The 144179-nt window shown below is 46.8% G+C and overlaps 2 long non-coding RNA genes across 2 annotated transcripts; both read left to right on the top strand.

The window, feature by feature from the left end:
• Positions 1-56070: 56070 nt before the first annotated feature.
• On the top strand, positions 56071-84558 carry LOC127491638 (uncharacterized). Its single transcript, XR_011387634.1, has 3 exons — positions 56071-57323; positions 60965-61049; positions 83394-84558. It is a non-coding gene; the product is annotated as an uncharacterized lncRNA (long non-coding RNA).
• Positions 84559-85629: 1071 nt separating this feature from the next.
• LOC127491537 (uncharacterized) lies at positions 85630-102115 on the top strand. The gene is made up of 3 exons (XR_011387633.1): positions 85630-86223; positions 96170-96543; positions 97449-102115. It is a non-coding gene; the product is annotated as an uncharacterized lncRNA (long non-coding RNA).
• The last annotated feature ends 42064 nt before the right edge of the window (positions 102116-144179 follow it).

Genomic DNA, 144179 nt, shown 5'->3' with positions numbered 1-144179 from the left:
CACTGCTGGCTCTCCAGTGCTCAGAAGACAGCCAGTCTTGGCACTAATGCACAGCAAATACTTGTTGATGGGCCCATTTCCCCATACAGTCATCTGGTACAAGCTGCATACTTATGTCCTCCAAAAATTCATATGTTGAAGCCTCAATGTGATGGTATTAGGAGGTGATCAAGTTTAGACCAGGTCATAAGAAGGAGACCCTCATGAGGAAGTTGGTGTCCTTATGAAAAGGACACAGTAATTTTTTTCTCTGTCTCACCTCTCCTTTCCTCTCTTCTTCCCTTCTGCTCCCCAAGGAAGCCCTGGGGAAAGGCCTGGAGGGGACATAGTGAGGAGGTAGCCATCTGCAGCCCAGGGATTTTGATTCTCACCAGGATCTGGATCTACTGAGGCCTTGATCTTGAGAAATCCATTGCTGTGTTTAAGCCGCCCATCTGGTCTGTGGTATTTTGTTACAGCATTCTGAGCAAACTAAGACACATTTGAGTACCAGGATGTGTGAGTGCCTTGTCCGAGGCACGTTCTGGCAGAGGCTGGTAGAACAGAGCTGCTGGAAGAAGCCCTGTTCTGGTAGGGGTGGGTGACCTTGCTCCACGGAAACAGTAGTTCTCCTTCCCTTTCTCCATTCTCTCTGCCATCCTTTCATTTATAGCCTGGGCAATGAGGAGAGAGGGAGGAGAAAGCATAACCAGTGAGGAATGTGCTCCTCGCGGTGTTAGGGTTGTGGTGGGAGAGGCTTCGTCTGCAGCAAATGGCCCACACCAACACACTGGAAGCAGCCTGTGGTTTCCTGCAGTGGCCTTTCTGGCTGGAAGAAAGAAAGAGAGGAGGAGGGTGTGCTTCACACTTGTTTTCAATATTATATACTCAATGCCGTTGTTCCCATTTCATGGTCAAGGCTCAGCCAGATCTAGAGGCTTGCAGTGATCACACTGAAGAGGATACATAGAGTTGATATATTTTTTAAAGATTTATTTATTTATTTGAAAATCTGAGTTACACACACACACACACATAGAGAGAGAGAGTGAGAGAGGGGTCTTCCATCCACTGGGTCACTCCTCAATTGGCTGCAACGGCCAGAGCTGCGCTGATCTGAAGCCAGGAGCCAGGAGCTTCCTCCAAGTCTCCCACATGGGCACAGGGGCTCAAAGACTTGGGGCCATCTCTACTGCTTTCCCAGGCCATAGCAGAGAGCTGGATTGGAAGCAGCTGGAACTCGAACCGGCACCCACATGGGATGCCGGCACTGCAGGAGGTGGCTTTACCTGCTAAGCCACAGCACCAGAGTTGATATTTGAATGTGAGTTTATGTTGGGCTTCAGCTTATTCTTATTGTACTATTTGAGTGATTCTCAAAATGTGAATGGGAACCATGGCTTAGTCTGTTTTCTGCTGCTGTGATAGCCTGTGTGATTTATAGAGAATAGATGGTTATTTGGTTCCAGGTTCTGGAACTTGGAGAGCCCAAGGGCATGGGGCTTGGTCCTTGATGAGGGCATCACATGGGCAGTGTGGGGGCAAGCTGCTAGATGTGGTCTCTCTTCCTCTTCTTGTAAAGCCACGAATGCCATTGGGGGGTACCCTCATGACCTCATCTGTAAATACCATTGACATAGGACTTTAGGGATTAGGTTTCCAGCAGCTGAGTTATGGGAGGACGCATCTGCCTCATCTGAGAAGTTGTTGGAAATGCAGCAAGTCCCAGCCCAGACTCCAGATCCCAGACCCCAGGAATCTCTGGGCTGGGCCAGAAACCTATGCCTTCTTGAGCCCACTAGGTGACTCTGATATGCCCTAGAGTCTGAGCATCATTGCCTTTGACCGAGAGCCTTGGTTTGTTGCCCGTCAAGGAAGGGAGCAGTAATCCCACCTTACCAGAGATGCCATGTGGAAGACACCTAGTGTGGTGCCTGGCTCCTAGGAGGAAGCATGGAAAGTGGCCATTTCCTTTTAGCCACACTGCACGAGAGTCTGGAACACCAGCCTTTCGAGTGTGTGGAAGGCTGGGGTTATGAGTAGAACCATTTGTGTGGGGTGAGCATGGAACATTCCAGGAGACCAGGCAACTCTGCTGCCAGCTGCTGAGTACTGGGCCCTGAGTTGTCCTCTCACTGTGGTTAACTTTCTTCTTTCTTGTCTGTAGAGATAATGATCAGTATTATTGGTGAGACACCTGTTCCATAATGAGCCTGGTGCTGGCTGCAATCAGCAGCGAGTGGTTCTTCGTAATTGGCTTGTAAGAATGACAAGGTGCAGAGACCCGCAGTTAGGGCTCTTTCACCGCACACGTGCCATTAGGGATAGCGCATTAGGTGCGAGGATAAAGTGTAAATAAGGACTCCTGCTCTCTGTGATTAGAACTATTCCTCTAACTGCCTACTTCTGCGCTGAGCTGCAAAACCTCCCTACACCCTTAGCTACGCTGGTTTCCAACCATTCTGTCTCCATCAGCGGCAGACAGGTTGGGGAGTTGGCTGTGGCAGGCGACCCTGCTGCCTGCTGTGGACCGCAGAGCCAGGCGGAGCGGGGGGTCTCCTTCATGTTCAGCACAGACTGGGGTGGGGATGTGGAAGTGAACTCTCACCTCTGATGCCTTTGGAAGCACAGCGGGACCCCAAGTGTCCCCCAGAGAAGACTGAGTCAGGTTTTCCCCTTGTAAAATTAAAGGTAAGTGCCTCAGACAGATGAATTACTTACTTACTTACTTAATTTATTGTTAAATATGCTAGCCTGCCATCAGCAAACAGCTATCCAGTGAGTATGCAATGCCAGGTTCTGTTTGAGGGCCATTAATTTTCTACTGGGGCAGTTTTTTAAACAAGTGGTGGCTCTGAGGCCAGCCCTGTGCACAGGCAGCTGTCACTGAGCAGCATGGCATGATTTAAGTGTGCCCAGAAAGGCATCTTTCTCATTAAAAAATCCCTCAAGCTACAGAACCACAGAATAGCCAGGACCACCAAAGCCCCTTGGGGACCTGGAGCGATGCCTGAGGTCCCCCCATACCACCCCCCCCCCATGCTGACATTCTCCCTAAGGGTGCAGGTGTTAGCATCTGCTCAGATTTGGAATCCATCCTCTGCGTGTGGACTTCAGTCATCCTAGCCGATGGGTGACCTCAATGTGGTGGACCCTGGGCTGTTCTCGGGGGAGCTGCTGTAGACTGGAGGGCAGATGCCCAGCTTGCAACCTCCCATTTGCCCTGCAAGTATTTTCCTAAAACTGGCACAACTGGGCCTTCAGGTGCTGTGGATCAGGAGACCAGAGGTCTCTGCAGCTCTCAGCCACCAGCTGCCCTTCACTTTTTCCTTCCTGAGGTTACAATTCAGACAGAAATTCCTCAGCGCAAACCGAGGGGAATGGGGAGATTTTGGGGAACTCACCTGAGACTGAAGTGAATTTGTTTATGTACTTTCTGCAGGCACAGGCTGCAGCCAGGCATGCCAAGAGTAGGCAGGTCAGCTCCCAGGTATCCCAGCCAGAGCTGTGCTTCATGCCTTTTCTTCATTATTGCTCCTGACAGGGACTTCTTAACTTTGTTGAAATTCATTTATTTATTTGAAAGTCAGAGTTACAGAGAGAGAGAGAGGGAGAGAGAGAGACCTTTATCTGCTGATTCATTTCCCAGATGGCCACAATGGCCAGTGCTGGGCCACACTGCAGCTAAGAGCTTCATCAGAGTATCCCTCATAGGTAGTAGGGGCTCAAATACTTGGGCCATCTTCTGTTGATTTTCCCAGGCCATTAGTGGGGAGCTGGATCAGAAGTGGAGCAGCCGGGAATCAAACCGGCTCTCGCATGGACAGAGACTTCTTAGACTTCTCCCCTCCTCTATTGCTCCTCTCCCCATGAGGTTATAATACCACAGCTACACCGTGTATCTCTTTATCTATTTACCTACCTGTATATCTATTTACCTACCTATTTACTGTATATCTATTTACCTACCTATTATCTATATATCTATCACCCATCCATATATCTATCAAGCCATCTATCTATCATCCATCTATATTCATCACCTACTACTATCCATCCATCATCCCTCATCATTTATGTATCTATCACCTATCATCCATCCATCATCTATATCTATCTATCATCTATAATCTGTCTAATCTGTGTTTTTTACCTAAATTAAGTAGACTCCCCACTCCACCCTATTGTTCCTGATGAAGTGCATGGATGGTCTGGATGAAGAGGCAGATGTGTAGATGGGAAAATGATACAGAATCAGGAAGTGTGGTGAAATGACAATAGCTGTCCCTGTGTAGTGCCCATTCTGTGCTGGGCACCCCTCTGACACATCCTATGCATTAACCAACTCTCACAGCAACCCCTGGGAGGTTCTGAGCATATAGGGACACTGAGGCACGGGGAGTTACATGACTTGTCCACAGAGGCATGCCTTATGTGGTCTGTGATTGCACACATCCAGGACTTTGGTTAATTTTCTATGTTTGGTGGCCTCATGCAAGCAATCCAGGCCACTGCATCTCTATTCTCTTCTTGAAAAATTTATTCATTTGTTTGAAAGTCAGAGTTAGAGAGAGAGAGAGAGAGAGAGAGAGAGAGAGCACGCATCCATCCACTAGTTCATACCCCAGATGGCTGCAATGGATGAGACTGAAGCCAAGAACCTGGAACTCCATTTGTTTCTCCCATGTGTGTGGCAGGGGCCCAAGCCCTTGGGCCATCTTCCACTCTTTTCTCCCTTGCCTGCACCAATATCAGCAAGTCAGTTTCTCCCATCCTGGGGAGGCAGGGAGGTGAATGTCACTTCTCCAAAGTTATTAAAAGAGCAGCGATACAGAACCTGCCATTGTGGTGCAGTGGGCATCCCATATGGGCATTGGTTCAAGTCCCAGCTGCTCCACTTCCCATCCAGTTCTCTGCTATGGCCTGGGAAAGCAGAAGATGGCCCAAGTCCTTGGGTCCCTGCACCTGTGTGGGAGACCCTGAGGAGGCTTCTGGCTCTTGGCTTTGGATTGGCGCAGCTCTGACTGTTGCAGCCGTCTGAGAAGTGAACCAGCAGATGAGAGATCTCTCTTTCTCTCTGCCTCTGCCTCTCTGTAACTCTGCCTTTCAAATGAATAAATAAATATTTAAAAAAAGTAGGCTTCACATGAAGGCAGGGACATCTGGGGCTGGCACTGTGCCACAGCCAGTTAAGCTGCCACCTGTGATGCCAGCATCTCCCGTGAGCACCTGTTCCAGTCCTGGCTGTTCCACGTCAGATCCAGGTCCATGTTAATGCACATAGGGAAGCAGCAGGAGATGGCCCAAGGGCTCGGGGCCCAGCTACCCATGTGGGAAACCTGGATGAAGCTCCTGGTTTCTGCCTGGCCCAGCTCTAGCTGTTGCAATGATTTGGAGAGTGAACCAGTGGATGGAAGATCTCTCTCTCCCTCTCTCTCTGTAATCTGCCTTTCAAATATATAAGTAAATCTTTAAAGAATAATAAGGAAATCTACTTTATTGACAAAGACATGGTAATTTGCATTTTATAAGCCCCAATCAGGAGGACTGGGTGAGTGCCTTCTTCCTGAGGACTGGAACAGGTTTCCCCTTGTTAACCCACACGGGGCAAACTCACTAAGCAAGTCTGGCCAGAAGCACACTTCCCTGGGACCAGACAAAAACAGCTTTGCTTCTTTTTTGGAAACGCTCCTTTCCAGATGATGAGACTAAGAGCCAACCTGATTCACCCCTTTCTTGTGCAGCTTGCTTCAAGACTGCCAGTCTAAAGCTATGGTGTCAAAACCCTGTCCAGTCTCTGATCAGTTCACCTTGTGATCCTTGCCGGGAATCATCCATCCTGGGCTCTATTATGAAAAACTCCTAAATACTCTTCCCTAAGTTGGCACTGCCATTGCGGCCTCAAAACTGTGTTTTCCATTCTTTTCAGGGAGTGAGGGAGGTGTCTGGTAGACATGAGTCTGCCCGATGGACAGGACTTCTGTGGTCCCTTGGGGAACGGACAGCTGCTGTCTTCTGTCTGAGTCTGCTGGCTGCCTCAGGGTGAGCTGGGCAGTGTTGCATTCAGAGGGTGTGGGAGTTCAGGGAAGGGCTGGGTAATCCATGATCACAGGATGAACCCCACTTCTCCACTCCCCCACCTCCCACCAGGACCCAGTGCTGCCTCCCAAAGCCAGAGGCCCCTGGAGTTCTAAACTCCAGATGGCATCATGGTCACGCAAATGACTTAAAACTATGGGTGCCTGGGACGCACTCCCAGAGATTCTGACTTAGGTGGGCTTGGGAATATATCTATATGTGAAAACCATGCCGGTGACTATCATGCACAGCCCAAGGATCTAGCTAAAGTCAGCTGATAGTGCCCATGGAGCCAAGTGTTGACAAAACACACAGCACATTACTCACTTCCCTCCCAGAAGTTCACTCAAAGGACACAGCTCTACCTCCACCCCTGGGATGATGAATGTCTTTTTTTAAAAATTAAACTTATTTATTTATTTGTGAGGTAGAGTTACTGACAGAGAGAGGGAGTGACAGAGAGAAAGGTTTTCTATCCTCTGGTTCACTCCCAAGATGTTCACAACAGCTGGAGCTGGGCTGATTTGAAGCCAGGGGCTAGTAGCTTCTTCCAGATCTCCGCCCACTTGGGCTATCTTCTACTACTTTCCCAGGCAATAGCAGAGACCTGGATTGGAAGAGCTGGGACTAGAACCAGTGCCCATATGGGATGCCGGCACTGCAGATGGAGGTTTAACCCACTATGCCATGGTGCTGGCCCTATAATGAATGTTCTTTAAAATTATTTTTGTTGTGGCTTTTAAAAAATAATTTTTAACAAACATGTTAATTTTGAACAAAAGCATTATACAATCAGCAGTGGAGTTGGCACAATTTCTTGGCAGCCCAGTCCCTCCAACCAACTTAGAGAAATTCTCAAGAGAAAGAGCTGGGTTGGGAGCATCCCCAGGGATGTTTTCAAATCTCCCTTAAAATGTGATGGTTGCATCTGTCCATCTGGAATGAGATCACTGTCATATTGCTCCTTATGTTATGGGGGTCAATTTTCCATGGGCCTGGGTCTGGAACAGACCTGAGCCCATTGATCCACCACCCATCAACACAGGGCTTTTAAAAGGATCTTCTTACTCTAGTCTGTTAATGTGAAAATTGAGAAGTTGGCTATGTCAGGGTTATTCCCACATGACCTGTGTCTAGCAGAGTGTTTGGTGAAGCAAATGTGTTGCCCTTACGAGTGATTCTTATTAACAGTTAAAGTGGCAGTGAGTGATGATTCATGGACTGTTCCATTGCAGCCTCACATTTGCTCATGTAACCAGCTCAACAACCCTGTGGGTCAAAGATAAGAACCTTATTGGTTCTGCTTTATCAACTGAGACAGCTGCTAAGGCTTGGACGGGGTTTGTCCCTCCGAGAGAGCTTGGTCCTCAGTGTGATGGGATCTTTATGAATCAGGCTCTAGGGAGAAATCCTGAGGTCACCAGGGCTGTTGCCCTAAGAAGGCATTCATGTAGTTTCTGTGAACTCTGCTTTGTTGTTGAGAGAGGGTTATTATAAAAGAGGGGACCTGTTTCCTCTCTGTTACCCTCCCTTCCCATCTCCTAGGTGAGCTCTCCCTCTCACACATGCTCCTGCCATGATGCCACCTGCCATTTGTCCCTCACCAGAGGCCACAAGACTGCCCAATCTTGGACTTAGAACCTTTAGGAGTTTTCTTTGTAAAGTACCTATCCCCAGGTATTTTGTTATAGTCACAGAAAATGGACTAACAGAGCAGCTAAAGTTCATATAGGTGGTAATTTAGGGCCTCCAGTCAGCTTTGTGTGATCAAAATCTGATTTCCAGTCCCCTCCCAGGAGTCCATGCTGTCAGTTGAAGGTTGCCTTGCACTCCAGGTCTATAGGTTGCTTCTATAGGCAGCATGGTGTAGAGTCCCCTTTGGGGCAACTTCTTGGAAGGTTTCCACCAAGACTTTCGAATGAGCTTGAAAACAAGTCAAGAAAAGTGAGCAGTAATCTGTAACCCTAACCCTGTAGTAGAGTTTGGGTAAAGCCAGACTGGTATCGCTGTGGGTGGGTCAACAGCTTGTTCGTCTGTCCATCAGAGGTAGTTAGTGTTCAGTGATGGGAGAAATGGCCTACAATGCCTTCAGGTCATTTGTACAAAACCCATTCCCGTGGCCAAAGTCCTGTGTTGGGATGTGGGTTGGGCTGCTTTGACAGCTGGTAACATTCCCATAAAGTATCCAAATTTTGTTCTGTAAGTTGCTTCCTCTAGGCTTGATCCTTCATCACTAGGGGATAATAATGAATGTCAGTTCTCAGCACATTGTCCTGCAATAAGACTCAGTAAATGTTAGCTGACATTAATAATAAATTCCTATTAGGTGGCCAACATAATTAGCATATCAAACATTAGCCTGAGCATCATGTCCCGGCTTCTTTAGTTGAAGTTACATTTTTTAATAGGCAAATGGTACTTCTGAGATGTTAAATAGTTTGTTTGATAGTTTTCTTATGTAGGTAACAGTTCCTTTTCTGGTGTGGTTTGTTCTAGAGATGAGATAAACACAATAAATTGTTTTTCCCTAGATGTAGGCATTGGCTTTGTATACATGGATTCACATGGATTCAAATGTAGTGAAGAAAACCCAAATTGGCAAAAGCTACTGTATGTTGCAGATTGCAAATGTACTCATTTAGATGTGTAGATTAAGTATACTTTCTTCAGGTTGTCAACACACAATCTAGTTTTCCTCTAATTTAACTTTTATGTCCTTCCCAGTTTAAAGCAGTCTGACTTGATTAATTCATTGGGCAATAAATTCAAATCATTAAAGAAATACCACCCAGTCCTTTCAGTCCCACTCTGTTCCCCACCCATCCACTCTCCAAGGTGACAGCTGGTATCTTGGAGTGAAGGAAGAAGAGGGACTCTTGGAAGGGCATTTGTGGTAGCTTCCCGTGAATCCCTTGGGGTGACTAGGTGGGGACCCTCTTGCCTTGGGAGTCCCTCTGTCCTTCATCCCACACACATTCCCATAATCCTTTGCTTTTCCAGTTGGATCTCTCCCTTGTGGAATAGTTCTTACACCTCAGTCTTCCAATCCTGGCCCTCGATGTATCACAGACTCCAAAGGAACTTACCAAATCCTCTCCCCTTTTTGCTACATTTAACTTTCTAGCCTGTTGTCTTGTTAGAGAAGTTGTGGTTTGGTGTCTTCTGTCCTAGAGCAATGAGAGCTGCAAATGGAAAAAGGTGGAGGTGGGGTTCCTGGGTCTTAATTAAATATTGACAAAATATTGTTCCGGTGACTGCTTTGGAAAAGAGCGAGGCCCTGGCAGTCTAAACGGCCACATTAACTTGCGTAATGGCCATATGTAAATATGAGGCAGAAGGAGAAGGATGAACCAGATGGCTGATGGCTGATGTGGCGGTGGAGTGCTGGAGCCATTAGCGGTGAATAATGACTGAGATGCTGACTCTGGGTGCCACTGACACCAGGAGTCGCCAGAACAAAGTGGGAAACCATCAGAGAAGAAAGAACAATGAGAGGGTATGTCAGCGTTTGTGTTAACTGGGGCGCCCATATGGATCCAAGGCTGCTGCCGGGATTACTTCTGCTACCCAGGACCATCTGCTTCCTCAAAGCAGTATTTAGCATGGGGCAGACAGGGCCTCAACCTTCAATTGTGGGAACAAGTCGCAGGAACCGACGGATCGCGAGGGAGCCGTGCCCTCTCTCCCTGTTGTCGACACAGCATGTACTCTTACTTCCCTTCCTCATCTGGTCCTTCTGGTTCTGGGAGTGTCTTCCCTACCTCCTTTCCCTCTGTCCTTCTCTTCCTTCCATTTCCCCCTCTTTCTGTCATTCCTCCTTTCTCTGCTTTTTTCTGTCATTCAGCAACAACCCTTTTGTCTGCTCCAGCCTCTGTGACCACATTTCTCTTGCCATTCTTAGTCCTGGGCATGGGTGTAGTGCAATCCACATTTGATGATCTCAAAACATTATTTATTGTACTTTAGTTCCATCTTCTCAGTGGGTTATATGGGCTCCCATGGGAGAGAATCTGGGCCTCTGCTTCTCTTCACCTGCTCTCCTTCCTTAGCGGATGTCAAATGCATTGACTTACAAGCATGAGAATAATGATGCATGTTTATCAACACTGAGTGTCAAGGGTCAACGGCAGAGATTTGCTTCTTTCTTTCTTTAGTGTCTTTCTCCAGTACTTCATGCTAAAAGGGGAAGCACTTGACATTTTGCTTGCTGTCGTCGTCGTCATCATCATCATCATCATCATCATCTAAAAATCAGCACTGGGACCAGTTATGTGCCAGATATGTCATTTAATTCTCAAAGTAATCCTAATGGGGGCCAGTGCTGTGGCATAGCAGGTAAAGCCGCTGCCTGTGGCACCAGCATTCCATACGGACGCCATTCTAGTCCCAGCTGCTCCTCTTCCAATCCAGCTCTCTGCTATGGCCTGGGAAAGCAGAAGATGGTCCAAGTGCTTGGGCCCCTGCACCCATGTGGGGGACCCAGAAGAAGTTCCTGGTTCCTGGCTTCCGATTGGCCCAGCTCGGGCTATTGTGGCCATTTGGGGAGTGAACCAGAAGATGGAAGACCTTTTTCTCTGTCTCTCCCTCTCTCTGTAACTCTACCTCTCAAATAATAAATAAATAATCTTAAAAAATAATCCTAATGATGTAGACTGAAGGAAAAACCAAAATTTGTTTTCCTTATGCTCATACCCCACCCCAAGTCTGGTCACCAAAATGTGTGTGGAAATTTCTCCCCACCAACAAATTCTCAAGTAGACCCCCATGGCATGTCCTACAATTCAGTTCAGTTCTTATACCATCTGCCTGGAGGTACTCTCAAATCCCACAGGTTAAGGGCTCAGTCATACAAACTACGCCCCTCCCTGCCACCTCCCCTTTTCTGTGTCAGTTTAAGCTTCAGGTTTTCTGATGGGCGGGGCATAAATAGAAGGTTCCCACTACCCACTCCTTGGGTTCATTAATTTGCTAGGACAGCTCACTGAACTCACATTTATTACAGAAGATATCACAAAGGATACCTAAGAACAGCCCGGTAGGAGGATGTGTGAGTAAGGCATGTTGTCAGGGGCTTGGCACCTGCATGCCAACCTCCTGGGAGCACCACCCTCTGTGTCCCTCTGCTTGCTCAGCAACCAGGAGCCTTGGGTTTTGGTGGAGGCTTCAAGACCTGGGTGTGATCAATTGCATTCTTGGCCGTGGGTGGTTAACTCAACCTTCAGCTCCTTGTCCCTTGGTGCAGGTTGGGGTCCCCAGCTCCAAGGGTGCTGAAAAGACTGAAGTCTTTTAGTGACTGCCCTGTTCCTGAAACTCCCTAGGGGCTGCCTGCCATCAGTCATCTCATGAGACTACCTGTGACAAGATGCTCTTGTCACTCTGGAGAGCTCAAGGCTTCTGGAAGCAGAGATCAAATCCATATTTCTTACTATATCACAATATCACACATAGGTTCTTTTTTTTATTTTTGCAAACCAGTAACCAGACCTCTAGAGAGGGTACTAATGCCATTTTTTTGAAATATTTATTTTATTTATTTGAAATACAGAGTTACAGAGAGAGGCAGAGACAGACAGGACTTCCATCCACTGGTTCACTCCCCAGATGGCCGCAACAGCTGGAGCTGTGCTGATCCGAGGCCAGGAGCCAGGAGCTTCTTCTGGGTTTCCCACGCTGGTGCAGGGGCCCAAGGACTTGGGACATCTTCCACTGCTTTCCCAGGCCATAGCAGAGAGCTGGATTGGAAGAGGAGCAGCTGGGACTAGAACCGGCACCCATATGGAATGCCGGTGTTTCAGACTAGGGTGTTAACCCATTGTGCCACAGTGCTGGCCCTGACTAATGCCATTTTTACATAATTATAATATATGCTTTAAATTATTTTTATTTTTTAAGATTTCATTTATTAGTTTGAGAAGTAGAGTTACAGACAGAGAAAGGGAGAGACAAGTCTTTTCTTATTTTAAAGCTTTTATTTTTTTCTTTCTTTTTTTTTTTTTTTTTGACAGGCAGAGTGGACAGTGAGAGAGAGAGACAGAGAGAAAGGTCTTCCTTTGCCATTGGTTCACCCTCCAATGGCCGCCGCAGCCAGCGCGCTGCGGCCCGCGCACGGCGCTGATCCGAAGCCAGGAGCCAGGTACTTATCCTGGTCTCCCATGGGGTGCAGGGCCCAAGCACTTGGGCCATCCTCCACTGCACTCCTGGGCCACAGCAGAGAGCTGGCCTGGAAGAGGGGCAACCGGGACAGAATCCGGCACCCCGACTGGGACTAGAACACGGTGTGCTGGCGCCGCAAGGTGAAGGATTAGCCTAGTGAGCCGTGGCTTTTATTTAATGAATGCAAATCTCATAGGGACAGCTTTAGGAATATATTGATTCCTCTCCCTATACCCGCCCTCCCACCTCCACTTCTGTCCTACCTCCTACTCCCTCTCCCATCCCATTATTCATTAAGATTCATTTTTAATTAACTTTATATACAGAAGACCAACTCTATACTAAGTAAATATTTCAACAGTTTGCACTCACATACACATACAACATATAAAGTACTGTTTGAGAACAAGTTTTGCTGTTAATTCTCATAGTACAACTCAGTAAGGACAGAGGTCCTACATGGAAAGTAAGTGCACAGTGACTTCTGTTAATTTAACAATTGACACTCTTATTTATGATGTCAGTGATCACCTGAGGCTCTTGCTGTGAGTTGCCAAGGCTATGGAAGCCTTTTGGCATGCAGGTGCCAAGCCCCTTCCCACATGCCTTACTCACACATCCAAACTCTGTCAGTATTTAGACAAGGCCATAAGGAAAGTAGTTTAACCAAGCAGAGTTTAACCAAGCAAAGTGGAAGTTCTTTCCCCCCTTCAAAGAAAAGTACATCCTTCTTTGATGGCCCCTTCTTTCCACTGGGATAAGAGACAGGTCTTCCATCCACTGATTCACTCCCCATGTGGCTGCAAAGGCTGGAGCTGAGCTGATCTGAAATTAGGAGCCAGGAGCTTCTTCTGGGTCTCCCACGTGGGTGCAGGGGCCCCAGCACTTGAGCCATCTTCTTCTGTTTTCCTAGGCCATAGCAGAGAGCGGGATCAGAAGTGGAGCAGCTGGGACATGAACCGGTGCCTTTATGGGATTTAGGTGCTGCAGGTGGAGGCTTAGTCTGGCCTCTGCCATTTATTTTTAATTCATCCAATAACATTTGAGCAACTACTAAGTGTTAAGGATTGTGTCTACAAATATTATCTTTCTTTTTGACAGGCAGAGTGGACAGTGAGCAGATATTCTCTCTCTTTTTTTTTTTTTTTGCCAGGCAAAGTTAGACAGTGAGAGATAGAGTTATAGACAGTGAGAGAGAGACAGAGAGAAAGGTCTTCCTTCCATTGGTTCACTCCCCTAATGGCCGCCATGGCCAGTGCTACGCCAATCCGAAGCCAGGAGCTGGGTGCTTCCTCCTGGTCTCCCATGTGGATGCAGGGACCCAAGCACTTGGGCTATCCTCCACTGCCCTCCCGGGCCAGAGCAGAGAGCTGGACTGGAAGAGGAGCAATCGGTACTAGTACCGGCGCCCCAACAAGGACTAGAATCTGGGGTGGCGGCACCATAGGCGGAGGATTAGCCAAGTGAGCCACGGCACCAACCATCTCATTTAATTCTCAAAACAATCTTAATGAGGTAAGGTTTCATTGTCCTATTTCATAGACGTGAAAGCGAAGCTCTTAGAGAACTTAGTACCTTCATTACTGTTCCATTCTAGTGTAAACACTAAACACATAGCAGAGTTTAACCAATCGATTCCATTCTGATTGGCTTGGTTTTCCTTAAGTTTATTTTATTTATTTGAAAGAGTTACACAGAGAGATGGAGAAACACACACACACACACACACACACACACACACACCCCTTCCATCTTCCACTAGTTGACTCCCCAAATGGCCACAATGGCCAGGGTTGGACCAGGCTGAATTCAGGAGCATGGAGCTCCATCGAGGTCTCCCATGTGGGTGGCAGGGCCCCAAGCACTTGGACTGTCTTCTGCTGCTTTTCCAGATGCATTGGCAGGGAGCTGGATAAGAAATAGAGCAGCTGGGACTCAAACCGGTGACCATATAGGAGGCCAGCATTGCAGGTGGATTAACCACTGCATCACAATGCCGGCCCCAGTTTTCACTCGCTCTACCTTAATGCCGCTCTGAAACACTGACAAGAGCAACCCTGCCCTGGACCCTGGGCTTTGAAGGGCCTTGCACATCACAAACACATGGGTGCCTTGGCCTCTCGGTGCTGAGCCCTGGCCCAGAGACATTTGTCTCCTTAATCGGCCCCCTCTCCTGACCACACTGTCCTGGGAAGCATTTCTGTGTGTCTCTTGCCTTGTCAGGGTAAAAGGCAGCTGTGTGTTGGGTTTCCAAGGTCTGGGGCCGTGCCACTGATGGCTGGGTGGGGAGCTCTGCTTTGTAGACAGGGAGGATGTGAGTTGCAGAAGCACCCAGGTATAGGGAAAGATCAGCTAATTACGTTGTCAAACTTCCCTGAGAAAAAGACTAATTCGGTTGTCAGAGTCTCTCCCTTAGAACACGTGGATACAGCGGAGTCTTGTAAAGTATCATTTTCCACCAGTGCCAACACCTGTTTTGTCTTCACATTCCAATTAGGAGGAGGACAGGTGGAGCTTCCTAAATCAGGAGTCAGAAATCCAAGATCTGAAACTATTTTTTTCTGAAAACTTTTGAGTGCCCACATGATGCCACAGATAGAAAATCCCACTTCTGACTGACCCAATGTGACATGCCACATTCAATACCTAGACACAAAATTTTTCACCACATATGACAGAATTACCTTCAGGTGTGTGTAAAGTGTATATGAAAGACAAATGAATTTTGTGTTCAGATTTGACCCCACACACATATACAGCAAGCTATCTCATTGTATATATACAAATATTCCAAAATCTAAAAACAATCCACAATCTGAAGCACTTCTGTCCCCCGGCATTTCAGAAAAGGATGGTTTTACCTGACTCAGCGTTCACAAACATTGCATGTGATGGCTGAGGGACATGTTGTGCATTTATGTGTGTGGAGGTTTAGGTAAAGCAATGTCAGCTGCTGCACTGACTCTCCACACTGGCAAACACATGGACAGTGAATGCCAAAAATCTTAGAGGGTTTTGTTTTAAATAACCAATTTAAAAGATTTAAGTAAATTCTCAAAAATTACAAAGGAGCTGTTGAAATATGCTTGGTTTTATTTTATTTTATTTTTTTTTTGACAGGCAGAGTAGACAGAGAGAGAGAGACAGAGAGAAAGGTCTTCCTTTGCCGTTGGTTCACCCTCCAATGGCCGCCGCGGCTGGCGCACTGCGGCCAGTGCATCATGCTGATCCGAAGGCAGGAGCCAGGTGCTTCTCCTGGTCTCCCACGCAGGTGCAAGGCCCAAGCACTTGGGCCATCCTCCACTGCCCTCCCGGGCCATAGCAGAGAGCTGGCCTGCAAGAGGGGCAACCGGGACAGAATCTGGTGCCCCGACTGGGACTAGAACCTGGTGTGCCAGTGCTGCAGGCAGAGGATTAGCCTATTGAGCCATGGCGCCAGCCAAAAATATGCTTGGTTTTAAAAGTTGACATGAAAGGAAAATTGTCAGAATCAAAATGGAGTCACCTGTGTCAACCCCAACAGAAATAAAAAGTAAAACTGAGAGGTTATGAAGATGGCCTTACTCATAAGTGTCCCTTGTAACTATCACAGAAGATTGCTAGAATGATGACGCTACACAAGAGGCTACCACAGCTTTGTACAGAAAATACTCTACCAGGACATCTGCCCAGCAAATGTCGGCTCAACCATAGACTAACGTCACCCTGGTTATTTATTTATTTATTTTTGACAGGCAGAGTTAGTGAGAGAAAGAGACAGAAAGATCTTCCTTCCTATTGGTTCACCCCCCCCCAAATGGCTGCTGTGGCCAGCGCGCTGCGTCCATCTGAAGCCAGGAGCTAGGTGCTTCCTCCTGGTCTCCCGTGTAGGTGCAGAGCCCAAGCACTTGAGCCATCCTTCACTGCCCTCCCGGGCCACAGCAGAGAGCTGGCTTGGAAGAGGAGCAACTGGGACAGAATCTGGCGCCCCAACCAGGACTAGAACCCAGGGTGCCGGCACTGCAGCCGGAGGATTAGCCTAGTGAGCCATGGGCCGGCCCGCCCTGGTTATTAATAGCTGTGACCAGAGACTGTTGTTTCCAAATGTCTGATGTTGGGATCAGTGTTACAGCGTAGCAGGTTAAGCTGCCACCTGTAGCTGGCATCCTATATGGGTTCTAGCCTGAGTCTCAGCTGTACCATTCTGATCCAGCTCCTTGCTAATGCTCCTGGGAAGGCAGTGGAGGATGGCCCGAGTTCTTGGGCCACTGCACCCATGTGAGAGACCTGGAGGATCTCTCTCTCTCTCTCTCTCCCTCTCTCTCTCCAGCTGTAACTCTGACTTTCAAATAAATCAAATCTTCAAAAAAATCTGATGTAATCCTTCTCATGTTTGTCTTTAAAATATTTCCAGGGGTAGGCGTTGTGGCATAGGATGTTAAGCACCTACTTGTGGTGCTGGCATCCTGTATTAGAATGACCTTTCCTATCCCAGATCCTCCACTTTGATCCAGCTCTCTGCTAATGAACTTGGGAAAGCAGCAGAAGATGGCCCAAGTGCTTGGGTCCCTGCACCCATGTGGGAGACACAGATGGAGCCTTAGGCTCCTGACTTTGACCTGGACCAGCCCTGGCTGTTGCAGCCATCTGGGGAAATGAACTAGTGGATGGAAGGTCTCTCTAGGTCTCTCCCTCTCTCTCTGTCCCTCTGTCTTTCAAATAAATAAATAAACCTTTAAAACAAAAGCTTTCCTTTGCCTCAACCTCCTTGAATATGCCCATAGTTTACTGTGGCACACGTATTCCCATTGTGGTGGCAGTCCTCTGCTATTTCTAAGACTCTCTCTCTCTGCTTGCTATTTGTTTTTATTTATATTGAAAATATTGTGCTTATATTTAGTAGATACTTTTTGGCTATTTTTGTTGCTGTTGTTTTACAATTTATTTTCATTTGAAAGGCAGAGTTATATATAGAGAGAAGGAGAAAAGGAGAGAGAGAGAGATATCTTCCATCTGTTGGTTCACTCTCCAAAAGGCTGCAATTGTCATTGCTGGGTGAAACTGAAGCCAGGAGCCAGGAGCTTCCTCCAGATCTCCCACATGTGCACAGGGCCAAGCACTTTTCTAGGTGCATAGCAGGGAGCTGGATGGGAAGCAGAGCATCTAGGACTTGCACTGGCACCCATATGAGATGTTAATAACAGCTTAACTATTTTACCACAGCACCAGATCTAAGTTCTGACTATTTTTAAAGAGGAATAACTGGCTTTCATACAATAATTTAAATTTTGTATTACAGTTCTGAAGAAAATAAACTTTGTCCACATGAATGCAATTTCATTTTGTTTCTTAATTTGTAATATCATTACTGACAACAAAACACAAATTATGGATAAACCCTTAACATAATTAATGATTTTAATGAGATGAAATAAGGAGTAGGACATTTTATGGAAAAACAGAATAATATGTGATTTCAATATTTTTTATTATTATCCACTCAAACATGACCTATTTATCATAGAATATCCAGGAAGGCACAACAATTGTATTAGATTGTGTTTTTAAGAACATGGTGATTCTTTTTTAAAATTTTTTTATTTTATTTTTTAATTTTATTTTTGACAGGCAGAGTGGACAGTGAGAGAGAGAGAGACAGAGAGAAAGGTCTTCCTTTTGCTGTTGGTTCACCCTCCAATGGCCACCATGGCCGGTACGCTGCAGCCGGCACATCCCGCTGATCCGAAGGCAGGAGCCAGGTGCTTCTCCTGGTCTCCCACGCGGGTGCAGGGCCCAAGCACTTGGGCCATCCTCCACTGCACTCCTGGGCCATAGCAGAGGGCTGGCCTGGAAGAGGGGCAACCGGGACAGAATCCGGTGCCCCGACTGGGACTAGAACCCGGTGTGCCGGCGCCGCAAGGCGGAGGATTAGCCTATTGAGCCACGGCGCCTGCAGAACATGGTGAGTCTTACCACTGTGCCCGCCCTCCCATCCACACTCCCATCCTTCTTGCTCCCCCTCTCTTAAAGTTGTAATTATGAAGTGTACGAAGTTTCTAACTGTAAAGTTGTATAGTTCTGCATATGTTCCTATGAACTTACTTCTAAGGGTACAGTTTGAAAACTTGCCATGGGACCCAAATCTCCTTAAACTGGGTGGTAAAAATAGCATTTTAAGTGTTAAAGTGATCATATGGATAGGATGAAGCATTAAAATGATCATATATATAGGATTAAGTGTTGAAGTGATCATATAAATAGGATTAAGTATATGGTAATAATAATAGAATTACAAAGGAGTGAATGCTGCAACATGGAAAGCAGTGCACACAGCAAACTCACTGAATGACAATCACTTTAAGTAGCACTTGATCTTAGAATCAGCTCTTAAGGCATTCTGGTCTGGATGAAAAGCCCACTAGAGCATTTCAGGCGTGGAAAGCCAAGACACTGTGGCAAAAAATGTCCTACATGAAGGACCTCTGTGGATGAGATCTCAATGAAAAGAAGTGGTCATCAAAGAAGGAGGTACTTCTCTCTGAAGGGAGGAGAGAACTTCCACTTTGCTTATGGCTTTGTCTAAATACTGACGGAGTTTGTGGGTTCAAAAGGCTTCCACAGTGTTAATTGTTAAATTAACAACAGGAGTCATGGTGCACTAATATCCCATGCAGGGACTCTGTGCTCAAAGAGTTGTATTATGAGAGTTGACAGTAAAACTTGCTCTCAAAAATTTATTTCACTTTAGTGTATTAAGTGGAGGATATTCTTATGTCTCATAAGTTTTAGTTATGCCTAAGTGTTCAAGTCAATTGCTTGTTTTCTTAGGTGCTTCCTTAATGATAAAACTCATTCTCAAGGACTTACTTTCTTTTAATGTATTAAATGGAGGATATTCTTATGTCTCATAAGTTATAGCTAAGTCTAAATTCTCACAAAAGATGTTTCATTCTTGGGTGCTTCTTTAAAGTTAATTAAGTTACTGAAAAAAAAGTGAAATTAACTTTGAGATGCAATGACTATGAATAGCCCTTGTCTCAGTGGTTGAGGAACAGTTTTTTTTTTTGTGTGTGTGTGTGTGCAAATTGTTGAACTCTTTACTTAGTATAGAGTTGGTCTTCTGTGTATAAAGTTAATTGAAAATGGGTCTTAGTGGAGAATGGGACTGGGAATGGGAGAGGGAGGAGGAGGAGTGGTGGGAGTGTGGGTGGGAGGATGGGTATGGTGAGCAGGATCATGATATTCCTAAAGCTGTACTTATGAAATGCATCAAGTTTGTATTCCTTGAATAAAGGTTCTCTTTGGGAAAAAAGATTGTCTTTTTATAATATTTATCCATTTTATGTCTTAGAAAGCAAAATGAGAGCGAGAGTGAGAGAGAGAGCGCTTTCAATCTGATAGTTCACTCCCCCAATGACCTCAACAAAGTCAGGAGCCAGGAACTCCATCTGGGCCTCCCAGATGAGTGGCAGTAGCTCAAGGATTTGGGTCATCATCTGCTGCTTCCAGGAGTGTTAGCAGGAAGCTGGATTGAAGCTGAGGAGCTGGGACTTGAGCTGGTGTTGTCATATAAGATGTGGGTGTCCCAAGCTGCAGTTTAACCCTCTGTGCCACAATGCCGGCCTCCAGCTGGCTTTTCTATTTCACTGAATTTTAGTCATATAACCATAGGACCATCCATTTACAAATTTTGTTGCAGAGAAAGGCATATTTGTCAAGGAAGGAACACAGAATAAATTTTATCAAGTGGTTTGCTAACTCGACTTACATCTTTTGAATATCTGGGCTCATGCTGTTGTTGCCTGCGCTGGGACCCCCCTCAGGTTGATATGCTGAATTCCAGAGTGGTGTTGCAAAGGAGCTTGTGACGGGCAGGCGTGCGGAAAACCAAGCTCTTATCCACTGCAACTGAGTGAATATTGTTTGCTTTGCTTTTCCAAGCAGGAATTCTAGATATACCAAGATAAGCTCCACATTCATGCATATTATAGGTTGGAAATCCAGGCTTCAAAGAGGAATCTGACTCCAAAATCTGTGCTAACTTTTTGCTGGGCTGCTGGCTTGGCTAAAGCTAAAGGTGCATGGCAGGGCAGGCTCCCATGTTCAGAGTCGCGTGTTAGGAAAGATGAGGGTTAGAAAGCAAATGGCAAGATAGGGGGCTTTGCATACCCAAACAGTGGTGCTAATGGGGAGAAGAGCTAGGAATTGCACTGACTGCTGAGCCCTGGGTGAGTCCCGGGATACCCTTAGTGGTCTGGCTGCTCAGAGCAGGACATCCGGAACAGAATGTGATCCACAGTGTAATTTAAGATTTCCTAGCAGCTACATTGAGAAGGGAAAAAGTGAAATGAGTTCTAATACTATATTTGACTTAACCTAACAAGTAATGACTAAAGTTAATTTTTTAACTATTTAATTTATGTATTGGAAAGAGAGAGAGAGAGAGAGAGAGAGAGAGAAATCTTGTAATCTTATATCTTCTGGTCCACTTTCCAAATGCCTGCAATAGCCATGGCTGGGCCAGGCTGAAGCCAGGAACCAAAAACTCCATCCTGGCCTCCCACATGTGCCCCAAGTACTTGGACCATCATCTGTTGCCTCTCAGGTGCATTAGCAGGAAGCTGGGATGCTGGTGGTGCAGGTGGAGGCTTAACCTAGTATGCCTGATGCCAGCCCCAAGGCATTTCATGTTCATGCATAGTCTTGGAAGTCAGTGTATGTTTTACAATTAAAGAGTATCTCACTGGGGGCCTGTCCCCCTGTGATGGACAAACGTGGTGAGTGGCGGCTGGGCCAGACAGCTCCGGTTTAGATCTTCACATGGAATTCTGTGTCTAAGGGGCCTTCGAGATTTATGATCCCCAGGGACCAGGATTCAGCGTTGCAGTTTTCCTGGCTCCACACCAAGGCTGTGTGGTCAGTTATCTCTCTTGTACCACTGGCATGAAGTCAAGTTCACAAGATAGGGCTGCCCACCCCGATTTCTTGGAGCATGAGCGGACCCTTGCAGGTCAAGTCCTTGGTGGGCAGTGCTGGGGCTCCTGCCAGAGATGAGGCCCAGGCCTATCAGGAAATCTGTGCCCTGTAGATTTTTGCTGACAAATGTTTGGCTCCTACATCCCAGTGATGGTGATGTAATAGCAAAAACCTGAAAACACTTTAATTTTCCTGCTAGCTTGTTAATCTCAAAAGGAAGCTATCTGTGGTGCTGTCTTAATGGACGAACACAGGCTTTTGAAGTGACATTCCAGAATGATGCTGGTTCTGGAGAGAGGGAGCACTTTCACAGCCAAAGAAGGTACAAAGAATTGGAATTTGAATTTGACTGCTTAGGACAGTTCAGAATTTCAAGTAGAAATGTCAAATCCACCTGCATCTCTCGGTGTTGGCTGGCAGCCATGCCACACTTTTAAATCCTCCGTCCTGGCCCTCAGGCATTCCCAGCTGAAGGATGATGGTCCTTGAATCCTGCTTTAAAAGTGAGTGGAGTGGTCTACAGCTGGCCCCTCGGGGTCAGACAGCCTCTGACCCTGTCACTCAATGGCTGATGACTGGGGCAAGCTATTTCCTCAAGGTAAGGACTAGATGCAAAGACACTGTCTCATATGGAAAGTGAAGATTAGTTCTCCTAGTTTTTTGAGAAGCTTAACAGAAACCGCACTTAGTCCATGCCGAGTTAGGAAGTGCTGGTTGTGTGAGGTTCTCCTATGTGCTGGCATCCGGCAGGCAGGTCAAAGGTAGGCTGATGCCGAATTCTCCTGCTCTGCCTGCAGAACTGGGTGATTCCTACATAAAGAGGACCTTGACATGTGGAGACCATGGAGACAGGTTCTCGCTCGGTGAATAGCTCTAGGTCTGCCTCCTCTTCCCAGGCATTTATTTTCTTACTCCTTCACTTCTGCTTTTTTCACACTCTCCCTGTCTCTTTACTTCTCTTTTATTTTTTTTTTTCCTGGCTTCTGACTAGCAGGGATGCTGGTGCCCACCATGGGCATGTTTTGCCTCTAGCCAAGGCACTGGAGGCGACTCTCCTGAGTGGTCTACCCTTGCATGTTTATTTCCTTTTTGTTCACAGGTGATCATTCTGCAGTACTCCTGGGATGAGAGCTAGGAACCTCCAATCAATCCAGCTGGCTCCATGTGGCTTTTCCATAAATAGACTCCCATGATGCGTAGATGGAAATAATTGAAGGCAGAGATGTTCTGTTTATAACTTTAGGGGCAGAGCTTGCCTCCCACGCCATCCTGGAAACCGGCCTGGCCACCATCCTCTTAGTGAAGCTGTGTCTTCGTTTGTTTTCCTTTGCTGTAATAAAATGCTGCAGGCTGGATGCCTGATAAAGAAAGGAGGCTTCTTTGGGGCTGGCGCGTGGCATAGCAGGTAAAGCTTCCACTTGTGACTCCAACATCCCTTATGGGTGCTGGTTCCTGTCTTGGTTGCTCTACTTCCAGTCCAGCTCCCTACTAATGGCCCAGGTGTTTGGGCTGCTGCTACCCTCATGGGAGACCTGGAAGAAGCGCCTGGCTCCTGGATTTGGCCTAGCCTGGTGCTAGAAGTTGTGACCATCTGGGGAGTGAACTAGAAGATGGAAGATCTCTCTCTCTCTCCCCATTCTCTCTGTAAGTCTTTCAAATAAATAAATAAATCTTTAAAAAAGAGAAAGGAGGTTTCTTTCTTTCTTTCTTTTTTGACAGGCAGAGTTAGACAGCGAGAGAGACAGAGACAGAGAAAAAGGTCTTCCTTTTTCCGTTGGTTCACCCCCCAAGTGGCCGCTATGGCCGCAACACGCCAGATCACTGTGCCGATTTGAAGCCAAGAGCCAGGTGCTTCCTCCTGGTCTCCCATGTGGGTGCAGGGCCCAAGGACCTGGGCCATCCTCCACTGCACTCCCGGGACACAGAAGAGAGCTGGACTGGAAGAGGAACAACTGGGACAGAATCCGGCGCCCTGACCTGGACTAGAACCTGGGGTGCTGGTGCCACAGGCAGAGGATTAGCCAAGTGAGCCACGGTGCCGGCCAAAAGGAGGTTTCCTTATCTCATGTTTTTGGAGGTTGACAAGTCCAAGGTTGGGTGTCTCCACCTGTTTGACCTCTGGTCAGGTCCCTTGGCTGTGTCTCAACATAGTGGGGAAGTGGAGAGGGATAGCCCTGTGCTGAAGCGGCCAAGTATGGGGGCTGGCTTTGTGGCATAACAACCCATTCTGCAAGAACCAGCTCAGTCTTCAAGACCAGCATAGATCCTTTCCACATCAGTGGCCTCCAATGACCCGACCACCTTCTGTTGCCCCCACTTCTTCTTCTTTTCTTTTTAAGATTTGTCCATTTATTTTGAAAGTCAGAGTTACACACAGAGAGAAGAGGCAGAGAGAGAGAGAGAGAGAGAGAGAGAGAGAGAGAGGTCTCCATCCACTGGTTTACTCCCCAGATGGCTGCAATGGCTGGAGCTGCGCCGATCCGAAGCCGGGAGCCAGGAACTTCCTCCAGGTCTTCCCATGTGGGTGCAGGGGCCCAAGGATTTGGGCCATCCTCTACTGCTATCCCAGGCAATAGCAGAGAGCTGGCTTGGAAGTGGAGCAGCTGGAACTCTAACTGGCACCCATATGGGATGCCAGCACTGTAGGCGTGGCTTCACCCTTAGGCCCCTACTTCTTAAACGTCTACCACCTCTCCACATTGCCACTCTGGGGACCAAGTTTCCTGCACATGAACCCTTGGAGGTCACACTCAGACCATATTCAAACCATGGCAGCCACGTTGGTGCTTCCCCATACGTAGCAGGTGTTTAAGCAAGGGAGTGGGGAGAAGCAATGGGAAGGGTCACCCATACCAGTCATCTCAGTGACCACAGCATGTTGGGCAGCTGGGCAGATGGCTCAGGCAACAGCATGTTTATTTCCATGTTGGAAATACTGTTGGAAAACTGAAGAGGGAGCTGGGCATGGTGGTGGTGCTCACAGGCCAATATTCAGGCTGCAGCAAGGGGTCAGGGAGACCTTAGGAGCTAGAGATCAAGGAGACGTGGGCATCAACAGTTCTTTCTCAGTTGGATGGCCTTCTACAGGCCTCCTGCTATGGAAGTTGCCAATTGTAGGCGGTGTGTGGCAGATGAGGGTGGGTGGGCGTACTGCTAAGGGCGGACTTTGGCATTTTGGCAGAAGAATGGGCACTAGGTGTTGCTGTGCATCAAATGCTTGTGTTGCCCCAAATTTAACCTCCGAGGCAACTGTATTTGGCAACAGGGTCTACACCAAAGTAACTGAGATTAAATGAGGCTGTGAATGTGGAGCTTGATCACTCAGGAGTCTGTCTTTATACAAAGAGGCAGAGAGAGAGAGAAAGGGAGAGAGGGAGAGAGGGAGAGAGGGAGAGAGGGAGAGGGAGGGAGAGAGAGAGAGAGAGAGAGAGAGAGAGAGATAGAGAGATATTTTTCTGCCATGTGAGTTCACAGGAAGGAGACAGAGCAGGACAACACCTGGTCTTCGACTTCCAGCCTCCAGAACTGGGAGGCAATAACAAGCTGTTGGTATTTTGCTACAGCAGGCTGAGAGAGGTTAAGGTGTGATCTGGGCAGGGCGGGGAGTTTGAACAAGGAAGAGACCATGCTCTCTGAGAGTCTGGCTTCCATGGGACCCCTGAGTGTCTGTGTCTGTGAGTTGAAAAGGATGCATGGGGGCCAGCACTGTGACACAGTAGGTTAATCATCCGCCTGTGGCGCCAGCATCCCACATGGGCACTGGTTCTAGTCTCGGCTGCTCCTCTTCCAGTCCAGCTCTCTGCTATGGCCTGGGAAAGCAGTAGAAGATTGCCCAAGTGCTTGGGCCCCTGCACCCGCATGGGAGACCCGGAAGAGGGTCCTGGCTTTGGATTGGCCCAGTTCTGGCTGTTGTGGCCATCTGGGGAGTGAACTGTGGAAGAAAAACCTTTATCTCTGTCTCTTCTTCTCACTGTCTGTAACTCTACCTCTCAAATAAAATCTTTAAAAAAAGGATGCAGGGTGCTCACCTCTCGGGAATATTGAGAGGATTCAAGATAATGAGAAAGTCTGGGATGGCAAGATAATTTCAGATATGTGACCACTGCTTAAAAACGCTGCTTTCCTCTCTCTCAGATGTTCTGAAAAGGTGATGTAGGCCAATGGGTCATCTACAAAGGCAGTGGCATCCTTCAGATCTGAACTTCAGGATGGTGCCACTTGCCTCATGTGGTTCTTTTTCTTTTTAAATTTATTGATTTGAAAGGCAGAGTGACAGAGGGAGAGACAGAGAGGAGAGAGAGAGTGAGAGAGAGAGATCTTCCATCTGCTGGCTTATTTCCCCAAAGGCCGTAACAGCTAGGGCTGGGTCAGGGCAAAGCTAGGAGCCAGGAATTCCATCTGTGTCTTCCTCATGAGTGGCAGGGACTCGACCACTTGGACCATTGCTTGCTACTCTCCAGACACTTCAGTGGGGAGCTGGATGGGAAGTGAAGCAGATGAGACTCAAACTGACACTCTGATTCAGGATGCAGACACCGCAAGCGGTGGCTTAACCCACTGTGCCGCAACACCTGCACGGTCTGAGTGGAGATGTGCCGTGAGTGCACACTGTACACTGGATTCTGAAGACTTTATATTTAAAAAATATGAAACCCCCACAAATAATTGCTTACGCTGATTACATTTGAAGTGATCCTATTTTAAATGTAATGAGTTCAATAAGCCATATTATTACCATTACTTTCACCTATTTTTTTTCAAGTGGCTGCTAGGCTGGGAGACCCTTTAGGCTAAGAGGGTGCCAAGGGCAGGGCAGGAAGCCCCTGGTCTCTCCAACCTTGCCAAGAGGCAGTGCTGCAAGGCATCCATAGCCACAGGAGCACGAAGAGCCACTGGTCAGCCCCTTGGAGCAGCCCAGCACAATGGGCTCTGAAGGTCTCCCACGTGTCCATGGAAGAGCACCCCAGGGGGAACAAGCTCGACCACCGTGCTGTCATCCAGCGCCCTGAGCACGGAGTCAGTGGGAAGAAGACAGAAGGGGGGAAACACCTGTGCTCACTGTGGTGTCAAGGGAGCCAGCCCCAGCCCCAGCTCGGTGATGTTGCTGGGCCCTGTGGAGGGGACATGGGTTTGTTGGACTGGCTCCTGATCCGGATGCTTTGGGAGTTGCCAGCACCGCTGGGCTTATCTAAACTGATTATAGCTGGCAAATGCTATGCTTTTCATCATAACAAATAAGGTGATGGCTAGAAAGTTTGAAAGTACAGATGTGGTTCGCCTGGTTCTCCCACTGGTTAGCATTGCTTTACTCGAGTGAGAGATGAGTTATTAACACTGAGGCCTGGACGCCACCTGAACTCCTAACCTGTGTCCAACTTAACAAAATTCGGGCTGTGAGTATATCTGTGATACTTTAAACTCTCCCAAGTGTCAACTTCTCAAATGTTAGCCAGGTCTCTTCAGAAGGATGGGAGGAGGTGTTGCCCTATCTCACGTCACAGCCATAACAGGTCATAACAGGGGTCTCCTTGGCCTTGGGCAGGACTGCTATAGGTGTCCTAGAATGGACCTATTGTACTGCAGTAATGGAACAGAAACCACAAAGCACAGACAGGTCATGGGGAGGTGGCGCAGCACAGAGCTGTCCGTAAGTTATGAGATTTGGGACTAGAGGTTGGCAGAAGTTCATGGCCTATCTTCCCTCCTCCTCTCCTGGATCTGCTGTGTCACTGGGGACCTTACATTCAAGCGTGGGGACACCAGGCATCAGTGGATGCTCATTCATCCTCGTCCACGCAGCTGCTTCAGCTTCCTGTTGGGCCCATTGGCAGTGTGGCCCTCCCTGGAGGATGGCCTTGGAGCATGTTCTCACAGGTCCCAGACAAAGCCTTGGGTTCTTTGGTCTGCTGTGGGCATTGGAGGCATTAACAAGCAGATGGAAGGTTCTCTCTCTCTCTCTCTCTCTCTCTGTCTTTCAAGTAGAAGAAAATTAAGCAAGAATATAAGAAAAAATCGGCTCAGATCGGCGCATGTCCAGGTCCTTTCTTTCATTCAGGTCTTGTTCAAATATTTCTGCCTTGGAAAGGCCTGTTTTAAAGGCTCCCTCTTTCTGAACCTATCCCCTACCTGTTCTTGTAATACCTAGTATTTGCATGGTTGTCTAACGTCTCTCCCTATTTATGTCTGGGTATATACATTGCATATCTCACTTATTTTCTGTCTTCCCCTCTAGATTGAGATTTTTCTCTGCCTCCAAGTTCTAGGATAATGAATAGTGCATAGTATGTGCTCAACAAATATTAAATAAGTGAACAACAGCCAAGTACCACTCACCCTTTATGAGCATTACTGTGTGTTGGGCAATGGCTTCCTGGCACCAGGTGGTGTTTCTGACCAGGCCATTTGTAGTTTTCCACAGATTTAAGTGCTAATCACATCTCAAAAATGCCTTTCCCACAGCATGCAAGCTCATGCTTGAGCCAGCAGCTGGGCACTGTAGCCTTGTATGTTGACAACCCTGTCTTTTTTTTTTTTTTAAAGATTTATTTTTAGTTATGTGAAAGGTAGAATTAAAGAGAGAGAAGGACAGACACACACACACACAGAGTGGGAAAGAGAGAGAGAGGAGAGAGAGATCTTCCATCCAGTAGTTCACTCTCCAAATGGTCACAACACCCAGGTATGGGTCAGGCTGAAATCAGGAGTCAGGAGCTTCATCTGGGTCTCCTATATGGGTTGGCAGGAGCCCAAGCACCTGCGCCATTTTTTGCTGCTTTTCCAGGCACATTCGCAGAGAGTTGGATTGGAAGTGGAGCACCTAGGACTTGAACTGGAGGCTATATGGGATGCTGGCATTGCAGGCAGTAACTTAACCTGCTATGCCACTACACTGGCCACAACAGTCCAATCTTAAGCCTGTCCTTGACTTCTGGGTAGTTCTGGTCAACCATGTCCCTCTCTGGTCCATTTTATCATCTGTAAGAGAGGTGGTTAAACCAGAGAGATTTCTAGCACCTTCCAGATAAATCGTTTTGCCTCCTTCTGGGGACCTGGTCACCCTAGGTACAGGCACTGGTATCGATTCCAATGGCTCCTCTTGAGACCTCATCTCTTGGCTGGATGCCCCTGGTCTTTGCTCCTCCCCCACACTCAGGCTCCTCTTTGCACACTGCCATGCACACAGGCCAAGTGGCCACCAGCCCAGCCTTGAAGGGATGTCAGGACAAGTCCATTGCCTATCACTGATCAGCATTCAGATTGTAGGAGACAGCATGTTTGGTTGCTGGCCGGTCAGCATCTTGGCTGGAGTTGTGTCAGGTGCTGGCTCCAGGACTAATGGGCTCTGGCTGGGGATTGGAAGCCTTCGGCGTGCTGCCTGCTCAGCAGGTGTTGTGAGGGCAGATTCCCAGAGAAAGGCGCTGGGGAGCTAAGGAGGCCAGCAGGGTGGGGAGACCGACTGATGCATCCATTACAGTGCTAGGCTTTTACTCTGGGGCAATCTGCACCTCGTGGCCATTGCTGTGCATTTGTTCAGTCTGCAGAGACCGTGCAAATCAAACGGCCTTGTGTACCATACCAGGGGCACTCACGCTGATGGTGACAGCAGTGACAGGACCGAATAGGAAAATATTCAGAGGACAAAGATTGAGAAGCTGCTTTTCCCCTCACTAGTGACCCTAAAGTTTACTCAGTGATCCAGAAATTTCCAAAAGAGAGCCATTTGTCAACCATGTTGTCTGGGTAAAAAGAAAGCAAGAGCAACCTTGTGTGGTCACTTGGCAGCCAGCTCCACGCAGTGCCCCTTTTGAATGCCAGTGTGCTTGCTCCAAGCTGGATGGCTCTGTTACTGCTTGCCCTGCAAGCTATTCGGTTGGGCCATGGCCAGCATGCCCACGTGGCGGGGAGGGGCTGTGCCAGGCCCAGGGGGCTGGCCCTTGTTTCCTCTGTGAGCCAGGGAGGGGGTCTATGATGATAGGGTGGCCGAGTCCAGCCTCCAACAGTGATGCAGACAGGACCCCAGCATAGCTGCTGAGACATCTCTTGGTCCAGAGCGAGACAGAGAAGAAAATACTAGAACAGGATGGTGGACCCAAGAACAATCCCCTGCCCCCCTTCCTGGGTGGATGACAGCTGTCTTAATTTCCAGACAGAGAGCCACCATGCTATACAAGGGGGCATTCAAAAAGTTCATGGAAAATGCATACTATTAAAAAAACTTGGCTGGCACCGCAGCTCAATAGGCTAATCCTCCACCTAGCGGCGCTGGCACACCAGGCTCTAGTCCCGGTCGGGGCACCGGATTCTGTCCCGGTTGTCCTCTTCCAGGCCAGCTCTCTGCTGTGGCCAGGGAGTGCAGTGCAGGATGGCTCAAGTCCTTGGGCCCCGCACCCCATGGGAGACCAGGAGAAGCACCTGGCTTCTGCCTTCGGATCAGCGTGGTGTGCCGGCCGCAGCGCGCCAGCCGTGATGGCCATTGGAGGGTGAACCAATGGCAAAAGGAAGACCTTTCTCTCTCTCTCTCTCTCTCTCTCTCTCTCTCTCTCACTGTCCACTCTGCCTGTCAAAACAAACAAACAAACAAACAAAAAACTATGCCTGGGTTTCAAAATTTTTTGCTCCAGAATAAATTTATCTTTTAATCTTATTTTCCATGAACTTTTTGAAGCACCTCTCTATATGATCTGGTTAGATCAGTAATTTATTTGCTTTTCTACCCTGCCAGCCTACAGATTCACAGAGAGCAAAAGTCTTGCTTTGTTCTTCAGTGACAAGAGGTTCTTTTTTTTTTTTTAAAGATTTATTTATTTATTTGAAAGTCAGAGTTCCAGAGAGAGGGAGACTTAGCGAGATCTTCATCCTCTGATTTACTCCCTAGATAGCCACAGAGGCCAGGGCCGGGCCATGCTGAAGCCAGGAGCTAGGTGCTTCCTCCAGGTCTCCCATGTGGGTGGCAGAGGCACAAGCACTTGGGACATTTTCTGCTACTTTCCCAGGCCTTTAACAGGGAGCTGGACAGGAGGAGGAGCAGCTGGTTTGCGAACTGGTGCCCATATGGGATGCCCACATCGCAGGCAGTAGCTTTACCCACCATCCTACAAGGCTGGCCCCAACAATAGATTCTATTGGTTGGTTGCCTACCACCAGCCATGCCAGTGCTGAGTCCTTCGCATTTATGATGGTGCCCTGAACAGTCGAGCACCTGCTTTGACAGACAGAGAAGTAGAGGGCTCTGGAGCTGAAGTCCTGCTGTGGTTTGAATACGTTTTGTCTCTCAAACTCCCACAGGAGTTCAGTCCCTGGAGTCCTATATTAATGGCACTAAGAGAGTGGGGACCTACTCCAGCTATGGTGCTTGGGGGTGAGGCCTTAGGGAAGTGGCAGGGTGGAGCCCCAGTGACTGAATTCTGGTGGCTTTATTAGGAGAGGGGCAGACATGTGCACTCCCTGTCTCGTGCGATCTGATGCTCTGTCTGTGTCACCTCAGCACTCTGCAGGCAAGGATGCCCTCATGAGAGGTTGAATCACTGGGGTTGCCTGGCCTGGGACTGTGCCCCTCCCTCCCCCAAAAATCTCCTTGCTTATTTTAGTTTTTTAAAAAGACTGAAAGGCAGAGTTACACAGAGCGAGAGAGAGAGACAGAGAGAGATCTTCCATCTGCTAGTTCACAAGTGGCTACAATAGCCAGGGCTGGGCCAGGCTGAAGCCAGGAGCCTGAAACCCCATCCCTGGTGGCAGGGCCCCAAGCATTTGGGCCATCTTCCTCTGGGAAGCTGGATCAGAGGAGGAGTAGCCAGGGCTGGAACCGCACTCTGATACGCAATGCCATAGTGACTGCTTAACTGCCATAACACTGGCCCCAGACCCTCCCATCCTTGATCTCTGCCTTTCTCTTGGGATTTAGCCACATTTCTTAAAAGTCAAAAATGTGACAAAACTAAATGATAGGAAACTATAAAACTCAATTTAAATTTTTTTTTTACTTTTTTTAAAAAAGATTTATTTATTTATTCGAAAGTCAGAGTTACACAGAGAGAAGGAGAGGCAGGTTTCTGGGATGTTCAGATGTGTGTGTGTGTGTGTGTGTGTGTGTGTTTGTGCGTGCGCGTGTGTGTGCGTATTGGATCTGTGAAACTGAAACCCATGAGAATTCTTGGGGGTCAGCTCTGTGGTGTAGTGGGCTAAACCTCCTCCTGCGGCACTGATTTTGGCCCCTGCACCTGTGTGGGAGACCTGGAAGAGACTCTTGGCTCCTGTTTTTGGATTGGCCCAGCTTTGGCCATTGTGGCCATTTGGGGAGGTGAACCAGATGGAAAGCCTTTCTCTCTGTCTCTCCTTCTCTCTATCTGTAAATCCACCTTTCAAATAAATAGATAAGTCTATTTAAAAAAGAATTCTTTTTGATCCAGTGGGACAGTTGATGGGTCTGCAGATGATATTCTCAAGCCTGAGCTGAATTTTTCAAGGTCTTTGGTGGGAAAAGTCTTTCATAAACTGAAGTCATATGCTAGTTGTTTTATCTATTCACAAAACCAGGTTTTAGAAAAAGGAGGTAAGGAGGTTTCCATGGGTGAGTGAGAGATAATATTTATTAGGCACCTGCAGCAGGGCCGAGGATCTCACTCAAAAGGTCTGTGAGATAGGTATTTTCATTACCAGTTTCCAGAGGAGGAGCAGGGGGGTTAAGTGATTTGTCCAGGGTCACAGACAGAGTCAGCCAAGATTTCAATATAAGTTGTACTGACTTGAAGACTCAACTGTTTCAGTTTGATTATTTATTTGATAGGCAGAGATACACACACACACACAAACACACACACAGATCTCTTCCATTAGTTGGTTCACTTCTTCAGATGTCCACAACAGCTGGGACTGAGCAGGCCAAAAGAGTGACAAACTCAATTCAGGTCTATTATGTGGTTGACAGGGACCCAAATACTTGGCCCATCACATACTGCCTCCAGGGTATGTATCAGCAAGAAGCTTGAATCTAAAGTGAACTTGGAATTTGAACCCAGGTACTATGATATGGGATGTGGGTGTCCCTAGCACCATCTTTACTGTTGTATCAAATATGTGCTCAAAAGCCCAACCTTGAAAGGATTAATAACCAGAATATATGAAGAGATCAAGAAACCCAGTTAAAAAAACACAAACATCCCAGTGAAGAAATGGGCAAAGAACTTAAACAGTTATTTTTTAAAAGAAGAAATCCAAATGTCCAATAGACACATGAAAAAATGCTCAGGATCACTAGCTGTCAGGGATTCAAATAAAGCCACAATGGACTTTCATCTCACTCCCACTTTTATACAGAAATCAACAAACAACAAATGCTGACTAGAATGTGGGGAAAAAGATATCCTAATCCACTTTTGGTGGGAATGTAAACTGGTAAACCACTATGAAAGACAGTATGGAGATACCTCAGAAATTTGAATATAGACCATATGACTCAGCCAGCCTACTCATGGGAATTTATTCAAGGGAAATGAAATCAGAATATGAAAGAGTTATCTTTCTTTTTTTTTAACTTTTATTTAATGAATATAAATTTCCAAAGTACGATTTATGGATTACAATGGCTTCCCCCACATACCGTCCCTCCCACCCACTACCCTCCCCTTTCCCACTCCCTTTCCCCTTCCATTCACATCAAGATTCATTTTCGATTATCTTAATATACAGAAGATCAGCTTAGTATACATTAAGTAAGGATTTCAACAGTTTGCTCCCACACAGAAACATAAAGTGAAAAATAATAGATGATTTTTTTTAAATGATGATGAAATCAGATCAGACCTATTGTCATGTTTAATCCCAGTGAGAGTCAAGTTGGGAGTTGATAATTTCTTTTTTTTTCTTTTTTTTTTCTTTTTTTTTTTTTTTTTTTTTACAGAAGATCAGTTTAGTATACATTAAGTAAAGATTTCAACAGTTTGCACCCCCATAGAAACACAAAGTGAAATATATTGTTTGATACTCGTTATAGAATTAAATCTCAATACACAGCACATTAAGGACAGAGATCCTACACGAGGAGTAAGTGCACAGTGACTCCTGTTGTTGACTTTACCAATTGACACTCCTGTCTATGGCATCAGTAGTCTCCCTATGCTCCAGTCATGAGTTTCCAAGGCTATGGAAGCCCTCTGAGTTCTCCGATTCTTATCTTGTTTAGACAAGGTCATAGTCAAAGTGGAGGTTCTCTCCTCCCTTCAGAGAAAGGTACCTCCTTCTTTGAAGACCTGTTCTTTCCACTGGGATCTCACTCGCAGAGATCTTTTGCCAGAGTGTCTTGGCTTTCCATGCCTGAAATACTCTCATGGGCTTTTCAGCCAGATCCGAATGCCTTTAGGGCTGATTCTGAGGCCAGAGTGCTATTTAGGACATCTGCCATTCTATGAGTCTGCTGAGTATCTCACTTCCCATGTTGGGTCACTCTCCCCTTTATTTATTCCATCGGTTAGTGTTAGCAGGTACTAGACTTGTTTATGTGCTCCCTTTGACTCTTAGTCCTTTCATCATGATCAATTGTGAACTGAAATTGATCACTTGGAATAGTGAGATGGCATTGGTACATGCCACCCTCATGGGATTGAATTGGAATCCCCTGGTATGTTTTTAACTCTACCATTTGGGGCAAGTCAGCTTGAGCATGTCCCAAATTATACATCTCTTCCCTCTCTTATTCCCACTCTTATGTTTAACAGGGATCACATTTCAGTTAATTTTCAACACTTAAGAATAACTGTGTATTAATTACAGAATTAAACCAGTCATATTAAGTAGAACAGACAAAAAAAACTACTAAGAGGGATAATGTATTAAGTTGTTCATTAACAGTCAGGGCTATGCTGATCAAGTCACCGTTTCCCATAGTGTCCATTTCACTTCAGGAGGTTTCCTTTTTGGTGTTCAGTCAGTTGTCACCGATCAGGGAGAACATATGGTATTTGTCCCTTTGGGACTGGCTTATTTCACTCAGCATGATGTGTTCCAGATTCCTCCATTTTGTTGCAAATGACTGGATTTCGTTGTTTCTTACTGCGGTATAGTATTCTAAAGAGTACATATCCCATAATTTCTTTATCTAGTCTACCGTTGATGGGCATTTAGGTCGGTTCCAGGTCTTAGCTATTGTGAATTGAGCTGCAATAAACATTAGGCTGCAGACGGCTTTTTTGTTTGCCAATTTAAATTCCTTTGGGTAAATTCCAAGGAGTGGGATGGCTGGGTCGAACGGTAGGGTTATCTTCAGGTTTCTGAGGAATCTCCAGACTGACTTCCACAGTGGCTTGACCAGTTTGCATTCCCACCAACAGTGGGTTAGTGTCCCTTTTTCCCCACATCCTCGCCAGCATCTGTTGTTGGTAGATTTCTGAATGTGAGTCATTCTAACCGGGGTGAGGTGAAACCTCATTGTGGTTTTGATTTGCATTTCCCTGATTGCTAATGACCTTGAACATTTTTTCATGTGCCTGTTGGCCATTTGGATTTCCTCTTTTGAAAAATGTCTATTGAGGTCCTTGGCCCATCTCTTAATTGGGTTGTTGGTTTTGTTTTTGTGGAGTTTCTTGATCTCTTTGTAGATTCTGGTTATTAACCCTTTATCTGTTGCATAGTTTGCAAATATTTTTTCCCATTCTGTCGGTTGTCTCTTCACTCTCCTGACTGTTTCTTTTGCAGTACAGAAACTTCTCAATTTGATGCAATCCCAATAGTTAATTTTGGCTTTGACTGCCTGTGCCTCTTGGGTCTTTTCCAGAAACTCTTTGCCTGTGCCAATATCTTGAAGGGTTTCTCTAATGTTCTCTAGTAACTTGATGGTGTCAGGTCATAGATTTAGGTCTTTAATCCATGTTGAGTGGATTTTTGTGTAAGGTGTAAGGTAGGGGTCTTGCTTCATGCTTCTGCACGTGGAAATCCAGTTTTCCCAGCACCATTTATTGAATAGACTGTCCTTGCTCCAGGAATTAGTTTTAGATCCTTGATCAAATATAAGTTGGCTGTAGATGTTTGGGTTGATTTCTGGTGTTTCAATTCTGTTCCATTGGTCTATCCATCTGTTTCTGTACCAGTACCATGCTGTTTTGATTACAACTGCCCTGTAGTATGTCCTGAAATCTGGTATTGTGATGCCTCCGGCTTTGTTTTTGTTGTACAAGATTGCTTTAGCTATTCGAGGTCTCTTGTGCCTCCATATAAATTTCAGCACCAATTTTTCCAGATCTGAGAAGAAGGTCTTTGGTATCTTGATTGGTATTGCATTGAATCTATAAATTGCTTTTGGGAGAATGGACATTTTGATGATATTGATTCTTCCAATCCATGAGCATGGAAGATTTTTCCATTTCTTGGTATCCTCTTCTATTTCTTTCTTTAAGGTTTTGTAATTTTCATCGTAGAGATCTTTAACGTCCTTGGTTAAGTTTATTCCAAGGTATTTGATTGTTTTTGTAGCTATTGTGAATGGGATTGATCTTAGAAGTTCTTCCTCAGCCATGGCATTGTCTGTGTATACAAAGACTGTTTATTTTTGTGCATTGATTTTATACCCTGCTACTTTGCCAAACTCTTCTATGAGTTCCAATAGTCTCTTAGTAGAGTTCTTTGGGTCCCCTAAATACAGAATCATGTCATCTGCAAAGAGGGATAGTTTGAGTTCTTCCTTCCCAATTTGTATCCCTTTAATTTCTTTTTCTTGCCTAATAGCTCTGGCTAGAACCTCCAGAACTATATTGAATAGCAGTGGTGAGAGTGGACATCCCTGTCTGGTCCCAGATCTCAGTGGAAATGCTTCCAACTTTTCCCCATTCAATAGGATGTTGGCTGTGGGTTTTTCATAGATTGCTTTGATTGTATTGAGGAATGTCCCTTCCAAACCCAGTTTGCTTAGAGTTTTCATCATGAACGGGTGTTGTATTTTATCAAATGCTTTCTCGGCATCTATTGAGATAATCATATGGTTTTTCTTCTGCAGTCTGTTAATGTGGTGTATCACATTGATTGTCTTGCGCACATTAAACCATCCTTGCATACCAGGGATAAATCCCACTTGGTCTGGGTGGATGATCTTTCTGATGTGTTGTTGCATTCTATTGGCGAGAATTTTATTGAGGATTTTTGCATCTATGTTCATCAGGGATATTGGTCTGTAATTCTCTTTCAGTGCTGCATCTTTTTCCGGCTTAGGAATTAAGGTGATGCTGGCTTCATAGAAAGAATTTGGGAGGATTCCCTCTTCTTCGATTGTTCTGAATAGTTTGAGAAGAATTGGAGTTAGTTCTTCTTTAAATGTCTGGTAGAATTCAGCAGTGAATCCATCTGGTCCTGGGCTTTTCTTTGTTGGGAGGGCCTTTATTACTGTTTCAATTTCTGTCTCAGTTATGGGTCTGTTTAGGTTTTCGATGTCTTCCTGGTTCAATTTAGGTAGGTTGCATGTGTCCAGGAATCTATCCATTTCTGATAGGTTTCCCTGTTTGCTGGCATACAGGTCCTTGTAGTAATTTCTGATGATTCTTTTTATTTCTGTGGTGTCTGTTGTTACGTTTCCTTTTTCATCTCTGATTTTATTGATTTGGGTCTTTTCTCTTCTTTTTTTAGTTAGTTGGGCCAATGGGGTGTCAATTTTGTTTATTTTTTCAAAAAACCAGCTCCTCGTTTGGCTGATTTTTTGGAATGTTTTTCTTGATTCAATCCTGTTGATTTCTTCTCTGATTTTAATTATTTCTCTTCTCCTACTAGATTTGGGTCTGGTTTGCTGTAGGTTTTCTAGATCCTTGAGGTGAATTGAAAGCTCATCTATTTGGTGCCTTTCCAATTTCTTGATGTAGGCACCTATTGATATAAACTTCCCTCTGAACACTGCTTTTGCTGCATCCCATAAGTTTTGGTATGTTGTGCTGTTATCCTCATTTACTTCCAGAAAGTTTTTGATTTCTCTTTTGATTTCTTCTATGACCCATTGTTCATTCAGGAGCATGTTGTTCAATCTCCATGTGTTTGCGTATGCTCTAGGGATTCCTGAGTTGCTGATTTCCAACTTCATTCCTTTATGGTCTGAGAAGCTGCATGGTATGATTCTAATTCTTTTGAATTTGCTGAGACTTGCTTTATGGCCTAGTATGTGGTCAATCCTAGAGAAGGTTCCAAGTACTGCTGAGAAGAATGTAAAATCTTTAGCTGTAGGATTGAAAGTTCTGTATATATCTGTTAGATCCATTTGGGCTATAGTGTCGTTTAAATCTACTGTATCCTTGTTGATCTTCTGTCCTATTGATCTGTCTATTTCTGAGAGTGGAGTATTGAAGTCCCCCAGTACTATTGTATTGGGGTCTAAGTCTCCCTTTAAGTCCGTTAACAAATCTGTTAGATAAACTGGTGCCCTGTAGTTAGGTGCATATTCATTGATAATTGTTATATCTTCCTGTTGAATTGATCTCTTAATCATTATGTTTTGTCCGTCTTTGTAAGAGTTATCTTTCATATATGAAATCAGAATATGAAAGAGTTATCATCCATGTTTATTGCAGCTCAATTCACAATAGCCAAGACATAGAATCAACCCAAATGCCCATCAACTGAAGACTGGATAAAGAAATTATGGATATGTACACCATGAAATACTACACAGCGGTAAAAAAATGAAATCTGGTCATTTGCAACAAAATGGATTAATTGTAACACATCATATTTAGTGAAATAAGCCAGTCCCAAAGGGGCAAATACCATGTTCTCCCTGACCTGTGATAACCAATAGAGCACCGAAAGGCAATCTGTAGAAATGAAATTGACGCTTTGAGAAGCAATGAGTTGAACAACACTTGTCTTGACTGTTGTGGAACAGTTTATTTTCCTACTATTATTTGAACTCCTTACTTAACATAGAGTTAATATATGTGTATAAAGTCAATTGAAAATAGATCTTAGTTAAAAATAAGAGTGAGAATAAGATAGAGAGAGAGGAGGAAGAGGGGTGGCAGTATTCACAGTGGGAAGAATCACCATGTTCCTAAAGTTGTAATTATGAAGTGTACAAAGTTTATAACTGTAACACTGTACAGTTGTCCAAACATTCTTATGGACTTACTTCCAAGGGTACAGTTTAAAAACTTGCCATGGGACTCAAATCCCCTTAAACTGGGTGATAAAAATACCCTCTTAATAGTTAAAGTGATCATATGGACAGGATTAAATGTTAAAGTGATTATATATAGGATTAAGTGTTAAAGCAATCATGTAAATAGGATTAAGTGTCTGGTAATAATAGATGAAATTAAAAAGGAGTGAATGCTCCAACATGGGAAGCAGTTCACACAGCAGACTCATAGAATGATATTCGCTTTAAGTAGCACTCTGACCTCAGAATCAGCCCTTAAGGTATTCTGATATGGCTGAAAATCCCACAAGAGCATGTCAGGCATGGAAAGCCTAGACACTGTGGCAAAAAATGTCCTATATAAAGGACCCTGATGGGTGATACTGCAGTAGAAAGAAGTGGTCATCAAAGAAGAAGGTACTTTTCTCTGAAGGGAGGAGAGAACTTCAATTTTGCTTATTGCCCTGTCTAAATACTGAAGGAGTTTGTGAATTCAAAGGCTTCCACAGCTTAGGCAGCTCATGTCAAGAGCCACAGGTGATCACTGACATCGTACATAAGAGTGTTAATTGTTAAATTAACAACAGGAGCCACGGTGCACTAACTTCCCATGCAAGACCTCTGTCCTCAGAGTTGTATTATGAGAGTTAACAGTAAAATGTGTTCTGAAAGATTTATTTTATTTGTGTATTAAGTGGAGGATATTCTTATAAGTTTTAGGTATGTTTAAGTGTTCAATTCCATTGCTTGTTTTCTTAGGTGCTTCCTTAACTAATGAGAAAACTTGTTCTCAAGGACTTACTTTCTTTTAATGTATTAAGTGAAGGATATTCTTATGTCTCATAAGTTATAGTTATGTCTGAGTGCTCACAAAAGATGTATCATTCTGGGGTATCTCTTTATAGTTAATTAAGTTTCTAAAACCAAAAGAAGTGAAATTAACTTTGAGATTCAATGACTTTGAACAGTCCTTGTCTTGACTATTGAGGAACAGATTTTTTTTTTTGAGCAAGTTGTTGAACTCTACTTAGTACTGAGTTGGTCTTCTGTGTATAAAGTTAATTGAAAATGGGTCTTAGAGGATAATGGGACTGGGAATGGGAGAGGGAGGAGGAGGAGGGGTGGGAGTGTGGGTGGGAGGGTGAGTATGGTGAAAAGAATCACTATATTCCTAAAGTTGCACTTATGAAATACATGAAGTTTGTATTTCTTAACTAAAAGATTTCTTTGGGAACAAAATTTCTTGTAAAAAAAGTTTGTTGCTAATATGCTGAAAAAATAATATGTTGGATATACTGGGTTAGATGAAACTTTTTTTTTTTTGATAGGCAGAGTGGGCAGTGAGAGAGAGAGACAGAGAGAAAGGTCTTCCTTTGCCGTTGGTTCACCCTTCAATGGCCGCCGCAGCCGGTGCGCTGCGGCTGGCACACCGCGCTGATCCGAAAGCAGAAGCCAGGTGCTTCTGGTCTCTCATGGGGTGCAGGGCCCAAGCACTTGGGCCATCCTCCACTGCACTCCCTGGCCACAGCAGAGAGCTGGCCTGGAAGAGGGCAACCGGGACAGAATCCGGTGCCCCGACTGGGACTAGAACCCAGTGTGCCGGCGCCACAAGGCAGAGGATTAGCCTACTGAGCCGCGGTGCCGGCTTAGATGAAACTTTTAAAAAAATATCTATTTATTTATTTTTAAGGTAGAGTTACAGGGGAGAGGGAGAGATTTATCTTCCATTGGCTGGTTCACTTTCCAATGGCAGCTGGGGCTGGGCCAGGCTGAACCAGGAGCCAATAGCATCTTCCTGGTCTCATATGTGGGTGCAGGGACCCAAGTACCCGGCCATCATCCGCTGATTTCACAGCTGCATTAGCAGGGAGCTGGATCAGAAATGGAGCAGCCTGGACTTGAACTAGAGGCCATATGGGATACTAGCACAGGTTAACCTCTACATCACAATGTTGCTCCCACTGAAAAATATATTAAGAGTTAATTATGTTGTGGGGTGGCTGGGTCCAGGATCTTTTTAAGTTGACACAAGAAAATGTTTGAGGACCTCTTTTCCTGAATGAATTCCACCTGTTTCTTTTCACTTTTAAAAATGTGGTTACTGGAAAATCTAAAATTAAATATGGGGCTGGCATTTCATTTCTATCGGACAGTGATGTTGTAAGCCAGAGTTCCAAATAAATGCCTGAAGGTTGTTACATTGTCAGGGCAGAGTATGGTGACCAGAAAGCATATTCCAAAAGCAGATTTATTTTTCTATCTCTCAGCTGGCCTCTCCAGCTTTGCACAATTGAGGCTGTTAATGGAGAGCTGAGGACAGCACCCTTTTACATGACCCTTTTCAGATGGGACTAATGTCAGGCTCCAGGGCTATAGCAGTGGACACAAAACATAGTAGGGGGGGTGAGTGGACTGCTGCTGACATAGCCGTGGAGGGAGGATGGACAAGGACTCTGAGTATGGTCCTGGACCTGGCTTTAGGCAACCATTTCTGAGACCCTTACGATCCACTGCGTGTACACTCAACAGCCTAAATCAGAAGCCATGAGGCCCACGGCTTGCAGAGCATAACTGATTCCATAAACAGTTTGGACTTCATTATTCTGGCTGATTTCAGAGCTTTATTTTGGTCTGAGTCTATGATTACAAAGGTTTTCTGTCTGACTTTTCTATTATGACTGTATTTGTGCAGCTCAGATCCAATATTTGGAGTCTGAATTTTCCCTCCACACCAAACCTTGCGGACAGAGTGATATAGATGTGTTTGAGGGGAGGCAGGGAAATGAGATGAGGCCGACTTCAGAGTTAATCAAGAAAACACAAATGGCACTGAGCCAGTTGTTTTGATGATTTTGGGGGAGAAGGGTTGTGGATGGATTCTGGTTCCTTTCTGATGCTGCTTCTCTGCGGTGCCTGCCTCTCCAGCAATATGGAAGTGATTGCTCAGAATTTTAATGGCTGCACTTCAGTGGTTTGTCCTGTGAGGCTGGGAATGATGAGAAGAGAGGAGAGGAGAGCAGAGGAGAGGAGAGGGGAGGGGAGGGGAGGGGTGGAGAGGAGAGGAGAGAGAGAATGAATTTTAGAGTGCAGTTGACTTTAGATCCCTAGAATTGGGTGATTCAATGTTTGTGGTTTCAACTATTTGTTTGCACCACACCCATACAACACATGATGAATGGTCATTTTTATGGGGAAAATGTGAATATTGGGTGGCACAGGGCTGGCACAGAGAAGCTAGTGAGAGAGGATCTAGCCAAGGTTGCAACAATCACAGCTATTTTTGGGCTCAGCAGCTTTTGCCCACTTTGGAGAAAATCTTCACTAAGGGTTTAAGAAGCTTCTCAAGAATTTGAGCTGTCCTTTGTATTTTTAATGAGAACATGGTACACTATGGGTATTCAAAGATTGAGGGATTATCACATATCTAAGGAGACCCTGTGAGCATCAAGATCAGTTGGCATCAGAAGTGTTCTGGAAGTGGGAATAAGAGAGGGAAGAGATGTACAATTTGGGACATGCTCAAGCTGACTTGCCCCAAACAGTAGAGTTAGAAACATACCAGGGATTCCAATTCAATCCCATCAGGGTGGCATGTACCAATGCCATCTCACTAGTCCAAGTGATCAATTTCTGTTCACAATTGATCATAATGATAGGACTAAGAGTCAAAGGGATCACATAAACAAGACTAGTGTCTGAAAATACTAACCAATAGAATAAAAAAGGGAGAGAATGATCCAACATGGGAAGTGAGATACACAGCAGACCCATAGAATGGCAGATGTCCTAAACAGCACTCTGGCCTCAGAATCAGCCCTTAAGGCATTCGGATCTGGCTGAAAAGCCCATGAGAGTATTTCAGGCATGGAAAGCCAAGACACTCTGGCAAAAAAAAAAAAAAATGACCTAAATAAAAGATCTCCACTAGTGACATCCCAGTGGAAAGAACAGGTCATCAAAGAAGGAGGTACCTTTCTCTGAAGGGAGGAGAGAACTTCCACTTTGACCATGACCTTGTCTAAATATGATCAGAGTTGGTGAACTCAAAAGACTTCCATAGCTTTGGTAACTCATGACAAGAGCCTAGGGTGATTACTGATGCCATAAACAAGAGTGTCAATTTGTTAAGTCAGCAACAGAAGTCACTGTGCACTTACTCCTCATGTAGGATCTCTGTCCTAAATGTGCTGTACATTGTGATTTAATACAACAACTAGTACTCAAACAGTATTTTTCACTTTGTGTTTCTATGGGGGTGCAAACTGTTGAAATCTTTACTTAATATATACTAAACTGATCTTCCGTATATAAAGAGAATTGAAAATGAATCTTGATGTGAAAGGAAAGGGAGAGGGAGCAGGAGAGGAGAGGGTTGCGGGTGGGAGGGAAGTTATGGGGGGGGGAAGCCATTGTAATCAATATTCTGTACTTTGGAAATTTAAATTCATTAAATCAAAGTTAAAAAAAAAAAAAAAAGAAGTGTTCTGGAAACCCTGGGCTGAGGATAAGGCTGCAGCAGCCTCTGGATTGCCTTTCTAGAAGTTCCAGAAAAACTGTTGGACAAAATCAAGGAAAGTAACACTATGGAGTGAAGACTGGCCTGGGAGAGTTGTGGGGGCATGGATGATGTTGGGTTGGATCTTGGTCAAGGCTTCAGGCAAAACTTGCTGCCCTGGTTCTGCCACCACCTTGCTGTGTCTGGTGGGTGTGTGCTGGCTGTGACAGTGCCCCCATTTATCCACAGGGGATATGGTAGGAGACCCCCAGTGACTGCCTGAAACCAGGGAGAGTGCCAAACCCTAAATCTACTTTGCTTTTTTTCCCCTATAACATACATACTTGTGATAGTTTAATTTACAAATTAGCAACAGTAAGAGATTAACAGTAACTAACAATCTAGAACAGTTCTAGCAGTATAGTACTGTAATAAAAATTGTATGAATGTTGTCTCTCTCCCTTTCTCATTGTACTGTACTCATTCTTGAGATGATGCAAAATGAAATAATGCCTACTTGATGAGAGGAAGAGAGGTGAATGATGTCAGCATTGTGAAGTAGCATTAGGCTACTGCTGAACTTTTAAGAATGTATTTAAACAATTTAAATTTTATTCTATCCATTTTTTCCATTAATATGAAATGTATCTATCCTTTTTTAAAAATTCATTTGAGAGGGAGAGAGAGAGAGAGAAAGAGTGAGAGAGAGAGAGAGACAAATAGACATCAAAAACTCCCATCCATAGGTTTACTCCCCAGATGCCCACAATGGCCAAGGCCAGATCAAGCCAAAGCTGGAAGTTGGGATCTTAACCCAAGTTTCCCACACGGGTGGCAGGAACCCAGCTACTTAAGCCATCGCCTGCTGTCTCTCAGAGTCTGCATCAGCAAGAAGCTGAATCCAGGAATCAGACCTAGGAACTGAACCCAGGCATCCCAACATGAGACCCAGATACCTTCGTTGGCATCTTGCCTGCTAGGCCAAATGTCTGCCCAGTTGCTTCTTAGAATTTGTCAGAAGGAAGATCATCTGTTTCAGGTGATCTTGTGTGATTGAGTGAGGATGGTATTAATGGATGGCTGTCAGAAGCAGATCGAAGGTAATGGAAACCATGGAGAATGGTACCAGTGGTGAAGGCAGAGACTGTCCTGGGCCAGCAGCTTTCTTGTTCCCACTGGCCTTTTCTCTGATGGACTCAACTTCATCATAGTGAGGTCGATGCTCCTTCCAGCTCTGTATGTTGCGTGGCTTGTGTCTTCAGATCTTCACCCCTGCTTGTTCATTAGTTCAATTTGTGTACTCATTCACTTACCTATTTTTTTAAAGATTTATTTTATTTATTTGAAATACAGAGTTACAGAGAGAGGTAGAGCCAGTGAGAGAGAGAAAGAAAGAGAGAGAGAGAGAGATCCTAAATCCATGGTTCACTCCTCAGATGACCGCAATGGCCAGAGCTGAGCTGATCTAAAGCCAGGAGCCAGGAGCTTCTTCTCGGTCACCCACGTGGATGCAGATTCCCAAGGACTTGGGCCATCTTCTACTACTTTCCCAGGCCACAGTAGAGAGCTGGATCAGAAGCGGAGCAGCTGGGATTCAAACGGGGGCCCATATGGGATGCCAACACTGCAAAGCGGTGGCTTTACCCACTATGCCACAGTGCCAGCCCCTCACTTACCTATTGTACAACTGTTTATGTGTTGCTTATCATCTTACAGATCCATCTGAGCACACAGCGACATCTACTACTTTCCTAATTCTGAGTTTCTTTTAACCTTTGAATAAGTAATTTTAAAAAATTCAGGGAAGTGAGATACACAGCAGACCCATAGAGTGGCAAATGCCCTAACAGCACTCTGGCCTCATAATCAGCCCTTAAGGCATGTGGATCCAGCTGAAATGCCCATGAGAGTATTTCAGGCATGGAAAGCCAAGACACTCTGGGGAAAAAAAAAAACCAAAATGAAAGATCTCCACGAGTGAGATCCCAGAAAGAATGGGTCATCAAAGAAGGAGGTACCTTTCTCTGAAGGGAGGAGAGAACTTCCACTTTGACCATGGCCTTGTCTAAATATGATCAGAGTTGGTGAACTCAAAAGGCTTCCATAGCCTTGGCAGCTCATGACAAGAGCCTAGGGTGATTACTGATGCCATAAACAAGAGTGTCAATTTGTTAAGTCAACAACAGGAGTCACTGTGCACTTACTCCTCATGTAGGATCTTTGTCCTTAGTGTGCTGTACATTGAGATTTAATGCTACAACTAGTACTCAAACAGTATTTTTCACTTTATGTTTCTGTGTGGGAGCAAACTGTTGAAATCTTTACTTAATGTATGCTAAACTGATCTTCTGTATATAAAGAGAATCGAAAATGAATCTTGATGTGAATGGAAGGGGAGAGGGAGTGGATAAGGGGAGGGTTGTGGGTTGGAGGGACGTTATGGGGGGTAAGCCATTGTAATCAATATTCTGTACTTTGGAAATTTATATTCATTAAATAAAAGTTAAAAAAAAATTCAGTGGACATACCTGGAGCCCTGCTATGGTGCTGGGAGGCCCTTGGTTCTCCACTGGGTGAGAATGTTGCTGTCCTTCCCCCATATCCCCATCTACTGTGTCCTTCCCATAGTTCCTGGGACATCAGTTAGCCAACCAATCACTTAGTATCTGTGCTTTAATTTATATTCTTTAAAAAATGATTGGTTATAAAGACACAGGGCAGTTCAGGCTGAGTTAAAAAAAAAATGGAAGTAAAAAGATGGACAGGAGTGAGGGCAGAGGAATGGTTCTCACCTGAAATACGTTCCTGAGGCTCAGATGGTTTTCTGCAGATGCCCCAGACTGTAGGAAAACCCAGAACTACATCTTAGCAAGGAGATTGCATGGAGATTTTCATGGAACTCCATAAATCCTGTAAATTTACAGTGCAAGTGGCTGTATGATATGGAAAAAGGACAGCAACATTCTCACCCAATGGAGAACTCCATGAATCAGGAGGGGCCTCTGTGTTCCTGGCTCAGATGTCTCCATGGATCCTTCCAAAGGCTCCTTGCTTTGAGGATCCCGTCATCAAAGCCACCCTCAGAACACAGGGTCTCACACAGGACTGTCTCGCACCCTTTGTGCTGGCTGTGGGCTCGCCATCTAATCTCAGTTCAGGGAAGGCAAGTTGGCACGGTGCCAGATAAAGAGACCAGGGAAGGCAGCATAACATATTAGCACATCTAAGCAGGAGGGATCAATGGAATGAGTGCCACTGGGATGTGATAGGCAGGAATCAGCCTGGTGGTGAGTACCAGATCTGGTGCCCCCAAGTCACCCTTGGAAACACCTTAAGGATCAAATGAAATACTTCTAATTAGAGCACCAAGTTCAGCCTTGGGATGCCAGTTCATGGGTTTTGATGTGGAAAAACAAATGTACTGGGCACAGTGGGTGAAGCTGCTTACGATGTCAGCATCCATATGAATGCTGATTTGAGTCCCAGCTGCTCCACTTCCCATCCAACTCCCTGCTAATGCAACTGGGAAAGCAGTGGAAGATGGCCTAAGTGTTTGGGCCCCTGTACTCACATGGGAGAACCAGGTGAAGCTCCTGGCTCCTGGCTTCAGCCTGGCCCAGCCCTGGCCATTGTGACCATTGGGGGAGTAAACAAGTAGATGGAGGATCTCTCTTTCTCCCTGTCTCTCTGTAATGCCACCTTTCAAATAATAAATTTTCAAAAAAAAAAGTACTGACAGATCTCTGTAAACACTGATTTCTATACCTGAGCTACTGATAAATATTGGGCAGAAAGAATACAAATGCTTGTTTTCTGATAGGTACTGAGCAATCAGTCAGCATGAGCAGCGTTATGACTGATAAGTCTTTGGAACTGAATTTTACATTCTAGGATGGAACGTGATCATAACCAACATTACACCCTAGAGTTGTACCTTGAAATAAAGGAGAATTTCTACTTTCATGGAGTTTCAAGACATATGCAAAACATGCATCAAATGAATACATGCAATAATTCAGTACATGCCAGGGATACTCAGAGGAGGAGTTAGAATGATGCCAAGCTGCTGGTCTAGAGGTCAGGGGGCTAGGGGGTCAGAGGTCAGGGTCAGGGAGGCTTCATCCAGGAGAAAGGGAAAGGCAGAGGGTCCTTGGTGAAATAGACACCCCCATCTCCATGGTTTAGTTCCACCAGCTGCTGTGGCTGTCAGGGGGACTGTGAGGTGTGACTAGGTGAGGCCATCCCCTGGCAGCCAGGGCCCTTCCAGGTAAAGACTCAGCCGTAGTGGAGGACTAGTGTTAGCACCCGAGCACCCCCTCCCCCACTCCTTCTGGGTGAGCAGGTGGCTGGGGGGCAGTGAGGTCCACCACCTGCGGGGGTGTGGGGAGGGGCTGCCTTTTCTCAGCTCCATTTTCACCCTGCCCCTTCTCCCTCCTTCTTCTCTTCCCCCCAGCACGGAGTTTGCACATTTGGCTTGGTAATGACACAACGGCTGCTGTGACCCTCCCAGAATGGAGAAGCAGTGGCCAAGGCAAGACTTCAGCACCCAGGTCAGTGCAATTGGGGAACTTGGACAGACCTGGGGCTGCGCTTTCTCCCTAGACAAACACCGAGTGCAGCCTCTGTGCCTTCCTTACCCCACAACAAAGGACAGCCCTGTTTCCAGATGGCTTTCCCTCGTCTGCTTGTGGACACTGGTCATGGCTTTGGGCTGCCCAGCGGCTGAACTGGCCCCTGCCTGTGTGTGGGAGATATCTCACTTTATGGGGCCACACTTACTTGTCCTAATGGAAGTTGAAAATACTGATTCTGCCATTTCCCGCCTTCCTCAACACTAGGGCAGGGCTTGGGACTTGGGCTCTGGCAGGCACAGGGCTGCCTAGGATGTGAATGAGAAGCAGGGACCGCACCTGGCAGGGGTGGAGCTGGTGGAGCTGTGAGCTGTGGGTGTGGCCAGCCAGGACTGCAACATGAACCTTGTGTGCTTCAGGCTGCATAGCCACCAGCTGGTCCTCTGGCCCACGTGAGTGCCTCTGTCAATCACCTCATACATTCTTCTTTTCCTAAAGGAGATGTGAAGCTCATTCAAAGAGTTGATAAAGTGCTGCAGTTTGAAAGTTGCTGTAGAACATTTCAACAGAACAAATGAGAAATTACCAGCTCTTAATCGGGACAGGCAAGGTAAGGTATTGTCTTGCATCAAAATTTTTTTAATATTTATTTATTTATCTGAAAGTCAGAGTTACACAGAGAGAGAAGGAAAGGCAGAGAGAGAGCGGTCTTCCATCTGCTGGATCATTCCCCAACTGGCTGCAATGGCTGGAGCTGCGCCGATCCAAAGCCAGATCCAGGAGTTTCTTCCAGGTCTCCCACATGGGTGCAGGGGCCCAAGCATTTGGGCCATCTTCCACTGCTTTCCCAGGTCATAGCAGAGATCTGGATCAGAAATGGAGCAGCCAGGACTTGAACTGCCACCCATATGGGATGCCGGCACTGCAGGTGGTGGCTTTACTGGCTACTCCACAGCACTGGGCCCTCAAATTTAAATTTATTTATTACGTAAAAGAGAAAAGTTTAGATAAAACAATAGTGAATACGAAAATATGATAAAGATGACCTGTGAAATCCACAGATTTCTCTGACAGTGAAAATTCATTTATATTGAAATCATACATATACATGAATATATATATATCATAGATAGATAGATAGATGGATACTGGGATTGTTTCTTTATGGTTGTTTAGGTAATTGGTATGGTCCTTGCTTTACATTTCCTGGAAGATTTTTTCTTTCCTTTTCTTTTTTAAAATGCAATTGTAGTGACCTACTTTTCAGTAGTTTCTCTTATATCTCCTTGTTACTCTAATACTGCTCCTGTAAAATCAGTCTTTTTTTCCCTTAGTAACCACTGGATATTTTAATTCATAACATCTGCAACCCTTTGTTATATTTTGTTTTGCTTTTGAACTTATAAGTATCACCTATCTTTACTAACCTGGTCTGGGGCCAGCGTTGTGGTACAGCAGGTAAAGCCACTGTCTGCAATGCAGGTTCAAGTTCCAGCTGCTCTACTTCCAGTCCAGCTGTCTGCTATGTGCCTGGGAGAAGCAGTGGAGGATGGCTTAAGTGCTTGGTCCTCTCCACCCACGTGGGAAACTCCAATGAAGTTCCTGGCTCCTGGCTTCAGCCTGGCCCAGCCCTGGCTGTTGGGGCCATTTGGGGAAGATGGAAGACTTTTCTTCTTTCTCTCTTTCTGTCTCTCCTTCCTCTCTGTATAATGCTGGCTTTTATATAAATAGATAAATAATTTTTTTTTTAAAAACCTGGTCTAAGCCAATCTCAGCTATCTCAGTTGGCTTTTTCATTGTGACATCACCAAGTCCCTCAAAATTCTTTGAGTTACCCTGGTAACCTTCATAGACAGTGAGTGTTTCAGAGCCTTCGCAGACAGTCTGAGAAGTCTCCTTTCCAGGTAACATACCTCCACTTTGCTGGGTTTTTATGGGACTCTGAATTTCCTTTTGATTTTTGAATGTTTCAGCAGTAATTCTAGATACTGGTGTCTCTCCTTTACTGTGACAATTTACATTTCCTGGAAAATTTTTCTTTTGGTTTCTTTTTGTAATGTGATTGTAATGGCCTACTTTTCAGCAGCTTCCCTTATATCTGTTTGTCACTCTAATATTTCTCCATGAAGTTAGTGGTTTCTTCTCACACTAATAATATATTTTACTTCATTACATCTCCATCTCCTTTTATATATTTTGTTTTTCTCTTTAAATTTATAATAGTCACTATTATGTATTTTTTGAAATGTTGCAAGGATTTGAAGTATTTAATATTTTTTTTGTTGTTTGAGAGGCAGACGGGGGTGGCTCTCCAGGCTAATGGTTCACTCCCTAAATACTTGCAACAACTGAGTGTGGGCCAGGCTTCAGCTGGGAGCTGGGAACTCAACCTGGGTCTCCCACACAAGTGTCAAGGGCCCAATTATTTGAGCCATCACTTGCTGCTTCCCATGCTTGGCATTAGCAGGAAGCTGGAATCAGTAACAGAGCTAGGACTCAAACCCAAGAATTTGGATGCAGGCATCTTTTTTAGTTTAAATATTTATTTATTTGAAAGGCAGAGTTACAGAGAGACAGAGAGAGAGAGAGAGAGAGAGAGCGAGTGAGAAAGGTGTCTTCTATCCACTGGTTCACTCCCCAGATGGCCGTAATGGCCAGAGCTAGGCCTATCCAAAGCCAGGAGCCAGGAACTTCTTCAGGCCTCCCAAGGGAGTGCAGGGGCCCAAGGACTTGGGCCATCTTCTACTGCTTTCCCAGGCCATAGCAGAGAGCTGGATTGGAGGTAGAGCAGCCAGGTCTTGAACTGGTGCCCATATGGGATGCTGGTGCTGCAGACAGCGGCTTTACCTGCTACACCACAGCGCTGGCCCCCAGGATGCTTTAACTGCTAAGCTAAATGCGTGTCCCTGTATATCTTTAATATCCCAGTCTAAACAGTCTTAGCACTGAGCTTGTGGCCATCCTGGTTGGTTCATTCATTCATGGTGAGGTCATCAATTGCCTTACAATTCTCTAAGTTGTCTTGGCAACCTTCATATACAGTTTTTCAGAGCTATCTTAGAGCAGTCTGACAATTCATCTTTCCAGGTAACATTTTTTTTAACCAATCCCATGCAATTTTTAACCATTGTACTCTCAATAGCAGCAAGGTCGAGTTTCTGTCACTTATAATCAAGACCCATGACCGTTAGAGTCCTTTGTAGAGATTGTAGTTGAACAGAAAGAAACTCAACTTCTCATCTAAAAATGGGAACGATAATAATAAGCACGCACTTAACAGCATGGTTGGGAAGATGAGCTGAGATCATGTATGGAAAGTGGAGAACATGGTTTGCCACATATGTTAATTGTCAGTAGTAAGAACTTCTGAGTTTGATTTAATCAGTAAATATTTAAACAAGTTCTTGTCCTCCCTGGTTGTACTTTACTTCTCCACAAATGGGAATAATTCCTGCTTCACCTTTCTCATGATTGGTGTGAATGCCAAACTGATCAGGGGAGATGCTTTTTAAAAGTATACTATGAATATAATAGATCCCCACATTTTCACTAGCTCACCCTGATCCCTGGAAGCCCTTAGTGTGGTGGTTGGTGGTTATTATTTTATGCAATGGGTCAGTTGTGTTGAGAGGCAAGAAGGGAAGACAGTGTTTTTGAGGAAAATGATAGAAAGATCTTAAATTTTATGAACTTTAAAATTTTACAATGCTTTATTATACCTGTGAGGCCAAAAGGAAATCTAATATCCCATCTCAATAGCTTGACTTGTCTTTTTTATGTGTCAAAAATGTGTAGAAGGCATAAATCCGCCAAGCCCTCGAGGGTGTGCTGAGCAAAGATGTGAAGTTTGTCTGTGTACTGTCCTTGTTTTCTCCTCCTACCTGTCACACACCCAGCTGAAGAAACAGCAGCTAACTTGCTTGCTTGGTATACAAGGTGTGCGGTGTGAGAAAGTTGTCCCCCAGGAGCACACTGGAAGGGCACTGAAGGCATTGGCTGCAGGAGGTGGTGGCTAAGCTGGTGACTGGCCAGGCCCAGATGTTGAGAGAGTTCCAGGGCAGGGCCGGCTCGAAGGCCACTGCACACCCTGAGAACAACTGCCAGAGGATTAGAACTGCAGGGATTTAAGGTGTGAAGAGAGGGATGAGGGAAGTGAGGGTGGGAGCAGAAGCAAGGTTCCCACGTGCAAAGGGTTTAGTTGAGGGGGAAAGGGACTCAAGGAAGTGCCACGGTCACTGCATGGCTGGCAGCCTGGAGGGTGTGTTGGAAGGGGACACACGGGAGCTGGGAGCATCACTGGCACCTGGGCAGGTGGAATAATGAGAGGGGTGAAAGGCACAGCAGAGGCCAAACCCCGGCAGTGTCCTGGTGAGGGAGAGGAGTCCAGGACAGCATTGCTGACTTGGGGGCTGGAAGTGCAACCCAACTGAAAGAGTGGTGGTAGGGGAGGTGGATTCCAGGAAGAGGGGGAAGAGGCAGCATGGGAACCTAAAGGGCTCATCTTGGGTGCTGAGATGTCTGCATGGCGGGGGTGAGCTGTCCTCACTGCCCCTCCACCACAGTCCAGCTGTGAGAGTTGGGTCCTGCTTGTAGAAACTGGCCCTGGGTTTCACCCAGTCTTCTCGCCCACATGCCTGGCTGGCACAGTTCAGAGTCTCAGGGTGCAGCAGCCACTTGTCACAGAGCTCCCATGGACTGGGAGCCCAGCATCCCCCAAAGTGTTGCTGAGGAACCCTGGGTCTGTGAGGCGAGAGGCTGAAAGGAGGCCCTGTGCCTAGAGAAGCTTGGGGTGTGCTGAGGCCCACAAAACAAAATTTCTTTACTGCAGGACTTCTCAGAGCCTTTAAGTGTATGTGTGTGTGTGTGTGTGTGTGTGTGTGTGTGTGTGAGAGAGAGAGAGAGAGAGAGAGAGAATCCTCAAGAAGGGAGATCTAGAAAGTGCTGCCTCCCAAATTCATCTGACGATGGCATTCTTTCAGGGGAGCAAGCATGACACTGACATTTTATTGGAACTCCTTTAGGACAGTGATTAAGATGAGCCCCCTCAGAGTGATGGAAGCTAATAATACTGTGTCATTTACTTGGAGTTGGCTAAGAGAGCAGATCTCAGGTGTCACACACATGCAGTGACTGATAAAAGATTGGTTAATTTGATTGCTGTAATCATTGCCCAATGTACACATATATCAAATCATCCTCTGGGCACCTTGAATATATATAGTTTTTATTTGTCAATATTTACTCTATAAAGTTAGAGGAAAAAAATTCAGGAAATGTTTCAATAGATTCAGGAGGAAATAGAGATGAGTCCTTGACTACTTACGTGCCCATCCACCAGCTTGATGCATTGTGACATTCCACCCCACTGATTCAGCTCTTCTAAGAAACACAGCAGTTAGTGCCTCTCTGTTAGCCACCCAGCCCCTATTCCACCTTCCACGTTCACTATGCAGTTGTGTATCTCAGACAACACACAGCATGGTTTTTATTTTAATTAATTTTTAGAATTATTTTTATTTATTTGAAAGGCAGAGTCACAGAGAGAGAGGTAGAGAAAAAGAGAGAGAGGTCTTTCATCCGCTGGTCCCCAAATGCCACAACGGCCACAGCTGAGCTGATTCGAAGCCAGGAGCATCTTCTGGATCTCTTGCATGGGTGCAGAGGCCCAAGCACTTGAGCCATCTTCCACTGCTTTCTCAGGTTCATTAGCAGGGAGCTGGATCAGAAGTGGTGCAGCCAGGGATTGAATCGGTGCCCATATGGGATGCTGACAATACAGGCTGGGGCCTTAACCCACTGCACTACAGTGCTGACCCCAAATTAGTAATTTATTTGAGAGGCAGAGTCACAGACAGAGAGAGGGAGAGACAGAGAGAAAGGTCTTCCATCTGCTGATCTATTCCCCAAATGGCTACAACAGCTGGAGCCAGGCAGATTTGAAGCCAGGAGCCAGGAGTTTCCTCTGGGTCTCCAATGCGGGTGCAGGGGCCCAAGCACCTGGACCATCCTCCACTGCTTTCCCAGTGGCAGCAGCAGAAAGCTGGATCAGAAGAGGAGCAGCTGAGACACAAAGCAGCGCCCACATGGGATGCTGGCTCCGCAGGTGGCAGCCTAATGCACTAAGCCACAGCTCTGGCCACCACAGCATTGTTTTGCAGTTGAAAATGTGTCCTGCACCTTGCTTGCCCTGTTGGCTCAGTATCAGGTCTCATGTTGCATGGATGTACCATGGGCCTATTTCTCTTCTTCTGGTGTTTACCTGTGGGATGCTTTCAGCGTGTTTAGCATCAACTGTGCCATTGGCGACCTTCTCCACACATGGCCTTGTGCACAGAGGTGAAGCTTTTCCACTGAACACTCCAGAAAGGGAGTTGTTGGGACAGAGTCTCAGGGTGCAACTGTTACTGGTTACCTGCAACCTGCTTCTCCACAATTTCCCCCCTCTTGGTGCTAACAGGTTCTGCTCCACTCCATGGGAGAGTGGTGTCCTGTATCGTCTGTGCCTGCATGTCCTGGAGTCCTTGGGAATTTATCTTCTCTTATGCTTACTGGCTATTGGCCTTCCTCTTCTGGGACTTGCCTCTGTTTTTCTTTTTTTGCCCCTTCAGTCTGTCTTGGATTTTGAGGTTCTTTATGATGTTTAAAATTTTTTAAAAAATTGTTCTCATTTTATTTGAAAACGAGAGAGAGAGAGAGAGAGAGAGAGAGATCATCTATTCCCCGGTGTACTCTCCAAATGCCTGCAAAAGCTAGAGTTGGGCCAGGCCAGTGCCAGGAGCCTTGAACTCCATCTGGGTCTCCTGCATGGGTGGCAGAGACCTAAGTACTTGAGCCATCATCTGCTGCCTCCAGGATGTGTGCATTAGCAGGAGGCTGAATCAGAGATGCAGTAGCCAGCACTCGAAAGAGGCACTCTGCTACATGGGATGTGGGCATCCCAAACCATGAATTAACCGCTGTGCCACACACCAGCCCCTTGATGTTTTTTGTTATGCAGAAGTGGAAGAATTTGCAGGTAGCCAAGTTTCTCAATATTCCCACTGATGGCCTGTGCTGCCTGGGACTTCTTGACACAGCTTTCTTCACCTACGAGTTAAAACACACGCCAGGTTAAAGTTAAAAATTCCCCTTTTCCCATTTAGATCTCCAATGCTTCTGTGATTGGTTTTGTGGGAGGTATGAGTCACGATCCTGACTTCCTGGTTTTCCATTTAAATTAGCAAATGCCTAGAATGGTTGATGGAATCATGTATCCTTCCCTGGTGGGTTGCAGTGCCACCTCCAGCCCAGGCAAGCTTGCACACACTCTCGGCTTCCCTACCAGGCAGGTTGCACCTGCAAAGACCAAGCCTGGAGGAGACAGGCAGGCAGGCTGCAGAAGAAGCTGTCTCCTTACCTGTGCTCTGGGGACTTTGCAACTCCCCACAAGAATAGTAAATCCCCTCTGCTGAGGCTTCCTCTCATCTCTCTCCTTTCCTTCTCTCCCTCTGCCCTCTCCTTTTCTTTTCCCCTGCCCTCTTTCCTTCCTTTCTTCATCTCTGTTAGGCTTAAGTTTCAGCTTCAAGTCCTGTTTATATGCATGACACAGGCATTCAACATAGCTCTTCAAGTGTGTGTGTGTGTGTTGGAAAATATGACTGGGAATATCACATTTCCTTTCACAAGCAGGGGCTGGCTGGCTTCGTTTCCATTTAGAAGAGACAGATAGTTCGGGCTATTAAAAATCTACAGCACTTTGCTTTGGCTCCTGGTGATTCATGGCTTCTAATCCCCGTGGATATATTTTTATTTTCTTGGATATATTGGATGTGCAGGTGGTATATATTGGAAAAGCTGGTTGTTTATTGACACGCGCCCCGTAAAGACTCTGATTAATCTCAAAAACAAATAGAGGAAAGTGGAAGGTCACCCTCGGATCAAGTGCTCCAATTCTCTCCCCCATCCCTGAGTTATTTATTTCCAGTGGAGAGAAATCCTCCCAGCGGAGGCATCAGGATGAGCACGTGGAGCATATGCAGGGGTCCTCTTGCTCTGTTTCCTAAACTTCCGCTGTCCCGAGGGCCAGAAGTGCCTTCCCTAGCCCTCCACGGTGGTGAGTAAGCCCGCCCTCTCTTCTGTGAGTCACCTGACTTGGAGCTGGTCCAGTCCTCTCTCTACCTCCTCCAGGAGCTTGCACAGGAGGGCTTTATTTTAGGTGTCCCTTGGATCCCAAAGGGTTGGCTGTGTGTGCCGAGTTTCCCTTGACTGTTGAGCACAGTGTCTTGGGTCTGGCGCTGGTGGGAGGGCAGTGATGGCTGCGGGTAGGTGAGGATGCATGTGGGACTGAGCCTGCGCACGGAGGACGGAGTGGTGGAGCAAGCAGGGGACAGGACGTTGCATTTCGAGATCTGAGGCTGGGTCAGATCCCTCCCCTCCCCCTTGACTTGGGTGCAGACTCCAATCCTTGGCCTCCAGCAGGGGTCCTGGTGCTGCTCCTCCTCTGCTCATCCAGTGAGTGGAGAGAGCCTTCTTGTCAGTTTCCGAGGCTCTTGTCTTTGCTTCTGACCACACCCTCCACATGGGCTGCCACAGGGAGCTGCCCACATGCCCAAGTCGATCAGTTGCTTCCTTGGTTAACACTCTTCCTGCAAAGTGGCTTGCCCTTCAAGTGGGAGGCGACTGTGTGCTGCACACATCAGTGCTGTTCACATCCACAGCCTGAACCGGCACAGAGGGAGGCCTTTCCAGTGCCCGCTTCCCCAGCCACTGTGCGCTCACTGGCAGACAGGTGGCCACAGTGGACTCAGGGGTCGACCAGCTGTCCCTCCGTAGCAGCAGGTCCTGTGACACCTGGTTTCAGAGATGTCCATTTCCCATCCGAGGATTACCTCCAGGGAGCCTTGCCTCACCCGCCCCCAGCAGAATGGTGGCACCCTTGAGCAAAGACCCCCTGAGCTTGAATCCTCTGCCTCTCGTCTATTGTCTGAAGCGCGCCGTGGACTGCCCTGGGACGGTGGCTGTATCGTCTCCATCTGAATCTCTTGTTCAGAACGCCGGGCAAGGCATCAGGGGTAGACAGTTTCTGCAATCTTGGGGCAGGGGAGGGGCTCAGTGGTGTTCATGTGAAAATGTGCACAACTCTTTTTCAATGTTAAAAAAAAAGCAGCCTTCCTGAGTGCTGTTTGCTTTCCCGGTGCAGGGTTTCTGAAATCTGTGCACCGGGATCGTGAGGAAGCATGTGAGAAACAGCTGTGGGTGCTGGCCCAGGTGTGGTGCTGAGCGGGTGTGAGATGAGGGCCTGGGGACCTACGCGGCACCCTGCTGCGGCCAGTCCTCGGGGAGGCTGCGGGAGGCTGAGGGAAGTGAGTCACAGGGGCACCCCTATGCTCCTGGCAGAGTGAGCTGAGGCCGGGACCAGACGCCCACCTGTCTTCCTTCCCTCTCATTACACTCTCAGCTCAGGGGTGGAGAAATTCTGCTCAGAAATGTCCCTGTGTGTCCTGAAGCTCCTCATTCCGCCTCCAACCCCTATAGATATGATCTGTGAGGTCACGTCTGAGGACTCGCTAATGCCTGGATGCTCCTGGGCACGGAGCCCCCATGGATCTGAGCCAGCGCCAGGCTGTGCCGGCTCTCAGCAGCCTCAGGCTTTGGGTTCTGCAAGAGCTGCGAGCTGCAAGCCAGGAGCTGCTTCAGCAGGGGCTTCTGGGGAATGTCCAGGTACTATGAGGCCCTGTGGTTGAGCTCCTCCTCTTGTTATTGTTCCACAGCAACCAACATGGGCTGGCCACCATGCCTTCCTGCAGAAGGTGATGAATAGAGGGTAAGCCTCCAGGTTTCCCTGTGCCCCTCCTAAGCCCATCTCAGAACCTCCTGGGAAAATGGGTCACTTTAATGCTGAAATGCACACAGGAAGGCATGGGGAAGAGCCAGCTTGCTGGACATAGGCCTTGTGTTCTTGGACTGGATGCAGCACGCAGAGGTTGCAAACACTGAGGCTGCAGTGGCCAGACAGGTAGGATGCATGCGTGGATGAGAGATCTTGGGAGCAGTGGGCAGCAGCAAGCTGGACAGTGTCTGAGAATATTCACACTCATTGCCGAGGCAGACGCTGTGTTGGCCAACCCTAACAAACACGCTGTGTGGTTTTAACTGGTGTTTGTGATGTGCATGGCACCTGTGTGTGACTCTTAGGATACACCTGGGCTTGCGTCTTGGGTAGTTTTCCCTTGTGTCTCATATCCCCGATGTGGTGTTCACTGAAATCCAAGACTCAAATAGGAGGAGACTTCAAAAAGTTAATGGAGGGGCCTGTGTTGTGGTGCAGTGGGTTAAGCTGCTGCCTGCGATGCCAGCATCCCTTATTAGTACTGGTTAGAGTCCCTGTTGCTCTGCTTCTTATCCAGCTCCCTGCTAAATGCACCTGGGAAGGCAGTGGAAGATGGCCTGAGTGCTTGGGCCCCTGCCTCCCATGTGGGAGACCTGAGTGAAGCTCCTGGATCCTGGCTTTTGTCTGACTTGGACTGGCCATAGTGGCCATTTGAGGAGTGAACCAGAGGATGGAAGACACTTCTTACCCTCTGTAACTGCCTTTCAAATAAATAAATCAACAAATCTTGAAAAACTAAACAAAGCACCAAAAAGTTCATATAATAAGGCATAAGTTTATTTTGGAGCAAAAAGTTTTGAAATTCATTTCATATATGTACCTTCTTTAAAACTGTAAAAAACTTGGCTGCACCACGGCTCACTTGGCTAATCCTCTGCCTGTGGTGCTGGCACCCCGGGTTCTAATCTCGGTTGGGGCGCCGGATTCTGTCCCAGTTACTCCTCTTCCAGTCCAGCTCTCTGCTGTGGCCTGGGAGGGCAGCAGAGGATAGCCCAAGTGCTTGGGTCCCTGCACCCGCATGGGAGACCAGGAGGAAACACCTGGCTCCTGGCTTCAGATCAGCATAGGGCGCTGGCCGTGGCGGCCATTTAGGGGGTGAACCAACGGAAAAGGAAGACCTTTCTCTCTGTCTCTCTCTCTCTCACTGTCTAACTCTGCCTGTCAAAAAAAAAAAAAAAAACTGTAAAAAACTTATCTTTTAATATCATTTTCCATGAACTTTTTTTTTTTTTTTTGGACAGGCAGAATTAGAGAGAGAGAGAGAGAAAGGTCTTCCTTCGGTTGGTTCACCCCCCAAATGGCCACTACGGCCGGCACGCTGCGCTGATCCGAAGCCAGGAGCCAGGTGCTTCTCCTGGTCTCCCATGTGGGTGCAGGGGCCCAAGCACTTGGGCCATCCTCCACTGCCTTCCCAGGCCACAGCAAAGAGCTGGACTGGAAGAGGAGCAACCGGGACTAGAACCTGGTGCCCATATGGGATGCCAGCGCTGCAGGCGGATGATTAACCAAATGATCCACAGTGCCGGCCCCTCCATGTGGTATATCTGGAAAACGATCTGCCCCTGGGGCGGATGAGAATCGTGCAGGGTATGTGGAAAGGAGAGACCAGAGCAGGTGGGAGAGCTTCAGAGATTGGCTCCAACTGGTCCCAGAGAGGGAGGTGCTGATGAAGACAGTAGCTAGCATTCATTGCGCTGTGTACTTGGTCTGACTTACAACATCTCATCCTCTCGACATCAGAATGAATGGTTCTCTCTCTCTTCACTTTGCACATCCTTAAAAGGTTGAATTGATTATAGCTGGTACTTACTCAGAGCCAGGTACTGCTTTCAGCACTACACACACATTAACCTATTGAACCCTCCTAAGTGAACTCCTAAAAATATTTTTCATTTATTCAGAAGTGGGGAGGGAGGCAGAGGGAGAGAGAGAGGTAGAGTGAGCGAGAGACAGGGAGAAGGATATCCCACTGCTGTTTTATTCTCCAAAGGCCTGCAATGGACAGGGCTGGGCCAGGCCAAAGCCAGGAGCCAGGAACTCACTCACCCAGTCTAGATCTCATGTGGGCAGTAAAGACCCAGATATTTGAGCCCTCACCTGGTTCCTCCCAGGTGCATGTAAGCAGGAAGCTGAGGTTGGGAGCAGAGCTGATGCTTGAACCCAGGCACTCTGATTTGGTATATGGGCATCCCAAGTGGCATCTTAACTGCTGGGACAGTGCCCCTCCCTTAAATAAGGTTTATTGTCATTGTCCTACTTTACACATGAGGAAGCTGAGACACAGGGAGCTTAAGACACCTGCTCAGTGCTACTCAGCTGCACAGAGGTCTGGGTTGGAGTGCAGATGGCTGGACCCCAGAGCTCTTGCCCTCTCTCACTTGTGAGAAGGTGTCTTTTAAGTGATGAGAGATTTTTGTTTCATATGTTCTTGCAACACACGCTAGGCAGACAGTGCAGGCCATAACCGGAGTAGAAATGAGATCAGGCCACAGCAAGCGATGCAGCTCAGGGAGGGTGCACAGCTCCTGGATATGCTCTGAGGGCAGTGGGTTACAGGCTGGGGTGGGGAACAGAGGCTGCTGGGAGCCAGAGCCAGGAAGCTGGATCACACCTTTGGATACAGGCATTTAACATGCCAATGAGGGACTCCTTTATTTTTTTTAACGATCTCTTTGAAAGCACAGTGATTAATAGAAACTTTGTAGTACAGAAAGCCCAGCGGGTCAGGAGAGGACTGCCACTGGAAAGAGTTTGCTACTCACAGTTCCCCAGAGGAGGGTGCATGTCAGGGAAGAGGCAGAGGAGTGCGAGTAAGTTAAGGCTTAGTTATGGCTATGGCTATGGTTTTCTTTTCTTTTCTTTTTTTTTAAAAAGATTTATTTATTTTATTTGAAAGTCAGAGTTACACAGAGAGAGGAGAGGCAGAGAGAGAGAGAGAGAGAGAGAGAGAGAGAGTTCTTCCACCTGATGGTCCACTTCCCAATTGGCCACATGGCTGGAGCTGTGCTGATCTGAAGTCAGGAGCCAGGAGCCTCCTCCAGGTCTCCCATGTGGATGCAGGAACCCAAGGACTTGGGCCATCCTCCACTGCTTTCCCAGGCCACAGCAGAGAGCTGGATCGGAAGTGGAACAGCTGGATCTCGAACCCATGCCCATATGGGATGCCGGCGCCCCAGGCCAGGGCATTAACCTGCTGTGCCACAGAGCTGGCCCCTATGGCTATGGTTTTCATAGTAAGGAACAGGGCAGCAGGGGTGGGCTGGGAGTTGACCCCCTTTTTTTTGAGTTACACAAGTATGAACCAAGTACCATTAACCTGAATAGGGTGTTGTTGTGTTTTGGTAATGGAAATGGCCCAGATTTCCGTTTCCAAGTCCCCTATTTGAAAAGATGTGCATATAGATTTACTTGCGTTTGAATAGTAGAGAAAGAAAACATTTTTCTTCGAATATATCTAAACATTGAAAACTGCTTTGTATGATTGTTGGGACACATTTTTTTTGGCTTCACGATGATGAGGAGGAGAGGAAACTCTGGTGAGAGACACCAGGTGCTAGGAATGGGGCCTTGTGGTTCCACTGACTGTTGCCGGGGATTGGTTGCTTGGGGTTCTTGTCTTTGCACAAGAAAAAATTCAGATGTGAGCCAGAGTAGTGGTAAGCATGATAGCAAAGTTTAGGGAAGAGAAATAATGAAGAGAGTACAGCTGGCGGCCCAGATGGCCATCTCAGTAAACATGGATTGGCTGTTTTGCTTATATTTAACAGGTTCTGGGGCAAGGGCTTTCCTCGGGTCTGGTGCCTGTCCCTGGGCACCTTGGGCAACGGAGAGTGGCTGAGAGTGTGCACACTGGTAAGTGAGGTGGTGGGGGTGTGCCGGTGTGCATGTGAAAGTGCAGGACTGTCTCTAGGAACTGGTTCACCCTGGCAGGGGCTGTGCCCCCTGGTTGGCAAGGCCCCAGGTGTCACAGCATCAGAACAGAGACCCTAAAAATGGGATTAATCCATGGCCTTTGGTCTGACTGCTCTCCGGGGCATGGCAGCACTGCATGTTTCAAGCACTAATCTAATAACAAACTCACTTGTCCAGGATGCTTTGTTGCAAAGGCTGGGTATAGCATGAGATTCTCCCTGCACCTGGCTGCCTGGTTATTGGTGATTTAGCAAGGGTGGGCCACAGGTGAAGGCACATGGGGTTTGCCGTGCCAGTGCTCAGGTGCTGTGCTGTGTGCAAGGGCTCCGGGGCCTGGGCTTTAGATGAGGACAGGCTGTGGCTCTGTCCTGCTGGGCAAGCAGGGTACCATAGCTCCACATCGAAGCAGGGGCCACTCCCTTGACAGGTGTGTGTATTACAAGAAGTGTCCAGCAGGTGGCAGTAAAGCACCTAGAGCGAACCAAGTCAGTCTAGTAGGACGGTTTCCCCCACAGGTAGGAAGGAAAGAAGGGCCTCCCAGGTTCACAGCTTTGAAAGGCCGCCCTGTTGGTGGGCTCCCTAGGATACTGTTCAGTTTGCAGGGTTTGCAAGTATGCCCCCTCCCCCAGGAGCAGTCGGCTTCGCACTCAGCCCCCGCAGAAGTTCCTTGCAGCTTGACTTTTTTTTTTTTTTTTTTGTTAATAGGCAGAGTGGACAGTGAGAGGGAGAGAGAGACAGAGAGAAAGGTCTTCCTTCCGTTGGTTCACCCCCTAATGGCTGCTGCGGCCGGTGTGCTGCGGCTGGCCCACTGCGCTGATCCAAAGCCAGGAGCCAGGTGCTTCTCCTGGTCTCCCATGCGGGTGCAGGGCCCAAGGACTTGGGCCATCCTGCACTGCACTCCTGGGCCACAGCAGAGAGCTGGACTGGAAGAGGAGCACTGGGAGAGAATCTGGCGCCCCTACTGGGACTAGAACCCAGTGTGCCGGCACCGCAGGCAGAGGATTAGCCTATTGAGCTGCGGTGCCGGCCCGCAGCTTGACTATTAGCTTTGATTTTTGGCTCTCAGAAGAGGACAAGTGAGCAGAGAACTCTGGGTAGGCCACATAACTCAAGGAGAGGAGGTGATACTTGAAGTCTGGAGTCCTGTCACCCTGTGGGAGAGGAAGGGGTTGGGGACCCTCACAGTCAGAGAAGGAGGTGGGTATGGCAGGATGTGCGAGCAACAGGTGAGAGACTGGGCTGGGCTGGTAGGGATGGACTGGGACATTAAAGGAATGGGTGCACCTGCTTGGGCACTCATGGAAAGCATGTGGCCTTGGACCCGTGAAGGGCACGGAGTAGGGGCAGGAAGAGTGGGCCTGAGCTCCCCAGCCCTTGCTGGGCTTGGGCTAGGGAAGGGCCTGTAGTATTCTGACATCTGGCCCTCAGCCCCTCCTGGGGACGAGGTGTCTTTGAGAGAGACACAGAGCTGGGACAAAGCTCACCTCCCATCTGTTCAGGCTGATGCAGCCTAGGTGTGAGGAAGTCCTAATGCTTCTGGGGACACCGCAGGTGCGGGCCCCTCGGGATTCTGCAGGGTTTTGGTGAAGATGCTCAGCTTCCCACACGGGGTTAAGGGGGCTGTGTTCCCTGTCACCCAGATGGGAGACATCTGGTGTCACAGCCCTGTGTGTACAATGGCTTTGTAAATCTTCCTCATGTGCAGAGGGGCTGGCACCTGCAGCGTGTCCCTGAGCCAAGTAGTCTGCACCCCACCCCTGTCCTATCAGAAGAGCTAACTGTTCTCATCACCACTTCAGCCACAGTCACTCTGGGGACGGGTACTCAGCAGGTGCATCCAGTTCTTGAAGCATTTGCACGGGTCAGCAGCTCAGGGCAAGCCCGCAAGTGTCCCAGGCTCCGAAGGTGGCCGCCTTGAGGAAACTGCAGGATGTGGGCTGAGGTTGATGAGAGCAAGGACTCTACAGCCGCGCTGTGTCGTGCTTTTAGCAGCGACTTTTAATTTGCTCTGGCAAACTAATTTGCTTGACAAATGGTGGCAGGAAGATCCCTGGGCAGAAATTACTCTGTGTGAGAGAAAACACAGGCCTCCCTGCCAGTGGGAGTCCGAGAGGCTTTTAGGAGGTTTTGCGGAGAGCAGGAAGGGAGGCAGGCGGATGAGGGTGGGCGTAACCTGAAGTCACACTAGCAGTATGCGTCTGGGGGCCCAGCCACAGGGCTTTGCCAAGGGGAAACTCTATGCATTCTTGGATTCATGCTGGCTCCAACCAGGGATCGCCACATTGTTCCCCCACCCAAAGGATAACTGTGCCTTGTCTCCTGCTGGATTTGTGAGACGCTCCCCTGGAGGCTGAGTGAGAGGCTTTTGGCCAGGAGGACAAGGCAGTTGCGAACCTGGCAGCTCTGGAAGCCCCACGGTCCGTGGGCTCTTGGGGGGTGGAGGGTGGTGGTGCTGTGGTGGGTGCTGAGAGAGAGCCAGGGGAAGTCACACTCCCGGGGCATGGGAACTCAGCCCATGCTTGGTGAAGGAAGCCAAAGGGATTCTAAGCAGTGCCAGACCCCCCCTTCCATCCTCCCCAACCCAGTGATTTCCATTTTCAGAACTGTAAAAGTCACCTTTTCTAGTGTGTTATTCTGGGGATTTTGAAAAGTGTGTGATCGTGTGATCATCATCAGGGAGGGGACATTCATCCATTGCAAAGATGTCATATAAATGGAATCCTGCGGTCACATAAACTCTGGGGCCTGGCTTCATTTACTGAGCGTAGTGCATCTGGTGTTCATCCGTGCTCTGGAGTGCATCAGTATCCTGTTCCTTTATCTTGCTCAGTAGTACTGCATGGCGTGGTGGAGACACAGTTTGCTAATCCTTTCATTAATTAAGATTTCATGCAATTCCTATAAAAATTTAAGCCCAATATTTTCTAGTACTAAGATGATTCTAAACTTTATGTGAAAGGAAAGGAAACAAGAATAATCAGAACAAATTTGAAAAGGAGCAAAGTTTTAGAACAACAGCTGGAGTTGAGCTGATCCAAAGCCAGGAGCCAGCCTCTTCCTCCAGGTCTTCCACATGAGTGCAGGGGCCCAAGGACTTGGGCCATACTCTACTATTTTCCCAGGCCACAACAGAGAGCTGGATTGGAAGTGGAGCAACCAGGAGTTTAACTGGTGCCCATATGAGATGTTGGCACTGCAGGCCAGGGCTTTAACCTGCTGCACCACAGCGCTGGCCCCAGAATTCAAACACTCTAAATTTAAGACCCCTTTATAATGCTACAGTAATTCAGACAGTGTGGCATTGATGAAGACTAGCCATATGGATCAATGGAACACAATAGTTCAGAAACAGATTCTCTTGGTTGTGGAAAACGGACTTAGGAGACACTTCATTGTAGAAAAGATAATTTTTCCCAACAAATAATGTTGGAACAATTGGACATTCATATGCAAAGAAATGGACTTTGACTTGAACCTCACATGCTACACGAAAATTAACTGAAAATGGACTATTAACCATGAACCTGAGGTATAAAACTTTTAAAAGAAATTACAGCAGGAGAGTGTTTATTATCTAGGATTACACAAAGAATTCCGAGATCTGACACTAAAAGCACAACTCATAGGGAAGAGATTGATAAATTGGACTGCATCAAAATTTAAAATTTCTATTTTTTGAAAGACATCATTGAGAAAAAAAAAATAAACCAAAGACTGGGAGAAAGTATTTGTAAAGCAAACATCTGATTAAAAAAAACCCCTTATATCCAGAAATCCAGAATATATAAAGAACTCTCAAGATTGGAGAGTGGCACAGCAGTTAAGCCCTCACCTGTGGTGCTGGCATCCCATATGGGTGTTGGTTTGTGTCCCAGCTGCTCTTCTTCTTCTTGAGCTCTCTGCTAATGGCAAATGAAACCAGTAGAAGACAGTCCAGGTGCTTGGGCCCCTGTATCCAAGTGAGAGACCTGGAAGATGCTCCTGGCTCCAGGTTTCAGATCAGCCCAGCTCCGGCTGTTATGGCCATTCAAGGAGTGAATCAGCGGGTGGAAAACCTTTCTCCCTGTCTCTCCCTGTCTTTCTCTGTATCTCTAAATCTTAAAAAAATGAGATAACAACAACAACAACCAAAAAAAACACAGAAAATGGGCAAATCCTTAAAACAGACACAAAGATGTACCAGTTGTAAGGAAACACACAAGAAATGCTCAAGACGCCAGAAGGATATCCACGCAAGCTGATTATGCATCTCAAAGACTTAGCAAAGCAATACTAAATCAAACCTTTCAGGTAGTAGAAGGAGAGAAATAATAAAGATTGGGGCTGAAATAAGTGAAATAGAGACTACCATCCCTAAAAAAAGACCAGTGAAATGAAGAGCTGGTTTTGTGAAAAGAGAAATGAAATCAACAAATTTCAGGTAGACTAGCCAAGAAAAAAATATTTAAATAATGAGAGATGAAAAAGAGATAACTAGTACCACAGAAATACAAAGGAATATTAGGGACTATTAATGGTCAACTATTATGACAACATATTAGAGAACCTAGGAGAAATGCCTAAGGTTCTGGACACATGGAACCTACTAAAATTGAACCATGAGCACAGAAAACACAAACAGAGCAATAATGATTGAGATTGAATCAGTAATAAAAGTCTTCAAACTTATCAGGAAGAGCTTGTGCCAGTCCTAAAACCTCAAAAAAATTTAAGGGAGGTAACTCTTCTAGACTCGTTCTATGAGACCAGCATCACCTTGATACGAAAACAAGGCAAGGACACAACAAAAAAGCTATAGGCCAATCCCTGGTGTATATAGATGAAAAAACTCAGCAAAAATGAGCAAACTGAATCCTGTAGCACTTCAGAAAGATCATTCACTACAATAAAGTAGGATTTATCCCGGGGATGCAGGGATGGTTGAACAAATGCAATCAATAAGTAGATCTCATCAAGTAAGTGAAGGATAAAACTTTATGATTATCTCCATAGGTGCAAAAGAAGCATTCAATAAAATTCAACATAGATTCATGATAAAAAGATTGAGTTAATCAAGTATAGCAGAATCATACCCCTCAACATGTTAAAGACTATATATGACAAACTCACAGCCAACAACCTATTAAATAGGAAAAAAGTTGAAAGCATTTCCCATAAGATCTGGAACTAAAAAATGATGTCTACTTTCACTGTTCTTGTTCAGTATAGTACTGGAAATCTTAGCAAGAGTGATTAGGCAAGAAAAGAAATAGAAGCACACAAATATGAAAAGAGGATGTCAAATCACTCCCCTTTACACATATGATAATTCTATGTATGGAAAAAACGTAAGACTCCACCAACAAACTATTTGAACTGATAACTGAATTCAGAAAAGTAGCAGGATGTAAAATGAATACCCAAAAATCAGTAGTATTTTTATAAACCCATAATAAACTCACTGAAAAAGAAATTATAAGGACAATCCCACTCACAATAGCTACATCCCCCAAAGGAGAAAGAAATAGCTTGTAATAATTTTTGCTAAGGATGTGAATGCCCTTTATGATGAAAATTAGAAAATACCAAGAAAAGAAATTGAAGAAGACACATAAAAAATGGAATGAACTTCCATGTTCATGAATTGGAATATCATCCATTTTACCTAAAGTTATTTACAAATTAAATACAATCTACATCAAAATATCAATGGCATTTTTATATAGCTAGGAAAAAAACATTCTAAAATTCATAGGATATGTGAAAGACCATGAATAGACAAAGCAATCCTGAAAAAAACAAACAAAGTTCAAGGAATCATAATATCTTTCAAGACATGTTACAGAGCTATTGTAACCCAAAAAACATGGTACTGGCAAAACAAAACAAAAAAACCAACCAGACACATAGACAATGGAAAAGAACAGAGATCCTAGAAATGAATCCTTTCATCACTAGTCAACTGATTCTCTACAAAGACACCAAAAATACACATTGGAGGAAAGACACTTTCTTCAACAAATGATGTGGAAGATTGAAACATGATTACCTTCCTCTTGTCCTCTACAAAAGTCAACTTAAAAATGAATTGGAGAGGGGCCGACCCTGTAGCATAGTAAGCTTAGCCTCTGCTTGAGGCACCAGCATACCAAATGGGCCCCAGTTCATGTCTTGGCTGCTCTTCATCTGATCCAGCTCTCTGCTATGGCCTGGGAAAGCAGTGGAAGATGGCCCAAGTGCTTGGGCCTCTGCACACATGCAAGACCCAGAAACAGCTTCTGGCTCCTGGCTTTGGATGGGCCCAGCTTTGGCCATTGAGGCCATTTGGTGAGTGAACCAGTGGATAGAAGGCCTTTCTGTCTTTTCCTCTCTCTTTCTGTAACTCTGCCTCTGAAATAAATAAATAAATAAAATTAAAAAAAATGAGTCAAAGAACTTAACATAAAATTTCAAATTAAGAAAATAATAGAAGAAAACTTACTGGAAATGCTGTAAGACATTGATAAATGCATGCCTATCTTGGATAAAATGCCAAAGCATGAATAACAAAAGCAAAACAAATGAGGTTATATTAAACTAAGAGATTTCTGCACAGCCAAAGAAACAATCAACAGAATGAAAAGAAATATGAAAGAAAATATTTTCAAATTATTGATCCAACAAATGCTTAATATCCAGAATAAATCCAGTTTTTATAATTTGAAATTAATTTATTAAAGACAGCACATAGTTTCATCATTAAAAAAAGGATGTTGACTCATAGAATGGCAGATGTCCTAAATAGCACTCTGGCCTCAGAATCAGCCCTTAAGGCATTTGGATATGGCTGAAGAGCCCATGAGAGTATTTTAGGCATGGAAAGCCAAGACACCCTGGGGAAAAAAAAAGAAGACCTAAATGGAAGATCTCTGCGAGTGAGATCCCAGTGGAAAGAACGGGGCCATCAAAGAAGGAGGTACCTTTCTCTGAAGGGAGGAGAGAACTTCCACTTTGACTGTGACCCTGTCTGAATAAGATCGAAGTTGGCGAACTCAAAAGGCTTCCATAGCCTTGGCAACTCATGACTAGAGCCTAGGGAGATTACTGATGCCATAAACAAGAGTGTCAAATTGTTAAGTCAACAACAGGAGTCACTGTGTACTTACTTCTCATGTGGGATCTGTCCTTAATGTGTTGTTCAATGTGAAGTAATGCTATAACTAGTACTGAAACAGTATTTTACACTTTGTGTTTCTGTGTGGGTGCAAACTGATGAAATCTTTACTTAATATATACTGAATTGATCTTCTGTATATAAAGAGAATTGAAAATGAATCTTGATGTGAATGGAAGGGGAGAGGGAGTGGGAGATGGGAGGGGTGTGAGTGGGAGGGAAATTATGGGGCGGGGGAAGCCATTGTAATCCATTAACTGTACTTTAAAAATTTATATTTACTAAAGAAAAAAAAAAGTATGTTGGCCGGTGCTGTGGCATAGTGAGTAAAGCTACCACCTGTAGTTGGTTCGAGTCCCAGCTGCTCCACTTCCAATCCAGCTCTCTGCTATGGCCTGGGAAAGCAGTAGGAGATGGCCCATGTCCCTGGGCCCCTGCACCCATGAGGAAGACCCAGAAAAAGCTCCTGACTCCTGGCTTCAGATCAGCACAAGCTCCAGCTGTGGCAGTTATATGGGGAATGAACCAGCGGATGGAAGACCTCTCTCTCTCTCTCTCTCTCTCTGCATCTTCTTCTCTGTAACTCTGCCTTTCAAAGAAACAAAATAAATCTTAAAAAATGCCTCCTGAGCATCTCTCTTTTTTAAAAATTATTTATTTATCTGAAAGGCAGAGTTATAGAGATGGAGAGGCAGAGGCAGAGGAGAGAGAAGTCTTCCATCTGCTGATTCACTTCCCAAATGGCGGCAATGGCTGGAGCTGGTCCAGTCCGAAGCCAGGAGCCAGGAGCTTCTTCTGGGTCCCCCACTTGGGTGCAGGGGCCCAAGGACTTGGGGCATCTCCACTGTTTTCCCAGGCACATTAACAGAGAGCTGGATCAGAAGTGTAGCAGCCAGATCTTGAAACAATGCCCATATAGGATGCAGGTGCTGTAGGTAGAGTTTTAACCCACTATGCCACAGCCCTGGCCCCACTGAGCATCTTTTTTTTTTTTTTTTTTTTTTTTTTTTTTAAGATCTATTCATTTATTTAAAAGGCAGAGTTACAGAGAGGCAGAGAGAAAGAGAGAGACAGGTCTTCCATCTGCTGGTTCACTCTCCAGATGGCCACCAAGGCCAGAGCTGTGCTGATCCGAAGCCAGGAGTCAGGAGCCTTTTCTGGATCTTCCATGTGTGTTCAGGGGCCCAAGGACTTGGGCCATGCTCTACTGCTTTCTCAGGCCATAGCAGAGAGCTGGATTGGAAATGGAACAGTCAGGACTTGAACTGGCACCCAAATGGGATGCTAGCACTGCAGGTGGCGGCGTAACCCGCTATGCCACATCGTCAGCCCTGAGCATCTCTTTTATTTCCCGTATTTAGAAAAATATTTGGAGAATTGTGGCATACATGTAGACCAAACGTGGCTACGCCTGTGAGGTTTGTGGCTGCTTTGCTGCTACAACAGCAGAGCTGACTGAGGATCCCCAAATAGCTACTGTGTAGTCTTTTGCAGAGAAAGCTTGCTACCCTCTGGGCCGACATCATTTACATTCAATGAAAATCTTGGTGTGTTTGGATGTAGTTCCATCATTTTATAATTTGCTTTTTGCTACCTTCCCCCTTTTTTTTATTCTTCTTTCTCCCCTTTTCTGACTTCTTTTGAGCTATCTGGAATTTTTGATACTGTTGTGTCTGAATTTCCCAATCAATGCACAAGGCACAGTTGTGGGTGTAAAAGCAGAGGTTTATTTGTTACCAGCCGACTGGGACCCCCTACCCGCACACAGCCCTTTAGCAGTGCACAGGCAAAAGGCCCCCTTATTTGCATAAGAGAGGTCTTTATAGCCTCACATTTACAAGGATGTATGTCATCTCCTATGTAGGTTACCTTCTTATTCTCTATATGGCAAGGTATTAGGACCTAGCACGTTTATTGGTTTATTGGCTGTAAGTTATGTGGTGGGAAGGCCACACAAAGGAGACAGCACAGGGAGGAACTGGCAGGAAGCATTGGGCCATAAATTCCAGGGGAGCTGGTGGGGAGCAAAAGGTCATAAATTCCAGGAGAACTTACTCTCTTTGTTCTCAAGGACCCTGCCTGCCTCCTTCCTGGTCCAGGATGAGGCCTGTCATGGTGTTGCAGCAGGCAAGCAAGCAAGCCAGAGTACAGAAATGAAACCAGCGTTTAGCAAGCTAGGGACTCCAACTCCCATAATACATACATCTAAAAAAATAAGGCAGTAACTAAAATTTTATTGTTTTCTCCAGGGATTACAACATGCATACTTCTCATTTTTTTTTAGAACTGATGTATTATCACTTCAACTAGAATTACTAATCTTACTCCCATATTCCTCCTTTTTTTTTTTTTAAAGATTCTTTTATTTATTTGAAAGGCAGAGTTACAGAGAGAGAGAGAGGTCCTCCATCCACAGGTTCACTCTCCAGGTAGCCTCAATGGCTGGAGTTGTGCCGATCCGAAGCCAGGAACCAGGAGCTTCTTCCAAGGCTCCCATGTGGGTGCAGGGGCCCAAGGACTTGTGCCATCCTCTACTACTTTCCCAGGCCACAGCGGAGAGCTGAATCAGAGGAGAAGCAGCTGGGACTAGAACTGGCGCCCATATGGGGTTCTGGCACTGCAGGTGGTAGCTTTACCTGCTATGTGGCAGTGCTGGCCCCATAAAGCTCCTTTCACACCTTCTTTTGTGTTGTAGTTGTGTTATGCATTACACATCCTCCCAGTGAAAACCCATCAGATAATATAGTTTTTTTCTTTCAACCCACAAACACATTTCAGAGGACTCAAGAAGGAAGTGCATCTACTGTGCTTACCCAGTTACTCGTTCGTCTCGCCTTTCCTTTCCTGTATTCTAAGTTTACTCCTGGAATAATCTCCTTCTGTCTAGAGAACTTCCTGCAGCAATTCTTTTGGAGAAGGTGGCAGTGAGTTCTGTTTGTCTCTCTTCATCTGAAGGCGTCCTCATTTCACCTTCATTCCTGAAGGATATTTTTACTGTATGTAGAATTCTGGCTCGACAGTTTCTTTTATTCTGTCACTTAAAAATGGCTTTCCACTCCTGTGGCCTTTGTGGGTTCTGATGAGAAATTCAGTCACTTGAATTGTTCTCCATAACCTGACACATCTTTTTCCTCTGGCTGCTTTCATCTTTTTTTTTTTTTTGCCTTTAGTTTTCAGAAGTTTGAGGATAATGTGGATGTGGATTTCCTTTGAATTGCACAGCTGCCAAATTTATAGTTTTCAGCCACCATTTTTTCCCAATACACTTATTCAACCATATATTTTAGAACCACACTTTTTGTTTGGCTGTGACTTTGATAACATGAATGTCTGATCTTTTCGTATTTATTATGCCATAGAAAAATGCCAAAAAACCAGTTTCATAGACCGTGCTCATTTTTCCCCTTGTTCTTTTTTTTTTTTTTTCTCCAGGTTGTTCAGATTAGACAATTTCTACTTACCTTCCTTTAAGTTCATTGATTGTTTTTAAAAATATTTATTTCCTGGCCAGTGCCGTGGCTCACTTGGCTAATCCTCCACCTGCAGCACCGGCACCACGGGCTCTAGTCCCAGTTGCTCCTCTTCCAGTCCAGCTCTCTGCTGTGGCACAGGAGGGCAGCGGAGGATGGCCCAAGTGCTTGGGCCCTGCACCCGCATGGGAGACCAAGAGAAGCACCTGGATCCTGGCTTCGGATCAGCTCAGTGCCAGCGGTGGCGGCCATTAGGAGAGTGAACCATTGGAAGGAAGATCTTTCTGTCTCTCTCTCACTGTCTATAACTCTCTCTCTCTGTCTCTCTCACTAACTCTGCCTGTCAAAAATAAAAAAAAAAAATATTTATTTCCTTATTTGAAAGATAAGTCAGCAGAGAAAGGGAGAGAGAGAGATGGAGGGGGAGAGAGAGATCTATCTTCCATGCACTGGTTCTTTTCCCACATGGCTATAACTAGGAGGCAGGAACTCCACCCAGGTATCTCACTTAAGTGATGGGAGCACAATGTTGAAATTCTTATTCTAGTAAGCTAATAACCTGGTTGAGTTTATGATGTCAGTGTTGACCAGGGCTCTGGTGCGTGGTTTCATTTTAAGGTCATTTTCAAAGCTGTGTGCTGCTTTGCCCTCCTGGGATATGAATGCTGGTCCATCTCTCAGTGTAGTTCTCATGACATGGTGTGCTTACTCCACTTTCCCCAAAACTGGAATGGAAACCAGTGGGTTTTAGTGTCGTTATCACAAAATTTCAGATGTATGGAACAAAGAAGGATGAGGTAAGTCTTCTTGCTGTGACATGGAGAAATGCCGTGACCTGTTGGTTGACGAATCAAAGCAAGTCACAGGGCTCCTAATGTAGTGTATTCCCACTTAGGCTTAATCATGTTTATAGAAATCTTGGATGCTTAGTTTATGTTTGCTGCTATAAATAATAGGATACCCAATCAAAGGTGCCTTGGACTTAAGAGAAGTTTATTATGTGGTGTAACAGTCCTCCTGGGCTTGGTTTGTTCCCAGGTTGGTTACTTTGCCAGCTCAAGAATATCAGCTCTGTGTTTCCTGCTCAGACGCTCCTTGATCTTTCTTTGAAAGCTGTAAGGAAGCTGCAGCCTCCTCAAACCTGTTTTCACCTAAGTCCAAAGTCGGGAAGAATCATTTCTTCTTATGCTTCACTTTCACCAAGAGGGGAAATGTTTTCTTAAGGCCTCTAGCAGCTTTCTCACATTGATTAACCAGGGTTGAAATACACACCCAAGCCTAACCAGTCTCTAGAAGCGATAATGGAATTACTAGGTGAACCCTACGAGGTTGTGGGAAGAACTCTGAAATCAGTTGGGTTCCAATGCCCAAAGAAAAAGGTTAACAAAGACACAGATAAATAGAAAGATGGCTGATGTTCAAGGGTTGGAAGACAATATTGTCGACATGTTCACACTGCCCAAAGCAGCCTATAGATTTAACATAATCCCTTCAAAACCCCAGTGAGAATTCTTATAGACAGAAAAAACAATCTTAAAAATTCATATGGAACTGCAAAGGGCACTGAATAGCCAAAAAAGTCTTAAGAAAAAGGCCAACCAACTCATACTTCCTGATAAGCATACTGTGAAGTTACAGTAATCAAAACAATATAGTGCTTGCATTAAGACAGAAATACAAACCAATGGAGAAGGATACACAGCCCAGAAATAAAATCTACACATATTCAGTCAATTGATCATTCAGTAGAGTTCCAAGAATACAAAGTGATGGAAGAATATCTTCAACAACGTTGGGAAAACTGGATATCCATATGTCAAAGAATGGAACTGGAGCAGTGTGAATTACACTATCACAAAGTGAAGTGTAATACGTTATAATATACTTTTAACTAAAATGGGGTAAAAAACTTTCATTTAGAACCTGAAAGTATGGAAATTCCAGAAGAAAATGTATAGGAAAAGCTTCTTGACCTTGGTCTTGATAATGGTGTTTCAGAAATGACACCAAATGCACAGGCAGCAAAAGCAAAAATATACAAGTGGGATCGCATCAGTGAAGAGCACTTTCCACAGTAAAGGAAAGAATCTGAGTGAAAAGGCGACCTCTGGAATGGGAGAAAATACTTGCACAGCTCATACATCTGGGCTACTATCGGAAATAGACAAGGAACTGAAACTACTCAATAACAACAAAAAGCAAAATAGGCAAAAGACGTGAATAAATATTTCTTCAGAGGAGCTATATAAATGCTCAGTAAGTATATGAAAAGATGTTTGACATCATTAATCATCCAGGAGATGCAAATAAATCTAAACCACAGTGATTGGAGCCAATGCTGTGGCACCGTGGGTTAAAGCCCTGGCCTGCAGCACCAGCTTCCCATATGGATGCCGCTTCGAGTCCCGGCTGCTCCACTTCCCATCCAGCTCCCTGCTAATGCACCTGGGAAAGCAGCGGAGGATGGCCCAAGTGCTTGGGCCCCTGCACTCACGTGGGAGACCTGGAAAAAGCTCCTGTCTCCTGATTTCGGATCAGCTCAGCTCCAGCCGTTACTGCCATCTGGGGAGTGAACCAGTGGATGGAAGACCTCTCTCTCTCTCTGTCTCTACCTCTTTCTGTAACTCTGTCTTTCAAATAAATAAGATAATATTTAAAACAAATCCCACAGTAATGTATCATCTCCTATTTAGGATGGTCATTATCAAAACAACAAATAAGGCTGGGCATTTAGCCTAGAAGTTAAGACTGGTGAAGACGCCTGCATTCCACATCAGAGTACCTGGGTTTAGTACTTTGCTCCTACTCCTACTCCAGCTTCCTGCTAGTGTGGACCCTGGGAGGCAGCCATGATGGCTCAAGTGGTTGAGTCCTGGCCATCCACTTGGCAAACCATATCAAGTTCCCTGCTCTTGGCTTTTCCTGACCTTGCCCTTGGCATTGTGAGCCTTTGGGGAGTGAAGCAGCAGGTGGGAGTGCTCTACCTATCTGTCTTCCTGTCTAATGCTGTCTCTCACTGCCTCTCAAATAAAACAACAAACAGAAAATAGCAAATATTTATAAAAAAGTGGAGAAACTGGAATCCCTGTGTACTATTAGTGGGAATGAAAATGGAACAGCTTCTGTTGGAAACTGTGGCAGTCCCTAAAAAAGTTGAAAGCAGAACTATACAATCCAGCCATGCCCCTTCTGGGGGTATATGCAAAAGCATTGAAAATGGCTGCAATAGCCTGGGCTGGGCCAGGTCAAAGCCAGGATCCAGGAGCTTCATCTGAGTCTCCCATGTATATGGCAGGGGTCCAAGCACATGGGCCATTCTCCACTGCTTTCTCTTGCACATTAGCAAGGAGCTGGATTGGAAGTGGAGTAGCCAGGACTTGAACTGGCACCCATGTGGGATGCCGACCTTGCAAATAGTGGCTTAACCTGCTGTGCCACACACCAGCCCATGAACGTGGATGCTTGAAGACATATGTGGACTCCTATGTTCATTGTAGCGTGATTCACAAAAGCCATGAGGCAGAAATAACCCTAGTATCCAGTGATGAAGGAAGGGATAAAAACAAGAGGTTATGCACAAATGATGGGGCATTACTGAGTCTGAAAACAGAAGGAAATCCTGTGATGTGCTACAGTATGGATGAACCTGAGGATATTATGCTAAGTGGAATGAGCCAGTCACACAAAAGACAGACACTACATGATTCCACTTACATGCAGTATCCGGAGAGGTCACTTCATGGCCACAGCAAGTCAAAGGGTGGCTGCCCCTGGTTGCTGGGGTCTGTGAGCGGAAATTGTTATTCAGCGAGTATTAAGCTTCAATCATTCAGGGTGAGTAAGTTCTAGAGGTCTGATTTAGTTAGTTCTTTACTTCGATCTGTAGTGTACACTTGAAAATCTGTTAAGAGGGTCGCTATTATGGTATCTCTTCCTTGCTTCAGTGAAAACAAGGCTAGAAGGGAAGGCCAAGGTGCTAGGTGGGCATCCATCAGTCTGCCGTGGACACCTACACCAATGCTGACCTACTAACAGTGTTTACTTCTTCATTGTAGGATTGGGAGGAGAATTTTGCTTTCTTGGTTTTGGTGTTTTCCACCTGTAATATATGGTTACAGGAGAATAAGTGTTTCTCACTTGAGAAGAAAAAAAGAAGGAAGGAAGGAAGGAAGGAAGGAAGGAAGGAAGGAAGGAAGGAAGGAAGGAAGGAAAGGAAGGAAGAAAGAAAGGAAGAAAGAAAGAAAGAAAGAAAAAAGAAAGAAAGAAAGAAAGGAAGAAAGAAGGAAAGAAAGAAAGAAAGAAAGAAAAGAAAGAAAGAAAGAAAGAAAGAAAGAAAGAAAGAAAGAAAGAAAGAAAGAAAGAAAGAAAGAAAAAAGATCCCTAGCTTTTGTTTGCTTCTCCATGGAGCCTGCATGGGCTATCAGCCTCTGTCCCATATTTCCTCCTCTGAAGACTAGGGCACTCAAGGGCAGGGCCACACAATTCCAGATTTCAGCCCAACCTTGTCTTTCTTGCTGCTGTGTCCTCCCATCTATTATCTTCTATCCCCAACTGGGTGGTGTGCTCTTTGGTGTCAGATCCATTTCTCCTCATGGATCTCCAGAGGATCTCGGGCTGAGAACTTGGGCAGAGCACAATAAATACTCATTAAATCATTTATAGACTGGCCTGTTTCTAGGCATGCCCTAGGGAAGGGGGCTAATGTGTGGTCATTGCTATCAATCCATTTCTGAAAAAAAATACTGGCAGTTTTCTGCTTGGACCCCTGATGATAAGACACAGCTCAGAGAACTAAAATTTTACCTCGAAGGCCTAAACGATAGGAAGTTAGCAATTACTTACAGAACAGGTTCTGTGTACGCCATCCTATATGTCCATTGAGTCAGCCTGTCTCTTTAGAGGCTTTTGTATGCTAATGAGTCATACACTTAGGTTGTCAAATAATTTCAACTTAGAGTAAAAAGGTTCTCCCTAAGGGTCCTCAGGGTGCATATTCAAGTCCTTAACTCCATAGTTACCCAAATTTCCAGTAACACCATAAAGACAAAAAATATCTCAAGCAGATGCTATGTGGGAGGTGGGTGCTTGCCCTGTGTGAAGCCACATGCCTTCATCACGGGTTCTGTGACTTCCTTTGTACTTGTTTCTGGTATCTCTGGCTAAGTTTCTGTTTATGCTGAATGATTTTATGCTAGACTTTTTCTTTTTTAATGGCTCCAGTATTTCTGCCCTGGTATTGAACCAAATGTGAGAAACAGACCTGTCCGAAGTGTTCTCTTCCATGCAAGGAAACTCTCCAATAACACTGGGTCATCTCAACAAGGCTCTTGCTGGTTACGTGTGAGGCAACTTGACCATTGGTGAGAATTATGACTGCTCTATTCCCAAGACAGTGCACATGTTTGAATAAGCAGTTCATGATGCTATTGAAAAGAAACCTCCTTTGCAACCTTTGAGCTCTAGAGGAACCTGATTATGCAAGGCTGAAAGGTGACAAGTAAAAGAAAGAATTCTTTATCCTGCCTTTGTTAGGCTACTTGCATCTCAGAGCCACCAAGGGGAAGTTTCTCCTTGTAGAAGCTGACAGATACAGAAATAACAATAAAATTAAACTACTTTTGCAACCCTTAATGAAGTAATGGATGTAGGCAGTGATCATCAGTAGTGTTGAGAACATGAAATGAGAAACAGCTGGACATGGTCTCCCAGTGAGTTTTCAACAGCAGTTATGAAATAGTCTTGCCAAAAAGAAAATCAGACCATCCAAAGGGTTGATTGGATTCCAGTTAGATTTCCTTGGGCCAAAACTACTTCCTCTGTGGGGCTAAGCTCTTCTATCATGAAGGATTTGCTGCAAAGCTGTTTAGTGAGGGGAAAAAATGAGTGGGTTAGAGATGAAACAGGATAGGCTTTGAATTGCTAATTTCTGGAGCCAGTGAAGGCTACTGAAGCTCTGCTGTGCTGTTTTCCTTTGTGTATGTTTGCAAACTTCCATAATTTATGTATTTGAGATTTGTCCTAATGTGGCATACACAAAGTAACTACACATGAGCATCTCTGTGAGGTAGATGTTTACTGAGTTGTTTATGTTTAAGAGATATTGATGAGTGAGGTTACACAAACCTTTATATAATGGTTAATTTATCTTTTTATTTATTATTAAAAATTTATTTATTGATTGAAAGTCAGAGTTACACAGAGAGAGGAGAGGCAGAGAGAGGTCTTCCATCTGCTGGTTCACTCCCCAATTGGCTGCAATGGCTGGAACTGCGCCGACCTGAAGCCAGGAGCCAGGAGCTTCTTCCGGGACTCCCAAGCAGGCACAGGGGCCAAGGACTTGGGCTGTCTTCTACTGCTTTCCCAGGCCATACCAGAGAGCTGGATCAGAAGTGGAGCAGCTGGAACTCGAACCAGTGTCCATACGGGATGCTGGCACTGCTGGCAGTGGCTTTACCTGCTGTGCCATAGCACCGGCTCCTATATAATGGTTAATCTAATACTGAATATTAGACTCATTCTCCTTTTCTCTTTTTACAACTTATTTTTCAATTTTGGAGTAACATATAGCATTTTTCAGTTTCAGAGTAACATGTAATGCTAACAAGTAACACATTTTTCAGCAGTGCAAGATGGCTTTTCAACATCTATACATAGGTTAAGCCGAACATGCCAGACAATCTGCCTTTTCATTTCCTTGTTTTTTCTTTTGTGCTTAGAGCCTTCCAGTTCATCGATTTCTGTTCATTACACAGGACAAAATACATCATTGTGAGCCATTGTCATCTCGTTGTGCTGCAAAACTTTATGTTGTGTTCTGTCTACCCTATTGTATCTTGGTACCCATTATCTTCCCTTTTCTCCACCTTTCTCAGCCTCTAATAATCACTATTTAAAAGTCTGATTGGCTTTGAATTGATAATTGCTGAAGCTGGTGATATCCGTGTGAGGCTTTTTATATAATCATTTTTTAAAAAAAGATTTATTTATTTGAAAGGCGGAGTTACACAGAGGCAGAGAGAGAGAGAGAGAGAGAGAGAGAGAGAGTCCTCTATCCGCTGGTTCACCCCCCAAGTGGCCACAATGGCCAGGGCTGCACTGATCCAAAGCCAGGAGCCAGGAGCTTCTTTCAGGTCTCCCATGTGGTGCTTTTACTGCTTTCCCAGGCCATAGCAGACAGTTGGATCAGAAGTGGAGCAGCTGGGACCCGAACTGGTGCCTATATGGGATGCTGGCACTCAGGTGGTGGCTTTACCCGCTATGCCACAGTGCCAGTCCCTTTATAAATAATCTTTAACTTCCGTATGTAGAGGGAACATGCAATATTTGTCGTTCTGTGTGTGGATTATTTCATGTAACACGGGGATTTCCATTTCCATTCATTTTGCTGCAAATGTCAGAATAGTACTCTTTCTTCTGGCAGAGTAGTATTCCATTGTTATGCATACATACCACATTTGCTTTATCCAGTCATCCACTGATAGACATCTAGGTTGATGCCGTGTATTGGCCATTGTGAACACTACTGCAACAAACATGGGACTGCAGGTATGTCTTTCATATGCCAATATCACTTACCCTGGATATATACATCCAGAAGTGGGATAGCTGGGTTATAATCTATGTTTAGCTTTTTTTTTTTTTTTTGTGGAAACTGTATCTTTCTCCAAAATGGCTGTACTATTTTGCATTTCCAGTGTAAAAGGATTCCTCTTTCTTCACATCCATGCCAGCATTTGCTGTTTTTTGTCTTTTTGATCATAGTCATTCTAGTTGGAGTGAGATGACCCTCATGGTGGTTTTGGTCTGCATTTCCCTGATGGTGAGTGATGATGAGCATCTGTATTTCTTCGTATGAGAAACGTCTGTCCTGATCCTTTTTCCATTTCTAAACTGGCTTGGTGACTCTTCTGAGTTCTTTGTGTGTTCTGAACATTTATCCTTTGCCAGATGAATAGCCTACACATACTTCCTCCCCTGTGGTTGGTTGTCTTCTCTGTTGATTACAAGGAAGGAGAAGCTTCTTGTCTTGATGCAATCTCGTTGTCTATTTTTGCTCTTGCTACCCATGCCTATTGCAATGTCATTAAGTGTTTCCTCTATGTTTTCTTCTAATAGCTTCATAGTTTCAAGTCTTACATTGTATCTTTGATCTATTTTGAGGCAATTTTTGTATAGGGTGAAGTATAGAAGGAAGAGGGTCTTGTCTCCTCACTCAATCTTAGCTAAAAGGCCGAGAAGCGATGGTCTTGTCTCAATCTTCTGCATATGACTATCTGATTTTCCCACCACCATTTATTCAAGAGACTATCTTTTTTTCATGGTATGTTTTAAGCTCCTTTGTTAAAGATAATTGGGCTGTTGATGTGTGGATTCATTTCTGGGGACTCTATTCTATTTCACTGGTCTTCGTGTTTTTATGCCAGTGCCATGTGGTTTTGATTAAAATAGGTCTATAGTATGACTTGAAATCTGGTATTGTGATGCCTCCAGCTTCGTTCTTATTGTTCAAAACTGCTTTGGCTATTTGGGATCCTTTTTGTTTCTGTATGAATTTTAGGATTTTTTTGTTTTAGTTCTGTATAGGATGTAATTAGTATTTTGATGAAGATTGTAATAAATCAAAAATCCACTTTGGGTACTATAGACATTTTAACAATTTAAATCTTCTAATCCATGGGATGTCTTTCCATTGTCTTTGTGTGTATCCTGTTCAATTTCTTTCATAAGTATTTTGTAATTTTCATTGTAAAAGTTAAATTTATTCTAAGACTTTTTTATTGTGAATAAGTTTGCTAATGTTGAATATTGATTTTTGTATCCTGCAACTTGGTGAAGTCTTTTTTTTTAAAAAAAACCATTTGTTTATTTACTTGAAAGTCAGAGTTACACAGTAAGAGAAGGAGAGGCAGAGAGAGCAAGGTCTTCTATTCAGTGGTTCACTCCCCAATTGGTTGCAACAGCCGGACCTACGCCTATTAGAAGCCAGAAGCCAGGAACTTCCTCCGGGTCTCCCACATGGGTGCAGGGGCCCAAGGACTTGGGCCATACTCTACTGCTTTCCCAGGCCATCACAGAGAGATGGATTGGAAGTGGAGCAGCCGGAACTGGAACCAGTGCCCAAAGGGTATGCTGGCACTGCAGGCAGCGGTTTTACCTGCTATACCACAGTCCTGGGTCCTGTATCCTGCAACTTAGTGAAGTCTTTTAGTTTTAATGGTCTCTTGATGCAGTGTTTTGGTTCTCTATATATGGAATCATGTCATATGCAAACAGGGATAGTTTGACTTCTTTCTTTCCTATCTGTATGCCTTTTATTTGTTTCTATTGACTAATAGCTCTGGCTAACATTTTCCGTATTGTGTGGAATAAGAGTGGTGAAGATGGACATTTTTGTCTGGTTCCAGATCTTAGAGGAAGTACTTGCAGCTTTCCCCCACTTGGTATAATACTGGCTGTGAGTTCATCATCTATAGCCGTTAGTATGCTGAAGTGTGTTCCTTCTATGCCTAATTTGATCAAGGTGTTTTTTTTTTTTAAGATTTATTTATTTATTCAAAAGGCAGAGTTACACACAGAGAGAAGGAGAGGCAGAGAGAGAGAGAGAGAGACAGAGAGAGAGGTCTTCCATCTGCTGGTTCACTTCCCAACTGGCTGCAACAGCTGGAGCTGCGCTGATCTGAAGCCAGGAGCCAGGAGCCTCTTCCGGGTCTCCCACATGCAGGGGCCCAAGGACTTGGACCATCTTTTACTACTTTCCCATAGCAGAGAGCTGGATCAGAAGTAGAACAGCCGGGGATATGAACCGGCGCCCATATGGGATGCTGGCACTACAGGTGGTGGCTTTACCCATTATGCCACTGCACTAGCCCCTTGTTCAAGGTTTTTATTGTGAATTGGTGTTGAATTTTATTGAATGATTTTTTTCAGAATCTATTGAGGTGGTCATATGATTTTTAAATGTTCTTTTTAAGGTACGATGTTTAACTATTTGTGTATAATTTCTTTTCTGATTTATTTATTTGAAAGGCAGAATTAGAGAGAGACGGGGCAGAGGCAGAGACAGAAAGAGACATCTTCCATCTGCTGGTTCACTCTCCAAATGACTACAGTGGCTGGAGCTGAGCTGACCTGAAGCCAGGAGCCAGAAGCTTCCTCTGGGTCTCCCACGTAGGTGCAAGGGCCCAGGCACTTGGGCCATCTTCTACTGCTTTCCCAGGACATAGAAGAGAGATGAATAGAAAGTAGAGTAGTGGAGTCTCAAACTGGTGCTCATATGAGATGCTGACCGTGCACATGGTGACTTTACCTGCTACACCACAGTGGCAGCCTCCTATTTGTGTATAATTTCAAACTTACAGAAAATGTGCAATAAGAAATCAGAATAGAACCTTTCTTCCTTCATTATAATTCACTTATTTGATATTGTTGTATTTAATCCTTTGAAAAATGCCTGTTTAAGTCTTTTGTCCATTTCTTAACAGGATTGTTTGCTTTGCTGTTGTTGAGTTTCTTGGACTCCTTATATATTGTGGAAATTAACCCTTTATCAAATGTGTAGTTTGCAAATATTTTCTCTCATTCTATCAGTTGCCTCTTCACTTTTTGGTGTTTCTTTTACCATACAAAAGCTCCATAGCGCCGGCGCCGCGGCTCACTAGGCTAATCCTCCGCCTAGTGGCGCCGGCACACCGGGTTCTAGTCCTGGTCGGGGCGCCGGATTCTGTCCCGGTTGCCCCTCTTCCAGGTCAGCCCTCTGCTGTGGCCAGGGAGTGCAGTGGAGGATGGCCCAGGTGCTTGGGCCCTGTACCCCATGGGAGACCAGGAAAAGCACCTGGCTCCTGGCTCCTGCCATCGGATCAGCGTGTTGCGCCGGCTGCAGCGCGCCGGCCGTGGCAGCCATTGGAGGGTGAACCAACGGCAAAGGAAGACCTTTCTCTCTGTCTCTCTCTCTCACTGTCCACTCTGCCTGTCAAAAAAAAAAACAAAAAAAAAACAAAAAAAAAAAACAAAAAACCAACTCCATAGCTTGATATAAATCCGTTTGTTCATTTCTACTGTTATTGCTTGTGTTTCTGGGGTCTTATCTTGAAATCTAGTATTATGATGTCTTCAGCTTTGTTCTTACTGTTTGAGATTGCTTTGGTTATTCAGGGTGTTTTGCATTTTCATAAGAATTGTAGGATTATTTTTTCTAGTTCTGTAAAAACTATCCTTGGAATTTTGATTGTGATAACACTGAATCTGTATATTGCTTTGGGTACTTTGGACATTTTGATGATATTGATTGTTCCAATCCAGAACAACATGGAAGATTTTTCCATCTTTTAGTGTCTTCTTCTATTTCTTTTATTAATTTTTCATAATTTTCATCATAGAGATCTTTCATACCCTTGGTTACATTTATCTAAAGTTGTTTAAATTTTTTGTAGCTATTGTGAGTGGGAGTAATCTTGCAAGTTCTTTCTTAGCCAGAGCATTGTTGGTATGTATGGATTCTGTTGATTTTTGTGTGTTGATTTTATGTCCTGCATCTTTGCCCAGTTCTCCTATGAGTTCCAACATTCTCTTAGTGGAGTCTTTTGGTTCCCCTCTATAAAGGATCATGTTATCTGCATACAGCAATAATTTGACTTCTTCATTTCTAATTTGCATGCTTTTTATTTCTTTAATTTTCAAACACAGAGGGAAGCTGGACATTCAAAACCATCTGTTTTACAACACGTCAAGAGTGGCTACCTTGGACTGGCCAGATGGGTCTAGAGTTCCCAGGCTACTGAACTACTAACTCCATTAATTCAGCTCCCTGCTAATGTGTTTGGGAAGCAGCAGAATATGGCCCAAGTACTTGGGCCCCTGCCATTCTCATGGAATATCCAGATGTTAGTTCCAGGGTCCTGGCTTCAGCCTGGCCTAGCCCTGGCTGTTGCAGCCATTTAGAGAATGAACAGGTGGATAGAAGATCTCTTTCTCTCTGTCTTTTCTTCTTTTTCATTTTGCCTTTCAACTAAACAAATAAATTAAAAAAATAAAAAAAGTCCAGCACTATGTTGCCTAGAAGAAACTTCACTAAAAGTTAAAGGTTGGAAGAAGATATTCCATGAAAATACAAACAAAAACAAGCATAGGTAGCTATATGAATATCTGACAGTATTTGATGTAAAAGAAGAGAAATCAACTCTAGTAGGAAAAGAGTAGGAGACATTAACACCTTATCTTCGACAATGGAAAAAAGACAAAGGACAAAAAAAATCAACAAAGGAATATCAGAATTCAACCATACTAAAAGGTCAAATGGGCCTAGCAGTGCTTCCAACAGCTGCAGAGGATGCATTCTTTTCATGAGCACACACAGCATTCTCAAGGATAAACTATGTATTTGGCAACAAAATGATTCTAGACAGCTGACAAAAAAATTGAAAACACATCATGTATCTTTTCAGGCTACAAAGAAACAAAAAACATCGCAACAAAAGAAACTAGAAATTTACAAATACATGGAGGTTGAGCAATATACTCTTGAATGAAAAGTGGGTTATTGAAGAAACCAAAAGAGAAATTTAAAAATCCCTTGAAATGGGTGAAAATAGAAACACAATTTACCAAAACTTATGGGATATAGCAAAATCAGTACAAAGAGGGAAGTTTATAGACATGAGACTCCAATATCATAATAAAAAATCAGAAAGATGTCAAACCACCTAATGATTAATCTCTAGGACCCAGAAAAATAAGAACAAACCAAATCCAAAGTGAGTAGAGAGAAAGAAATGATAAAAATTAGAGCAAAACCAATGAAATAGAAATCAAGCAAATAATACAAAAGATTAGTGAAACAGTTTTTTGAAAAGACAAATAAAATTGATAAACCTTTAGGTAGGCTAAGAAGAAAAGAGCTAAGACTCAAATACTAAAATAGGATTAAAAAGATTTACAACTAATATCACAGATACAAAGGATCAATAGAGATAACTATGAACAATCATATGACAACAAACTGGAAAACCGAGAAGAAATGGATAAATTTCTGGACACATAAAACATCAGAATTGAATCATGAAGACACAGAAAGTTTGAACAAACCAATAATGCATAATGAGATTGAATTGTTAATAAAAAGACTGTCAAGAAAAGCCAAGAACCAAATGGCTTCACTGTTGAATTCTATCAGCTTTCAGGGAAAGACTAACATGAATCCTTATCAAACTCTTCCAAAATATGGAAAGGAAAGGAATCCTTACAAACCCATTCTACCACATTGCCCTGATTCCAAACTCACATAAGGACACAGAAACAGAAAAAAAAGGAAATGATCAACTAATATTGTATCACCAATGAACAAATGAACACACAGATACAAGGGTTCTCAACAAAATACTAGCCAATAAAACTCAATAACACATCAAAAGACCACTCTGACCACATGGAATTTGTTCCAGAGATGCAAGGATGATTCAACATACACAAATCAATAAATATAATATCACATCAACAGAATGAAGGCTAAAAATCATATTACCATGCATTTGCTATGACCCTGAGAATCTAACATGTTAATATATATATGAGTAATGCTAGTACAACTGCTCAAATGATTAAATGAAATATTTGTAAATTGAACAAAAGGTTTGTGGGACTTAGATGCTGAAACTTATAAAATACAGATGAAATAAATCATTGAAGACCTAAATAAATCAATACAAAACAGGAAGCTTATTAACTATTCCCTTATTTTTAAGAAATAAACACTGTATCATTTGGGTGACACTACTCTGAAGTGGTTTCAGAACCCAATATCTGTTGTTTTTTCCAGGTGCATTAGTAGGGAGCTGGATTGGGAATGGAGCAGCCAGGACTGGAACCAGCACCTGTATGGAATACTGGCATCGCAGCCAGCAGCTTTGCTCACTACACCACAGTGCTGGCTCCCATCTGACCTCTCTGAATTCCGCCCTTGGTGATCTAGCTTACAGACACTGTGGACAAGAACTATCTTGGTGCTCAGCCAAAGGGAAGCAGGAAGGTTCGCCCTGGGATGTAGATGAAGCCCATTGCCTGTGAAAGGCAAAAGCAGCCGCCATCAATTTTAATGACTGTGTCTTATCTCCAAGCTGCCACTGGACACCTGATGTCTGTGGATAGACCCAGCGGGAAAGCCGGCATCCACGTCCTGCCCATCACTCCTATGTCCACTCTTGGCTGCACCCAGGAGAGTGGGAATCTTTGAGCGAGACATTCTCTGAACAGGATTCAATCCCCTGCTTTCTGTGGTGTGGATCATCAGGGGAAACAGCATTTTCATATGGGTACAGCCTGTGGGTGCTTTTTTTATTTTCAAAATCAGCGAAACAAGGTTTCAGATTTCAGGCACTTTTGCTGCCACGTAAATGATTGTTCTTAGGTCAGTGGAGCCACACAATGAGAAGGAGCCCGAGGCCATGCTTATTAAGACCCACTTAGTGTAGACCTTGGATTAATGCTTTCACCTTCACACGTGCAAGCCCTTCTCAAGGCTGTGAGTACAACAGGAGGATTTATGGGGGAGTGGGCAGGGGCTGAGTCCAGCCCCCAGGAGATAGTGGCCTGTCTTTGAGCCTCAGAGAGGAGAGCTGGAGGGATCCAAGCAGTGCACTGTGACCAAGGTCTGGGCATGCACAGTGACAGAGAAGACAACCTCTGACCCCAGGGAGTCTGGAGGCACAGCCTGGAGGGAAAGGCGGGAAATGTACTCCTGGTGGCCCTTGGCTCCGTCTGGCCTCGTGCAGACCCAGGTGTAAGCAGTGCTTGTGTGGCGTCCTCACCGCTGGACGCCACCAGCATGGCTCAGTGTAGGACACACTCAGCCTCTTCACCTTGCCCTGTGTCCCTTCCTGCCCAGCCTCCAGAGTGTCGCTGACCCCTCTTACTGGCCCTCCTTGGGGGTCCTGGGCTCCCCTCCTTTGAGGCCAATCCTTAGTTCTTGTGAAGGTCGCTGGGCTGATGATACAAATGGGTCTGTTCCCAACTGTTTTAACTTTCTCTGCCTCCTCTCTCTCCAGCAGAGAGAGGAGGGATCTACCTTACCACGACTGACTGTAGCAGCCCATCACCATCCACGTAAACCCACTGCAGCCCTGATTCCCTGTGACCTGGCTCCAGCCAGGGAGAGGATGCAACCTAGAAACCAGAATGTCCAACGCTCCCCACTGCCTCATCCCCCGCCAAATGGCCCATCATGTTAGACCAGATCCAGGGGGCTTAGTCCAGATGAAGCCTCGTGATGAACATCTGAGAGTTTGACTCATCATCTGTCTAGCTTTGGGCCAGAGATGCTAGCACTTAGAGGATTTTGCTCTTGCTCAGGGCTCTGAGATGGGGCACAGGGCAGTAGTCCCTCCAGCACTCAGTACACTTCAGGCTGTCAGGAGGGCAAGTAGCTTGTGTGGAGTAGGCTGGGGAGGAGTCATCCTGTTCCTGGAGGAGATCTACGGAACTTGGTCTTGGGACTCTGTCCTCAGAGTTGAGTTCAGGAGAGAGCTTTGTTCTCCAGGCAAACCACACGCCTTGCATGGCATAGATCCAACTGGGTGGGCTCTTCTCGCCACCTGCCCTCTGGAGAGAGACTCAGTTGCTTACCAGGTGCTGGGGCCACCTGGCAAATCCCCCTTTCCTTTGCTGTTCCCATAAGTGAGCAGCATGGGCTCTGAGTCCCATCACAACCTCCAGCAGCTCTGTGTTCAACAGACAAATCCTACACTCAGAGAGGACCCAAAGGCCAAAGGAATGGCCTAGTCAACAGGCGGTGGCCGGGAGTCAGAATGAGGCCTGGGTCTACCAATGCCAGAGGCTGCAATCCTCCCAGTGGGATCATTTTGCTGGTCTCTTATTATTTTCTAATTGTTTCTTAAAAAAAAGTTTTTCAATTCATTATGGTTTTGTTGTGTTGATAAAATCACATGGCATAAAATTTACCATCCTAAAGCACCTTTTCAGAAGATTTATTTATTTACTTGAGAGGCAGAGCTACAGAGAGGTAGAGAGGTAGAGAGGTAGAGAGAGAGAGAGAGAGAGAGAAAGGGAGAGGTCTTCCTTTCCTCTGGTTCATTCCTCAAATGACCACAACAGCCAGAGATGCACCAATCTGAAGCCAAGAGCCAGGAGCTTCATCTAGGTCTCCCACACGGTTGCAGGGACTCAAGGACTTAGGCCATCTTCTACTGCTTTCCCAGGCCTTAGCAGAGAGCTGGATTGGAAGTGGAGCAGCTGGGACTTCAACCAGCGCCCATACGGGATGTCGGCACTGGAGGCAGTGGCTTTACCTGGTACACTGCAGCACTGCCCGCCCCCCACCCCAAGCATTTTTTTTACGTGTACAGTGCACTTTTTTTATGGCTACTCTCTGGGACATTTTCATCTTGCAAAACCGATTTTTTTTTAAAAAAAGATTTATTTGTTTGAAAATCAGAGTTACAGAGAGGAGAACACAGACAGAAAGAGGGATCATTCATCCACTGGTTCTCTCCCCAGATGGCCACAACTGCCAGATCTGGGCTGTGGGGAGCAATCGGACTAGACTAAGTTACTGGAATTAAGACTTATTCTATGCATCTGCTCTCCCACAATATGGTGCTGGGAGAGGAGTAAACAGCTTCTACGCAGCTGCCTCCAGTTCAACCAATAAACTGTAGGACCTGCTCCTGATTGGAGGAGAGCAGCATACTCAGCGTGTGGGTAGCAGAGTTGGGATTGGTGAAAGAGGACTATAAAGGAGGAGAGAGACAACATGCACCAGGAACATCTAAGGGGAACACCTGAGGAATATCTGAGCAGCCCCCGAGAGAGCCGGCCTGCGGTGTGCCGCTCCCCCGCGGAAGTGGGGAAAGTGGCAGGGGGGCCCGCCCCTCCACGGAGGTGGAGGGATGGCAGCCAACCCGGGAAGAACCAGCAGCAAACCTGGGAAGGGCTGAGCAGACAAAAGAACAGCACAGGGTCCTGTGTCGTTCCTCCGGGAAGAGGGGGAGCGACACTGGGCCAGGCCAAAGCTAGGAGCCAGGAGCTTCATCCAGGTCTCCCACATGAGTGCTGGGGCCCATGCACCTGAGCCATCTTCTACTGCTTTTCCCAGGTGCATTAGCTGGGAGCTGGATCAAGACTGGCATAGCAGAGACTCCCTAGCGCCTATATGGGATGCAGGTGATGCAGGCTGTGGTTATAGCCACTACACCACCCCAAAACTAAAATTCCATTCTGCTTTCTGTTGTGAAGAGCTTGATGACTTTACGTGCTTCATGTAAGTGGAATTATGCAGTATTTGTGTTTCTGTGACATGACTGGAAATAATGTCCTCAAGGTTCATGTAACTTGTGTGTGACATGTTTTCCTTACTTTTTAAGGCTAAATACAACCTGATGGTATATGTACATTGCATTTTCTTTATCTGTTTATCCATCCATGGGGATTGGGTTGTTTCTATCTTCTGGTGAATGTGAGCAGTTGAACTGGGAGTGCAGATATCTCTGAGATGCTGTTCTCAGTTCTTTTGGAAGTACGCAACCCAAAGAGGGATTGGTGGATCATACAGTAGTTCTAATTTTAATTTTGTTTTTGAGGAACCTCAATGCTATTTTCCATAATGGTTGCAACATTTTATATTTACAGCACTAGTGCACAACTCCAATTTCTCTTCCTTCTTGCTCATACTTAGTATTTTCTGTGATGTTTTTTTAACAGTGGCCACCCTAATGGATGTGAGATGACATTCCGGTATGGTTTTGATTTGCGTTTCCCCAATGATTTGTGATGTGAAGTGAGCATCTTTTCATATGGTTATAGTAATTTTCATGTCTTCTTTAGAGATATATTTATTCAAATCCCCTGCCCAATTTTAAATCTGCTTGTTTGCTCTTCTTGCTTTTATGTTGTAGGGGTTCTTTATATATACTGGATATTAGTCCTCTGACAGATATATGGATTGCAAATATTTTTTCCCATTCCATAGACAGCCTTTTCATTGTGTTGATTGTTTCCTCGCTGTGCAGATTTTTTTTTATTTGACAGATAGAGTTAGACAGTGAGAGAGAGACAGAGAGAAAGGTCTTTTTTCCATTGGTTCACTCCCCAAATGGCCGCTACGGCCAGAGCTATGCCAATCCGAAGCCAGGAGCCAGGTGCTTCCTCCTGGTCTCCCATGCAGGTGCAGGGGCCCAAGCACTTAAGCACTTGGGCCATTCTCCACTGCCTTCCCGGGCCATAGCAGAGAGCTGGACTGGAAGAGGAACAACTGGGTAGAACCCAGCGCCCATATAGGATGCTGGCACTGCAGGCGGAGAATTAACCAAGTGAGTCACAGTGCCAGCCCCTGTGCAGAAGTTTTAAAGCTTGACATGGTCCCGTTTGTGTCCTTTCATGCTTGTTGCCCACGTATTTGGTATTCTTAGGAATAAAGACTCAAGCACAAACATTTCACTCAAGAGGCCAGGGAAGATTGCAGGGAAATGTTGCAAAAGAGAAGCTAAACTGCAGAAGGATCCTCCCCAGTGGGTGCAGAGGCTGGTTTACTTGCTCACTTGTCCTGTCAGTCATTGGCTGAGGATGCTGCCAGGCACTTCTGGTCTGCCAGGCAGGTGAACAGAGAAGCATTCCATAACCCCAGAAAAGCCTTTGGGCACAGAGACATGTGGATGCTGGCAGCTGGCTGCAGCATTTTGGAGCACCTAAAAAGATGACAGGGTTTGAACAAAGTGAGTAGAGCACTGACAGTCCCTGATAAAGCCCAAACGAACACCAGTCCTGGATTCTAGACCTGATTCTACCACTAACAAGATGTGTGGCTTCGGGCAAGTCATCGGTCCTCTAACTTAGCTTCCTCAAAAGCACAACAAGGAGATTCTATTAACACTTGAGGACACAGACTGTGCTTCAGCCAGCCTTTCCCCAGGCATGGTTCAGCTAGCATTCATGCCTCATCTGGCTGCTTCTGTGGCAATCACTTTTTTTTTTTTAAGATTTATTTTTTTTTTGAAAGGCAGAGTTACAGAGAGGCAGAGGGAGAGGCAGAGGGAGAGGCAGAGGGAGAGGCAGAGGGAGAGAGAGGGAGAGAGAGAGGGAGAGAGAGAGGGAGAGAGAGAGGGAGAGAGAGAGAGAGCGAGAGAGCCATGTGCTGGTTCACTCCCTAGATGGCTGCAACAGACAGAGCTGAGCTGATCTGAAGCCAGGAGCAAGGAGCCTCTTCTGGGTCTCCCATGCGGGTGCAGGGGCCCAAGGACTTGGGTCATCTTTCACTGCTTTCCCAGGCGATAGCAGAGAGCTGGATCGGAAGTGGAGCAGCCAGGACTTGAACCAGTGTCCATATGGGATGCCAGCACTGCAGGCGGTGGCTTTACCTGCTACACCACAGTGCTGGCCCTGTGGCAGTTACTTTTCAATCAGGGTCTTCAGGGAATTTGCCATGAAGAAGCTTGTCTTTCCAGAAGACTCAACAACATCACTACCCATGTGGTTGCTTTTCCTGCACTTGGATGCCTCTTGAGACCCAGCACAGCCCTAGAAGCAGTGAGAAAAGATGGTGCCCAAGGCCATCTGAATGAGTAGGAGATGGAAACTCAGAGCTCTGTATGCACAGGGATGCAGAAATGCTAGGCCCAGACAAGGGCTGAAATATTCACGTGGCTGAAAGGTGGGTGCTTGATTTTACATATTCTAAAAAGCCAACCTGGGATGCAGGGGTTCTCCTTGGGATGGGTCACCACCTGCCAGTTGTGAACTGGCCTGAATCCTGTGAACAGTGCACCCAGGGATTACTGTGGCTCTGACATCGTCAGATTATGCATCTGTGTTCTGTTCTCTCTTCCAGTCCCTGGTCTAAAGGTGTGCTCATCATCACCTTCATCAGGAGGCATGGAGCGTTCACACCTCAGCTGTCTCCCCACTTCCAGGGACTTTCTGAATTTTCTTTTTTTTTTTTTCTTGACTTCTCTCAAGTATCTGGATTATTTTTATTTTTTTAAAACTTTTATATAATGAATATAAATTTCCAAAGTACAGCTTATGAATTACAATGGCTTCCCCCCCATAATGTCCCTCCCACCCGCAACCCTCCCCTTTCCCACTCCCTCTCCCCTTCCATTCACATCAAGTTTCATTTTCGTTTCTCTTTATATACAGCAGATCAGTTTAGCATACATTAAGTAAAGATTTCAACAGTTTGCTCCCACACAGAAACATTAAGTGAAAAATACTGTTTGAGTACTAGTTATAGCATTAAATCTCAATGTACAGCACACTAAGGACAAAGATCCTACATGAGGAGTAAGTGCACAGTGACTCCTGTTGTTGACTTAACAAATTGACACTCTTGTTTATGGCATCAGTAATCACCCTAGGCTCTTGTCATGAGCTGCCAAGGCTATGGAAGCCCCCTGAGTTCACTGACTCTGATCATATTTAGACAAGGCCATGGTCAAAGTGGAAGTTCTCTCCTCCCTTCAGAGAAAGGTACCTCCTTCTTTGATGACCCATTCTTTCCACTGGGATCTCACTCATGGAGATCTTTCATTTAGTTTTTTTTTTTTTTTTTCCCCAGAGTGTCTTGGCTTTCCATGCCTGAAATACTCTCATGGGCATTTCAGCCGGATCCACATGCCTTAAGGGCTGATTCTGAGGCCAGAGTGCTGTTAGGACATCTGCCATTCTATGGGTCTGCTGTGTATCTCACTTCCCATGTTGGATCATTCTCTCCCTTTTTTATTCTATCAGCTAGTATTTGCAGACACTATTCTTGTTTATGTGATCCCTTTGGTTCTTAGTCCTATCATTACGATCAATTGTGAACAGAAATTGATCACTGGGACTAGTGAGATGGCATTGGTACATGCCACCTTGATGGGATTGAATTGGAATCCCCTGGTATGTTTCTAACTCTACCGTTTGAGGTAAGTCAGCTTGAGCATGTCCCGAATTGCACATCTCTTCCCTCTCTTATTCCCACTCTTATATTTAACAGCGATCACTTTTCAGTTAAGTTTCAGCACTTAAGAAGAATTGTGTATTGATTACAGTATTCAACCAAAAGTATTAAGTAGAACAAACAAAAAAAATACTAAGAGGGATAACATATCAAGTTGCTCATCAACAGTCAGGGTGAGGGCTGATCAAGTCACTGTTTCTCATAGTGTTTATTTCACTTTAACAGGTTTCCTTTTTGGTGCTCAGTTAGTTGTCACCTATCAAGGAGAACAAGTGGTATTTGTCCCTTTGGGATTGGCTTATTTCACTCAGCATAAAGTTTTCCAAATTCCTAACAGGGATCACTTTTCAGTTAAAATTTAAACTCCTAAGAATAATTGTGTGTTAATTACAGAGCTCAACCAATGGTACTAGAACAAAAAAAATACTAAAATGGATAAAGTATTACATTGTACATCAACCGTCAGGACAAGAGCTGATCAAGTCACTGTTTCTCATAGTGTCCATTTCATTTCAACAAGTTTCCCCTTTGCAAGTATCTGGTTTAATTTCCATCTGGAAGAACCCATGTTTATAATCTCCAAAAGCAACTCTTTGGGTGTTGGGGCTATCTAACGCTATTTTTGAGATGAGAAAGGTCATGATTAATACTTGGGATTTCTGAACAGGGAGCCTGGTGAAATTAGCCCGATACAGATTTATTGAATCTCGAGTCTCACATGTGGCCTCTGCAAGACCAGAACAAATGATTTGGGGGCCTTATACGGCTCATGGGCTGGATGTTCCTCATGTCTGCTCTATATGATAGCTCCGCTTTTGTACTTCAACTGTATCATGAAGACATATGGCTTAAAAGTTTTGCTCTTTCAAATTTGTTCTCTCTCTGTCCACCCTCTCCAGCTGCTCTCTGAGAAAAGTATGAGTTACTCCGTATCTATCATCTATATCTATATATCTTCATCATTACCTTATCCATCCATCATCTATATATCATCTCTATCATCTGTTTATATAATCTACCTTCATCATCATTATCTATCCATCATCTATCATCTATCTATCTTCATCATCATTATCTATCATCTTTCTATCTAATCTCTGTATCTGTCAATCTATCCATCATCTACCTACCCATCTATTCCCTAGGTGCTTGTAGTCTGGAATAGGCACACATTCTAAAATGTCACACACATACACACACACACACATGTTTACACACATTCATGAAGAACTGAGGTCATGGCAAAATGAGGGAGTGCAGAAAGACAACCCAGAAAAAGCAGGCAAAGCTGGTCCACAGATGTTGCTGCTACGGTTTTCGGCAGATAGTAAGGTCATTACACATTTGGATCTGAATGTCACAGCACCCAAAGCCCAGGAGCATTTTCCATCAAACCCTCAGTCATTAGAAAGTACAAACCCAGCCACTCAGCAGAAGCTCCTTGTTTCCCAGTACTCAGGTCTGTGGGCTTTCACAGAAGGCAGGAAATCTGCTCTGGACACGGCAGTACTCAGATTTAGGTCACTTTGGGCTGTGGGCTTGTGCTCTGCTGGGTGATTTCCATGTGCTTGTGTGTTGGGGTGGGGCAGGTTTGGATCTCTGAAGAGCTGAGGTTCTATGGTAATGGGAATGGGCTCCCTCTCCCTCCGCCTCCGGCTTGGGGTTCTATGTATCCCAAACTGAAAGATGACCTCAGAGATGACCTCTCCTTCCAGGCCAGTTTGGATGTCAGAGTAGACCCAGGAGGAGCCTTCTTGTTCAGGGGTACTTGCAAGGACCAGGTAGGGGGAATTTTTCTTGGTCCCCACAGACTCCCTAGTCATCGCCACATGCTCTGCATGGCTTCCCTGGCATTTGGGGATGCCTGGAGTGTGGGGCTGCATGGTCAGAGTCTGTCCTGCTCCAGCTGTCCATGGAAAGGAGCAAAGGAGCCATCAGACACCCCTGGGAGGCAGATGCAACACCTGGGACCACTTTTCTCAGGGTCAGTGTCAACCCGTCAATCACGTTGGTTCAGAAATGCACCCCAGCACAGGAAACGATGCTGATAGGGTTGTCATCTCAGTAGATTGATCCCAGGACCCAGCAATCATTTGTGAAGCAGCTCCACTTGAAAGATCACAGGCAGTCTGATCTGCGTGTGCATGAGATTCAGTCCCCTAAGGGCTGGCATGCCTCCTGTGCTCTCTGATTGACATTCTCCACCAACAACTTCGCCCTTGCTCTGATCATAGAGCTCTGATGATGACTTTCCATTTCCAGAAGTAAAGTCTTGAGTTTGCAACTCAGTTCCTGGCAGTGGCAGATAAGCACCTCCTCTCAGCCGGGGGCAGCAGTGAGAACCGGGGGATGTCCTGGCTCCTGTCTGGCTTTCCTGATTGCTGTGGCCTCAGGTAGCTTCCCACAGCAACAGAACCCTGTTCTGTATGCATCTGGGTTAAGAAGCTTCTGGTTCAAAGAGACAACAGAGATACTTCCTCTGCAGGAATGACTGTGCCTGAAGGTATGAAAAGTGTTCATTGGGCAGCTGCTGAGAGCTCCCTTCTGCATGGTACTCCTTGGGTCTGAAGAGGTTCTTCAGACATCAGAATGCTTTCCTCACTGAATCCTCACCACGCTCCTGTGGGGAGCCCAGCAGTCAGAGCCGTCTGGGTGCAAGTGACATGAAACTCGCCTGCTGGCTTCATCTGTAAAGCAGATTTGGTGGCTCTCTCATGCAATTAATGTGCTCAGAGGTAGTCTGAGATCTAGGGCTCAAGAGATGCCTCTAGGGACCGTGCTCTGCCTTCCTGGCCTGGGCTTAGTCCTCAAGGTTTGCAGTCAGTCAGCTGTATTTAGATTCCACACCAGCAGATTCAGACAACTGTGGGTTGAAAATATTTGACCAAAGAATTCCACATTGGGGCAGACATTTGGCTTGGGGGTTAAGTCACCAGTTAAGACAGCACCTATGTCCCACATTGGTGTGCCTGGATTTGATTCTGGTCTCTGGATCCTAACTCCAGCTTCCTGCTGTTGCAGACCTGGGGCGCAGCAGTGATGGCTCAAGTACTTGGATTCCTACCACCTACCTGGGAGACCTGGATGGAGTTCCTGGCACCTGGAACCTCTCAGATAGTGTGGACAAATGGGGAGTGAATGAATGGATTTTAATTACGAGCTGCCCTTAGGGCTAGGGAAAATGCCTTTGGATGGAAACTTGCTGACTCAGGGAATGAACTGCACTAGTGGACCCACAGAAAGGTTCCCATCAGCCTCCCTCCGTTTTGTCTGGAGGTGCTAAAAACCGAGCAGAGAAAAGCCTATTCAGGCATGGCTGAAGTCTGGGACTGGGAACCTCAAACTGAGTGCCCGGAGCTTTAGGAGAGAAGGGGGCCTCCCTGGGGAGCTGTGAGGGGCAGCAGGCACCCGCTCTGCAGGGGTTGGCGGGGAACCACTACAGAAACCCAGGGCCCTCCTGCCCCACCTCCTCCAGAGGAGGCGCCTCTGGTTTATTCATCTCTCTTCTGCTTTCCAGCTCAGGTGGGACTGTCCTACCTGGGTCCAGAGCCTCTCCACCCACTGGTCTGTGGCTCTGCCCCTGTCTCCTCTTTCGCATCAAGATCCCCGGGAAGTGTGTTCACCTGCACCTGCTGTGGGCGGAGCAAGACAAGCATCCGGAAAGGATGGAGTGAAGGGACGCTCCTGGCTGCTCTGTTGCTCCCTTCAGCGGATTTAGCGGCTCAGGAGAGGGGAGACAGCCTGCGGAAGCAGAGGAAACCACGCCTCCTTCGTGGCTCGCTTAAGGCAGCACCTGGAGCGGTTTCATCGTTTACAGAGTCCTGGCAACAAGCTCCAGGAGCTCGCGGCGGGTCGCTCCGGAACTCCTCACTCACCCTGAATACCGCGCAGGTATACTCCGCGTGGTCATTATGCACAGATTTGTTTTACTTCGAGTGTATATTTATTTCCTGAGTAACTAGCTCTTGGCAGCTCAACCTGAAAATTAATTTGAAGCACTAAGGAGAGGTATGAGGAAGAGGCAGCTGCATTCAGAGCCAGAATTGACGCATCGAAGGGCTGTGGGGTAGGGCAGGGGCTCCCCTGAGCGCGGGGATCCAGGGCCTGGGGTGGACATCAGGACCCCTGAGCAGTTATCCACAGGTCTAGTTGCAGCACTGGTTTGAATTCTAGGGGGTTTTTACTGGGCGGAAACAACCCTTTCACCAAAGCCCCTAGTGATGCTGGGAATGGGCAAAGCTTGCAGAGACAGGCAGGGTCCAGGCTTGAGAACTATGGGACTGGAGCCAATGTTGTAGGACAGCGGGTTAAGCCACCCCCTGTAATGTCAGCATCCCCTATGGGCTCCAGTTGGAGTCCTGGCTGCTGCACTTCTGATCCAGCTCCCTGCTAATGGCCTAGGAAGGCAGTAGAAGATGACCCAAGTGCTTGGGCCACTGCCAGCCATGTGGGAGACCTGGATGGATTCCAGGCTCTTGATTTCAGCTTGGCCCAGCCTTGGCTGTTGTTGTCAGAACCAGCAGAAGGAACACTGTCTCCCTGTCTCTCCTCTGTAACTCTGCCTTTCTAATAAATAAATAAATCTTAAAAAACAAACTGGAACTTTAAGACATCTGAGACAGGAAGATTATTGGAAATAATGGAGGTCGGTACTGTGGTGCTAATGAACTTGTTTCAGGATTCCTTTATTCATCAAATTTTAGTTTGCAGTATTAAAAATGTAATAGATATTCACAACCAATCAAATCACGCAAAAGGCTGAACAGTATCTATCTCCCCCCCACACCCTTTCTCAGAAGTTACCATGGTGGATCGCTGGTTGTTTATCTGCCCAGACATTCTGTATGCAATTGGAAGGATATGTAGCAATTCATGTGAAGAGCCGAAGAGGAGACCATCAGCCTGCATGGACCACTCTGCAGCTTGCCTTTGCACGTCACAGTCTATCCTGGAGACCTTCCCACATCTGCATAAAGGTTGGCGTCCTTCTCTGAAATGACTGTGCACTGTTTCATTGCATGCATGCTATTTATTTATTTTTTAGCTCACTCTGACGAAGAATATATGTGTTATGTCTTGGCTTCTGCTATCACAGACAATGCCGCAAGCAACATATTCATTCAGGTATCTCAGTGTGCATCTACAAGCATAACCAATAGATAAATTCATCCTTTTCGGCACAGTGTTGGTTATCTTCCAGCAATTTTTCTTGACAGCCAGAAACAAGAAAGTCTGATTGTCTCTGCACCTTTCTAATATCTACCAATGTCACAGGAGAAAATGATTCTTTTTGTCTGTTCAGTTCCTCAAAGATATTAATTGAGCACTTACTATATGCCAAGGGCTTTGTGTTAGGTTAGGGAAGGGAACTTTTTGTGGGGAAAGTCTTAATGAAATCAGCACATAAATAAAAGTGAGTTACAGCTGTTATTTGTGGAGTGAATATATGGTAACAGACTGTATAAGAGGGAGCTGATCTAATTAGGAGTTGGGCTGGGGGTCTGGACCAGCTTCCTTCAGAAGGGGACAGTTGAGTTGCAATCTGAAGAGTGAGCAGGAGCTCATTAGGCGAAGGTGGGAAGGAGGAGGTGAGAGGGAAGGGACTTTGCAGGGAGAGGGGACATACTGTGGGTAAAAGCCCTCAAAACCAGGTGGAGGGGGAAGGTAGAAAGGAGTAGGGAGGTTAAAGGCCAGAACACATGGGACCCACCAAGGTCACAGATCCTTTCCTAAGGGGAGTGGTTTACACAAGGGAGAGACATCCTCAAACTTGTGTTTTGGAAAGATCATTGTGCTTGTTTATGGAGGGAGAGAAGAGTGGAAGACAATCTTTGTTGCTATAATTTGCATTTAAATTTCATTGAGGCTGCTTTTTAAAAAATTTTATTTATTTACTTGAAAGTCATAGATACACAGAGGAAGAAGGAGAGGCAGAGAGAGAGAGAGAGAGAGAGAAAGAGAGAGAGAGAGGTCGGTCTTCTATCCACTGGTTCACTCCCCAAGTGGCTGCAACACCTGGAGCTGTGTGGATCTGAAGCCAGGATCCAGGAGCCTCTTCCGTGTCTCCATGCAGGTGCAGGGGCCCAAGGACTTGGGCCATCTTCTACTGCTATCCCAGGCCATAGCAGAGAGCTGGATGGGAAGAGGAGCAGCCAGGATTTGAACTGGCACCCATATGGGATGCCAATACTGCAGGCGGCAGCTTTACCTGCTACATCACAGCACTGGCCCCGAGGATGCTTTTTAAAAGAATTATTTCTTTATTTGAAAAGCAGAGTTAGAGAGAGAGAGAGAGAGAGAGAGAGAGAGAAATCTTCCATGCACTGGTTCACTCCCCAAATGGACGCAATAGCTAGGTCTGGGCCAGGCCAAAGCCAGGAGCCAGGAGCTCCATCTGGGTCTTCCACATGGGTGCAGGGACCCAAGCACCTGGGCCATCTTCTACTGATTTTCCAGGTGCATTAGCAGGGAGCTGGATCAGAAGTTGAGCAGCCGAGATTCGAACTAGCACCCATATGGGATGCTGGCTTCTCAGGTGGCAGCTTAATCTACTGCACCACAACGCTGGCCCCATAAATAAATCTTAAAATACAAAACAAAACAAAACAAAAACTCAAAACCTGCTGTCACAAAGATGGTAATCTGAGTGGTATTCCTGTAACTACAGTCCCTTTTGAGTTAGGGAACTAATACTGATACGGTGTGAATAGGCAGACAGCTAGTTGGGTCTAGGTGAGCTGGAATTCTCGCCCTCTCTGCAATATTAGGTTATGTCTTTACCTGCCAGTATAAAAGGCCTACCTCCCCAAGATGTACCTGTGTCTCACCTGGGGCCAGGAAGGAGATGCCATGCTGGTCACATGGATATTAAACTCCACGTGGAGGTACTTTAAAAATCCCAGATGGCTTCGCATATGCTAACACTCAGCCCTGTTTTTTTATTCAATTAAGGCATCACCTCTACCTCATAAAAGAAGCTGGGAATGGGGGAAGAGGTCTCTTTTTGCCCTGACCACGATTGAGGGTTACTATTCAGGCTCTCTCTAAGCAATCCTCTGATACACTCATGGCAGGTATTTCTCTATGTGGGGTGGCCCACACTCAGGTGTGCATGTAGTTGACTCTCTTGCCTTTTAAAGGAATGCTGTCTCCACTTGTGCACCTTACATATACCTCTTCTTGGAATCCTCTCCTGGGGGCGGCATGATCCTGGACTGAACATTAAGGTGCTCAGGCCCATATCATTACCGTGTGCTCGTAGGGGAGCAGCAGGCAGAACAGCCAGGGGCTGGCTGATGAAATACGGAGTATAATCCCAGAAGCATGCTTGTTGCTGCACTATTTCCTCAGGGTGAGTTTCCTATAGTCTGCCAGGCTATTCCCAACCTTGTCCCAGTAGGTGATTTGGACCTCTGGATGGAGCTGGGGAACTGATATCCACCCCCCCTTTTTTTTATAAAGAGATTTATTTGAAAGTCAAAGTCACAGAGATCTTCCATCTGTTGGTTGACTCCCAAATGGCTGCAATAGTCAGGGCTGAGCCAGGCTGAAGCCAGACATCAGGAGCTTTATCCAGGTCTCCCTTGTGGGTTGCAGGGGCCCAAGCACTTGGGTCACCTTCTGCAGCTTTCCCAGGTGCATGAGCACGGAGCTGGATTGGAAGCAGAGCAGCCAGGACTTGAATTAGTGCCCAGATGGGATGTTGGCATCGCAGGCAGCAGCTGTAACAGCTACACCACAAGCCAGCCCCTGTTCTGTTGTCTTAAGGGCCTCTACCAAATGCCCCAGGGCCACCTTCCACATCATCTACTTGCTCTGTCCTGACCTCTGCCTTCTGAGCTTCTCAGAGCAGACTTCCCTCTCTAGGCGGTGCAGGGGATGATGGCTGCTAGGAAGAGTTGTTCTGAGCACTGGGAGCGTCATCTCTGTGGCCCCTGGCACAGCGTGGCTGGTAGCCCATGGCCTTTGCTTTTTACCCTATGACCAGGCCCTTCTCCAAGTCCTGAATGTCACATCGGAGGAGAGTTTCCTGCTTGTTGCTGGGTCATTTGTTGACAGCATTGAACAACAGCAATGACAACAAAGTAAATGGGAAGTAGGCTAAAATAGGAAAGTGAGCAGTGTGGTCCCTGCTCCAAATCTCAGATCTGTAGGCTTCACGATGCTGGCAGGCCCAGTCCCTAGACCGGGGCTGTGCAGGGAGGCGCTGTTGGGAAGGCTCCAAGGCCCCGGCCACCCTGCATGCAGCAGCAGGGGCAGGAGGCTCAATTAGCATGCAAGATCCAGCCAGCCGGTACTGCAGTGAACTGTTACCCACCGCCTCGTTTCACAAGTTTAATTAGCTAAAACTAAGCCAGTGGTCTGAGTAGACGGAAATGCTCTCAGAATAAAAATATCAGTGACTCTGAAAGCTTTTATGAAAAGTTTGGAAGTGAAGTGAGCTACAAAATAAAATCCCAAACCTGAAGCCTACAGTTTTGTTCCCCGTCTCCTTCTCAAAAAAAATAATATACATATATTAAAAAACAGACCGGGGTCATAAGCAGATTCTCCCCTGTGATGGGGTTTTCCAGGCTGTCTGTGAAGTGTGTTCTCTAAAAGCCAGCGGTATTTCCAAATACCAAGCCTGAAGGAGGTTTTAATCACTGTGGTATTTCATTAACGGGGAGGTCACCAAGGTTTGTGGTCAAGAGGAGCTAATGCAGATTTGACAGGAGTATGCAAATACGCATGGTCGCACCTGGACTTGAAATGGCTGAGGTCCTTCATTAGCTGACAAATACCAAGTGGGGAGGACTGGCGATGGATGGACAGGGGAAGGGCAGTGCCCATCACAGTGGACGCTGCATTCTGAGACCTTGGGGAGACCAGAGAGGCCAGGTCCTCCTCCCGCCCTTCTCAGAGGGTCCTGGGACTCAACGGCTGTGCAGCCCAGGGCTCTCTTGGACCTTACAGCAGATGTAGGGGCCTGCAGGCAGGGACACCCTAATGCTCTTACTCTCAGCTGCTGAGCGGAAGCTCCTTCTCTGAGGTTTGCCCTTCTTGTTCCTTTCTCTGCGTGGCCATATTTCTGCTGTCCGGATGAAGCCTGCACTCTCAAGCACAGGGCACGTGGCTCCTAAGTCTCCGGCATCTGCTCCTTGCTTACTTGTCCGGCTTTGCCTATATAACCATGAAGCCAAGTGCTGACCCGTTATCCTTCTGGTAAGCGCTGGTTTGTTTTTCCGAACGTTGTAGGAGGGGCTGGCTTAGCAGGTTGCTGTGATCATGGCATCCCATAGGAGAGCTGGTTTTAGTCCCAGCTGTTCTAGTTCTGATTCAGCGTCCTGCTAATATGGTTGGGAAAGCAGCAGAAAATGACCCAAGTATTTTGGCCCCTGCCACCCATGTGGGAGACCCTATGGAGTTCCAGGCTCATGGCTTTGGCCTGGCTCAGCCTTGGCCATTGTGGCCAATTCGAGAATGAAGCAGCAGATGGACAATCTCTCTCTCTCTCTCTCTCTCTCTCTCTCTCTCTCACTGTTGCTCTGCTTTTCAGATAATGAATAAAATAAACCTTAAGAAAGGAAGTACTTCACTGGAGCATCTTTTTCTGGTGCGTCTGCCTGGCTGGGTCCCTCCAGGATGGGTCCCAGACCTCCATCTGTGCCCTGGGTGGCCGTGCACCATCTCCCTCCCAGTGCTCGCCCAGTGGTGAGGATGCCTACTCTTCCCATCTCTGCATGGCTGCACCTGGCAGGTGCTGAGCAAGGCACAGAGCCTGCTGCAGGTTGGGATTCCCAGGAACCAGGTTCACAGCAAGTGTAAGGGCAGGAGGTATGGTAGGGGGAGCCTGAGAGGACAGGGCAGAGGAAAAGTGGTTACTGTGGTGCAGGCTTGACAGCAGTCAGCACAGCCCCCACAGGGTGTGCTGGAGCTGGAGTGGCCCCTCAGAACTGATGGACTCAGAAGAGGGACTCAGACTCATGAGTGTAGCAAAAGCCAGACTTTGTTCATGACCTTGCACAGCCCAGTGGCTGGTGGGTGAGCACTCCTGGGTGGTTTACAGCAAGCTGTTTGTTTCGCAGTACACAGGTACCTCCTCCAGTTCTTCACTGACTCAGTACTAGGGGTTACAGTCTGCCAGGCATTGGCTTCAGCTGTTTTGGCCACTGACATCCCGTGTATTTAAGCACTTTCAGGTGCACGAAATGGGTGTTATAGTAGACAGCTACTTGTCTGCAAGCTGTTATGGCTAGCTAGTTGAATACTCACAGCCAAACATCTTCGAAAATGAACCAAATGTTCTCTTCTCACAGCCCCCTTGACCTTGGACCAGAACTGTGAGCCACGGTAAACCACTTTTCTCTATAGGTTCACCTGTTGGTGGTTTTGTGTTAGTACCAGCAGAAAATGGAGTGAGACGGGGCCCAAGAACATCAGGACGAGTTAATGCATGATGAATCCAGTAGCCCAGGCTTATTTTGGGATTTCCAGCCAAATCTCTTCTGTACACATTTCATGCACACTCATTTTCATTCTCCAAATATGTGTTCACCAGCTGTGGGTCAGGTGCTCCTCTGGGTACTGAGGCAAAGTGAGGGACAGAACAGACTTGATCTTGTTGTCCTGGATCCAATGCTCCAATGGGAACTCATTGGCAGATAAGCAATGCAGTTCCACTGGCCTATCAGGACTCAGCAAGCGTGAAGTGGGAATATGGGGTGCAGGATGGAGAGGTGACTATCTTAGGGTGTCTTGGAAAGTCCTCCACAAAGAAATGACACCTCACCTAAGGCAAGAAGGTGCCAGGGACTGGCACTGAGGCATAGTGGGAAAAGCCATTCCTGTGACACTGGAATCTCATATGGGTGCTGGTTCAAGTCTCAGCTACTCCACTTCTGACCCAGCTTCCTGCTAATATGCCTGGGAAAGCAGTGGAAGATGGCCCATATACTTGGGCCCCTGCATCTATGTGGGAGACGTGGAAGAAGCTCCTGGCTCCTGGCTCCTGGTTTTGGCCTGGCCCAGTCCCAGCCATTGTGGCCATTTGGGGATTTGGGGGAGTGAATCAGCAGATAAAAGACCTGTCTCTCGTCTCCTCCCACCCCAGTAACTCTGCCTTTCAAATAATTTTTTTTTTTTAAAGACATCAGCTATGAGCACTTCCTGCAGGGGCAGGATCAAGTGCAAAGGCCCTGAGGCAGGGTAGTGTTGCAACCATGTGAGGGAAGAAGGCTGCTTTGTCTGAACAGCAGTGAGCAAGAAGAGAGGAGAGGGAGGCAGAGGTCAGGCCTCTGACTTGGTTTTATCGCAGGGATGCCGGGAAGTCTCCGCAGTGATCCAGGCAGGGAGCATGAATCTGAAGGATTTGGATCCTTCTTCCTGCTGATAGAATTCGCAGGTGCAGTGTTGGAAGCTGGCGGGTTGGTTAGGAGGCAGCAGCAACAGGAGGCAAGAGGTGATGAGGCGGGGGAAGGGGAACCAGCAGAGGGGACCGGCCGAGGCACGGGTGTGTCCTGTGAAGGAAATGGGCACAGGGAGCTCCTGGGAGTCTGCTTTGAGCCACCGAGTGCAGCATCCTGGGTGCAATTTCCTAAAATGATGGCACGTTTCCCAGTTTATGTCCCGATTCCTTGTAGGTCGGATTTGTTACTGACAGAAGATAGAGCAGGTCACACACTGTGCCAGTGACTGACAAGGGATTCATTCAGAAAGGACTCGTCGGTGGTGGGCGCCTCAGCGAAGAGGCGAGGTTCTCAGAGGAAACATGAAGATGTGGCGTCACCGACAGCCCCCTCCCCCTGCTCAACCAGTCCTCTTCCAAGAAGTGGGGAAGTCCTTGCCATGCATGAAAGAGCAATTCTTTTTTTTTTTTTTTTTGAGATTTATTTATTTGAAAGGCAGAGTTACAGAGAGAGGAGGAGAGACAGAGAGAGAGAGAGAGAGAGAGAGAGAGAGAGAGATATCTTCCATCTGCTGATTCACTCCTCCAAATGATGACAACGGCCAGGGCTGGGCCAGGCTGAAGCCAGGATCCAGGAGCTTCATCTTGGTCTCCTATGTGGGTGCAGGGGCCCAAGGACTTGGGCCATCTTCTGTTGCTTTCTCAGGTATATTAGCAGGGAGTTGGATGGGACGTGGAACAGCTGGGACTCAAACTGGCACCCATATGGGATGCTGGCACAGCAAGCTGTGGCTTAACCCGCTCCACCCCAGAGGGAATTTCTTAATGCTGGATATATAAAGTAAGTATTAAGAAGGTAAGAAAGCACACACACACACACACACACACACACACTGGAGCATGGGTTGCCCCACAGTCAGAGATACCTGTCAGGAGTGGGCAGTGGACCCAGAAGAGAAAGAGGGTGGGAGGGGCAGGAGGGAAAACACTCAGTGCTTCCTCCAGGCTTGTACTATGACAAAATTCCAGTGGAGCCCAATATACATATCTCCAGATCCCAAGGAAGTGCATCTGGAGAAAGGGGGTGGAACTGATGGACAAGCAAGAGGATTGTATTACAGGGGCGGGGTCTGGAGGAGGATTGTATTACAGGGGGTGGGGTCTGGTGGGGGATTGTATTACAGGGGGTGGGGTCTGGCGGAGGATTGTATTACAGGGGAGGGGTCTGGTGGAGGATTGTATTACAGGGGAGGGGTCTGGTGGAGGATTGTATTACAGGGAGGGGTCTGGTGGGGGATTGTATTTCAGGGGGCGGGGTCTGGTGGAAGATTGTATTACAGGGGAGGGGTCTGGTGGAGGATTGTATTATAGGGGGTGGGGTCTGGTGGGGGATTGTATTACAGGGGGCGGGGTCTGGTGGAGGATTGTATTACAGGGGAGGGGTCTGGTGGAGGATTGTATTATAGGGGGTGGGGTCTGGTGGAGGATTGTATTATGGGGGAGGGGTCTGGTGGAGGATTGTATTACAGGGGCGGGGTCTGGAGTATTGTATTACAGGGGAGGGGTCTGGAGCATTGTATTACAGGGGGTGGGGTCTGGTGGGGGATTGTATTTCAGGGGGCGGGGTCTGGTGGAGGATTGTATTACAGGGGGCGGGGTCTGGTGGAGGATTGTATTACAGGGAGGGGTCTGGTGGAGGATTGTATTACAGGGGTGGGGTCTGGAGCATTGTATTACAGGGGGTGGGGTCTGGAGGATTGTATTACAGGGGGCAAAGCTGATGGAGGATTGTATTACAGGGGGCGGGATCTGGTGGAGGATTGTATTTCAGGGGCGGGGTCTGGAGTATTGTATTACAGGGGTTGTGGTCTGGTGGAGGATTGTATTACAGGGGCGGGGTCTGGTGGAGGATTGTATTACAGGGGGTGGTGTCTGGTGGAGTATTGTATTACAGGGGGTGGGGTCTGGTGGAGGATTGTATTACAGGGGCGGGGTCTGGTGGAGGATTGTATTACAGGGCAGGCCTGGTGGCTTGCAGTTCCCTGCAGCTCTGCAGATCTACCTAGCCCATATCAGAGGGAGGATGAGGGGGAGGACAGAGTTTACCCATCCTTTCTGTTCAAAGGGAAGTTGGTGCTTTCACTAGGTTTTCCCTCTGGTCCTGTGTATTTAGCAAAGCACACAAATGTCCACTTCAGGAAGTGTCTTCATGGCTGAGCTGAAGAGAGGACAGGTGTTCCAGGCAGAGCGTGTGGGCTTTCATGGTGTCTCCAGGGCCTGGCATGACAGCGATGCCGTTTCCAAGTTTTTGTAGTCTCAGGGCGGATATTCAGGAAAGCTTAGCGGGGAAGCGCGGGGGAGAGGGGGGCTCTCCAGGGGCAGTGCAGGAGCTGTGACCATCTGTGGAGCCCGTGGACTTCGTTGCTGAGAGACCACGGATGTGTCTGCCTCCTGCTTCCCTCCCCCAGCTGCGCAGTGAGCTGTGCAATAGGGGTAACGGTGATACATGAAGTCCTGAGGCCCTGGGAGCCAAACAAAGTACACTCCCCAGAACCTGTAGAGGCTGGGGCTGGAGCTGAGGTCATGGTCATGCTGAGAAACGGCATGTGAGGACTGGCATGTGGTGACAGTGGGAGCCCCATTAGCAGGATCCATAGTCAACAGTGCGCCTGGCTGGGGGCAGCAGTGAGTCCAACCAGGCCAGCAAGGGGGCTTGGGTGGGGCCTCCATTCTGTTTCCCCGGCCCAGTCCTGAGCCTGTGCTGGCATAAATCTGAGTGTCTCAATGTTGCGCAACAGCCTTCTTCAAGTGAGGATGGTCAGGAGGCCATTATGGGGTAGTGAGCAGAGCTCAGAGGCTGGAGCCAGGCTGCAGGGCTCTGAGCCTGCTGACCCACCTGCAGGAGCTGCGTGAACTTGACATGCATGGTTGTTGCAGGGACTAAAGGAGCCGCTATTTGCAAAGCAATTAGAACAACTGCTGGCACCTGGTAAACAATAAGTGTTGCCCCTCCCCCTATACCCCCACCCAAGTGTCTCCACTGGCTGAGTGCTGGAGGTGTGCCAGGAGCAATGTTACGGAGAAATCTGTGTATAGAACGACTCAAGCCTCACAGCAGCCTGGAGGGTGCTACCCCATTTCACAGATCAGGAGACTGAGTTTGAGGTTACGTCCCGGCTCCCGGTCAGGTGGAGTAGCAAGTACACCTGTTAGTTGTCATTCACGAAGATCATAGTTCTAGGCTCTGAAAGTCTTTGGAGCCTCTGACTGGAGCAGCTGCTGACCTGGCAGTGGTCTGTGTGGGTCTTCAGGTGAGGGTAGGTGGCCCAGAACCCTAGATCCAGTGAGGGATCTAAGGGGCTGTAGGGAAGAACTTGGGGCTGGAGCCAAATGCAGATCTTGACAGCAGTGGGGGAAGGTGGGCTCAAGCCACCTGAGAAAGTGGGACCGTGGTTTTCCCATCAAAGGATTCTTTTAATTAAGATCCACATGACTGGTGGAAGAGTGGGAATGTGCTCAGTGTGTCCTGTGAAGGGTAAGTGTCAGAGACCAGGAGGCCGCCAGGGCCCACCTTGTGCTGTGTCCCAGGTCTCAGCAGCTTGGCAGGTGCACACGGGCTCAGCGGGGCTTGGCCCCGGCCACTGGTTCTCACACTAGCCAAGCTGTGCAGCTGCAACCCAGGAGGTTTTAGTCAAAGAGCAGCTGGCAAGAAAGAGGAGGACTCACCTCATAAACTTTATTTAAGGGAGTTTGAAGATGGCCCAGATGACTGTTTTGTAGCTCAGAAAGCGGCGTGAAACCATCCAAAGAGTGCTGGAAATGGTTCCTGCCAGCAACTCCATTTGGAGTGTCCACTGCATCCGGTGGTATGAGGTGTTTTGCAGGCATTGTCTCTAAGGTACGCCTTGCTCTTGAGGAGACTGGGGCTGAGAGAGGGGAGGACGATCCCTACAGGTATGAGCTGGAGGGTGGGATGTCATCATCAGAGCCCACATTTGCACTGACCCTAATGGTTCCCCAAACTTCCTTCTCAGTAAGTCACTCACTTAGAAATAAAAATTATTTGAGAGACAGAGAAATGGGGTGTGGGGAGGGGGAGATAGATAGATAGATAGATAGATTATAAGATATCAGTTGCATTCACTGGCTCACTCCTCAAAGGCCCACAATGGCCAGGGTTGGGCTGGGGCTAGAGCTAGGAGATGCGAGGTGAATCCAGGTCTCCCATGTGAGTGGCCAGCTACTTGAGACATCGCCTGCTGCCTGCCTGATATTATGTTAGCAGATACTCTGATGTGGGAAGTGGACATCACACAATGCCAGGCCAAGCACCTGCTCCCATCCCTCTCATTTTGGTCAAACTTGGTCCAAGGACAACTTCAAGGTCCCTTTAAGAAACTTTCTGAGCCTGTAGTGAGCACACATGGGTCCTTTTTGAAGGAATGGCACAGATGTGTGATGTGAAACTGACATCATAGACTCGGGGATGGCAGCTTGCCTGGTGAGGGCTCCTGGAGCTTTTCTCTTTTGATACGACGTTCCTGCTAGACAGCAAGACGTGCACTTGGTGAATGAAGTTCCCTGTGAGACTCACACCACGTCCCCGATCTACATTCTGTCATCTGCTCCCTCTGTTAGGTTTAAATATCTCAGGGTTCTGGCCTTTCGTAGCCTCCAGAAAGGAGATGGAAGAAGGAGATGGAGACCGACCTGAACAGAGACAGGTTGCGTTATTGAACAAAGAGGTGGTGACAGTCTGTTCATGTGAGTGGACTGTGCGCAGGGTGCTTGAGGGCTGGGCTTTTATCTGGTTGCCAAGGGAGCTTGGTGCCAGGGGCTTTCCTGAAACCTTGGAGGCCTTTTGCTTATCTTGTTTTGCACGCTGTTTTGCAAGGTGTCTAGAGAGAGAGAGAGGTCATGAGTGGATCTCCCACGGGGTGGTGGTGGTGGGGTCTCTGGGAGGGAGGAAGTGGGCAAGGGTGACATTCTTGCAAGCCTTATTGTCCTTTACCCTCCCCACTGCCCAGCTTTAAGGTGCTCTAGCCCAACCCCCTACCCCTGCTTGGTCCATCCTACACTTGCCCCACACTGACCCTCACTGTGAAGCCCTACAGCATCCTCAGTCTGGCATCCTGGCCGATTGGCCTTCCATCTCCACTGAGAAGTCTGGCCTCACTGTCTGGCCTGCTTTGCTAAGACCACCAGATAAAATACAGAATTCCCAGTTGTGTTTCAGTTTCAGATAAACAGCACCTATATATGTACAAGTGTGTCCCAGATATCCCAACACATCCATGCAATATCTGGGACACACACACACAATTCCATTGTGTATCTGATACTCACATTGCACTCGGTCCTCTATTTTTGGTTTTGCCAAGTCCAGCAGTTCTGCTGTGGGCTCTTCTCCCTCTAACTCTGACTGTGTTTGATGGGCCGACTCCCGCTCTCGTGCATGAAGTTACTACTGTGTTTATCTTCTGTTCCTCGCTAGATTGTCTGCACTTGGAGACGGGGGACCCCACTCTGCATGGCACCCCACAGAATTCCTGACACACACTGCATGCACAAAAATACTTTTAAGGATTAAAGCGGTTTCCTAATCATATCATGGCATAAGGAGTGTGGCCTGTGCTAGGCCAGGGTGTTTGAGTGTAGTTCTGTATCTAACACTGTTGAGGTTAGGGCTGGGCCCAGGGGGGAGCTCAGAGCATGCCCTGGTCCCTTGTGCTTTCTGGAGCACACCACACCACACCACACATCCCCTACACATTCTTTTTTTTTTCTCCAAAGAAAGCTTGTATTTAATGAGTACAAATTTCATAAGTACAACTTTAGGAATATAGTGATTCTTCCCACCATACCCACCCTCCCACTCACCCTCCCACCCACCTCCTGCTTTCTCTTCCATTCCCATTCCCAGTTCCATTCTCCATTAAGATTCATTTTCAATTAACTTTATACACAGAAGACCAACTCTATACTAAGTAAATATTTCAATGATTCACACACACGCAAACTGAGAACAAGTTTTACAGTTACTTCTCATAATACAACTCATTGAGGACAGAGGGCCTGCATGGGAAGTAAGTGTACAGTGACTCTTGTTGTTAATTTAACAATCAACACTCTTACGTATGATGTCATTGATCACCTGAGGCTCTTGACATGAGCTGCCAAGGCTATGGAAGGCTTTCGAATCCACAGCCTCCGTCAGTATTCAGACAAGGCCATAAGCAGAGTGGACACTCTCTCCTCCTTTCAAAGAAACGTACACATTGTTAATGTGTTGACTGTTCTAAGTATTTTGTACCATTCACCTTGTCCCACCCAGCCCCACCCCCAACACACACACACACACACACACACACACAATAAAGTGAAACAAAGAAAAATGAAGCTAAGCTGAACCAAACTCAACAGCAGGGGGCAGTTAGCCTGAGTGGCAAGAAAACCTCAGAGGGTCTTGGAGTGCACTTGGCACATGTTACAAGGAGCTTGTGTTTGCTTCTGTGAGTCACTGTGTGTCAGTCATTCTGTGTCAGTGGGTGGAATAAGGACAACTGCACTAGGATATTTTTCTTAGTTAGGGAAAAGCCATTTATTTAAAAATTATTGGGTTCAGAGCTGATCCTGATCCTTCAGAAAGACCGGATCAGAGCTCATCTTTGGATTATTTTGAATGAAACTTTGCTAAACAAACCAACACTGTAGAAGTAGGCTTAACTTATTTATTTATTATTATTAGTTTAAAATTATTATTTTTTATTTATTTGAAAGGGAGAGAGAGGGAGAGGGAGAGAGAGAGAGAGAGAGAGATTTCCCATCCACTGATTCACTTCCTAAATCCTTTGCAGTAGCTGGGGTTGACCTAAACCAAAGCCAGGATCCAGGAACCTAATTCAGGTCTCCCACATGGGTGGCAGGAGCTCAAGTACTTGAGCCATCACTGCTGCCTCCCAGGGATGCGTTGATAGGACTTGCAATAGGAAATGGAGCTGAGACTCAAACCCAGGCCCTCAGACATGGAATGTGGGTATCCTAAGGGACATCCTAACCACCATGCCAAATGCCTGCCAGTCAAACCAGTGCTCCAATGCAAAATGTGCTTTCAGTCATTACAGCCGGACCAGCAGGTGTCTACCTGGTGAGACAGAGTGAGTGGCAAGGGCAGGCGGTCCTGTGAGCACAGGGAGCATTTAAACACGCGTCTTCATGACCAACACTGGGTGGTCTCTCCCCACTGTGGCCCGTGTCACAAGAATGTAGAGTCTTAGGCCTTCTGTGGGAGACACTGGAAGTCCTGCCAGTCCAACCTCTATCCAAAGCAAGGCTATTCCACGTGGTCTCCTCTCCCGCTGCCCTAACACCTTGCAGTGGTACAGTGCACACCACCCTGCCTGGGCTGATCCTTCTGGGACTGCACTCACAATGAGAGGGATCTGTCCACCCACCCGGCCCCCGTGTGCCATGCACACCTCCTCTGATCTCTCAGGCACAGCCCTTCTGAGGTCTGCAGGCAGTGGCCAGGGGCCATCTGAGCCTTCCATCGGTAGCTGAGCCAGTCCTTAGGAGAGAGGACTAAAGGGGAGATGGAACAAGGTGGGCACCTGTGCATTCACCTGGATTCTTCCTGGCAGCCAAGATTTGTGTTTGAAAGAGATGCCTCGGGGCTGGCATCCTGGAGCAGCCAGTAAGGCATAGACTGGGTAGCTGGCATTTCACATCAGAGCCTCTGTTTGAGTCCTGGCCACTCTGCTTCTGAGCCAGCTCCCTGCTAATGCACCTGGTAAAGCAGTAGAAGATGGCTCAAGTGCTTGGGCCCCTGCCACACATATGGGAGACCTGGGTGGAGTTCCTACTCCTGGCTTTGGCCTGGCCCAGTCCTGGTTGTTGTGCCCATTTGGGGAGTGAACCAGAGGATGGAGGATGTCTCTCTGTCTCTCCCTCTCTCTCTTTCTCTGCCTTTCATATAAATGAAATAAATCTTAAAAATAGAGAGAGAAAGATGCCTTGATGGGCTATTTGGGGTAGGACTGGGGGAGAGATGTGACCAGTAACATGCTAATTAGTAAACTCTCTTCTGTTGGGTGGGTCCTGTTTGGATGAGCTTAGTGGGAATTTCTCTCAACAATAAAGGGAGAAAGTTTGAAATCGGGGCGGGGTGGGGGGAGAGTGGGGTGGGGTGGAGAGATCCAGGAGGGAGAGGACTTCGAGAAGAGAAAATTGCTTGGTGCATGCTGGTGCCCAGGGTCAGAAACATGCACTCATGAGCTTCACTCTAGTCCACGGCTTCCCTCTCTTCCCCAGCCCAAGGAGGGAGGGTCAGGAGCCAGACCGTCCATGTACAGGGAGAGGCTGCACCTGGTGACTCACAGGGCTGCCTGGTGCACCTGGAAACAAGCTCCACCCCCTCAAAGCATCTTCCTAGAGGCCGAGCCCAGTCCAGCTCCACCTCCCTGTCCTGGAGGGGAAATGGTTCTTTCTGAGGGCTTTGCTGCCTTGCCCCGCACTCGCCGCCCCGTTGGTTCTTTCCAAGCTGAGCGATTTCTCAGCTGTGAGCACATATGCCACTCGCTCTAAATCCCAGCCCATTGCATGCTTTATATTCATGCCCAGCCAAGCCATTGTGGAGTAATTTGCATTTTAATTAATCCTGCGCATGAATTGCCTTCCTTTAAAAGTTTCTGAAGATTCCTATTTTTTGGTTTTTGGAACATGGAAGAGCAAGCAGCAGTTGTCTACGTCCTGGACGAGGTGGGCCTGGGGTCTCATGGTCCTTCCAAGCCCAGAGACCCAGATTGGGTCGCCTGCCAGGTGTGCTGTTGCGAGGGACTGAAAACCCTCTCTCATTCCTGTTTCAGAAGAACCACGTGCTAGCCTTGCTCTCTACCCAGAGGCTGAAGGGAAATGGGGTCATGCACAAGAGAGGCAGTTGTCAATAGCCCTAAAGCTATTTGCGGGCAGCCTCACGACTTCACTATTACTTGTAACCCATCAATACTTTAAAAAAAGATTTATTTATTCATTCAAAAGGTAGAGTGAGAGAGAGAGAGAGAGAGAGAGAGAGAGAATCTTCTATCTGTTGGTTCACTCCCCAAATAGCTGCAACAGCCAGGGCTGGGCCAGGCAGAAGCCAGGAGTCAGGTACTATATCCTGGTCCCCCATGTGGATGGTAGGAACTCTAGTACGTGAGCCGCCATCTGTTTTCCCAGGTGCATTAGCAGGAAGCTGGATCAGAAACAGAGCAGCCAGGACTCAAACCAGCACTCCAGTATGGGATGCCAGTGTCACAAGCGGCAGCTTAACCTGTTGTACCACAGCACCAGCCCCTTCTTCTTAAATTTCCTGGAAAAATTGATTAAAAGATAAGTTTATTTTGGTGCAAAACATTTTGAAATGCATACATAGCTTTTCATAATATTAATTTTTCATGAACTTTTGAAGACCCTTCATATACATGAACATCAAAATATTTTTTGCAACAAAATAAGCCTGTCTTGGGGCTACATTGGGGCACAGTGGGTTAAGCAAGTGCCCATGACACTGAGATCACATGTAGGCACTGGCTTTTGTCCCAGTTGCTCCACTTCCTGATCCAGCTCCTTGCTAATTGCCTGGGAAAGCAAAGGATGATGACCCAAGTGCTTGGGTCCCTATATCCACATGAGATATCCAGATGGAATTACAGGCTCCTGGCTTTGGCCTGGCCCAGCCCTGGCTGTTGCGGGTATTTGTGGAATGAACCAGCAGATGGAAGACCCATCTCTCTTCTCTCTCTCTCTTTGTGTCTCTTTTTCTCTGTCTCTCCCACTCTCTAACTCTGCCTTCAGTAAAATAAAATATTTAAAAACACCCCTGTGTTTTAATTCAATTTTCTATGAACCTTGAAGTATATATAAATACATACTTTTTTGATTTTATGTACACGGGGTAAGTTTGTTCTTCAGCTTGTCCGTATTGATCTGAAATTTTCCCTTTAAACTCATTTGCTGACAAACTATTGAATGTGGGCCACATCCAGCCCCAGGCCAGTTTTTGTAAATGAAGTGGCTTTTTGTTGCTCTTTCATCCACAGCTGCATTTGCAAGGGGGTGGAATGCCTGCTCAAAGAGACCGTTAACCCTCAAAAACTCAAATATTTACTCTCTCACTCTATAGAATAAGTTGGCTGAGTCTTGTTTTTACTTAAATCGCTCCAAGATCTTTCTGTTGGTCTGTCCAGACCAATAGCATTTTGTTTAACTTCAGCAGAGCGTGGCCTGATACTGTGATCATTTTGCCACGGGTGGGTTTTAGGTGGCTCCCAAAGTTTTGCTGTTATACACAGGGTTGCCACCAAGGCTTCTACACAGGACTTTGTGTGTGCACACGCTACTGTTCTCCCTGAGATAGACACATGGAAGGGGCGTTGTCAGGAGGAAGGCTGTGTCTATTTTCGATCTGGAAGAGATAAATTGCCCTCCAAAAGGCTGCACCTGTTTACACGTGTGCCAGCTGTGCATGAAAGTAACAATTAGTCTGAGTTAAAAAAGATTACCTTCAATGTCCTGGGTTTTGATCATCCTTTCCAGACACATCTGGTCCAGTCCATCTTTTTCTGTGAACACAACCCTCAGCCTCAAATGTTGAGAGAAGGGAAGACAAACAGTGGCTGGAAAGTTATAGTAGGGGCTGGTGTTGTGGCACAGTGTGTTGTAACCCCAGGATCCCATGTCAGAACTCCAGTTTGATTCCTTGCTGCTTGGCTTCCAAACACACTCCTTGCTAATGTTCTTGGGAAGGCAGTGGAAGATGGCTCAAGTACTAGGGGCCCTGCCACCCGTTTTGGAGACCTGGATGGTATTTCTGGCTCCTGGGTTCAGCCTGACCCAGCCTTGGCTGTCGTGGCCATTTGGGGAATGAACTAGTGGATGGTCTGTGTGTCTGTCTCTCTCTGTACCTCTGATTCTGAATTTCAAAGCCTGAGAATCAGGAGCTCTGGTGTATGAGGGGAAGGCAGAAGGCCCAGCTTAGGGGGGAAGACAGAGAGAGAGAGAGAGAGAGAGAGAGATCTCCCTTTTCTGGCCTTTTGCTCTATTCAGCCCTCAGAGGACTGGATGGCGCCCACACACCTTGGTGGGGTGATCTTCATGGCAATGCTGGTGTCTACCAGACACATGACGCACACAGACATCACTCACACTCCTCTTAGCCCCGCAACCACACTGTCATAACCGTCCTCCTGTTTCAGATAAAGAAAAGAAGGCTGACAGCCGTCAAGCGGAAGGTTGAATGCCCCACACTAAGTGGCAGAGCCTGGCTCCTGGTCCTGGACTCACTACCTCCCAATCCACTTGACTTCAGCAGCATTATTGGCTGTGTGCTCTTGGGCAAGTTTCTTGACTTCTCTGTGTCTCCACATGTTCATTACAAAATAGTTGTTGAGCTAGGCCCTCACAGGCGAGCTGTGCAGGTGCGGTGAGATATGCAAGCCAGGCCCTTGCACGGGGCCTGAACCTGGATCAAAATCTGCTATGACTGTTGTTGCCTGCATCACCACTGTGAAGTGTGAGAGTCCCAGATGAAGGTGCTGAGTTTTCCTGCAGTAGTGGGGCCACAGCCAAGCAGGCTGGCATGGACAGAGGTCTGCCGTGGAAAACTCCAGCAGGACCTGTGGGGCCCCAGGAGCCTGTGTCTAGATGAGGATGGAGACCGTGATCCAGCAGCCTGGGTTCAAGGTCCTCACTGTTCCCAGAAGACAGGGAACCAGCAGACGCCCCGGGGCACCCATGATAGGCATTTGTAGCGTGCCTGTTGCAGGTAAATGTGGCTCACCAGGACGTTCCTCATTCTGGGCCCTGCACATTCAGATGTTTCCAACAAATCCATTTACTGTCTTTATGAAGCTGGACACTAAACATGACCTCTAGGTGTGGCTTCAGTGAGCTACCTGCCTCACCATGCATACAAGGCACAGGTGCCCAGTGAGTGGCCAGGAGGCAGCAGCATCAGAGGCTGAGTGGCTGGCATGCAGTCCTGGTATCATCAGGACTCTGCTGGTGCTGCTGGTCTGGGGACCAGGAGGGAGTGCACCTGCTCTGTTTTCTGTAAGCATCCCAGGTGATGTAGGCTCATACTCCTCACTCCCATCTCTGAGACACAGCAGTGGACAGGACACTGCCTTAGGAAAGGTGAATGGTCCTGTGAATGCCACAAGACAAGCCACAGCTGAACTGAGAAACCCCTTGAAGGGAGGCCAGCTTCCTGGGTGCACACCTCATTCAGTGCGGACACAGAGCGTCACCAGGTCAACCTCCTGCTGGTTGGATCTGCAGTCAAGTTGAGCTTCAGTGTTAAGACATACGAATGTTCCTACCATCCTTCTCTGTCCATTGCTTTCTCCCTGCAAATGGTTCTCGCTTAGTTGAAGTCTTCCCAAAGTCATTCTCAAGAGGGCGTCTTTCGAATTCTCCATGGGGGATGATGTGGGCGGTATCCCGTTACAGTGTGGCACGGACTCATAATTTGAGCAATGTGGGGACGTGGTTTTGACATTTGAAGCACTGATAACATTTGAAATCAAGGCAGGATAACGACTTTTATTAATTACCCATGTCTCCTCCTGCCCTTCTGTCCTCCGCCCCACACCAGCTGTTCAACATTTGAGAAAACGGTAACCGAATAGGATTATAAGTAATTATGAGTTTTTCTTTTTTAAGAGACAGATGGAATCAAGGTTTCTATTTTCAGAGGTTGTCAGATTTAGGTTATATCTACACAACGTCACATTATTATGAGAACCATATGTTTTCTTTTAGTGCCGTGGAAATTTCCTTCTAGGATGGGCCGGAATCACCAGTCAGTGCTGTGTACTGGGGGAAGCCATAGGTGCCTCACTGATGCAGACAGCTTCAAACAATTCTGCTTCAAATAATTCTACTTTCCCCACATCAATGTTTTTCATTTATCCACATGTTCCTCCCTTTAATATGCATCAAAGTCCTGGGCCCAGTTTTGTGCTGTGCTGTTAGGATATAAGTCACTGGTGACTTATAATTTGGATGAACTAGACACTCCCGAGTCTCTTACATGTCTCTGTTCATATAAAATCCTGGGAGAATTTTTACTGAGCTCCTTGTGCTAAACTTCAAGCTTATAGGTAATCCCTGGACAATGAGCACCTTAGAGAGAGCAATGCACCCAATCAGGCAGCAAGTCCGAGACATAGGTGCCTGTCTGGGAGCAGCTGGAGAGAGGCCCCTAGGTGAGCTGGTGAGGTTCCTGGGGGGATTTTGGATCAAACGACTTTTGATTCCATAGAGTAGAGGTTCTGAACGCATTCGCCTTGCCTGGAGGGCTGTGAATCCAGTCACAGCATCCTCCTGTAGACTTTCTGATGCAGCAGGTGGGGGTTGAGGCCTGAGAACCTGCCTTCCTAACAGGCTCCCAGGAGTTGCTTTTGGGACTTTGAAGACCACTGCCTGGGAGTTTTAGGGTGTGGGTGGGTTCTCTGAGGATGAGAATGGAATTGTTACTCAGTAAATAAAAATTTCCAGGGCCAGCTCCATGGTGCAGTAGGTTAATCCTCCACCTGCGGTGCCAGCATCCCATTTGGGCACCGATTCCAGTCCCGGCTGCTCCTCTTCCAATCCAGTGCTCTGCTATGGCCTAGGAAAGCAGTAGAGCATGGCCCAAGTCCTTGGGCCCCTGCACCCACATGGGAGACTTGGAAGAATCTCCTGGCTCCTGGCTTCGGATCAGCGCAGCTCCAGCCGTTGAGGCCATCTGGGGAGTGAACCAATGGAAGGAAGACCTTTCTCTCTGTCTCTCCTTCTCACTATCTGTAATGCTACCTCTCAAATAAATAAATAAAAAATAAAATCTTTTACAAAAAAGTCCATTAACTAAGTACCTAGCAGGTGCTTGCTCTATTCTGGGCACTTCTTAGGGAAAAGGAGGGGCAGGGAGATGAAGGCAGATGACAGAAAGTGCAGTTCATTGGTGAGATCTGAGAACTGAGTGGCTGCTCCCAGCTGCTCCAGGGCCAGGTGTGCCCGAGGCTCAGGGCCAAGCTGCCGCAGGACAGCTCACCTGCCTTTTCTGACTCCTGCCAGGTGCCTATTGGGAGATTACGCTGCTTTTCTTGTGACAGCATGAACTTCCCTGCGTATAATGGTCTTTCACCACAAGACACAAAGTGGTATTTTGGCAGCACTGTTTTGGGTAGAAATGCACTCCACAACTGACTTGACACAGTCGCTTCTGTCCAGAGACTATCATGTGGAGCAATTTAAATTTAGGTCACTCTGGATGGACTCAAACTCTCTAGGGTACCAGCATGCGCCAAGAGAGAGGGAGGGAGCCGAGACTTTCTGCACCTCTTCCATCTACAGAATCCACGTGTTATTTCCTTTGTTCTAAAGCCTCCCCATTTTTTAAAACTTTTATTTAATAAATATAAATTTGGATTATAGTGGTCCCCCGCCCCATAATCATCCTCCCATCCACAAACCATCCCATCTCCTGCTCCCTCTGCCATCCCATTTCTCATCAAGATTCATTTTTTTTGACAGGCAGAGTGGACAGTGAGAGAGAGAGACAGAGAGAAAGGTCTTCCTTTTTGCTGTTGGTTCACCCTCTAATGGCCGCCGCGGCTGGCACACTGCGGCTGGCGCACCGCGCTGATCTGAAGGCAGGAGCCAGGTGCTTCTCCTGGTCTCCCATGAGGTGCAGGGCCCAAGCACTTGGGCCATCCTCCACTGCACTCCCTGGCCACAGCAGAGAGCTGGCCTGGAAGGGGGGCAACCGGGACAGAATCCGGCGCCCCGACCAGGACTAGAACCCGGTATGCCGGCGCCGCTAGGTGGAGGATTAGCCTATTGAGCCACGGCGCCGGCCATCAAGATTCATTTTCAATTATCTTTATATACAGAAGATCAACTTAGTATACACTAAGTAAAGATTTCAACCTATGAATTCTCTAGAGGCATGCCTTCCTCATCAGCAGCTTCTTCCATGTTAGAGTTTGACGTGAACTGCCTGCCTGGAAGTCATGCACCTGACCCACTGCCACCTCCCATGGGTGGCCCCTGGTGGCCTCCTCCACGGTCCCAACATGGTCAAACTTCACTGCCTCTGGCACTGCACAGACTATATGTGTTTATTTCCAAATTGTCAATGATTGCTTAAGCTCATCTCCAGATTTCAATGGGTATTGTTTTTTCTATCTGGAAAAGTTGATGAGTTTCCATTAAATCAACCGAGGCATCTTTCTTCTTCTTCTTTTTTTTTAAAAGATTATTTATTTGAAAGTCAGAGTTACACAGAGAGAGAATGAGAGGCAGAGAGAGAGAGAGAGAGAGAGGTCTTTTTTTTTTTTTTTTTTTTTTTTTGGACAGGCAGAGTGGACAGTGAGAGAGAGAGAGACAGAGAGAAAGGTCTTCCTTCTCTGTTGGTTCACCCTGCAATGGCCACTATGGCCAGCGTACCGCGCTGATCCGAAGCCAGGAGCCAGGTGCTTCTCCTGGTCTCCCGTGTGGGTGCAGGGCCCAAGCACTTGGGCCATCCTCCATTGCGCTCCCAGGCCACAACAGAGAGCTGGCCTGGAAGAGGGGCAACCAGGACAGAATCTGGCGCCCCGACCAGTACTAGAACCTGGTGTGCTGGTGCCCAAGGACTTAGGCCATCTTCTACGGCTTTCTCAGACCATAGCAGAGAGCTGGATCAGAAGTGGAGCAGCTGAGTATCGAACCTGTGCCCATATGGGATACCCACTACACCACAGTGCTGGCCCTGCATCTTTCTTCTTGATGGTTTTTCACTTGTCAGGCACGAGTGACATGATGAAGTCAGTGAGAGGTGTGATTGCCACAAAGAAGGAAGAGGGGGGCACTGAAGAAGAACTCGGCCACAATCACAATGTGCCAGGAACAGCACCAGAATCGAAGGTGCAATGGGACATGCATGTTTGTCTTCTTTGACCTTCTTCATTGAAGAGGTCAACCCAGCATTGCTGAGGGACTCTGCAGAGGGGAGACGGGGCTGCTTCTTGGGGAAGGAGCAGGGACTTGTGGGATGAGCACCAGCGCTGTGCACTCCATGCCAACCCTGGCCTATGCAGGCTGGCAAGCTCACCAGCAAACCAGGCACTTGCATACATCCGCATTCCATCAGGCTCATTGTAAATAGATCCGTAAGACAACATCGCACATGGGCAAACATCGTTCAACTCTGAACCAGAGCGGCAGTCACTGGGCATAGCTGAGCCTCTGTGGCCAGTGCACGGCTGCTGTCCTTCTTTCCCGTAGGCAGCTCTGTCTTCCAACCTGGCAGATGTCTAATGGCTTCAAATCAGCCTTAATGAAGGGCCCAGCAGGTGCCACTAATGGCTTTGACCCTAAGATGTAGGGATGTACAAACAATAATCATAAAACAAACATTTCCGAGCTTGTCTTTGTGAGCCAGCTTGACTGTGGCCCAGGGTTTCTGTCTGCTGCTGAACAGGGCTGGTAGGGACGGGACAGGCGTGATGTGAGCAGATGAGGTGGTGGCGGCAGCTTGGAGGGACCTCGGTTCCACCCACTGCTGCCTTCTGCCCCATCCCCATCCGCTTGGCATCTGGAAAGGTGATGGCATTCTCCCGTGAAGCTTTGGCATATGCTGTCCTAATGTCATGGTTGTGTTTAGTATGCAAGTAGGAAGCTGCCTGGATGTCATTTTAATTTTCTTAAGGCTCTTGGATTTTTAAAAACTCCTTTCTGTGGCGAAGGTAGCACGGCATTTAAGCTAATGAGCTTGTTCCCTTTATCTTGTCCCGCTCTAAGTTAAATTGGATCTGCTTATAAAATGTAGGCTCTTAATTGTGATTCTTAAAAGGCCATCTTGCTCACAAGGATCTGGTTAAGTAATGACTTTCTTCTTAATTAATAGTAAGCAAGGCAGCTGCGTGGCTGCCGCTCTGAGGAGAGAGGCGCCTGACCTGCATACGGACCCAAGCAGATTCTCAGAGCTGTCAGAGTGGAAGGAAAGCAGGGGCTCACCTGACCACCTTCAGTGTGGCCATGAGCGGCACCCTCACCTCCCAGTCACCGTTTCCTTGTCTTTACCATGGCAGCTCCCAGCTCACGGGGTTAATGCCGGGACCCCAGGCAGCATCTATGAAGCCTCTGACATGGTTCAGAGCCTGTGGTGAGAGCTGGGTTGGTGAGGACCATTGCCAATCAGCTCTGGCTCCATGGGGCCAGCCCCTGGTGAGGGTGACATGGGTCCTAGGACAAGGACTTTGAAACCAAGCAGCTGTCATGAACGCATCTCAGAGCAAGATGGAGAGCAGCATACCATGACCCAGTATTGGGAGGCCCTGTAGGTCTCAGACTGATTAGCAAGCAGTTTTTTTTTTTTATTGATAGGCAGAGTGGACAGTGAGAGAGAGAGAGAGAGACAGAGAGAAAGGCCTTCCTTTTGCCGTTGGTTCACCCTCCAATGGCCGCCGCTGCTGGCGTGCTGCGGCCGGTGCACCGCGCTGATCCAAAGGCAGGAGCCAGGTGCTTCTCCTGGTCTCCCATGGGGTGCAGGGCCCAAGCACTTGGGCCATCCTCCACTAGCAAGCAGTCTTGGAAGCCAGAGATGATAAAGCTTGGTGGAGCCTCCTCTGGGGGCCTCTTTTCTCTGAGTTTCGTCATCTTGGGGTTCCTCTCCTGTGATGCAACCCTCCACCACCATTTGTACAGGTACTGTTGGCCCTGGGGCTGAGGAATTCAATACAAGATCTTGCTCTGGGTTCTGCTTTAGCTGTGTGAAATGAGTGGCCTTTGTCTCTGACCCAGGTATCTTCTGTCTTCAGTGATGATATGCCTATAAACTGGCGCCAGGTGAGCATGCTAGTTTACAAGTAGAGTGACAGGCCCTTCACAGCCTCTGAATTAACACTTTGACACTTTGGGTTTTTGAAAATCAAGTTCTCTCTACCCTGATGTGTTGTTGTTAGGGCTATAGAGATAGGATTAGGGGGCTAGTGCTGTGGTGTAGCAGGTTAAGCTGCTGCCAGCAATGCTGGCATCCCATGTGTGTGCTGGTTCGAGTCCTTGCTGATCCACTTTCTTTTTCTTTTTAAACTTTTATTTAGTAAATATCAATTTCCAAAGTACAGTTTATGGATTACCATGCCCCCCCATAACTTCCCTCCCACCTGCACCCCTCCCATCTCCCACTCCCTCTCCCATTCCATTCACATCAAGATTCATTTTCAATTAGCTGATCCACTTTCAAGCCAGTTCCCTGCTAATGCACTTGGGAAAGCAGTGGAGGATGGCCCAAGTCTCTGGGCCCCTGTACCCATGGGAGACAAAAGGAAGAAGCTCCTGGTTCCTGGCCTCAGCCTGGCACATCCTTGACCATTGTGGCCATTTAGGAGTGAACCATTGATGGACGATCTCTCTGTCTCTCTCTGTGTCTCTCCCTCTAATTCTGCCTTTCAAATAAATAAAAATAAAAAAGACAGAAATACACATAATGGTTGTGGATAAAACTACAGATATATAGGTTGATCAATGACAGCTAACTAGGCAGATGATAGACAATTTATAAGGGGTCTTACAAAGGTTTGTGGAAAATGTGTATTATGAAAAAAAATTGTCCATGGATTTCAACTTTTCTTTGACCAGAATAAACATGTATGCACTTGTTATATCATGTCTGAGCAGGATCTAGTTTGAAGCACTAAGGATATGACACCAGTTTGAAAAGAGACCCCTATCAGAGCAACATGAATTCTACTAAACTTGAAGCAAGAACATGAGATTCGTGGGGAAATCTGGGTGGGAGAAGGAGGGACTCCTTGAGGCCTTATGGAAAGTTTATGGGGAGAAAGCCTTCATTTTCAAGTGCACAGTTCATTTTAAGAAGGAATGGGATGATGTTGAAGATGAAACCCACAAGGGCAGGCCATCCGCATCGATGTGTAAAGAAAAAGATGCATCCTGGTTATTCCCTCATTGAAGGGGACCAACGACTAACAGCAGAAACAGTCAACACCAGGGACAACTTAGGTGGTTCTGCTTACACAAATCTGACTGTAAAATTAGACTTTCTGCTCTGTGAGTGACAAATCTGATGCACCCAGATCAGACGCAGGCAAGAGCAGAGATGTCTGTAGAAATTTTCAGCAAGTGGGATCAAGATCCTGAAGCATCTCTCTGAAGAACTGGAAGAGGGGATGAAACGTGATTTTACCAATACGATCTTAAAGACAAAGCACAGCAGATACATTGGCTACCAAGAGGTGGAGGTAGCCCAGGCAAGGCCGTTAGCACCAGCGAGTGCAGAGATCACAGCAAGACTTTTTCTGAACTCTCAAGGCCTTTTTCTTGCTGACTTTCTGGAAGGCTATAGAAAAATAGCATTTTTTTAATAAGGAAGGTGTTATGGGAAAGTTAGCCAGAGCTTCCGCAGAAACATGCTAGGGAGAAAGCTTTGCCAGAGCCCTCTGCCGTGGTAATGCTCCAGGCCGCTCCTGCCAAGGGTGATTTCCTGAGAGCTTTGATGGGAAATCATCAGGAGCCCTCCTGGCAGTCCTGTTCGGTTCCTTCTGACTTCTTCTTCTTCCTTTTTTTTTTTTTTAAAGATTTATTTTATTTATTTGAAAGACAGAGTTAGAGAGAGAGAGAGAGAGGTCTTCCATCTGCTGGTTTACTCCCCAGATGGCTACAACGGCCGGAGCTGTGCCGATCTGAAGCCAGGAGCCAGGAGTTTCTTCTGGGTCTCCCACGCAGGTGCAGGGACCCAAGGACTTGGGCCATCTTCTACTGCTTTCCCAGGCCATAGCAGAGAGCTGGATGGGAAGAGGAGCAGCCAGGACTAGAACCGGTGCCCATATGGGATGCCAGCGTTTCAGGTCAGGGCTTTAACCTGCTGCACCACAGCGCCGGTTCCCTTCTGACTTCTTTTTCTTTCCTAACTACAAGTAGATCTTCACAGTCACCCATTTTCCTTCAGCTGACAATGTAAAACATATTGCCTGGATGTGGTTAAATTCAGCTTTTCAGGGCCAGACAAAATGCCCACATCATCATTTACAAAAGTGTCCTGAATTTGATGGAGCTTCTATTGACAAATACAGTTTATATATATTTTTAATCTCTTAATTCCATTTTCCATGAACATTTTGAAGTCCCTTCATAGATAGGGAGGTAGACAGATTCTCAAAGACTGATGAAAGTTTCGTAGGCTGCCATGATTGCTTCCACTACAACTGCTGTGGGAGGCTCGGCCCTCAGTGTAGTGATGTTGGGAGGTGATGGGGGCTGTAAGAGGTGAAGCCTGGAGGGAGGTCCTTAGGTAGAGGGGAACATGACTCTGGTGAGGGGTTAAGATTGTTCTTAACTGAGCGAGTGATGATGAGAGCGAGCTTGACATCTCTTCTTTACATAGTTGCCTGCCTCTGGTGTTTTGTTACAGTAACAAAGATGGACCAGTACAAGGCCAGACCTGAATGTGTAGGCAAGAATCACCCTGTGAAACGCTTCTCCTCTAGGATCCATATTTGGAGGAGAGGAAGACCCTGCATGGCTCCCTCCATGGTGATGTAAGCATGGGGCCTGCTCTGAAGGTGCCAAGAGGTCCAGAGAAGGGAGAATCCCACTAAGGAAAGGGGAGTGAAACATGACGTCACCAGACTTGGCAGTGCGGGCCATCCTTTCTCAAAGCCAGGGTTTCTGAACCCTTGACACTGAGTCTTGTCTATTTTAGCTCTGCCTCAGCTGGGCAATGGGTCTGATCAGTAAGAGAACCGCGGCACCTGCTCCCAAGTCCAGGCAGAGGCTAAGAACAGGAGGACAAATCCTGGGGGTTAGAGGGGGGTCCTGTGCCCCTCCCTCCAGGGGATGAGCCTACCTCCATGGTGCTCTTAGGAGTCATGGTTTCAGGAGCGCTGCTTCTGCCTTTTGGATCTTCTTGAAGTAGAGGCAGATCCAAGCCCTTGTTGGTCTCCAGGGAAAGCACTACTTGTCAGAATTGCATCCTTCCCCCCACCCACTGTGAATATCTGTGTAGGAGCCCGGCTGTTTGGCCTCACTGTAAACCCCTTGAGCACCGAGACGCCATCTTTTTAGCTCTTTTCAGTCCAAGAAGAAGTTTACTGAATGTAAGATTGGCCGCTGGGTTCCCCCAGAGCACCTTGCCCGCCCTTCTCCCCGCAGAACCACCCGCCGTAACACTTTGCTCCAGTCTCAGCTGCAGCCGAGTGCAACATTCTCTTGACAGAGTGGGATGGCCTGTGGCAATTTCCTCAAGGCAGCATCAAGACCACTTTAATTTTTCACATTTTACGTGGCCTGCCCTCCTGAAATTGCTTTCTTGTGGCAACTGCTAATAGCCCATATCTTGATGCTGAAGAGAGAACTTTAATGGGTGAAAAATGGAGGTGCAGTGGAAATTGCCTCTCCGTAAACTCTGAGATGGAGTCTGGGATGATGGGGTGGCAGGAGTAACTTCACGTTGTTTGTCTGGCTGACCACGTGACCTGCAAGTTTCTGCAGCTGGAATCATGGTTACTGGGTCCCGAACTAACAAGAAGTAAAATCTTTTCAAGGCCTCTGCCAAGCAAGACATTCGCAACTCAATTATCTATCAATTTCTCCGTTAAACATAATGATCTCCGCCAGTCATCTCAGAGCAAGCTGAAGGCAAGTTTGACGTCTCATCCACTCCACCCTCCCAAGATTCCGTCTGTTCTCCACATGGCAGGTGTCCCGTGAAGGCTGTTGAACGGGGGTCTTTTCACCCCGGGGGTTCCTGTGTTCCACCGCATCAGGACCACAGCAACAACCACGTCTTCCTAGCAATGACTCTGGATAGTGGAGACGGACAATGACAGACTGCAAACCGCAGACCCCTGAAGGAGCACTTGAGTCTGGAGCTGGAGCCTTGAAACAGCAGACAAAAGAAGCATTACGGAAGGCAGAATCAGGACGAATCCTTAGGTCAGTTCCGAATCCTCCTACAGCCTGCTGCCATTATCTTCACAAATCCAGAGTGCCGAAATGTCAGGGGCTTCCCTGGCTCCCGAAAGTCAATGTAGCAGTCGAACCCAAAGCAGCTTCTAAACTACTGGGAGATCTTTTCAGAGCCAGTGAAGCCTTTCTGTTGTCATTGTGTAGTGGCATTTCACAGGAGCGGGACCCTGTGATCTCCAGATTGTCCTTGGCTTCCTCACTGTCTGCCATAGGCTTTTAAACCCAAGAGGGCTGCACACAAAACAGACGCCGCCTTGGCTGCTGCCACACCTCTGGCCATCGCCTTTCTCCCCAGAGCCCCCTTTTGGGTGGTGCAGAGCCCAGGCTTCTTTTATTGATCCCCAAACAGAAAGAGTTAGTTCCCAGTCACTGAAATCGACAAAGGCTTTTGCAGCTCATTAACCACCAGATTATGTGGCACAATTCATTAAAATTCTGTTTCATTGACTGCATTCGTAAATAGGCTTGGGGAAGTTCATCACTTTTTCCTTCTTGCAGAGCTTCTCTTCAATGAGTGCATTTTTTTTCCTTCCACTTTTTTTTTCTCTGCAGAAAAAGCCTGAAATAATTTGCCACGAGATGTGTTATCATTTAAATGCAAACTAAAATGAAATGCCGACTGGGAATCACAGGTCTGTAGATTTTTTTTTCTTTCGATTTGCTCCTATCTGATTATGTGGGCTACTCTAATAAATACATTTGCTTCAAGCTCTTGTTGCATTAATTCTGTATAAATTGTCACACTCCTAGCAGGCCTCTGCCCTGTAATTGCTTCCGTTTGAATACAAGCAGGAAGGGACAGATTACGATCATATTTTTAAAAATACATTTTTCCATTATTAATACCTAAACATGAAAAAAGCTCTTCTTTGTGAAGCTCCCATCTGGGAGGCAGAAACTAGTCTCTGGGTATCACCTTCACGTCTCAGGTGTTCCATGATGCTGTTTGCTTACCACAGACAAAGCTTGCTCAGTAAAAAGGACCACATAGCAAATATTTGGGGCTACATGGTTCCTGTTGCACTGCTTGATTCTACCACGATAGCTGCAAAGCAGTGAGCAGACAAGGTAGACGACGAAAGAACATGGTTGTTTCAACCAACCTTTATCTGGGCTCACTGCAATGTGAATTCCATGTCACTTTCAAGAGCCATGAAATGCTATCTTCACTCTAAGCCCCTTTCTTCCAATCATTAAAAAATGTGAAATCCTGTCTAATACAGGTGGCAGGTGGTCTCTGGCCCGCTGGGGGTCCAGCTCTGCTGAGTGCAGTCCCCCGAGAAGCGGTTCTCCGCAGTGGTCCCTGGATTAGCAGCGTCAGCATCACTGGGAATTTGTGATACTTGCCGAAGGTCAGTCTCGATCTCTGGAGGATGGGGTTCCCACAGACTCCACGGCCTGGAGATGCAGCAAGAATTTCTCTGGAGTCCGGTGTGCGTTCCTGTGACATTTATGCAACAGTTATGTCCTGGGCCTGGAGAGTCCTGGCCGCACCACGTGGGTGATGGGCAGGGGTGTGGGGATCTCTTGCTATGGAGGTTTCAAACAACATCTGTTTTTATTTGTGTCAGAGGCAGAGCAGGTGGAGACCTTCCTGGAGTGAGAGTAGGACTGAAGTGCAGTTAGGGGTGGTGTTCCTTGCCCTGGGGACAGAATATCACACAAGGCATCAGAAATTCAGCATCAGCGTCTGAGCCCCTGCTCGGTACCCAGGACTCTTGGTAGGAGGAGCAGCCTGGGTCCTCTGGTTGGAATCCTCTGCAGCTGAGCCTACCCAGAACTTTGGATGACGTCATAGTCCTGCTTCCAGATGTTATGAAGAAGTGACCCCTGTTGCACTGAGCATCTGCTAATGTTCCTGGGACTTCACATACGCGCTCTGAGCCTTAAAGTAGGACTCCGGGAAAGGGGGAATTCGTTAACGTCCTAATCCCAGAACTGAAGACTCAGCAGCTCATGGCTTATGTTGGCTTTTAATCTTTCAAAAAAGATTTAATTATTTGAAAGGCAGAATGACAGAGAGAGAAGAGGTAGAGAGAAGGTGATGTTTCATCCACTGGTTCACTCCCCAAATGGCCACAATGGTCAGGGCTGGGCCAGGCCAAAGCCAGAAGTCAGGAACTCCATCTTGGTCTCCCACATGGATGCAAGGGCCCAAGCACTTGGGCCATCTTCTTCTGTTTTCACAGGCACTTTAGCAGAGAGCTGGATCAGAAGTGGAGCAGCCGGGACTCGAGCCAGTGCTTTGATATGGGATGCTGGCATCACAGGCAGTGGCTTAGCCTACTGTGCCACAACACTGGTCCTGGTTTAAATTCTTTTGCTAAAGTGCCCTCTAGTTGGAAAAGTGGTGAGTCAATTTGCACATACAGATTTATCAGAATCAGTTTCTGAGGTTTTTCTTCCAGGCCACTGCAGGGTTAGGAACAAATACTTTGAGTCCTTCGGGATCAAATAAACAGTATCCATCTGCCTTACAAAGTTCTCTATTTCCCCACGAGTGTTCCAATTAAGGTTCCATCAGCCACAAAAGCTGCAGCCCAGATGCCTCTTCTCTGTCCTGTGTGGGAACGAGCCGCCTCTTTGGCTTGTCAAGTTAGGCAGAGCTGCTGACGAGGGCACTTGCAATAGCTGGCCCTGGAGCATCGCTCAGGCAGGCTGGAGGATCCACGGCTGACACTTGTCTGTGTGCTGGAGAAGCTATAATTGCATGATGCGATTGGATGTCATTTTTTCTTCCTTGTAAAATGAAAAAAAAACCCACTTGCCTGTTTTAGACTTTGCAACTGGAATTTGCAGAGCTTGAGACCAAACACTTGCATGCAAGATGCTCTTGCAAGAGTTCTTCTCTTCCTCTTGCATGAACACAAGGAAAGCTGTACGTCAAACACCAGTAGACAGCAGTGGGAGATGCACAGGAGGAGTCAGGAGTCTCTCCACTGTCTCCCACATCCAAGTGTGGTGAGGAGATTGCCTTCTCCCTAACTCCCTTCCTGTCCTCCAGTTTTCCTGCCAGAAAGGCTGGACCCCGGGGATGAGACAGATTGCTCAGGGAAAGAGGAAGGGACCACTATCTGGGACAAAAAGGGCAATTTTTTCTTTTGCTTGAGTTTCAAACTAAAGGTTTTAAAAATTCTCCAGCCCAGAGCTTATGAGAGAGGACAGGGGTGTCATTGGCTTTTCCCTGAATTGCTCTTTCACCCACTGACCCTGACGAATCATTCTTTCTTCTTCAGCTGCAGAATTTCTATCTGGTACACGGCCACCCAGAGTGAAGCTACCTTACCCAACCGTCCTGGCAGCCAGCTGAGGGTGTCGCAAAGTCCCAAGAAGTATGTGCTAGCTCTGAGCACGTTCCTTAAAATGCAGTCAGAATGAGCACCATGCACGTCTGCCTTGGTGCATGGATGTCGAATCCTGGACTACGGCGTGGAGGGAGGCTTTCCCAGGGGCAATGGCGTGGGGAGCAGAAAGGAGCCAGCATCTCTGAGGACTTAGTAAAGGCAGAGCTGCCCTCCCAGCTTGGAAGTTCAAATGTGGCAAGCTAACCCTGGTATTAGCCCAGGAATATGTTACATTATAGCCTAATGTGGTTTAGGCTGCACTCTGCTGACTTTAAGCTAGGAAGATGACATTGGGCTAAGCAGGTGGCCTGAATGCAAATTGTGTATGGCCTTGAAGGGAAAGGTCTTTCTCCAGTTGGTGGCAGAGGGGGTCATTGCAGAGTTGAAGCAGGAGACAGATTCCGTGGGATGTCACTGCACTGAGGATGCCGGAGTCTGCATGTCAAGGAAATGGGGACATGTGTTCTGTGACTTCAGGACAGGGAATTCTGCCAACGGCCTGTGTGGACTTGGAAACCGAGTGGTTCCCGGAGCCTCCAGATCAGAACCCAGTCAAATCTGCACCTGGGTTTCAGCTGTGAGAGGCTGGGCAGAGAGGGAGGCTGTGCCACGCTGGGCTGGACTTCCCATCCAAAGATACCTTTGTGTTGTTTGAAGCAGCTACTTTGTGGTCATTTGTTAAGCGCTCAATAGGAAACAGGTATACTAACCTTTGTGTGACTGGAGAAAATTTATTTGGGTCTTTTATTAATTGCAGCCAAGCTTAACCACACTAAGTTTGATGTCCTATCAAGAAGCCAAGGCATGGGGTTGCAACATCCGCATCCCACATTGGAGTGTCAGTTTGAGTCCTGGCTGCTCCACTTCTGATCTAACTCCCTGATAATGACCTGAGAAAGCAGTGTAAGATGGCCCAAATGCTGGGCCCCCTGCCACTCATGTGGGAGACTCAAAAGAATCTCCTGGCTCCTGGCTTCAATCTGGCCAGATCTGGCTGGTGTGACCATTTGAGGAGTGAACCAGTGGATGGAGGATCTCTCTCTGTCTCTCCTTCTTTGTAACTCATTCAAATAATAAAAAAATAAATCTTAAGAAAGGGGATATCTCTAGAGCTCTCTCTCACACATAAATTCATCTGTTAACATTCCTTCCCCAACCCTGTTATTTGAACTTTTCACCTTCTGACCCATGAGCCAAATAGACCTCTTTATAACGTCTCTCACCTTGAGTATTTCATTATAGTAGAGAAAGGCTGATCTATACAGCGCCACTCAGGGAAGCTGGGGTTTCCTTTTACGTGGAATTCTCAGGAGCTATTAAGATGTTGCCTTTCCTTATGTTCCCTGCCTGCACACATGCATAAGAGTTATTTATTTATTTGAAAAAGTTACATACACACAAACATGAGAGAGAGAGAGAGAGAGAGAGAGAGAGAGGAAGAGAGAGATCTTTCATCTGCTGGTTCGCTCCCCAAATGGCTGCAATGGCCAGGGCTGGGCCAGAGACTGAAGCCAGGAGCCAGGAGCTTCATATGGGTCTCCCATGTGGGTGGCAGAGTCCAAGCATTTGGATGACCCTCCGCTGCTTTTTCCAGGCAGGGAGATGAATTGGAAGTAGAGCAGCCAGGATATGAACTGCACCCATATGGGATGCTGGTATTGCCCATGGCAGGTTTATCAGCTACTCTTTCTCTTTGCACTTCTAACTACCTGTCTAGAACATTGCTGTCACATCCATTCATCATTCATCAGATGTTGCCCAATACCTGCCTGGTGTCAGGCACTGTGTTGTGTGCTGGGGGTTCAGCTGTCACCATGGACTCATGAGTATTGTGATGTTGTGGAAGACACAGGTACCTGGGGCAGACACAGCATTCCCAGGAGAGCAACCAGACAATGCCCCAAGAAGCTCCTGCAGCTCTATAGCCTGTGGCATGACTTGCCCTTCCCAACCCCTCCCTCCCCTTGCTGGCTGCGACCTGGCTCTGCAGAGCCCTGTTCCCACGACCTCCTGTGCTTGGCTCTAGCCTCCTGTGCTTGGCTCCTCTCCTCCCTGTGCCCTACCTCCCCTGTCCTCTCTTCCATTCCCCTAGCTTCTTTTCTCTCTTCCCCTTCCCTCCCCTGCCTCTCTCTCCTCCTTTTCTCTCTGTCTCCTGGCAGATGTTGTCTACCTCTGTGGCTTGTATCACCCCTGTGTATGTCCAGCCCAGGCCTTGCCCCCAGACCACAGCCACAACGATTCCTCTCCAGTTGTCCAGTGCCCCTCACACCCAGAATGGCCAGAGCAGGACTCACAGGCTATCTTAGAATAAATTAGAAATCATTAAAAGTGTTTCTTAGTTTTTGCATGTTTATGGTGGCACATATTGATCGATAATACTCACATGACCCAAGCTTTCTGGGTTCCTGACAAATTTTAGAAATTATTTAAAAAGTTAAAGTACCCCACAGCAAAAGCCTGAACTTGCAAAGGCTTTTGTAGTAAGTCTGCCCGGGGGGTCTCCTTCATTGCACTGGAGGCAGAACTCAGCACAGCTGACTGAGATGCACATATCCTCCTATTCTCCAACTGGTAAACTGTGGTGACTTTTTTTATGTCAATTTAAAAAGAAATCCCTGAAGGCTGTTTTATGAACCTGCAAGGAATGAACCAGCTGTATCATATGAGGAATCTGATATCAACATTCTTTTTCATTTATTTTATTTTTTCATGGATTCAACACTCACTTGCAAATACTCTCATTGGAACCAGATTTGTCATCAGTTGCATGAAACTTACATGTGCACAGCACTGGTGAGCACACTGTGGATTTTGAAAGCATAAGGATACTGAGACTTTCATTTTGGGTGCGTGTTGGTGGGGTTGTCAGTCTTGCCTCACTGCTTCCTCTATATATGCAGGGGAGACCCTTAGGGCTGTGTGGCCCTGGGCGGTTGCTTAGGCTCCGGGATTTGGCTGTCTTCTCCCCACCCTGGGGGTTACGGGGCCAATCACACGTAGCTGTTGTGAGGACTGAATGAGCTACACATGCGAAATGTCCAGCAGAACTCCTGCCTCTCGTCTAAGACTCAAAACCCCTGGCTGTGTTAGTCTGCTCTGGCTGCCGTATAGACTGGACAGCCCAAACTACAGATGTTGATTCTTTCCCGGTTTGGGAAGCTGGCAGCTCATGGTCAAGGCATCGGCAGGTTTGGTGTCCTCTGAGGGCTGTAGTGGGAGGATCTGGTGCAGGCTTGCAGGTGGCCACTTCTCACTTGTCCTCACATGGTCTTTTCTCTGCACACACACACACACCCTTGGTGTCTAATTACACATCTCAATCTCTTCTTCTTACAAGAACATCAGCTGGATGAGGGCCTGCCCTCACCACTCCTTTTAACGTTGTTACCTTTCAAAGACCCAATCACCAGTCGTCACCATCTGGCTTTCAACACACAAATTCTGTGGGATGAAATTCAGCACACACCACCAGGCCAGCTGTCTGCTACCACAGTCCTATGTGCAACAAACAATCAGGACACCCCAGTGGCACTCCACAGGAATATTGCACTCACTGGGCTGGTGTGTTCTCATGTTAGGGGTCAGCTGCTGTTGGGCAGCCGATTGACTTGGGGCTCCCATACTTCTTGGGGTGTTGCAGTTGTTGACACATCTGGCCTGGCCTTGACTGGGACGATGGAGATGACTGTGTTGGGCTGTATTTTGTTTTCTCTTGTCCTTCACAAGGTGTTGGCAGAAGGCACAGCTGGACCAAGCCTGGGGTGCAGACCATTGAAAGGGTCTGCTTGCATCACACTCACTCTATCCTGTTGGATGAAACCCAGAGTCAGAGCAACAGAGCACAACCACGCAGCGGGCAAGGAGGTGGAGAACTTAGCTCACAGTTTTATCCTTGTTCATCTATCTGAGCCCTGCTTGAATCTCTTTGAATTTCAACTTCCTTCTGTCTTATACAAATAGGAAGGAAGCCAGTATCTATCAAGGACCAGTTCTGTCCTATACCTTTTATTATCCTAAGCCATGTAACCCTTGGAAGTAGGCATTTTCCTGTGCCTTCAGCAAACTGAGACTCAAGAAAAGTTAAATCACTCCAAAGTGACTCTGCTAGGAAGGATTTCTTTGAATGCAGGTCTGTCTGACTGCAAAGAGCTTTTTCCATCACTGGTGCTTTTAAGACCTTTCCACTAAAATGACTTTGCCAGTGGAGGAGAGTGAATTCATACCCCTAGAGGGGCCGAAGGCTACTGCCTGAACTGCTCATCACAGAATGAGAATTCTCCAGTGAGGAGTTTTATCTTAACAACTAATATCAATTTGACATTTTGATCCATAATATACCTTTTCAAATAGAAAACTCCTGGCATCAGAACAGACGCCCCTGGGGGACACGCATGCGCGTGGAACAGTGTTCAGTGCCCCTGGCACCCAGCTGTGTCTCTCGGGAGCTGGTCTGCGCTCACACTGAGACAGCTGTCTTGTGCCAGGCAGCCTGCCTAGAACCATGAACTTGCATGGCAGGGTTTATTGGATTGTTTGTTAGATGCTCCATTGAAAATGGGCATGGCAGATCTTGGCTGGCACTCGTCACTTTTTTGACATTTCCAGACATTTCCTTGGTCCCACAGTTAATTTGTCACCTGGGATTCCCTTTGAGAACTCCAGGGACTGCCCAGCAAGGAGAGAGCAGCCTTGAGTCTGAGTTTTGAGGTCTGCTTCTGAAATGTTCCTGCAGCATTGACCCATTTTCTTTCCGACTTTGTTCCATACTGATGTGGACGGTGGCTGAGGGGTATTTTAGATGTGGAAGAATTTTTCTCCCAACTCTTGAGATATGAGCTGATCTTTGCCTTCAGGGAGCCCAGAGTTTTCTGTTAACAGCAGCATGCAAAATCATGTTGTGATGCGAGGGAGAGCTGGAGCTTGTCTTTTTGTCTTTCAAAGCAATGGGTCAATGAGAGTCTGATTAGAACCTTGAGCTTCTGGTTAGATGGTGTTGACAGTCACATGTGCAGAATATGCTTGAGCATGGGAAGATACAGCTCAAAACCTGTGGTAGCTTGGCTTGCTTACTTGTGACTTCACCTCTGGGTTCAGCCATGGCTGGTGGACAGCTCCCAGCAAGCTTCGATTCACTTCCTGCTGAGAGTGCCTGTCTCCAGTGTGCATGCCTCAGCTTGGCCTTCTGCCTTAGGGCTCTTTCAGGAGCCTGTTCTGGCAATGTGTGTGCGAGAATGCCGGGGAGTTAAACCCTCCTGGGGCAGTCCTTACCCACAGGACAGGACCTGATGGACACATGCTCTCTGCCTCTGGCCCTCTGATAGACACCCCTGGGCAGCATTCTGTGCACTGCTCAGAGGGTGCATATTAGAACATGGGCTCCTGTTGTCCACAGCAGTGACCTTGGAAATGCCCCCGTATGTTGGCTTTTCTTCCTTTCCTGACCCATTCTTCTTAGCTGCTGCTTCCTGGGACCACCCCTGGGCTGAGACACGGCCCTCGCTGCCCAGGCAAGTTGCTGCACTTCCCTGGTCTCTCTCTGTTGCCTCCACTATTGGAGGACTACTGAAGTTGAAGTCCCTTCTGGCTGTGAGTGAGAGCTGTTTGTGTGCTGCTTCCTCCTGAGACATCTTTCCTTTCCCGGACTCATTTACAAGCCGACATTCTGACTTTCCAGTGGGCTGGCTCTGAAATTCCAGGAGAGTCACTTTATTCTCCTCAGTGCTCTAGAACATTAAGAAGCACCTTGCTTCTTTGCAACCTTTTATTCTCTGTGTAGGATACTCAGTATCTCCATTTGGAAGCAAAATGTTTAGCACCAAGGCACTGATGCATATGGGGCTCACCGTTACTTCCTATGGGTAGTAGTAGTAGTTCTCCTCCTCCTCCTCCTCCCCCCTCCTCTTCTTCCTCCTCTTCTTCCTCTTCCTCCTCTTCTCCTTCTCCTCCTCCTCTTCTTCTTCCTCTTCCTTTTCTTCTTCCTCCTCCTTTTCTTCTTCTTCTTTTCTTCTTCCTCCTCCTCCTCTTCTTCCTCCTCCTCCTCTTCTTCCTCCCCTCCTCCTCCTCCTCTTCTTCTTCCTCCTCCTCTTCTTGTTCTTCCTCTCTTCTCTCTCCCTCCTCCTCATCTGTTTTCTCTTCCCTCTCCCCTTCTTCCTCCTCCTCCTTCCCTCCTCCTCCCCCTCTCCCCACTCCTTCCCCTCCTCCTCCTCCTTCTCCTCTCTCCCTCTCCTCTGCTTCCCCTTTCCCCTCCTTCCTCTCCTCCTTCCTTTAAATTCTGTATGTTCTTCATTTGGTTTGACTAACTAAAGGCTGTCCTTTCAGAAAAAGCTAATGGCTGCATGACATGGGGATTTTCCTCTCTCTGATAGCCGCACATGGTTTAGGAAGGGAATGCTTAGAGTCCTAGACAGCTCTGCACATCCAGTGCTTCTCATGTGAATGACAGCATGTCAGCCTCTGAAGATCCTTGCTGCTGGGTTGTAGCGCTTGTGTCAATGATTGGGGAGACAAGGTTGGGTGCTTGGGGGAGATGCACCATGTTTATGTCTTTTACAGACTTTCTGAGTTGTAGGGATCACTCTTATGCCAGATTATGAATTCTGATCTTGGATCCCAACCTATGGGTCCAACATGCAGGAACTGGTACCATTTATCAAGCATGAGTGACGAGCCATTGGGTTGGTTTTTCACCCAACTGCTCCTGATAGCTCTGCAATGGAGGAATTCTTGTCCTCATTAGTAGAGAAACTGAGGCACATTCTATATATTCTAAGCACTCTACTTCTTACTTTACTCATAGCAGTTGCTTAATGTTTGCTGAAGAAATGAATGAATAAAGGTGGCTTAGACATGAAGAGCTTGTCCTAGGTGGTATCATTGGCTGGGATTTAAACACATGTGTAGCTAATTCCTAACCATGTCCTTCTGCTCAGGGCATCTGTTTTACTCCATAGTTTCTCTCTCTCTCTCTCTCTCTCTCTCTCTCTCTCTCTCTCTCTCTCTTCCTCCTGTCTCTTCTCCTTTCTTATCTCTTCTCCTTATATTTTTCACTTCCCTTGTGTGCCAGAGTCATTTCTGTACCAATCTCTGATATCTCCTTTCAGTTGATCCAAGTTCTTACATTTCTTCAAAACCATATATTGGTTCAACACACACACACACACACACACACACACACACACACACATGTCATTCCACTGTGATGTACGTAAACAGTAACAGGGCTCAGAGAATACTGATTCCAACATTAAGAAGTCACCCCAACAACTGTTAATGTTCCACTTGCAAACTGAGGGTTTGCAAAAAAAATTGAGGTCCTCATAATTTCCTTTCTTTTGCACACTGAACCATTTGATTCTGTGAAGATAAACAAAATGGGGGCCAGTGTTGTGGTGCAGTCGGTTAAACCACCACCTGTGACACCTTCATCGCGCCGTGGAGTGCCGGTTTGAGTCCCAGCTTCTCTGGATCCAGCTTTCTGCTAATGCACCAGACAAAGCAGCAGAAAGCCCCTGCCACACATGTGGGAGACCCGGATGGAGCTCCTAGCTCCTGGCTTTGGCCTGACCCAGTCCCAGCTGTTGCAGCCATTTGGGGAGAGAATGCATGGAAGATCTCTTTCTCTCTCTGTCTCACTGTTGTGCTGCCTTTCTCACAATGAACAAGTCTTTAAAAAGCTGAACAGAATGAGCCATGATAACCATGCCTGTGTTCAGAACAAGCTCGGTCCTGAGGGCGTTCTTCCCCGGTGCCGTGTGGACTCTCGCTGCTGCTGTCTGAGGAAGGCAGGGCCCTGCTCATCCTCACAGCTGTACCTGACAACCTTCCCCTGCCAGGGATGGCCATCGCACCTTCTCTGTGCCAACAGGTCCTCTGTGACGATCACCAAGCGGTGTGGAGACAGCAGCTTCATGCCTGCCTTTTCTGTGGGCTGTGGGCTTCCCTGGGGCAACTGCCATTTCTTGCTCAGCCTGGCGCCTCCCAGCCACGCCTACCTTGAAGGGGAGCTGTTTGCGTCCCAGGGAGTGCCTGGACTCTGAGCCCGCTGCTCAGTTCTTAAGTTTCCCTGTCTTGCCTTTTTCTGCTGCAGAAACCTGTTGCAAACCTTCATGTAAAGCACTCACACTTTCTCCAGTCTCTGGGGACTTCAGCTAATGGTGCATGGAGGTCTAGCATGTGTTCCCCAGTTCAAGAATGATAGCCCCAACAGTGACATCCTCCCAGCATCCATCTGTGGTCACAAGGTTGCTCCCTCTTGGGCCGTGCTAATAAGCAGTGCTTAGCTCTCCGGAATGAAACATCCATACACCACAATCGCCTTTTAATTAAGCTATCGTTGTCTCTCAGGTTAATGATCCTAATCTCCCTGGAGAGGAGGAAGAAGACAACAGTTTGCACCAGGTGGTGTGTCTGAGTTTTCATCCACCTGCCCATTTAAATGAACTCCATTGCTTTGAACAAGAGTTGGGGGTCAGTGAATGTGAGCCTCTGCTTAGCTATTCTGTTGGTGTCCTTGTGTTGTTTTCTCACTTAGTGAGCAGTTCAGAGTGGTAGTTATGTGCACAGGTTCAGGAATGACTGCTTCACTCCAGACTTTCCTTTGGTCACTCATTGGCTGTGTGATGTGGATAAGGTAGTTAACCTCTCTGTGCCACAGGTCCCTCATCTGTTCTGTTTCTTCAATTCTTCTCTCCCTATTGGGAACATTGGTGTGGTCCCTATTGCTTCAAAATAAATATAAAACTGTTTAGCATAAAATGCAAAGCATTTCTGATTTTGTTTCTCATTTTTTTAAAAATATATATATATATTTATTTGCAAGGCAAAGTGACAGAGAGAGAGAGAGAGAAAGAGAGAGAGAATCTTTCATCAACTGGTTCATGCCCTAAATGGCCACAATAGCCAGGTCTGGGCTTGGCCAAAACCAAAGTCAGGAACTCTGTCTTATTCTCTCACACGGGTGCAGGGGCCTAAGCACTTGGGCCATCGTCTGCTGCTTTCCCAAGTTCATTAGCAGAGAGCTGTGTTGGAAGCAGAGCAGCCAGTAGTTGAATCAGCCATCTGACATGGGATGCCATATTGCAGGACACTGCTTAGCACTCTGTGCCAAAATGCCAGCCCATTTCTTTCTTCTTTTTTTTTGACAGGCAGAGTTAGACAGTGAGAGAGAGATACAGAGAGAAAGGTTTTCCTTTTTCTCTTGGTTAACCCCCCAAGTGGCCGCTACTGCCGGTGTGTTGCGGCCAGTGCTCTGCGCTGATCCAAAGCCAGGAGCCAGGTGCTTCCTCCTGGTCTCCCATGCGGGTGCAGGGCCCATGGACCTGGGCCATCCTCCACTGCACTCCCGGGCCACAGCAGACAGCTGGACTGGAAGAGGAGCAACCGGGACAGAATCCGGCGCCCCAACCGGGACTAGAACCTGGGGTGCCGGCGTTGCAGGTGGAGGATTAGCCTAGTGAGTCATGGCGCAGGTCCAGCCCATTTCCAGGATCCTCTTCTGGGTCTCCCACCTGGGTGCAGGGGTCCAAGGACCTGGGCCATCAAGTGGTGCTTTCCCAGGCACATTAACAGGGAGGTGTATTGTAATTGGAATAGCCAAGACTCAAAGTGGCACCCATATGGGATGCCAGCACCGCAGACCATGGCTTTAACTTGTTGTACCACAGTGCCAGTTTCCCATGTATTTATTTGACAGCAATATATACAGGGAGAGAGAACTCTCAGAGCTTGGTTCATACCCCAGATACTTGCAGTGGCTGAAGCTGGACTAAGCCGAAGCCAAGAGCCAGGAACTTAGTCCAGGTGTCCCACGTGGATGTTAGAAACCTAATTATGTGAGCCATCACTCTTGCCTCCAAAGGTCTGTTAAGAGCAAGGAGCTGCCGGTGCCGCGGCTCAATAGGCTAATCCTCCGCCTGCGGCACCGGCACACTGGGTTCTAGTCCCGGTCAGGGTGCCGGATTCTGTCCTGGTTGCCCCTCTTCCAGGCCAGCTCTCTGCTGTGGCCTGGGAGTGCATTGGAGGATGGCCCAAGTGCTTGGGCCCTGCACCCCATGGGAGACCAGGAGAAGCACCTGGCTCCTGGCTTCAGATCAGCGTGGTGCACCGGCCACAGCGCTGCCATTGGAGGGTGAACCAACGGCAAAGGAAGCAAGAGAGAAAGCTCTCTCTCTCACTGTCCACTCTGCCTGTCAAAAAAAAAAAAAAAAAAAAAAAAAAAAAAAAAAAGCAAGGAGCCAGGCATTGACCCTAGATGCTGCAATGTAGGACCTGGGTGTCCTCACTAGTATCTTAACTGCTAAACATCTGCCCTCCTTACATTTTCTATATAGCTATTTTAAATAGCATATCATATCTACTCATTAAATCCAGTGTGATAATCTTTGTCTTTTAACTGCGGTATTTGTTTCATTGATCTTTCCTGTTGTACTTTTTTTGTTCTTTCTCAAAATCTTTTAGATTAAAAAAAATCACTTTATCTTCCCTCCTTCCATTTTCGGTAACTCTCTGATTCATTTTTTAAAGAAAACTTTTATTTAATGAATACAAATTTCATAGGTACAGCTTTAGGAATATAGTGATTCTTCCCCTCATACCCACCCTTCCAGTCCCATTCCCATCCTGCCTCCTACTCCCTCTCCCATCCCGTTCTTCATTAAGATTTGTTTTTACCAAACTTTATACACAGAAGACCAACTCTCTACTAAGTAAAGATTTCCACAGTTTGCACCCACACACACATGCACAAAGTATCAATACTGTTTGAAAACAAGTTTTACAGTTAATTCTCATAGTACAATCATTTTCCTACCTATGTCTAATCTGCTGGGTTCTTAACTTGAGTTACTTATTTGAGGTCTAGAACTGTGACAATTTGGTTCACTTAAACATTTGTGATGTCACTCTTCATTTTCTGACTCTGTGAAACTTTAAAAACTTGACTTTTATGTCATGGAAACACTAAGTAGTCTTGCATAACCTGTGTCTGTGCATTTCCATATTTAGAGCCTCTGTGGTTCTGTTTCCATTGTCTGGTTTTTCTGCTTGCTCATGGCATTGGTCCTCATCTCTACCTGTTCCTTTGTTATATTTTGCACTTCACGCTGTAATTGTATTTGTTGAGATAACAAGGCCTCCCATGATATTATCTACATTTGAGGAGCATGTATGTTACTTTTGCTGTGAGCGTATGAATTCTAGTTGTCTGAGCCATTGTAACTTCAGTGCATTTTACTCTAGGTTGAGCTTCCAGCCATCAAGTGATGCGAAGCCAGCCATTTGTTCATGAAAGGACTGGTTCAGCATGTGACACAACCCCAATCTGAGCCCCTCGTTGCGCCTCCCTCTCCCAAGTGAAGGGCTGTTGGCCAGGATCTGCTTCCTTGGAAGGTGCCCGTTAGAATTCCGAGCCCTTCTTTCCCGAAGCTTCGGCTTCAGGGACCTCATCTTGACCAGCAAATATCCCACCACCAAGGCAACCTGGGCTGCTGGGCGCAACTTCCCATGGTCTGACCCTACTTTGGATCTCAGTGGAATAATCTTCTCTGTCTTATAAGAGAATGAGCTTGCCAGGTGCTTTTCTTTGTCTTTTTAAAAAATGATTTATTATTTATTCTCTCTCTCTTTTTTTTTTTTTTTGACAGGCAGAGTGGACAGTGAGAGAGAGAGAGACAGAGAGAAAGGTCTTCCTTTGCCATTGGTTCACCCTCCAATGGCCGCTGCGGCTGGCGCGCTGCGCTGATCCGATGGCAGGAGCCAGGTGCTTATCCTGGTCTCCCAAAAATGATTTATTATTTATTCAAGGGGCAGAATTACAGACACAGAGAGGGAGAGACAGAGAGGTCTTCCATATGCTGGTTTACTTCCCAAATGGCTTCAACAGCCAGAGCTGGGCCAATTCAAAGCCAGAGGCCAGGAGCCAGGAGCTTTCTCTGGGTCTCACACATGGGTATGGGGATTAAGCACTTGGGCAGCTGGACCACCTTCCACTGCCTTCCCAGGTCATTAGCAGAGAGCTGGATTGGAAGAGGAGCAGCCAGAGCATGAACTGGTGTTCACATGGGATGCTGCTGCCTCAGGCAGAGGCTTAACCTACTACACCACAGCACCAGTCCCATTTTTGTCTTTCATCCACCTTTTTTTTCTTTAATGGTCTTTAATGAGAAGAGTCTAGTTCACTCTGGCTGGGAAGAGAAATTTATCATGTGCCTTTCAACAAATTACTTATTCGGTCTTCTGAAATTAATTTTGTCTGAGCTTTGGTTTTCTATTATCATTACCATTATTTTAAAAAATAGTGCTTTGGGTGACAATTCGCATCGACACAGCTTCTTGGCACCTAGTTCTCTGATTCCTATTGTAACAATTCCCAGAAATCAATTAGGGTTCCCCTTTTTTAAGATTTATTTATTTATTTGAAAGTCAGAGTCACACATAGAGAGAAGGCAAGGGAAAGGGAGAGGAAGAAGGAGAGGGAGAGGGAGAGGGAGATCTTCTATTCACTGGTTCATTCCTCAATTGGCCGCTTCGGCTGGAGCTGCGCTGATCTGAAGCCAGGAGCCAGGAACTTCTGGGTCTCCCATGTGGGTGCAGGGGCCCAAGGACTTGGGCCATCCTCTACTGCTTTCTCAGGCCATAGCAGAGAGTTGGATCAGAAGTGGAGCAGCCGGGACTTGAACCAGTGCCCATATGGGATGCCAGCACTGCAGGTGGCGGCTTTACCCGCTGCACCACAGCGCCCCCGCCAGGGTTCCCTTTTTGGATGCTGACTTGGCAGTAGCAAAGGGCTCTGGGACCAAGGTGAATGAGATGCTCTCCTGACTGCTTCACAGGATGTTCTCATGTTTTTATGGAATTGAGTCATGTGGATGAACACGCATTCCCCTCCATCATGCTGCCAAAGACACACATGGACTTGTGCACAATGAATGTTTGTGGGAGGTGACAGCTGTTGCTCAGCTGTGACATGGGGATTGTTGGTCAATTACACTTGGCCACTCCCCTGCAGAGGAGATGAGAGCAACAACAGGAGCAGATGTCTGTTCGCACCATGCTTGGCCATTGATTCATGATGCATTTGCACCTGTTATAAGTCTAAATGTGATCGCACAGGTTTGAAACACAATCAGGTCCAGCTTGTTGGGCCTCATTTTCTTCAACTTTGGTGAACCTATCTTTTACTTTCACTGCCTAGAAAAACTAGAACAAGAAGTGGGAAGCCCTAGCATTTGTAGAGCAGTAACTATGTGAGAAGAACTTCCTATAAAGGCTGACACTTACGAAAGTGAGGCGGGGAGATTGCTCTCATTGGTAGTTAGCGTGTATCGGAACGAGGGGTCTGAGGCAGGTGTTTGGGGCTCTTGTCCATGCTGCCATACTGTGAGTTTCTTTCTGAATTACACTATAATCCTGCTATCCCAGGGATTACCTGTCCACATGGTTATCTTCCATGGGGCCACTGGAGTGACATGAAATATGAGGTAGCTAACAGACCGCCTGGTCAGCTTTATGTACAACTGGCCTGGTGGGTGAATGAGCCTAGGGGGAGGATGCCATCCATTTGCTTTTCCCAGATTGGAGGGGGCTGTGTATACCCTCAGCTCCCTCCCTTATTTCCTCCTGTCCAGTTCCGTTACCCTTGACAAGAAACCACTACCATTTTTTACTTAGGCACCTGTTTCCTTCTGGTGAGCTCCATTTCTGGAAGCACAGAGGTGTGTGTTCATATGTTGACCTGATACCTTGCCACGTGTGCTTGGCCCTGCCCTCCACTGGAAGGGTTACAGGTCGTGGTGTTGGGGTCAGAGATGTCATTTACTGGGGAAGTGAAGCAGGCTGTTACTGGCTCTTCCAGTTGTGGTCACTCACTGGAGCTCAGACTTTGGTTGTGAGTGGAGGTCCTGGATCCTCCAGCTGTGCTTGCTGAGAGTATGGACGGCAGGGCCTGAGTGGGTTTGGGAGAGGCAGTGCCTGGGCCACGGCTGGGCACTGCCGAGCAGCAAAGGTGACTTCAGAACAGAGGGAGCTCAGGGAAGGGCTGGCCTGTGGAGCCAGCCTGAGCTATGATGGAGTGAATGAAGCATGACTTTGCAATCTCAGCAGCGGATCTCGACAGCTAGGTGGCCCTGTTCACACCCTTAGCTCTTCTCAGCTGTGGGGTCGGCCTGCGTCTGAGGGAGACCAAAGCAGATTTCATCTTGTTGTAAGACTGAGTGCTGGGGCTGGCGCCATGGCTCACTTGGTTAATCCTCCGCTTGTGGCACCGACATCCCATATGGGCACTGGTTCTAGTCCCAGTTGCCCCTCTTCCAGTCCAGCTCTCTGCTGTGGCCCGGGAAGGCAGTGGAGTTTGGCCCAAGTGCTTGGACCCTGCACCCGCATGGGAGACCAAGAGGAATCACCTGGCTCCTGGCTTCAGGTCAGTGCAGCACCGGCCGTGGCGGCCATTTGGGGAGTGAACCAACGGAAGGAAGACCTTTTTCTTTGTCTCTCTCTCTCTCACTGTCTGTAACTCTACCTATCAAATAAATAAATAAAAAAAAAGACTGAGTGGTGTGCAATGTTCTGAGATCGTGGCTGGCCTGCTTAGGGGCTTGGTGCGTGTTGACGGTCAGGGCAGCAGGTCTGGACTGTTCTGCTCCAGGCAAGTGTTCTTCTGTAGCTCTGCTCTACCACACTGCAGGTTGGGGACCAGGGCTGCACAGGCTGCTCCAGGTGCAAGTGAATGGTGCTTTTATAGGGGGAGGGCTCATGTCTCCTGGCTGGTTCCAAGGCTTCCTTCCTGACACGGCAGCAATTTGTTGGCATAT

Source organism: Oryctolagus cuniculus, chromosome 3 (assembly GCF_964237555.1).
Source record: "Oryctolagus cuniculus chromosome 3, mOryCun1.1, whole genome shotgun sequence".
NCBI classification, from domain to species: Eukaryota; Metazoa; Chordata; class Mammalia; order Lagomorpha; family Leporidae; genus Oryctolagus; species Oryctolagus cuniculus.
The sequence above is the reverse complement of the archived record's forward strand: the minus strand, read 5'-3'. Positions and strand labels throughout refer to the sequence as shown.